The sequence below is a fragment of the Struthio camelus genome, chromosome Z, assembly GCF_040807025.1.
Source record: "Struthio camelus isolate bStrCam1 chromosome Z, bStrCam1.hap1, whole genome shotgun sequence".
Lineage (NCBI taxonomy): Eukaryota > Metazoa > Chordata > Aves > Struthioniformes > Struthionidae > Struthio > Struthio camelus.
The window spans coordinates 22,522,938-22,633,532 of NC_090982.1; the positions used below are offsets into that span (position 1 = coordinate 22,522,938).

At 38.5% G+C, this 110,595-nt stretch overlaps 1 protein-coding gene across 5 annotated transcripts; it reads right to left on the bottom strand.

Annotated features, from left to right (window-relative positions):
* Positions 1–10,793: 10,793 nt before the first annotated feature.
* On the bottom strand, positions 10,794–92,052 carry TTC39B (tetratricopeptide repeat domain 39B). Of its 5 annotated transcripts, none has more exons than XM_068927829.1 (19): positions 91,808–92,052; positions 65,507–65,541; positions 37,436–37,540; positions 34,592–34,723; positions 32,498–32,574; positions 31,384–31,451; positions 29,377–29,441; positions 29,115–29,220; positions 27,700–27,765; positions 26,238–26,346; positions 25,143–25,210; positions 24,991–25,050; positions 24,517–24,678; positions 23,366–23,457; positions 23,112–23,232; positions 22,528–22,639; positions 17,889–18,006; positions 15,596–15,712; positions 10,794–14,513 (listed from the first exon to the last, which is right to left on the bottom strand). In XM_068927829.1, exons 1-19 carry the CDS (start codon positions 91,865–91,867, stop codon positions 14,417–14,419), a joined length of 1,770 nt encoding a protein of 589 aa, XP_068783930.1. In that variant the 5' UTR covers positions 91,868–92,052; the 3' UTR covers positions 10,794–14,416. The 5 variants fall into 5 exon arrangements, with proteins under 5 accessions (XP_068783930.1, XP_068783932.1, XP_068783933.1 ...); XM_068927831.1 differs by lacking the exon at positions 91,808–92,052 and adding an exon at positions 87,798–87,867; XM_068927832.1 differs by lacking the exon at positions 91,808–92,052 and adding an exon at positions 80,019–80,040.
* Between the last annotated feature and the right edge of the window lie 18,543 nt (positions 92,053–110,595).

The window sequence follows — 110,595 nt, forward strand, 5'->3', positions numbered from 1 at the left end:
GTCCTGTGGGAGGTTTCAGGACAGGTGACAGCTCGTGCTCTGTAAAGTTATGGGATCAAAGCAGAAAACAAAATAAAACACCTCTTCTGCACTCAGGAGGGAGTCTCCCTCATCAAAGTAAGTGTCCTGGCTGGCAGTGTGCAAACACATGCTTTATCCAGCAACACAAATGTTGGTGAATAGGATGAGGGACTTTAGCTTCCTTAACAACCAACCATTGTTTATCAACAGACAATCTGTATTTAAAAGATGAAAAATAATCTGTACTCATTCTTCATGGCACGCAAAACGCCTTTGTTTCAATGGTAAACCTGGGCAAGAGAAAGAGAGGAAATACACACATCCTCCAGGACCAGCCCTCCCTCCAGCACTTTCTATGTACCAGCAATTAGTCTTCAGAGCACTGCCAGCTGTACAAACTTTTGCAACAAATTAACTGCAGTTTTCTGGTTGAGCATCGTTCTCTCACTGAATCTATAGCAAAAGGACAAACACTAGAAGCCAAAAAACAGGCCAGGCTTCCAGAAAGCTGTGCACACACCTATAACCCACCGTGAATGTTCTTCTATTTTAGGAGTTTACTCTTTGGACTGCTATGGGCATTTTTCACATTTTCTTGGGAAGGGGGAATGACACATTATTAGGGAAAACCAATGAACAGCCAAGCAAGGCAGCTCTGGAAATGCTGCTTATCAATAAGTGTGGGGCAGTAGGGGCATCTAAGCTGCAGCATGGCATGAAGTGGGTGTACCACCCACCTCTTTAACCCCAGCTCGCACCACCAAGCATTGCTGGGACAGGGGCACGCACCTTCCCGAGCACACCCAGCTGCAGAAGTGGAGGCTGCCAGCTGCCACCCAGGTCACTGGCCTGTGGTTTGGCTAACTGAGCTGGAGGTGAGAAAGCACTGGATGTGAAATGAAAGAGTGCTGGGAGTGACAGAAAACAATGCAAGAAACTAACAAAAAATGCAGGTAGTCACAGGAGGACCAGCCAGCAGGACTCCATGGCAGGATTCAAATCAGCTTCCTCGTATCCTCGCATACCCTCCAGTTCAGTTCTGGTGAATGACTGGAATACAAATAACAAGTCTACTTCCCATCCAGCTCAATTTCAGCCTCTGCCTGTCTTACTCAAAAAGTGCCACTTCACCAATGAGCCCTACCAAGAATACCCCGGCACAGTAAAAACAGCACTTACTATGTGTTTTTCTCAGCTTTTTTTTTTTTTTTTTTTTTTTAAGTTTAAAATTGTAATTTACTTTACACCATCTACCCTATTTATTTGCTCTGTTTGTTGGGTGTGTGGTGGGACATCCATAGATCTGCATGAAGTATGCTTGCAGCATGTTGAGAGGCCATTAAATTTATTGAAGTGCCTTAAGGCCTTGTTTGCCTTTCCACTGAGCATGTTTACTGATTTCACACAAATTGCATCCTGATTGCCACGACCTCCACCTGCAAAACAAGACGAGGGAAGGCAGGAAATTCCGTGTCTCTGCCAACCCTAGCCACATTGTGGGTCTGGGACCCTCAGGCTCTGCCTCCAGGTGTCCCCAGTCCTGGACAGGCAGGTGGAACACCACAACCACGTTGTTTTGGCCCACTGTGGCTGGCTCCACAACAGACAGAAGAGCCCCAGGCACTTTTCCGCCTCCAGCTGGGTGATGCTTCTGCTTAGCCACTGGCCTCCTCGCTGGTTTGGGCCAGGCATCACCCCTCACTCTGTGGCCAAGCAGTCCACGGTATTCTGGCTGCTGCTCTCTCCTCTTATATGCTCCACACTCAAGAGAGCTAGTGCAATGCCTGCTGCCATAGCACCTTGTCTCTGGCTCCAGCTCGGTGGGTCAAGCCTGGAAAGACAGGAAAACCCAGCCACGGAGAAACTACTTGGATAGTTTCTTCACCTCTCCAACCATCAGTGCAAGCAAGCCCAGGCCAGAGAACTTAACTCTGATGATCTAGTGGGGAGAGGGCTCCCCACTGCAGCACTTGTGTCAGGCACCCAGCAGACACCTCTTCGAAAGATTACGCCTGAGGCCTGTTAAGCTCGAGGGGTCCTGCAAATGCATTGCTGCCAAAGCAGTTCTGTGGCAGAGGAGCACATATGGTACTTTATTTTATTTTATTTTTTTAAATAGGGAGGTCTTGCAGTTTTGGGCATTTTCTCTGTTTCCTTGCCAGTCCCCCCATGTGCGCTCACAATGAAATGTTGCCGCTTTCAGCCATGCCCACCCACTTCAGCACGTAGTCACTCAGGAGTGTAAATGAACTGACAGAAGACATAGACAGGCAGCTGAAACTCAGACTATTCCACTTGACCTTGAACAGTATCTCTTGCTCTTGTCTTTAAAGATGAGCTTGAAAGCACAAAAAGCATTGCACAGAGTGCTGTTCCCCAGTGTTGCAAGTTGCCAGACTGTACATACACTGTCTGCTCCCTTTATTTACCTAAGAGGGCAGGGCAGAGACCAGCCAATTCAGGCCTGAGTGTTTACGTGGTCAGAAAAGAAAAAGGATAACTGGGTCTCCCAGAAGGTGGCCAAAGGACATGGGGGGCAGGAAATAGACTGTCCAGAAAGCAGACCCCCACGTGCCCTGTTCCAGGTGTGACCTCACAGGCTACCTTGGGCCTGCAGGTGCCATCAGTCCAAAAAAGAGAGAGAAGTCTACCAGGAAAACCCTAAAGCCTCTTGTCTGCTGAACCAAGTAGACAGGAGGCTACAGAATAAAATTAAGGCCTAGAAACAAAAAACTTGGCTCTATAACTATTATTTTCCCACCAAATATTTTTGTGCCTTATGCTTTGTCCTCAGATTGACCTGTGAAGTCCCCTATTTCCAAGTCTCAAAAGAAATCATTTCAAGTGACACATTTACACCATGGACAGCTGTCACTAAGTTATTTTTCAATTTGCAAGCAAAAAGGAAACAACAAACACCCTTCCCTACTGCTGGATATTTTATCCAGTTTTCTTTAGTACTAAGCCCATTTATGAGTCTATGTGAGCCAATTTCACCGGTTTTAAAAGAACTGAAATGCCTATAGCCAAGATCAGAATTTGGCCCTTAAGAGGTCTGGACACAATACTGAAGTGGTTAGCAACCAATTCTTTCATATCTGCTCTTAAGCAAAAATATTTTCTAAAAAAGAGAAAATATAAACATTAAAGAACAAGAGAGGTCCAAGGAAAAGGAAGAATAAGTTAGTGAGACTCTCTAGGATCGTGGGACCCTACCTGACAGTAAAGTACTGTCTTAAACAAAATAGAAATTGGGAATCTATTTTCCAAAAATAAAAGCCAAATCTGAGCTGACATAAAAAGCTGGACTGCAGGGCTCATTCAACAGAAGACTGGACCAGTGAGGTTATTAACCAAGTATGCTCTTTATAGCAACACAGGTATCAGCATAGGCCTACAAGCACCTTTAGAGTATCTAATGTGCTTCAAGAAGGGCAAACCCATCCCTAAGAAAGTCTGTTACATATTGAAGTTAAAGTCTAGTCAAAAATGAATTTCAATACCTTCTCTTAAATCCAAATCTTATAAACATCCACAAATATATCCGTATTACTATGACTACAAAAAACAAACAAACAAAAAAAGAATCAGGCGAAGGAACAGGATATTTTCCTGAATCAAAACACGTTTCTTAGTTCAAGTCCATTTCGTCTTAACTTTCTTCTAATTTTGCAGATTCAGCATATACTGCTACTGCTTTCAACTGTCTGATAAGACAAACCAGCAACCAGCCTTGCAAAAACCAAGTTTGTGTCTGCTTTGTATCATAAGGACAGCAAAAAGCAGCTTCATTATCATGCAGTGTCCAGCCTTTAGATTTCATAATCTTGTTCCATTCATCTAACACTCTAATGATATATCAGTTTAATAAGAAGTAGCTTTTAGTAACTACTAGCAACATTGACCTTTATAGCTTTAATTGACTGAATTATCAGAATGTCAACAACAAAAGATTCTCATGCTGCAACAAAACAATCCCTTTTCTTTCAAAGAAAATGAGTTCAGTGCCCTTCCCTGTGGCTTTCTTCAAAAGCTTGTCTTCTGATAAATGAGCCACCTACTGAGTGAACAGATTGAACAGCCTTTCATAAAGCCTGATGTATAAACAAACTTCAGCTCAGATAGTTAAGAGTTTCTTTTTGATTGTCAACTGATTTTACGCTATAAAATAAAGTGTTTGCTCCAGCATCCAGAATTTGGCGTTCCAGGATGGCTCTAGCTTAACATTTCTTAACTAAAATCTTCCATGAGGCCTGCTGAATTAGCTAGAGTCCACTGTGCGAACAGTTGCCAGTGCACACATTCTTTGTGTTAGTAGAAAATAGATAAAGCAGACAATACTTTTCCATACATCATCATTGTATTTCCCTCAGTCAGCAAAAGTCTATATAATGAACAGTTGGAACTGGGGGGGGACCCTCCCCATTCCCTCCCTTTGCCACACATATTCTGGTCAAGCATACATTTACCATGGCTAGTAAAAGCTGCATCCTGCCCTCCCCTCCATCACCTTATGCCCAAATGCAACAGCATTCATGCTCTTGATCACATGATTTGCCAAGAAATTATGCCAGTCTTTCTCCCTCTCCCTCTATGTATCCCAGCTGTTTGTTGTCTGAGCAGAGCAGCATGAGGTATTTGGGGAATATGAATGCTAAAGAATTCTGCTAGCTTTCTTCATTTAATAGTTGGGCATGTACTGTAACTATTTAAAATACGATTTTTTTTTTTTTTTAAACATAAATGCTTACTGGGATTTCTTCCCCTTCATGTTTCACTGATGGTTTAACAAACACAAAAGCTATTTTGAAAATCATGCAGGATACGTTAATTGCATTCCCATAAGCAGCTGTCAAAGTCAGCTGGCAAAATATAAATGCTTTTACATAAAGACGACCTCAAAGCTCATTCTCAGTGAGCAACCTGCTCTCTCAAAATTCTGTCAAGAGATGACAATGGATTAAAACTCCTGCTTCGTCCATAAAAATGGAGAGTTCTCGTTGTTTGGATTGTATTGGTGCAACATTCCACGCAAAATGCCAAAAAACTCCAAATAAATAGCACACACTTTTGGGAAGGAAACAACTTATTCGTTTTTGGGAACTAGTTAGTTTGGGAACAACTTATTAGTTACTGAATATAACTACTCTAGTCAAATTAGCCTTGATAGATGTATCCCATGTCAAAAACTTGCCACAGGAGACAAGACGCAAAGTTAAATGTCAAGGTCATCGGAACAGTACACATTTCAGATGCAATTCAACAACAAGAGCTTATAGTACCATTGATATAACATCAATGTAAAGAGCTGTTCAAAAACTGGAAAATATTTTTATTAGTGTTCTGAACACAAATAATACTCTAATATCAACCTAATTATAGCTTTTGCTATAAAACTGAGGGGCTCTATCCCTATTCAGATTATTGCTGCTATTAATTCACTAAGATACAAGGAGTTTTGTTTGGTTGCCTTATATCTGCACTCCTTCTGGGGGAGGAGACTCTGCTAGAGTGGAGGAGGGACTGCTGCTATATATCATATCATAGACAAAACTCTGCTTTAAAAACAGTGCTCTGGCAGATCCACTTATTCTAGGAAAAGCATACACTGACCCTGGCAACAGCAGGTGTCCATAACACACTTAGACTTGGCTGAGCAGAGTTTCAGGCAATTGGTAACAGCTACAGCAGCCAGCAACCCATTCACATGACAGTCTTTAACACTTAAAGTGAATCATCTTAAAAAAAAAAAAAGAGAGAGAGATGGGGGGACCCTACATGTGAACCTCTGATTTTACAGTGAAGATGACACAAGCAACAAGTTAAGACCTATTGTCTTCACATTAGTTAAATTATTCTGATTTAGCTATTAGGCACTTATCAGTCATTTACGCTCATTTGAGACAACTGCCCTAAACTCTCTCTCTGGAGATCCATTGCAGGAACCTATAATAGATGCCCACATTTTGGGTGGATAAATGGATCCCATTTCACATATGTATGTAGATAAATATCTAGTCCCAAGCCAGACTGAATATAATGAATTTTAAATAAACCAACCAATTCTTGCCATATAAAATCAGTAATTTAAAGACAAAAACAAGCTTTTTCATTTTCAATTGAAAACGAAAAAAGATTTTAGGTTTTCAAGAGCTGCCATTAAGAAATACCCATGTTTCTTCCCCATCATCAAGCATAGTTTTCAGACATCTTCTGCCCCAAGAAATAGCCCTTAGCAATAGCTCTACAAGGTTTTCACATAGGCACAAAATCTTGTTCAAACTGAACTCAGATTAGAATAGAATAGAAACTCTTCTTGACAAGTCCAAGCACCCCTTTTCCCCATAAACGTCAACAGGTGATGTTCTAAAGCAACAAGAAATCTGCAGCCTTCTCAATTTCACTAACTGCTGAAATCTAAGGGACTCAGAAGTAACTTTTTAAATAGCAAATATTGTTTGCTATTTGTACCTTGTTGCACTGACTTTAGGACCAGGAATCCTTTTCTCAGCAGCCCCTTCAGAAGCACAACTCCTCCCTAATTTGGTTTGGAGGGAAGTCTATCCTCATCAGCTGTTTTCTTAACTGGAAGAAACTATTTCCCCTCCTGCATGACCCCTGAATGACTTTTGACCCAGCAATGCTCATTACTCCGCTCTGCGACTTATACTGCTTGGCACCCTCCTAAACAACCCTTTGCTTGATCTTTTCACATTACTTTTGAGCTCCACAGCCTAATGTGGACATGCGACTTCTACAGTGCTATAGAAATCGGCAGTCTTCTCTGCTTCTGTCTCACTTTTATCTCTCCGCCACCACTTTGTCTTGCGTTTTGTCCAGTGGCCTCTCTCAATGACCATACCCTTTCCTATCTGAATGGGGGCAACTGCTACAGTTAGCAAAGACAGGTATCTTGGTTCTGTACTACTCCAGCAAAGCAGAGTGCTAAGATACTAATTACGGACAAACAAGCTGAGAGGATGCTTTGAAGGCTTCATCAGTTTCAGAGAGTCAGGTGCGTAGGTAAGAATGGGACTCCAATGCACTTGGCTTAGGCAAGTGATAACAAATTCAAGGAAGAAACAAATAAAAGCAGAGTGATAGCTCTCTCTTTCCTTTTTTAATCTTCTAAAGTATACAGAAAGAAATCAGCTGCTGCCAAACTTTTCACCATTCCAAATGAGTTTCAGACACCAAAAATACCAGGCATATAACAGTCCTTAAGGTCCACCTGAAGAAAGTTTCCAGGGTGCACTGCAAGGAATTCAGATAGCTAGTAGACCTAATCTTGCCGGTATATACAGGACTCCTGAAGTTATGCAAAACTTGCTTATATCAGGAAGCAGGAGTTTACTGTCAATTCTTGCCCTGTCAGCATCAGGTAGAATTTAAATTCAGTTTTGCAATGGACCCAGAACCTTTTAGTATCTCTATTGCAATAGACTGCCTCAAAACTACTCAGGTAGCATCTCAAATAAAGGTAAAAAAAAAATACAGTAGCTTTAATATAAGTGAACTGAAAAAAACACAAAATGAAGCATTAATTTGTCTGTTAATTTACCCAATGGCATTAAACCCTGTCCACTGGAAATAAATAGACGTGCAGGGAAATAATTTGATTTTAATTAGATTGTGAGACTCCAGAAAAGTCTAGATTTCATTGTAGTAACTTGTCTCTTACAACATGAAACTAAAATGTGAAGCCATCTTCTCTAGATGCCTCTTCCGATTCTCTTCGGAGTAAGGTGACTTCTCCAATGACTAAAATTGGTATTACTCACTTATAGTCTACATTTATATGTATACAGCATACAATTACATCATTTCCAGTTGCAAGTTCTATTTTGCAGGCTTGTTTTTTCCTTCTTCAATTTAAACTATTCAATCTTAATTTCAAGAACAAAGCTGCAGTATAGGCTGTAAGTTGCTTCATTATTCACTAGCTGTTAAAACACAGGAATTGTCATTAGACTCCAAATAGAGTATACTGTACACCAAGTAGCATCTTGTTTAACAGTTCACTTTCTATAGACTTTTATGCCCCACAATGAATTTCACACTCAGCCCTCCTCCTTTTCTTTCAGCTCTGAAGAAGCTACTACTTTAAGATCAATAATGCCTTTTCCTTATTCAATAAATATATGTATTATCATATTATTTGTATTACTAAATGAAAGTATGTTTACAGATAGGATAATAAACAAAGGGCCCCTGGCATGAAATAAAGCACTTTCACAGAGCACAGGCAATCAAAAAAAAAAAAAGTAAAAGCACTTGAGCACTTTCTAGTTGGTCTACGAGAAGAAATCAATCTTGAACTTAATTTGCAATGTACACAAGTGTAAACTCCTCTTTCAACTCTGCTTCTGTTGAAGTGGGTAGAATAATAAAAAGTAGGTGAAAAAACATCTAACCATCTAATTTTTTCCATTACTACTATCAATGACAGGAAGTTTGGACTGCTGCTTTATATACAAGTATTGTAAATTTATTGGAAGCCACCATATTAATGAAATTACATAGAGTTTGGAAAGATTTAAGGCAAATATCTTCTCAAAGCCAGCCTGATCACACATGTTTTAAATCATGTACAATTTTAAAACACAGCTGGATTCCTTTTTAGAAGACTAGAAGATTTAGAAGATCTGGACACTGTTTTGCCTGGACATATATGCATTCCCCCTTTTAGTAAAGGGCATTGGAAAGAAAACCACACTTAAACTCACACTACCTTCTTTTTTACATCAAGTTTAATTCTGAGGATCTCCTAATACTCTGAAACAAGCTAAGCCTCAACAACTTAAGCTATGTAAGCAGCATTAACCTAATTCTACACACTCCTCTACCCTGATTTCAGATACTAAGAGGTCTTATACGCATCTCAAAAACGAGAAGAAAAGTTTTATTAATATCTTACATCCATTTCATAAAAGAAAAATTAAGTTTTGAGACCCACATGTACATGCTCAAATATATACGAGAATATTGACATCTCAAGTGGCACTTAGGTATAATCTTAACATTTTTTCACAGTGGTGTATCATCAACACTGAGTATATGGCTTGAGATGAGCCAGGTACTGAACACGGCCCGCTCGGCTTGACTGCTTTATCATAATTTTTTGCATACAATGAGTTCCACAGACAACAGATGTGCCTCCTGCTGCTGATCCATTTCAAGAAGTTATTTTTTGAAATGAGTAAATAAATCTAGAAGGAATCTTGACTATGGTTACATCCTGACATGTACTTCCCTGCCTGTAGCCTAAAGTCACATGCCTACACCTATACAAAAAGGACAGTATTCCATTTTGCATTCATTAAACATTGAATTTACTACATTACCTCTGGTTTTTTTTTTTTTTTTTTTTTTTTTTTTTACTAGAGGCTAGTCATCTACAAACTAGCACAGCAAAGCTCAGAGTTTCAAAGCTTGAATTTCTTCATGGATCTGCTCTACAGGATTTACTCAAAAAAAGTATATGATGAAATAATCATATATAGGGAGTGCAAGCATTGAGCTGATCAGGTGACTCTAGCTTAGACTTATAACATCAACCTTTGCCAAATGCTTGCAGGAATTCTGATCTAGATCCTATTTTTGTGCTTAAACATGTTTCTTCACTGTGTCTTCTCGTCCTTTCAATACACTACAAACATTCTAATCTAGCTACAAGATTTATTCTGTATTATGGTATAGCTAACAATTGGGAGTAAATTAGTACCTTGCAACAACAAACATATAGAAACCTCTCAGTTCCTCTGCCTTACTACAAGTTAAGCTATCTCTGTTCTTATGATAATGGTAATCACTGTTGTTATCACTAAAACCCCATTAATTAAGTTGGTCTATCAGCTGAGAAGTATCTGTAAAATCACACACAGCTACGGAAGTGTTTAACCATACCCACATGAAACAAAAAGTAATTCTGAACATTTACTTTTTTGGATGTTAAAGACGAGTTCTGCACGCATGTAAAGGAGGATATTTTCTCCTTGTTTTTAAGGCTATTATTTTAGAAGGGTCCTAGGAGTATATGATGTCTAGTTCTCACTGAATTTAATGGCATAACTGATAACAGAATGAATTAACTATTAATCACTCACTAGAGTTCTGTTATCCCATTTAAAGGTATTATTTGCTCTCTAATGAGAAATTAAAACTAATTAAAGTAGTTTTTATTTTACAGTTGATACCTACATTTCAAAAGACCCTTTATTCCTCCCTGATCTTAGTAAATTGGAAGATAGGTAGTATAAAGGAGCTATATGTCTGAGACAGCATATTTAAACTTCAGCTAAGGCCCTTTCTATTGATAGTCTGTGTTGATACTTCTCAGATGGAGGTTCTTTATGTGCAGCTAGAATACAGTGTTGAATTCTGCAATCAGTAGCAAAAGCATAAGATGTGATTTATTCCTCTAAGGCAAGAATCTGTTCTAATGCATCATAAAGAACTTTTCCACATGCTTTTAATACCAGAAAATATTTTTTCATTCATCCAACATTATTCTAACCTTGTTTTTACTAAAATACCAATCACTAACCTGTGCAAACCTCAATAGTTTAAGAGCAAATAAACCGCACCACCATTGCAAATATAAACACTCTTTGTTGAACAATGCAGTATAAGAATATACAGAAACAAGAGGACATTACACATTAAGATTAGTAATAAAATAAAAGTCAGAAGTTGCGTTTGTTACAAGTAATACGAACTCATAACTATATAGGTTAGCTGGCAAAATGGTCAAGAAATATAACGAGACTCAATCATTGTACAATTATTTATTTTTCTGACTATAAGGTAACAAATATAGCTGCTGTCCATGTGTATTAGAACATATATAAAACAAGGTCTTTTATTAGCTTTCTTCTAATATGTATTTTCTTTATTACTAAAAAGTGGTAAACTAGCATTTAAAAATCATAGTATAACAACCTTTCACCAACAGACTAAGCAATCAAATGATATACATACACAGGAAATTTGCTGTAGTATTTTATATGTAGGCAATCCTTAACTGAAGGGAAGCTTTGTCTTATAACCAGGCTGCTTTGTTATCCCCATCTTAAAAAATATACATCTATTATCACAAAGACCACTTTTGCCAAAACAATGCTATGAAAGTTTAGCCTTGCTTGCTTAAACTAAGGGCTTAGCTTTGCTCTGGATAGGTTATATAACTTCTATAGATATCAATGGGGATTATGGTGTCAAAGGTAAATGCTCAACCTTGCTCAATTTCAAAGTTTCAATGCATTATTCAGAATTGCCATGAGATGTGAACAAATGAGGTGAAAATTTTGAAGAGCAGTAAGACTACAGCAGAATTATATTTAAGGCCCAGTACAGTACATAGCAGGTAAAAAAAGCCGTAGACTTTTCACCTGATTTCTTATCCATTAATCAGGCAGGTACCCTAACTTAAACATAATGTACTAAATACTACTGAATCAATGAGGCATTGTGTCAGAGGAGACCATAGCCACGCACTTCTGCTGTGGTGTCTGGTGGAGAAAGCATCACAATAGGTCTCCCGAAACCTACCTTCTGTGATGCTTCAGAATTCTCTCTCTCACACATTTCTATTCCCACTGTTAACCAGTTTAAAAAAAAAAAAAAAAGTCTAGAATAAACCTAAGAAAACCTGATTGCTCAAGAGTCTAAATAACAAGTTTGTAATAGCAGCAAGAAAGGAAAACTGTGTAAATAGTACTTACAATGGGTCTTAGGGGCATCATTAGAACACTAAATAACATATGGCAAATGTGTGTTGATATGCCTGTTTCCTATGTGAGTGCAAAAAGGCTGATCCCAAAACAAGACTAAGAAAAACATCACGTACACATTGTTTACTGTTGACTTTGGAAGGCTGAGCTGAAGAAAACAAAATTCTCCTTTACTTCCGCAGTTAATATCATTATCATTGAAGAAGTACAGTGCTACATTACATTTTGTACTAAACTTACAAAAAAGTCAGCTTCTAAGGAAGCACTCTCTTTACTTTCTATTAATTTTGATTTCTGCCCCGGATCACTCATAAAATACTAAGCATAAAACATTCTTCAAAACAATGACATATTGAAGACTACTTCATGCTCCATCCTGAGAGTCGGTAGTCCCAGTTCTACTTTTCTGCATAGCTAATTATTATTTACCAAACAAACCATAAAAATCCTTTCCCAGCATTGTTTTCACCACCTTTCAACAGAAAATGAAGAGGCCCCATCTGATTAATACAGTCCAATACAGATTAAACCACAAATAAGCCCGAACAGAACATGTCAATACCCAGATAGGCCCCTGAAAACATTGTCTGAAGATATATAGAAATTCCTTTTTTTGCTGCCTATAGTTAATAATTGCATATGTATAGTATGTAAGAAATAAGAGAGCTCAGGTGGTAGCATATACGCTAACCTTTGTTGATAATAAACCAAATATATCTTTTGTATTTTAGCCATAGTCAATGTAACTGTATTTTAATATAAGCATGCTACAATTTTTCAACCATTCTCTCTCTCAGGTATCAAAGCTGCAAAACTACACATGTGGAATTCTATCAAACAATTTAGTTACACACTTACAACAGACAAGGCCCAAATCCAAACTCACTGAAGTCAGACTCTGGATTAGGCTTCTATTTTGAAAGATCTATGCTGTTTATTTAGCTAATATTTTTAAACTATTGCTTCATCTGCAAGTATTCCCTTGTCAGTTTTACACAGATTTATATGCAACTAAAACATTACTAACTCAGGTATTATGTCATAGAAGAGAGCTGTGCTCTTAGTCATCTGGCAAGAATAACTTATAGAACTTACATTATATTAGACTTTTTAATAAGTAACTGAAAAGTTTCTCATTATCTGAAGACTAACTTACATTTTTCAGGTCTTTCTTGTGTTCCGTTTTCGCTTGGGGTGCGAGGGAAGGGATAGAGAATCACATGCAGGATCAGTTACCATGAATTTACAGGGAGGAAGTAAATATACTGACCTTCATAAAATATGAACATGGACACACCTTGCAATAATTAATGACAGCACTGGTATTGGAGGGTACATTTAACATAAAAAAAATCAAGTATATTCTTACCATTATGAATAGACAGCTAGCAAGACCTGGAACAGTAACAGTATGAACTGAGAAACTCAGTTTGACATGGCCCTCCCTATATTAAGGAGAAAGGAAAGTCACATGTACTTATCTAAATTTCACTACTTTTTTTTGGTAGAAAGTAGAAACTCTTGGTTAGAATATGCATAATTTCTTAACTTCATGTTAAAAAGCAGATTCACTTTTTGATGTACGAGTTATTCCCCATATATTAGGAAAAGAATTAACTGTTGGAATTCAAGAAAAGAAAAAAAAAACAACAAGAAGGGGGCAATGTTCAAAAGACTGTCCAAAGGAGGGGGGGGAAAAAAAAAAAAAAAAAGAGAATAATCTGTTCTCCATGTCCATGATAGGGATGACAAGAAGCAATCAGTTTCAGTTGTGGTGAGAAATATTTGGGGTAGACATCAGGAAAAGTTTCTCAATAATAATAAAGCTCTGGAAAAGACTGCCTATACAGGTTAGAAAATCTGTCTCCATGAAAGTTTTTTTTTTTTTAAAAAACAGGTTAAAAAGGTAGGCATTAGGAATGACATGACTGCTGATTCCGCCTTAGGGCAACAAAATGGGACTATATGATCTCTTAATGTCCTCAGTAGCCTTGCTTTTCTATGACTGAAAAATATCCCCTGTAACCACTTATTCTGAGTGAAATAGATCAGCAAAGGCATTATACCTGTAGCCCCTGCTTAATTTTTTCTCAAAGGTTAGTGTAAAAATATTGCACTTCAGACACGTTCATTTTGTTCCCAAAATGAAATTAAGTCACAAAGATAATGAGTTTTTTCCCCCGGAACACAAATTACAGCATATGGTATTTGCCAAATGTAGGCAAAGGTTATCTGCAGCCATTGCATTTTTGTTCCAGAGGTAAAAAGGTCCCAAGCATACTGCAGAAAATCAAATCTCCACAAAATGCTGAAATTATCACTAGTTCCATTGCATAACCAGTATCTGTTTTCATATAAAAAAATAAAGTGTTTGAATTAAACATTATTGCACCAGCAACTTTTTTTTTTTTTTAAATATCCCCTATTCAAGTCAAACATTAAATTATTTTTATCACGTAAAATATAAGGTCTTTTTTAAAGTATCAAGTAGATATGGTATTTGTGCCATAGAGAAAAAGAAAGTCTAAAGGAACGACAAACATCAAATCAGAGATGACAGAAAACAATCATTAAGTTGTTTCTTTCCATGATTGAAAAAAAGAAAAATCCAAAAAGGTTGCATCGACTACTGTGTACATGAAAAACATCTCTTCTCATTGAACTCAAGGCGTTGAAGCAGGAGTCGCTTTCAAGCTGTCAAGCGCGGCATGAATTCTGAAGTGTAATCTGGACTCCATAGAGTATTCTTTGTAGTTGTTTCTGCAAAAAATAAAGTTAATTTATCAGCTAGAAAGCTCAAAGTGAGACATTTTTGACCTGCCTTGTTTCCACCTTCTGCATTCATTGAAGTACCAAAATTAGTCACCTTCAGTTATTCCATAACGAACAAGGCTGATACCATCAGCAGACAGTTTAACTCACCCATATATCTAAAATTATCTCCACAGACTGAGTAGAGACCTATATTAATGCTAATAATGACACGTCTAGTAAAAGTCAATTCCATTCTTAGCAACTGTTTTCCTCATTTATTGTGATCTTTTCAAGAGCCCTCACAACTGCAAAAGCAAGAACAAGTGAAAAGACAAACTGTGAAAAGATAAACTAGAAAAGGTGACAGAAAAGAAAGGCTGTTAGGTGAAAATGTATGTTCAATTTCAAAATACGTAACTTAACCAGTGTAATAAAACATAGGAAAATCACACTGTGTAATCCAAAAAATATATACATAAAATTATAATTCACATTTATACATTGTATTGCACCACGGGTGTATACCTTTCTGTACACACAAGGGGCAAATTATATCCCCTACTGCCACGTACAAACCAAGTAAATATGTTGCACTACAGAAAATGCCGCTCTCTAGCCCCCTCCTACCACAGGGTTCAAAAGAAAAAAGAGAGGAAATCCGAACTGTACTATGCTTAACCTATTCATCCAACACCTTTTTTGCAGCTGATGCACATCAGTTCTCTGGGAAACAAGTAGTGTCAATCCTCCTTCTGGACTCTCCAAGTCCATTGGAGCATGTAGTAGAGCTCAGCCCCTTCCTATCATATCTAGGGCCCCAACAGCTCAAGAGGTTGAATGGAAAGGACATATTTTCCCTTCACACTATACTGTCCTGTCTGATATTGTCTATAATGTGACTGAAGAACAGAAATGAAATATCAAGGAAATTAAAATTCGACCTAGAAAAGCTGTCCAATATAGTTAAGAACACAGAGTCATAGTTTTTGTCAAGGTATTGCCAGAAAGAAAATTAGGCATTTACCCACTGCTAAAGTTACTCAGTTATTTTTACTCTACAGACATAAACAAACATAAAATCCACCTACTTTGCAGTTTCTATGTATCTTATTGCTTTTCCTCTCTCATCCTGATGTTTGTACAGAAGACCCAACTCATACAGTGTGAATGGCACCAAATAATTGTCATATTTTATCTGCTTCTCACTAGAAAACCAGAAGGATACAAAAGTAGTTAATTACAACCTTGTCTTGAACGAGCTCTTAACTTTTAAATGTAATCACCACCTGCAGTAATAGCCTATAGCCAGAGAATACACTCGGGAACTTCTTTACCACTTGCCCCTGAGCATATCAATCATACCTGTAAAGAGTGGGCATGAAATACTATCAATATGATCTTCTAGAACCATGAAATTATTCATTCCTATTTACTATTTCTAGATTATTCCTACTTACTCCTTCCAGAAGACAGGAGGGCCATTTGTTCTCTTCTGGCCTCCCCCATTGCCCCAGTTTCTTTCCAAAGAAAATCGAGAATGGCCTTGCAGTGATATTCACAAGCTCCCTCAGCACTTTTGGATGTATCCCATCAGGTGGACTTGTGTATATCCACTTCCCATAGACACATGTCCGGTATGTTTAAGTGTTCCGTAGCCTGATACTCCTCCACCAAGTGTAAGTCTTTGATGCTCTCGAGCTTACCACGAGTCTCAGGAATCAAGGATGCCTGAAGGCCGGTTGTACCAGAAAGACTGACACCAAGGCGGCATTGAGAACTGTGGTCTTTTCCACAACCTTTGTCACCAACTCCCTTGCCCCATTCAACAGTAGGCCCACATTTTCCCTAGTCTTCCTTTTGCTGCTTATGTATTTGTAGAAGCCTTTTTGTTGCCTTTCATACCCCTCATCAGACTCAACTCTAGACGGGCTTTGGCTTTCCTAACCTCATCCCTGCTTGCTTGGGACAGCATCTCTAAACTCCTCCCACATCACCTGTCCCTCGTTCCACCTCCTGTACCTTCCTTTTTATGTTTGAGTTCAGTCAAGAGCATTGTGTTCATCCATATAGGCCTCCTACCATCTTTGCCTAACTTTCTGCTCACTGGGATGAACCATATCTTGAGCTTGGAGGAGGTGATCCCTGAACTTCAACCAGCTCTTCTGGATCCTTCTTCTCTCCAAGGCCATATCCCATAAGCCCTGGTTAAATTTTAACACTCCGATTACTCATTGGTATAAAATAAAATATCAACTGATTTTGCAGAAGGAAAAAGTTCCTAACTAGCACTGGAAATGTGTCAACATTTTGCGAGCAACAAAGAGGCACCTCACTCCACCAAGACAAGCCTTGATGCAGCGAAAGCATGTTTTAAAGCAACAAGACTGCTCATGTGACAAACTGTCATAATATACTGCAGCAGTCCAAGAAAAGCAGAGACTCAATATCTGGAGACTCAATTTACCAAAAAGATTCTTTTAAAGTAGTACTGTTTGAAGGTTTTTGAGATGACTCCAGGCCTCCAGTATGTCCAATACTTTTGGAGGTTGTTTGTTTGTTTTTAAAGAAACAACATTCCGTTAATTCCTCTGTACCAATGAAAAGCCACTATGTTGTAACTTGCAAAGTATCTCACTAAACCCACTTGGGATCTTAGACACGGCAAAAAAAAGCCAGCTGGTAAGAAAATCCTAACAAGTATTACAATTAATATAAATTCTCCTAAAATAAGGGCATTTGCTTGATTAATTAGAATAAATGCATGAACTGTGTCAAAATTCCTCTTTCAGTCTAATTACCCTAAAAATTCTACTAAGTTCCCAGTTACAGTCATGACTATAATGCTATATAAAAATGTTATTACAGTAGGTATGAATCTGACATCTTAAGTGTTTAATAAATCAGTATCATAGGCAACTCAAATTTTCAACTGACACTAGTAACAATGTAAATAATTTCCTATCTACATAGCAAAGTGCTAACTGCTGTAACTCCAAACGTTGGAAAAAAAAGTCAATATATCTAGGTGAACTATCTAAACTTAATACTAGTCGTTCTTCAAATACAAAAACACTAATTCCAAATACATTTAGGTAAGTGTTACTTGTCAGTTTGGTATTTTTGGTCTAAAATATCATAATTATGTCAAGCTACGTAATTTAAAAATTTCCACAGAAAAAAGCTAGCAAAGCTTTACGGTCTCTCAACTACTTACAGAGATATTTTAATGGCAGCTCCTCAAAAGAATGTATTTTTTCTGCCAAAGTTTAACTCCTCAAAATTCTTATTTTGAGCATTTTAAGAGTGCTTCCACAGGAACATCAAAAGCATCACCAAGTTACAGAACACAAAGGTAAAAAAAGCTGTTTATATAGTTTTTACCTTTGAATTACTTGATTGAAACACAGTTCAGCTTGCATGAATCTTCCCAAGTGCTTCAGACAGAGACCTTTCAGTAACTGCAACATGCACACATCATCCATATAGTATTCATTGCGACCTAAAAGTAAAAGAAAAATACACCATAACAATTAAAGATATCTTCACGAAAAGGAGAATGAGAGATGTGCAGTAGGGAATATTGAGGCTCAGGAGTCTGCTTATCAAAATTTTACATCTTAAAACATATATAACCCTCAGGCACAATTTTAAATACATAAGGCGACATGTTCACAACACTGCTCTTTTTCTCTTTATAGACACGGGCCAACTATTAAGAAGAAATATAAATACTCTGTATAAATACTCAGTTCCATATCAGGAAGCCAGTACAAAGTAGGCATAACCTTGCATCATATACCTGTATCACCTAGAACAGTAGGCCAAGACTTCTAGTAAGTCAAGCCACCTTCACACTACATTCTCTTAAAAGCATCCACTGTTCCAAAGCACTGGCAGACCTTCAGTAGCATCAGTAGTGTTACAAGCACGAGAACAGACAAGGATTCTGTCAGGCAAAACTTTCAGAAAGCATTATATGGTAGTAAAAATGCAATAAACTGTTTGTTAGTATTCCCATCATCTCTATCAATTAAGAAGCTTCACTAGCAGTGGTATAGTTTGGAAAATTTAAGAAAGATTTGTGTCCAATAGAATTAAAAGTGTCAGCTGAAGAAGCTTTTGTTAAGTGGTCCAGAAGATAACCTTAACAAATGCAGTCCTTTCTTGCTGCCTTAGTTTATAACATTTGCTGGCTGCTGTAAAGGAAAAAAAACCACATATGGAAAGACAGATGGCGGCACATATATTAACAATTCAGGAAGCAAAACATCCTCCCTTCAGATCATCTTGTTTACAACTGGTTACCAGTCCTCTAAGGTCATGTTCATTTCTTAAAATAGTCTGCCAAAAAATTCTACATAAACAGTTGCAAAACATTCAAAATTAAAGCATCTTAAGATACATTGACGTGCTTTGCCACTATATTCAGGCTGATTTCTGTCTCCATTTAAACCTGCAGAAGTTTTGATAGATAGCTAGCCTCTAACTGTGCTTTTAATGTCAGACAGAACCACAATAATGGGTGAATATTTTGCATTCTTCTAGCACAGCTTTGCTAGGATAAGGTATTAGATTCATGTGACTGTCCCCTATAGAACTCATGCCCTGAAATTACTGGGGACAGGTACTGATGCCAGTCTTTACCATCTTCAACTATTATCTCCTGATATTTCCCACAGGAAAAAAAGCTATTAAGCCAATATTCTGTAACCAGGTCAGTAAGGGGACAGTACCATTTAATAAAGACAATCTTTTAATAAACGTTGAAGAGCATCTTCTCGCAGTCCTCTGTACCAAAGAAAACCTCATTATGAGATTATCACGAAAATATCGTAATAAAACTTGCATGATCACCACAGAAATGAGATTTTTCTTAAAGTTACATATTCCTTTTTATGTTTTGGAGGTAAGACAGCAACAATTGTGGAAAATAATATTTCCAGAAATCCTAAGGAAAAAGTAATTTCTGAGATCTTTCATCTGTTCCTTCTACCATCTCTATTTTCAGCACAATCAGAGCATACAACCAGTTACAATCATTGTCAGATTCCTCGCTGTGCCTGTTCACTTGAGGCCAATGTAATATCAACGTCTCTTTTAAGAAGTCGCAATCCTTAAATGACCTTTATGTATAATTAACATGTTTTTACAGCATCTAAGTTCTTTAAAGCTATCTAGTACTGACAGCTGCCTCTTAAAATAACATCATATCTTTGTCATGTTCTGCTAATAGCTTTAATCACCTTCTTTAGGTCTCAACTCTGCAGCAGTTCTGGTAATCACAATCTTTATATTGTCTGAGTCCATATCTTGAAAAAGGTACCTCAGGCTTAAAGATGCAAAGTCCACAACTACATTACATGTCCCTGCTCTAAAAAGTGTAAATAGCAAGCACATTTCAGGATTACACTTTACACTTTTGGCATAGGAGAAGTCTTGGGTTGTTTGCTTGGATAGCGTAAGCAAGCTCATTTTACCACAGAGAAATTTCTCTCACTGTCTGGTGGCAGCCTTATCCTTCCTGATTTACTCACTTAAGGTATATACATAAAAAGGATCCCCACGCATGTCTCCCTACCATTCCATTGTTTAAGAATCACTTGCTCTACTGATTCCAAACAGCACTATTCTAAAGCAACGAACAAGTTCTTTAAGTTTCTCCTCCAGTCTCTGCTTTGGACTAGGGAACTAGAGGTGTGGGTCCTAAAGCATCTTTAAGTTATGTTTTCTACCTTGCTGGGAGTTGATGTTTCTTGGAGATAAAATACCTTTTAACCTCTCTCCAGTCATCCGCTATACTTCCATTTCTACGCTCAAGAGACTTCAGTTGCTTTATTCTGTAGGGTTTGTTTTGCTACCTTGTGCATTCCAGTCTGGGAACTTGACAGGGATTTACTTCATCTTGTTCTAACCAATTAACACTTATAACACCAGCCTCTGCATAAGATAGCACTGGATTCCCAAGAACTTCTGCCAGAACCTCTCAAGTCCTCTGCACAGTCCTCTGCAACGTTACTTTATTCGCAGATGTCTCAAATATTGCTACATTTTGGGTTTAAAGTGGCAACAACAATGGAAACACACTTCAGATTTAAGAGGTGCAATATCAGTTTTGCATAAATTTGGAGAGAAGCCTGAAAGATTAACATGGGACCCAGTTCAGTCTTGACCTTCCAAATTACTCTCACTTGGCTTATTACTCTGCCCAGACTTTACCACTATGCTTACCCTGTATACGCTTGTATAACTTTTTATCCATCACCTCGGTTTATTTAAAAGTCATAAACAGATGTATTTTTAGTCATTATTACATTCAATTTAACATTATCTGATTTATAAAATAGCTTAAGTTTGTCTATGCTCTCCATTAAGTTCCACAGATAAGACCCATTTTTTGGCAACACAAAAAGCATACCAAACATCATGAAAAGCTTTCTCAAGAGAAAAAAAAATGCTCCAGAGGCACATATCGAGACAAATTACAGGATATAGATTTGGCTCAAAACATGGAGCAAACACCTCAAGGCAAAGACATGATTTTAAACATAAATTGTACATAGGCAGATGAAATTATAATACTTCTAAGATGTGAGACTTTAAAAAGAATCTGTGACTAAAACTTTGACAAGATGACTTTATACCCAAAATACAGTGTACATTTTCCATCCACTTAAGAATAGTTTATCTTCTAAATAAAGGTATGGATGGACACAACAAGGTAAGTGAAACTGATGATCCTAACCTAAATGCTTTAAAGCAGACTACTGTTCTACATCTGCCATATTACCTTCAAGAGTTGGGAGTAAAATCCCAAACCAGGAAATTATGCAAAGGTTTAAAAAAAAAAAAAAAAAAAAGAGGTACTATTACATTACTATTACATTAGTATTATACTGTTTAATACAGTTGATGTTACAAAAGGAAACTAATGCTCTGTTTGCCTACGTTGAAATACTCCTTGAAATTCTTCCAACGTTCAGATATCCAGTTAAGGAATACACGGACACTGAAGGCCAGAAAAATATCACATTATCCCTGAGGGGATGATCAAGTGATTAGGACTGCAGGATGCCTCAATCTGACCGCAAAATGAATACATTGGTGTATTCAGTATGTTCTATATGATTTTGTGATTAACTTTAAGATAATCACATGAACATCTCACCCCTGTTCCCTCTCTGCAGCACTGAGCTCAGAGTACTGTTCACAGTACTGCAGGGTAGTTTCTACAATTGGAACTTCAGTTTCAAACAGCATTGGCCTTACCGGAATTCAATACCTCAGGGAAAAGTCATATTTTGGCACAACTTTAAACTCCTTTTTTTTAAATTCAGTAGTAACAAATTAAAGACCCTGGAAAGTTGAAAGGGTTCTGATACACAATCAGTATCAACAATAGAGTTGTTATCAATGTACATAGGATAAATAAGTATTATATTTAATATTTCCAAAACTACGTACATACAACTACAGACAGACTAGATAATCAAATGCTTTAATAAGGGAGGAAACTAATTCTTTGACAATTTGTGATTAAAATCTAGGTGCAGTTGAGATTGTTTCTTTGTTGGATTACTAAAAAATAGTTTGTGTAAAAAGGCAGTATTTATTCATTTTAGAAGATGAACTTCTGAATAGACTTCTTTTTCAGTTCAAGTGATAGATAGCAGCACCCACCCAAGAAAACTTGATTTAAGGATCAGTGAGTAAAGCTATCCTTTCTATAGTACACCTGTTTCATTCTTCATTCTCTTTCTGCTAAGAACCCAAGCTCTATTAAGCTATGCATGGATTCTGTAAAAATTATCTGGAATATCTATGCTTCAAAGAATTCAAGGACATATTTAAGAACCACGAAATTTCATGTAGCTCCACAATTTCCATACTTAGAATTAACAGCACACTGGCTGAAGTGAGCCAGCATTTAAGCTCATAGAACATTATTAAGGTGGAGAAAAAGAAAAAAGTCCCATCAGCATTTCTAGCTAGCTAGTTAATTCTATCTTAATTGACCACTTACTAGTTTCATTTTGTAGAGCAGTTTCTTCTTTTTCAATTGTTACCAACAAATTTTCAGTGAGGTCTGCTCTTTTGCCCACAATTGCAAAGCCATTCCAGACATACATCATTTCCTGACAAAAACAAACAAGACAAACCCATGAAATTGCACAAATACTTACCTGAGGAGCAACAGTTGGAAGGCTGTTAAAGAGCACTGAGCACATAAAATATCACATACAAAAATGAGTTCTCCTTAATTTCCTGGTGAGTCTGGGGGACAAGGACTGAAATCCTCCCAAAGAGCATAAACATGTATGCTACAGACCAGTGCAAAACTAAAGATGCCTTTCAGTGCCATGTGGCAAGTGCAATTCATTCGCCGCACGTTTGAACTTCCACGAGTTTTGGGCTGCTAGTGGGCTAGTATGCCACAGACCTTAGAATGTGTCACAAAAAGCCCAAGGCCATCCTTTTCTCACAAAGGCCAATAATTGTTTTAAGAAGGCAGACAGATACAGCTTAAATAATATTATTCTTTTCCCATGTAATAAGCTATACTTATTTTTCATTCAAAAAGGACCACAAGAAAGCAAGTGTAAATACCAAGGCAGGCAATATCAGCTTCACTGGTTGAGAACTTGCATAGCGTCGAGCTTTCCTCACTGCGAACTTCTCAGTCGGGATAGATTTTCCTGCAATTCTCTGTTTTAGACCATCCACTTGTCTACAAGGAGGGGAAAGGAAAACAGAAGTTGCTTCATAGTATCTTTAATCTTATTTCCCAAGAAAGATAACTCAAGTCAAACACATTTACAATGGGGAAGAGGTACACATTTAGTTACTGTATAAAAGCTTACCTGAACAAAGACACAATGTCCTCACCAGTCCCTTTCACATCATCCTCTGGAAGCATACACAAAATTGCTGCTTTCTGGAATACATATATTGCCTATTTTGAAAAGAAAAAGCAACATATTACTATATCTAAATTGCTATGCTCAATTAGAACATTAACGAACCAAAGCTCTCACCCACTGTTGCAGAGAACTACTTCTAAAAATTCTCAGGCAGCAGGATCTACTGAAGTTTAGCCACGCATTTCCTTTGTCACATAAAATTATATCCATAGTATAAATTATTTTCAACATATTTATTAATATAATTAAGTTATTCAGAATGTTACAGGTTTTTTCATGCAAAATCAGAATAATTTATTATGCAAACTGCTACGACAAAGAAGTGAGGTTACATTACAGAGATAACTACTCAAAAGTCCATGAATGTTATTATCTGATTCGTTCTGCTTTTTCAGGTATGCCTCCAAACACAGCAAAAACATTGGAGTACTGACGCAACGATAGTGCCATAGCTAGGCTTTGCAGAGAAACAAAGAAATATCGATAATTCTATTCATGACATTCGCACTTCACACTGAATAATACTATTTTCTTCCTCTTTTGTTAAGAATGGGATGTATCCCCTCTCCACTAAGCATAGGACAGTTATCTATAAAGAACAGACAAAAACCACATGTCCAAAAGTTATTTGCATATTCTGCTTAGTTCATACTTAGAAATGCATTTTTACAAGAAAAAGGTAAGCTGTCCTGCTTTTCTCACGTGACTATGTACCCAGCAGCCTGTTTCATGTCACAAAACATCTGCTGACTGGCCCTGATACTGCCAGTTCATAACTAATTAACAGTTAGAGTTTCTTTAGCCAAATTTTATTAAGGAATATTAGAACTTGATTACAGATGTAAGTGAACAGTTTCCCTCTCCATTTCTTTTATTGGTCTCTGGTGGGCATCTCGTTGAATTCAGTAAGACTGAAACATAGGTATTAGTTGTTCTAGTACAACTTCCTTAATACAGTTAAACCTCTCATTTTGGTGCATGCTTACAGGTTTTAGAAGAAAGTCAAATCTACGTTTATGGACACTCGTATGCAAATGTAACTTTGCAGAGGCTACTAAGTATGTCATAATCACGTCCACCTCCTCATTTACCTTGGACCATCTGCTCTCTTTGCTGAGCAGGTCTGCATACCGATATGCCTGAAGCCAGTTCTGCTGGAATGTGTAGCACCACATCAGCTCCCAGTAGCAGAGATGGTGAATCTGTTTCCATTCTTGCTGGGCTGCTATGCATTCGCGGAACGTTATCTGCGCCTAGAATTTAGTTAAGTAAGAATAATGAAAAATGACACGATCACAGATCAACATCAAAGTCATGTCTAATTATAGAGCAAATTCCTTCCCAACAAAGCATGTACAGTACTGGAGAATTGCTAACTATCAAGATGATGCAATCTTCCCCCTCAGTCTCTCTTACAGAGTCAATGCCATCAAACCTGAACTGAGAGGCGATGATAATTATCAGTCCAACTAAAGCGAGTTACTTGGATGGATCGGCAAATACAGTTTTCTCCCCAAGCTGAACTCTGAAAAGATCAAAACAGTAAGAAGAATAAACCAAATTACCTTTTCAAAGTTTCCTTTCAGGATATCTATTCTAGCAGCATAAAATAAAATAATGGAGCCCTTGAAAGGAGAGGAGAAAAAACAAACACACAGTTACTACTTTAAACCTAGGGAAATAAATCAGCGATATAAAATATATAGAGAGTACACACGTTTGGAAACTTCTGGAGGTAGGGTTCAAGGAGACTATCTGCTTCATGAAGGTTAGCTTCCCCTGTACCTGGAAACCGCAACAAAATAACCTCAGTCTACTAGAAAAAAAGGTTTTAGTTTCTAAATCATATTAGCGGTTAAATTGATTAATGGATGATCACCTTTACGCAAAAGGCAAATTATTATTTAATCATATTAAGACTCTATAAACATAAATTCTTGACCTGGAAGAGCAATAGGTGCAAGTAGAAGTAGAGCAGAATATATGGATATTGTTTAAATTAAATTCCCAACCACATATTTAAAAAAAAAAAAATCCCTTTAATCTCCTTAGCAAGTTAGGAAAACTTTCTTCAGCTGCCCCCCTTCCTAATTTTGAGTTCCGTAATTATGAACAGGTGACACTAAAAATGATCTTCCTGATAAGGGCACAAGGACTGAAATCCTCCCAAACTACAGAACATAAACATATATGCCAGAGACTCATACAGAGCTAATGGTGACTTTTAGCCCCACTAATTAATTTTCTATGCGTTTGAAGTTCCACATGGGAAATCTGTCTCTGGTTTTGGACTGCTACTAGGTTAGTATGCCCCAACAAAATTATTCTAGTATGTTTCACAGGTACAGCTCATGGAACTTCTACTTCTATGCACCTCCTATCTTCTCTTGAATTTACAAGATTGCTTTTAAAACAGGCAAAAAAACTCGCACACGTTTCTTCCTCTAGAACATACACAGAAATAGAAAGCAAGCAAGCAAATTGTTTGTGAGTACATGAGTCTCTAGAGCTAGTTTTTGTTATATCTGACGCTAATTTAGGATAAGGACTTGTCTAAACCTAAACTAAGTTTTTTGGTATTTTGCTGTTGCTTGTTAAGATAGCCCTTCAAATGGAACAAGATGTCAGCATAATGACACCTACTTGAGTGTTTCTGCAGACATAGCTTCGGCAGTTAGAAGTACGAGTTTTAGACCATAATTAAGCATACAGCAATTTACTACAAAGCTAACAACCACAGCTTCTAAATTCAGTTCAAATTCACAAGACCTGCCATATTGCATAGCACGACTGAGCAGACTCTGGGTCTTACCAAGGATTAAGGAGACGTAAGTATGATAAACCAACAAGGTGAAAGTACATAAAATGGCCCTCAAACTGCTGCCGGATGCGCCTTCCCGTAGCTGATGGAGGCCCAACTCCTAAGAATTATCACAAATGCATGCAGAATTAGCTATCATTACACAGAGTCACTCTTAACAGAGCCTAGCTCCCCACCATCCAGTTATTCCTTCTTATACATATTTCCTAATTCATAACTTACTCAGTTCCACCACATTACACCAAAACAGTTCTGGCACAGCTGATAGCACTGAGCAGAAGTAGCTTAAGTTAATACTGGACAAAGTTGCACATGCATTTAAGTCCTTTGGTGAAGTAGGTCACACACAGATCACACAGCCACAGAGGTCTACAACCTTCTACCGCCTTCTGACTCATTATGAGACTCTTGGAACTACATCTTTAAACATACAGGAACCTCTCTCAACAGTTTCAATGCTGCTTCTAGGCAAGTCTTCCTTCACAAAAACTCATGCATAAATCCCTCGTTATCCTCAGTTCTCCTCTATCAAGTCAACCTTTATTTTCAGGTTCTGATCAAAACATTAGTTCTACTAAGACACCAACTTCTAGACACTATTTCTAGAAGCTCAATGGAATCTGTGTATACTGAAAAAAGGAATTAAATTCATGGAGACCTACTCAGCTCGTATATATGAAACCTCTTCCCATCCCTTCCAGTTTATGCCCATTACCTGATAGCTGACTGGGACTGTGGAGATGAGCTCACAATTTCCCTACTCAAAAGCAGTGAGTCTTCAGAAACTTACTAGATTTAAACAGTTTTGTTTCAGATCAAATATTAGCTTAGTAAGAGTTTAATTACACAGCAACTTGCTGAGTTACAGGAAACATACAAAAATGTGGTGATATTGCATAAAAGCAGCTCAGTTTTCCTTTCACCTTTTACTGCCTTTTTAATCGGGGCAAAAACTATTACGAAAGAGCTTCAGCATCAGCTAGATCTTTCACAGGAAAAAGTAAAAGGTCTCTCCTAATTCCCCAACTACGTGCTACATTTAGAAGTTCCCTATCCCAAAGTGATGGACCAGGACAGTGGAGGAAACATAGAAGTGTGATTCCCCCTTTGGCTGCTAGTATAAGGAATATGATTTATTGCTCTATAGGTTAAAATACACACACACACACACACACACACACACACACACAGATCTTCTCTCCCTAAGAGCCAGGAAGAGGAGAAGAAACTGCACCTTGCAAATAGTCTCCAAAAGCCCACGGCTGTTCAAGATTAGGTATCAACATACGTACTTTTATGCCTGCACAATCTAGCCCACTAGTTCTCTTTTCAACAACATTAAAAATACTAAAATGTAAATCATTATATTTTGGTACAAAATCTATGATGTTAAACGCATCCACTCTTTACCAGAGAGGACACTAATTTGAAAAACAAGTATCAGATTCAATACCCTATTGCCAGAAAATCCAATAAATTCTAGAAGTCGAAGGATCCTTCCTGGTAAAAGTGACAGCATCTGCAATACATTTCAAAGATATAAAAGTTATATAAAACCATACACACATTCAAAAAATTCTAAAACTGCTGTAAACTTCAGCCAAAAATTCTAGTTTATATATTAAATGCCGTTACACTTCAGTGAAAGAGTAAAAAATAGACTTTAAAAAAATTTGAAAGTAGACATGCATGATCTGCAATATGCAACCAATTTACAACTTCGGGAAAATTCGGACTCTTGATCATCCAGCACTGGAAACAGCAAGACAGAAAGTCCAACTGTGCTTCTTCAGATAATAATTTTTGTCTTCAGCTGATCAGAATCAAAGTTTGAAAATCGGGGGTTATGTGCGATGAGAAGAAAGTATTATTTATTTTGGAGTACAATCTGCAATTTTCGTCTTCCTTTAACTATTCCCAATTAGATGACTCAATGCTAAGAACTTTACTTGCTCCTACTTTACAAGGAATGGATTAGCAGACCAGCAAGCATACTGTACAGAGGTTTCAGCTGTGTTCATCATCCTTTAGCCCTTTATCACATGCACTTTCCATTCCCCTTGTAGCTGCAATCTCCACACTGTACACAATTGATAAGAGTTTATAAAGATCACAACCATCTTTCCAACAAACTCATTACAAGAAGGTCTGTTTGAACGTGAGGTTTTGAAGGCACCATTCACTTTACTGCATTTTACCCAAAACAGATTTTTCATTTAAGTTTCCTGCTGAAGAGGCGTCACAAAGAATAGGAGAGGTCAGAACACAGGAATCTACCAGCACTGAGTTTTAAGAATGACAGGTGCAGACAGACCTGAGTTGTTCTGACCGTACACGGAATTGGCCAGTTCCTGTCTTGAATGATACAGGAATGGTGGTAACGGTAAGAGTTAATTTCTGCTGGTATCTTAATAAGAAACGAAATAGCAATGATAGTACCTTGTAAAGAAAAATACTAGCGGATGCACTCAAACTCAGTAAACAACTACTTGTTCTGCATTTGCAATGATCTACACTAATTCACAGTGCCTATCTACAGCAAGCTACTACAGCAAAAGAAACTGTGCTACACACAAGTAAGTTGACGCAGGTCTTTTTCCTTTAAAGAAATAAATTAATTAGTAAATTAAAAATTAAATAGACTTCTAAATATATTTTAGGGAAAAAAACTAGTGTGCATGCATGCAAAAAGCAAGTACTGTCTTCATACTGACAAAGCCTACAAAACCTGCATCTCTGCTGTGCAACCATTTCATTTTTAGAAGAGGATTATAGTACTACATCTGCAAAGAAGCATTCTTATATTGAACTGTACGAGCGCTGAATTATCCCAATAGCCTTTCTGAAGTATGAAAAACAAAAGCATACCAAATTGAATGCTCCTATTCCAAGTTTTACTCCTCCTTCAAATTGGTGATAAGTTTCATTTTTGCTTTTGTTCCCCTGAGTCATCTGAAGCACCTGATGACATTCTCTTTTGATGTAGGAGGAAAAAAAAAAAAAAGGAAAACATAACTTAAAAATAATATGAAGTATAATCACTATGACTACGATGACTTTTTTTGTAGACGTTAATATAACTGCACCTGTTTGCACCATCATTTAATCTAAGTACTTTCTAATGACTTACTTGTATATTTGGTAACTTGTCCTAATTTTGAGACCACCTTTGATAAAGTTGATCATATTTTCATCCTGGGAGAAAAAACATTTAATTGTACAAATTCAACGTAAAAATCTTCTAGCTACATTTTAGGTGCTTTTACAACTAGAAAGTCATAGGAAATTTTAATTAAAGATATTTTTCAGTTTTTAACTTTAAAGATTATTCTACCACATGTATTAAGTTGTCAGAGAAACATTTCTCTGTTATGAGACAAGTTTTAAAACTTAAAAGGAGGTGGAAAAAGTAAAAGAAGTTACTTTCAGCAGTTTCTAATGCTTATAAATGATACAGGAAAGCTCTCCACCAGATGGTGCTGTAAGAACTTAAGAGTTTTGAAACGCCAATTCTGAAACATGCAAGTGATCCCAAAACCTGGCAGAAAGCAACCCAAAGTATCCCTTAAAGAGATGAATTCCCATTGCTCATCAACAGTTACCCCACATGCTTCCCAACATATATATGATTATTAACCTCTAGAAAACATAAGCCAAAATCCACCAGCCATCAAAAATGCGTTCCTGAAAAGCATGATTATTAATATATTATTCAACAGACAGAATAGATTTTTTCCCATTAGAATTAACAGACAGGGAATGTGTGCAGGCAGTTCAGAGAAGTATAACATTTAAATACTCAGGGACAGCACACATGACACAGAAGATGAAAAAGCAAGAACAAGAACATTGCAATCGTCAACTGAAGGAAAAGCTGGCTTGCATGAAAGAATCACCATTCTGAAAGGCCTCAACTGTTTTGCTGGTAAGACTGAACAACAAATGTAAATGCTTTAGTACAAGCATCACCATCTAAATGGTTAGATTTTCATTACTGTCATTATCATCCTCAGATGAATCAAGATCAACCAAGGATGAAAAACATGGGATTTGACGGCAATCAGCAGAGGAGGGTATTAAAATCAACAGCAGTGGACCTCCAAAATCATGAACAACGAGGTGCTGCTGTGAAAAAAGCATCCCCCTTCCCCAAGGGTATTCTATTTCATATAGTCCTAAAACCAAGTTAACTTGATATGTCTTTAAAAACTCTCTTATAATGCTTTAAACACAAAAGAAAAATAAAAAGTGGAGGTCGCTTCTCTTTGATTAAGAAAGGAGATAGTCAACTACAGGAAGGACTGGCTAACATTACTAATGTTTCCTGACACTTCTGCTAGAAGTATCACATTAAGTGGATTATAAAGCTTTGCCAAATTAACCTTTTGGGTGCTTCTGACCTTAGTATCTCTTTACCACACGTCTTCCTCATAATAGTTATTTCTAAAATAAATTCTTTAAACATTCATAAAGCACTCATATACAAACAACAGTATGAGGAGATTAACAGTTCCTCTTTTCAGATCAAATCTGAAAACACTGTAGCTCTAAGTCAGTGAACCACATACTAAAAAAAGTATAAAATAAGACAGCAGACTTTTCTGTGAACTGAATGATTTTTTTCAGAAAAATCTAATGCTCCGTTTACAATCATTCGTTATCACACTGCTGCTGACACCAAACGTGCACGGACAGTGACGTTAAAGAGAAACGGGCATCAGCTGCAGTTTTGCTGGCTGGAAAATATTCTACCCTTTTCATTGAGAAATAGATCTGTACTTTCAGATAAGACATTTCTCAGTACTTCAACATCTTTTTAAACAAGTGCTGTACAGTTTCAGGTGTGACGCAAGTAACTTAAATTGTCCATGTGAGATGGTGTAATACCTCTTAGATTTTTGGCCCCTGGGCATCAGTAAGATCTTTAGTTATTCAAATAAACACAAAAAAAGTGAAAACTTTTCTGCGTAAAATATATCATACTTTCAATCACTGCCATGAAACAACATTAATCACTACAGAGGAAGCTTGCTTTTTTAAATACCCTACCTACTGTTGGAATGAGTGTCTTGTAGAACTATTAACATCTTTCCTTTAAACTGTTACATAGAGATACAAAGCAAATAAGTTATTTTACCTGTACAAAGGTGAGAGCTGCTTTCTGTAGCAAGCATTCAGCATAACAGATTTCAGCATGCATTTCCTCTATATAAGAAAGAAAAGTTATTTACTGTCAGCAAAGTCTACCGGACAAGTCTCCTCTTGGAGCAGGTGAAACAAAGTACCGCCAAGAAAAAAAAGCAGGATTCTGCTGTTGCTGTTTCGATTACTGCTGAATGAAGCTGTAACATACACATCTCAAAGGAAGTAATAGAGAAATTAGTTAAAAATAGTCTCCTATTTCACCTTTCCTCAGACAAAACCCTTGATTTTGTCCAAGCCGACTTCTATCTACAGCAACAGCTTTGAAAAGATGCTATATGTTCTCTTGTACCCTCCATCAATACATTAAGTACATTAAAGCGTCAACCAACAGCAGCTGGTTTTTCCAGACACTCCTTCCTTTTCTTCAAAAGCTTTTACAGATGAATAGTAACACTCTAAATGTGGCTCACGTTTTTCTTAAGTTCAGTAAGACACTGTAAAAATCTTTTCCTAGGGTCATGCTAAACAATCTGGAGACCCTGGGCACACTTTCTGTTCTCACGCAGCACTCAGTACATCCGATTCAACACACGCAACTTGCAAAGTTACACTGTACACATGCTGCAAGATCAGCCACATTCATTTCTGTGCAGTACATACACAGTGAGTTTGAAGTGTCTGGTATTAAAGAGGGTTTCTTTGTGTCAGGCTAGAAAAAACACACACTTAATTCTGCCCGAATCAGGAAAAGGGGCGAAAAGGGCAAGAGGGGCCTCTCTTCAGTCCCAGAGTTTATCATCAAAGGCATTCTCTTCTTATTTCATGCATACCCAGGGACAGATAAAATTAGCATAAACCCCCATTTTGAGAAATTTTTCATTAAAAGCAGCAGAAAGATTATTTGTCGCACTAACACTGATTTCAGAAGAACTCACAGTATTTGGAGAGAAGGAGGAATATATAGAATTTCTTTTATTGCAAGATAACTACTAAAATTACAGAATTGAACATACTAATACGTGCTGGGTGGGTGTTTCTGATGATTTTTGTTTTCTGTGTGGTTTTTTTTCTTTTTTCTTTTTTAAATGGTATTATAATCCACTTACCTTCACTTAACTGATCCACCGGCTGTTTAGAAACTAGATTGGACAAGGATTCTACCACTGTGCTTCTTTTCCTGAATCTACATCAGTCATACACGGAAGAAAAGAAATCCACACAGGATAAGCAAAACTTCAAACAGAAACTTGAACTTAATTCAGTATATTGCAATTCTTTAGTATTTGCAACCACAATTTATAAACACGCTCAGACAAGTGATGATCTACCGAACTACAACTCTTAGAGTGAGCTAGTCATCACCCCAGGTGTAAATCTAGGCCCAGAAACCTATCCTATCTTAATTTGACTTCCAAACATGCATTTAACTTAATCTATGAACACAGTAACACACCAATCCCCCTTTCTACCTACCAAGTTCCTGTCTTAAGCATGCATGTAGGAACACCGTTGGGGAATGACTCAGTATAACGTAGTAAAATGTATTTTGTAGATGAAGTGCAACTTTTAAAACAAGACTTTTTGTAAAACAGTCACAGTGAAGGCATCTTGATGTCATTTACAGAGCTGCCACAGAAGTCTCTGACGTTGGACAGGTCACTAACTGGACTTTATAAATTGCTTTTTTCATTTCTTTTCATCAAGTCTCACTCAGAATTACAATGAAAGTAAAGTGGAGCTTATTTTCAACATAAATGAAAACCAGAAACACTTCAGCATGTATGGCATTTTATACCATATGTGGAATTTCAAACTCCTCAAAGCAGTCACACGTTCTTCTTTCAAAAGACCTCAATTATCCATCTTCCAAATTGTTATTTTACTTCAGTAAGGTACTTCAAAAATGAATTCATGGCTGTTTGCAAAGAACTCAGCTTTATCCACAAACCAAAGAAGCAATTCTACTTTCAGAAAGTAAATGCAATTTGAAAAGTTGGGAAGTCACACATTAAAAATATTGAGCATTTGTTTATCATCTGTTTCAGTATCCTGTATACTGTCAGGACAATGACAATGAGACAATAAGACTACAGGTTAACAAAATGCATACATAAAACAGGGACCAATCAAGGCAATGTTGTTCTGACATTTCTTCATTTCCAAGTATTTGATTGCCTTTATCTTAACGGTCTTTTTATGTGTTTTCGGATAGAGCAGAACAGAGCACTTATTCATAAAAGTTTGTATCCTGCAAAGATGGGGAGCTATTTTGAAGCTACTTTCAGTTCTTTTTCACAGAGGCAGGATACAAAGAGGCCCCTATTTTTCAGGTATAGCAAGCAGCACAGTTCAGATGAAGCTCTGAATTGATGGCGCACCTGAAAAAATAGGCACTTGTTTGCACATCCAAACTGAGCGCTCCTTGGTAGGCAAGTGCTAAATAGACTTGCCGAACATGATAAAACGCAAAAGAAAGAATAAAAACACATTTGAAGCGCTTTCATTAGTAACTACTTTTATTCACAGCTGTCTGCTCCCTTACAATAGTACTTTTCCCTTTATGCCTTTCAGAAGGATAGTCTCTGCTGAAGTTCTGTAAAGACAACACTGTAAATGTCCAGAAGCAGGGGGTTTTTTCCCTCCCATTCTTGAAGGGAATGGTAGCCCTTAAACTGCAAAGTAAACTAAATATTTAGATTTACAACAACAAAGAGTTTCATTTAGTTTTAAGAGTAACCTCAGCACAAACCTCACCCTATTAAACTATTTGGTCCATATCTGAAAATAACTTCAATAAACATACATTTCCATGATAATAGGAATAATTTAAAACATTGGGCTTTTAAACAGTTTATCCCCATAGAAAACAAGATGTCAATAAGATGTTGAAATAGCTCAGGCAGTTTCATCATGCAGTGACAGTAAGTGTCAGCTTATGGCCTACACGGCCAACTAGCTATTTAACTATCCTTAGAGGATATAAATATCCAAACCTGATGAGCCTTTTGGTTCTGCAATACTAATAGACATACTCTTAGCAGTAACAATTGCATAACGTAACGTACTTCACAGTTCCAAATTTAAATCACTACCACACCAACAACAGCCTGCTTTGAAACTGTACAGACAGCTAGGACATCTTACAAAAAAGAACACATAGTAGTATATGAACTTTATAAATGTAAATTGTTCAGGCTTACCTTTGGCAGGTTTGTAAAGCTTCCTTCATTGTAGAAATCCCCATTTGTATATCCTGCTGTTCGAAGGTCATAGCAGCTTGCATAACTAAAATAGTGCTGTACCCAAGGGCATGGTACATACTATCTTTAGACCTATTGCAAACATATAAGTATTGTGATTTTTAGCCAAAACTAAAATAATCAGGAGAGAATTAAGTGCTCTCAGGGATATCTGCATTTGCTTGTGAACAGATAGAAGAATAAAGCAGGGAAATAGCGCACTTCAACATAACCTAGAAAGTATCACCTTCCACTGGGTGCTACACACCCACCTCCACAGGCTACTGTTGCAGTGAATTCCAGAGAATATTCAAAAAAGCTTACGTCAACAGTTGCCCCTAATTATATTCCCACTTATATTGCATAAGCATATCTGCTTAATTTAGTTAACTGAGCGCTGACATAAACATTCCTTCTGCTGCTTTCACTTGAAACAAGAGGCAGGGAGACACTTATGTTACCTGTCAATCTAAAGATACAAAAAAAATCTATTGAAATTGGTGTCACAGAAAAACAGTATGCCTATGCTCGCTCAGTCATGCATGGAAGGCTCATTCTGCCAGCCTAGCTTTCACAGTGTAATTATAGAATCATAAAATGTTGTTTGGAAGGGTCCACTGGAGGCCATCTAGTTAAACCTACCAGTTGACGTAGCACTATTCTCAAATTTAGGTCAGGCCAGCTCTGTTTTTATTAACGACATTCCAAAAGCTTTCAAAAACGACGACTGAACATCCCTTCTGGTGCTGTGCTACTTGCAAATATACCTCTTCCTAATGACCAGCCTGAGCCTCCTAAGTCACAACTGGTGGGGATCTCCTCTTGTTTTACCATCTGCCACTGTGGAGAAAAGTTTGGCTCTGTGTTTGCAACTTCACTTCAATAGATCCGGACTGCTATTACATGAATCCCTTAGCCTCCTCTTTGTCAAAGCAAAACAAGTTCAGCCCTCTCAATCTTGCGGGTCATGTGCTTTAGTTTTCTAGTCATCTTGGTAGCCTGCTGATAGATCCTCTGCAGTTTCTTGACTTTGATTTAAAACTAAGAGCCCCAATTTAAAAAAAGTAGTTTTGAAGAGAAGAAACTAACCATGGCAGGGGAAGCAGACTCTCAGGCTAAGTGGTTAATTCTTAAAGATATCAACCTTCTTCCTAAAACTTCTAGAATCCTTCAGGATTTAGGTTTAACTTACACTGAAAAACTATTTTTCAATAAAAAGATTGAGCAGTTCTCTTTTTTAATGGAGCTTTATATTTCCTTCCTAGGACAAATCGTCCTTTGCAAATTAGCTGAATGTGCTGTAGACTCCAAGCCCATTAGCTGCCATGGACTGCAAATACCAATACTATAGAGTTCCAGAATATTATTTTTCTTCACAGCATACATCAACTAAAATATTTCACTGTACAAAAACTACTGCAACGTAAAACAGGGGCTTTGTCTTACAACATAAATGAAAGACCATCCAAGTTCATATGTATATGTATATATGTGTGCATATACACGCACACTGCTTGTATGCAGAACTCTATTTTGCAATACAACCCAAAAATGAAGTCTTAGTATACACCAGTGTCGCTGTGCCTTCCTAAGCACTGCTCAAATGGTTTTGTTTGCATTTGTGCACACTGCATGATGCTCAAGGAAGAGAGTTAGTATGCGGCTGTAGCTCATCTGAAAAGGTGTTATTCCCTCTATGCTTTCTCTATACTTATACAGTATATGCCACAAAAAGCACACATTTGATAGTTATCCAAGATTCTATTAGTTAGTTCTCCAAGATTCTATTTAACAAGCGTTCTTTCACTTTCCCATACTAACTGCCTAACATTACCTACTAATCATTTTACTGCATGTTATTATCACCAACCTGTAGAAAAAGAACTTCATGCAGGTGTACAAACAGAAGTTACAGAACTCCATCACTGAAATACCCTTCAACATAACATGAATCATTTTTGATGGGGCAGACAGGGAAGTAACTATGAATGGGTTTCAGACCCCAGGCTAAAAGAAGTCACCCAGATTGCCCACAGAAAGCTCAGCTGTGCTTCTTCAAATAATCTTTGAGCATTGATTGTTACTTACACCTGTACTGAATGGGGGAGAGGAGAAAGGGCCCTAAAGATGATTTACAATAGTTACTACCAACTCCATTAGGATAAAATTAGCTTATAGTGGAATAAGCTTCAGCATTGCTCCTAAGTAACCTTTACCCTGTACATTTTGTTGCAATGAAATAGTAATAGCAACTGCCTGGAAACACTGGGAAAGCCTGAAAGAGCAGGCAGACAAATCATTGCTATTGTTTATTTCCAGGTCTACCAATTTTGTTTTCCTCGATTACTGTGATAGTATGAAAGGGCATTAGCAGAAGCACACGCTTCAGAATTACACATATTTGCTCAGATGTTGTTATGGTTTCATGCTTCTTGGAGTAAAGGCAACAGAGGAGCAGGAAGAATTAGTCAGCTGCCGTCACTCAAATGTTATACAGAAAGCATAAAAAAAGTACTGTAAAATTTTCTTCTATTTTTGCTTGCCTGGTCTCTACCCATTTTCTGATAAAAGATACATTGAATGAGGTCTTGTTCCCCTTGCTTTTCCTCTTTGCGCTAGAAATGACAGCTTGAATGATATGATTACAATTGAAACAGAGTAATAATTAAGTGTTTTATTAATAGTTTTTGTGGTAGTTTTGATTAGAAAGATGTGCACTGTTTAAGTCTGATAATGCAGAGATATGTTTCGGGAAGGGATACACACATATCTTTTTACAGAAACTCCAACAAATGAAAATCTCACCATGGACGAAGTAGTTCCAGGGCTTCAGAAAACTTATTATTTAGAAATAAATTCAGTGCCATTGAACATTCTTCCAGAGCACACTTAAGATCCATCTTAGATGCCCTAAAAAAAAAAAAAAAATCTGGTTTAGCCGAACTGCAAATACATAAAAATAAAAATTTCCATCATTTCCATCTCCAGATATCTATAATTTTGTCCTTACATATTACTGAGGCTCTTCCAGAGTAATTTTTACCATTGTTTTTGAAGTCTACCTTTACAGAAAGGAATCAGATTTTTTAACACTCTTTATTCATGTTATATGGGTATGACCTCTTGCTTTTAACGATGTTTATGACTTAGTCTTCCTCTGTTTACCAGAACATTTATCAAATCGTCCTAGAATTAATGGTCAATACGCAATGGAATAATTTTCCTATTGCTTATATAACATAAATGCACAAAATGTTTATCATCGAGAACTGAGAGGTTGGAGATAATGTCCATGCAAATGCAGTAACAGACCCTGTACTCAAATTTAAATCTGTATAGAAGATGATAAAATAATATTTTTTTGTTCAAGTAAAGCATTAGTCAGAGACACTCTGCAAACAGCTATGTTCAAAAATGGTGCTGTGAGAAGCTACCAACCCTGCAGCTGTGCCAAAATAAGTTATTGCATTGTTCTTCCAAGTCTGCTTCAAACAAAATCGCTTGCATTTGCTCAAGTGTGAGCCATCTCATAATACTGTTACCTCAATCAGTTTTGTCTGAGATAGATTACAAGGCACTCATAAATCGCTTCATGGGCAGAAATAGTGAAAAACTGAGCACTCATGGTTGTGGTTAATAGCTAGACCATCACAGGTGGAACTGGAAGAAACAATCTGCCTACAGGTGAAAAACAGGTTTAGGCTCTATAATGAGCTTTACCCAAGTAAGGTTAAGCAACAGTAAGCAGCAGATCATGTCAATGAGAAGAGTACTTAAGTGCTGACCAGAAAAGAAGAATCTTGAAGGAGGAATTTAAGAGATAAGGGAAAATACAGAGAAGTGCAGCTGTTCTAAATCTGCAGGTAAAACTCATGGATGAAGAGTAAAACAAAGGTATATGATTGGATAAGTTTTTATATAGAATAGTCAGCTTTCCTACCCTTCCACATCACATCTTTAAAAACATTGTCTCTGCTTTCTGTATTCCTTCTGGGGCAGAAAACGGGAATAAGGGTAGATGACTCTTCCAGCTCTATGTTCTGTTATTCCATAATGGCAGTACCTGAAAAATTCAATCTCTTGTGTAAAATAAGTGATCTCATCTCTAACTTAGCTGATTTTGAAACTGATAGATTTTTATCTTTGAGCCTCAAAAAAGGAGATGGAAATTTTGCAGTCTGTTATAAAGCCATGTATAAAGCTCTGTTATGAAACTGCCCATTAGCTTACTTCTTTTTTCATTCCTTAGTCTTCACAATACTTGAGTTTTTACGTATAAGTGTGTGTGCTATATATACACATATACATAGATACACATGTGCGCACGCACACATGCGCACATAGCCTAAAGAAAAAATTTTCTTATGCGTTCAGCCATAGGACATGTTTGGGGAAAAAATAAAATTAATGCTTTGGGAAATTATTTAGAGATTTTTTTTTTCTTCTTTGCTACTTAAAGACGTTCAGCTGCTTGTGATAATGAGGTAAGCCCAAGGATATGAAATAACAAAAAAAACCTGGTCAACTGATCAGATACGCAAACAATGACATGCAACAGCAATTTTACATAGCGTTTGCCTATATGGGAAGAATATACCGTATTCAAGTATGTTAACAGTTTTATGGCTTATTTTACTTTGATAAATCTTTCCATTACCAAAATATTTCAATACAGACAAAACAAAAAATGACAGCAGTGGTTCACCGAGCTGATATCACTTTAGTCTTTTGCCTATGACCACATGACATCATGACCTCTCAAAGGTCTTTCTTTTCTCTCTCTCTCTTTTTTTTTTTTTTTTTTAAGGTTATGTTCAGATCTCCAATTTGCCTTTAAGTGGCTTCCTAACACAATTATTTCAAGACCTTAAGGGCCAATATAAAACTCTGGGAAGAAAGTCTCCAACTTCTTCATCACACATCAGATGCACAATAAACTGGTTGTTAGGGCTACCTAATATAGTGCCAGATTACCTTCTCAAAAACATTTTTTCTCCTCTGTTTCACTCATCTAGAAACTTCTTTCAACTGATAATTTGCAATATTTATTAGATAGCTCATTAATTCTGGTATTCGTGGTATATTGTTGATAACATTTCAAAACTTCCCAACATATTTGCTTAATGAAACAAGCTGTGATGCAATTAAACCATAAAAGTTTTGGTAAGAATGCAAACATAATCCTTATTTCACAAATGCCATTCTATAACTCTTATTCTGCTGCTTGTATCAGATGAAAAAATTCAGACTACAATATCCCCTAATGAGCCAGTCTTTTCTCTGGCTCTGTATCTTGTTTCATTTTATTAAGCTTCCTGCAGAGACAAGTCTACTCCTTCCCCCTTTGCTCCTGAAGAAAATAAAACCCTTTCCATCAGTTTTCTCTGTGCCACAGTCTTAAATCAGAAAATCTGGCCTATGCAGTTAGTTATATAGACCTACTGCTCTTACATTCATCATTATGAAAACTTCATTTATTCTTTATGTTAATTTAAGAGAAAAATATCCATAGCCTTATGGAGTTTTTTTTGGAGATTAAAAAAAAAAAAGCTTACACAGAGTAATGCCAGGTAATTATATGAGCCACTACAACCATCACTTGTGTGCTTCAAAATCTTTGTTTACTTCCTCTTCACGCCACTGAAGGTAGGGATGTTTTCCCCTACAGCACTGAATAGGAATTAAGGTAAATCCAGAATCTTACAGGATTTGTACAGCAGAATAGGTAACCAATGCTTCCATCCTAAACTGCAAGGCTGGTAAGCTAATTGTGACTTCCCTTTTTAATTTGGTTTCTGGCTTTAAGAGTGTTCTCATCTCCAGTTTTCAAAACCTTTTCCTGCAACCAAGACAGTTAGAAAAATACTTTATAAATACGAGCTGGTTTTCCCATGTTATTAAAATAAGGTATACAACTATGGCAGTAACTCCTAAAGTCCACTAGATTCACAGTAACATCTTAAGAAACCTTGAGAAATTGAATACTTCAGAGGAGATAATGAATTTAGCTTCTGTGTTACATATTTGATTGCAAGACCCTAATTAGAACCATGGTAAATCAACCTTTACCTTCATACTGAACTACTGAACCCTTTCCTGTTACTCTCCTTCCCTCTAGGCCCTTGCCTGTTACTCTCCTTTCCTCTAGGAACAGAGAAAGGAAAGGAAATAAAAAGAGAAACGCCTTTACCATCTATCCACACCTTTCCCATAAACAGAAAGCAATATGCTTGCAAAAGAATGACCCCATACACTTCAAGAGTCCAATTTTGCAAACTGTGCTAACACAAACAGAACGCACTGAAGTCGGTCGTATGACTCCGTAATAGCAAGCCATAAAGATAAGGTTGCACTCCAGCTTAAACAATATGGGAATAGATATCCCCACAGTACTGCAGACATACTCCAGAGCACTCTAGTACCACATTCAAGTCACCTTTGAAAACAGTTCGATGACTATGTAAGTACTGAAACAGGAGTCAGATTTCCAAAGTATTCTGCAAATATTGCCCCTTGTTTATTTGGTACCTCAGAAAGCTCTTCTGAAAAAAAATCAGGTTCCCGTTTTAAGGACCAACAGCTACTAGAAGTCTAACCTTTTAAATATGTAAAATGCATTTCAATATATCACTATGGCTTTGTGCACATATAAAAGTTACATTTCTCCATTCTTTGAGCTGGACTTTGAACATAAGACTAAAAATATAGTTTACATGAATTTCACTCTATGGTAGAATCTTCATGCGTCAGTTTTGCAATGCATTTTGTGTACCTCTACTTTGTTCACAATCATCAGGATGAGAAAATAAGTGCATTAGAAATATTCAGCAAGCGCACTCCAGTAAAACACAGCATTATCAGTGCATCATTCACTGCAGAGGGTTCAGGAACTACACTGTCGATCATTTCCTAAGAAATTCATGGTTTCTTCCACATAGAAGCACATTTTATGCTAATCAGAACTTAGCTTTCTCCATTACAGTTATCTCCTACTTTAAGGTAACACAGAAAAAAATTGGAATCTGGCAGTTTTACCATCAGACTGCTGCCAAAAATAATTTTAACACAATTTAGATCCCTTTATTTTCTCCTGTACTGGAATTCAACTTGTTTATATATTCAATTTCAAATTCTAAGTAATTTTAGGCAGCAAAAAACTACTTCCCCACTGTGGCAGGTTTCAAAGTGTAAAAATAACAGCTCTATTTCAACTGGCATCATCAGCTACTCAAACATTCGCTTCCTGAAGATTCTTTGGCTGTGCACATGTTCCACAGCATTACGGCAGGTAATACTCTCCATGCAACATACTGCCTTGACTTTCAGGTATCTAAAAAAAGGAGTGTCCTGTCAGCAGACAGGAGGTATCCTGGGGATCCAGTCGAATAGAACAAGAGACTTGCAGCGACATGGCTTCCTTCCTTCATATGTGCTTAAGGTTTGCCCACCCATGGGTCATGCACACCCAGATTTGATTCCAACATGTAGTCCCAGGTGAATTCCTGGGGAACTAGGACTCCAATGCGGCCCATGTTTGCACTGTTGCATAGGCACAGGTACCGAAACACTTATTAGCATGCAGCATGCACAGGTACCGCAGAGTGGATCTAGTACTTTTGTTTTCTTGATCTCTGGCCTGCAACACTAATGAAATACTGTCCTGATGCCAGTACCAATTTATGTTCTCTCATTTAAATACCCTGAAGCTAGACATCTGTCTGCATTTTTTTTTTTTTTAATATTTCAGGGAAGTTACTATACAGCAACTTTATTTAGGTCTACGTACAAAGTACACATATCCCAGTAACAAATTAATATCCTTCAGGTAAGGTATCCCTCCTCCTGCTGCAGGCAGATTTAAAAAAAGTGAACTTTTTGTTATTACTTGTGTGCCGCTCTTCATATCCTAAAGTGCCTTGGAAAATAGAGAATATTGGAGTAAAATTCACCAGATTGAGTAGGATTAGTCAGTGCAATCTGTTATCTAGACTTTTTTTTTTTTTTAAAGTAGTACTATTAAAGAATTACAGTTTTTCAGTCCTTATCGAAAAAACCACTTTCCAGTGTGCATATAAATATACTGGGTTTGTTTTAATCAAGAATTTGGAAACTACTTCAACTAAACTGCCCCCTAAAGCTTTTTTTTTTTGCCTCCTGTCCAAGTCCTAAATCATTTCGGCATACAAGCCTGTGTGAATTATCTTCACAGCTTAGTAATTGAAGCTGCTCAATGAGAGAAGTATACTGAGTAAATTCATATATTACTTTTTCAATTTTCCCCTGTCACACACTCTATGCAACAACTCCTGAATCTCATCTCTCAATGCCAAATTGTAATTAAAAAAAAAAAAGTAGTAACAATGTGATTACAAAATGAGCTACCATTTTCATTATAAATTCAATCACATCATTTGCAATTTTTGGTTACTTCTTTTCATGAGGTTTGCTTCACCTCTTAGATTTTGGACTCTCTCCTCTGATGGATTGTCTCCATTTGGCTTTTCTTGATGATGGGAAGAGGGGAGTAGTAGTAGTCATTTCGTGTATCATCTATACTCATTTATTTTTATCAGAAAGTAGCCATTTGCTGTAGGTCATGTAGGGTGAGAGAACTTCATTCTTCATGTTTCAGTGTACAAGGTTTTATGTCACCGTGGTGTTACTTGCACTGAAATTAATTGGGGACTTCACACGTCTAAGATCTAGCCTCAACCTTTGAAAAATAAGAGCATTAGATAGAATCTCCTAAATGTAAATCTCTGCCATCTAACCCTACCACACATTTTCTCCCATTCCTTTCTGAAAGAGGAAACCGCAAACCAAGAACACCCTTTAGGAGGGGGAATAGAATACCTGTACCTCCCCACATCACAAATTCACAACTTCTATGTCTTTGGTTTAGAAATACAATTCTGGAGGAGGACTCCCAAAACATTTTATATTTTGCAAATATTAGCTTTGAAATCCAGAAACCAAAATAATCTGGTTGAATATTTAGTTTAGCCATCCATCAAGATCTCAGATTGTAACAACTGTTTATACTCCCAATGGTCCTTCCAAAGTCTGGATCAATAGAACCAGAGAATCTAGACAGGAAACACCCAGCTTATCAGTTGGCAAAATAGAGGATTTAGCATTTCACATTAAATATATACAAGTGGTTAAAGGTTTCCAATAACAACAATCATCAGAAATAAGTATGCTTATGATCCTATACTTCTTACTCATTAAGTTATAATTAAAATGTTTATCAAGAAAATATTAAATAGGAACAAAATTGTATTTTAGTGCATTCAGACTCCGAATACTCAAATGAATTTGGCCAAATTAAAATATTATATGCAACTAGTAGAGAATTTCATATATGTTTATAAATACCTTCAATTATTGGTTTAAACGGTATGACCTCCACAGAACAGTGGTAAATAATACAAAAGGTTCATTTATAATGATTAAGTTTTGTGAAATAATCAATTTGATTAACTAATTCCAACATCTTTCAAAAGATTCGTTTTTACATATCTGAATGTAGAGGCTCAGTTTTGTTTCCTGTATATGAATAAGGACCTGCGTTAGTCCTTCAATAACATACAATCACTTGCTCTGTATGTTCCAGTGTTTTTATTTTTCCACTTTCCCAGAAGCAAGTTTTACTCACTTAGTACATGCCTTGTTAATTTATCCATTCCACTTGCTCTACCTTTCCAGTTAACATAAATGGCTTCTTGCATTCTAGGAATTAAAAAACAGAAAACAAACAAATAGAAAACACACCCATAAGGGATTCATTTCTTACTCAATTTGTACTGATTACTTAAAAAAAAAAAAAAAAAGTAATCAAGGCTGAGATTCACCAGATGGCAACAATGAGTGTTTATATGCACTCTCATATTCACACACTAAAACTACTTTGTGATTAGCACTGAGGCAGTGTCTATCCCAGATATCTTATGGTACAAATCCTAGTGGTCGCACTAAATGAATAATGTCTTCAAAATTGCAGGGGACTGCAGGACTGCATGACTTTCTGGACCTCTTCCTTCATAGCATCTTAGCTAACTGCTCAGAGTTCTCTGCCCACCTCACCAATGATGACCTGCTACTTATAACGCAGAGAACTAGGAATGCTTATCTGACTATTTTAAATACCCAAAAAGAAGAAAAATGATAGGAGAAGAAAGAGCTTCACGAAGCAGAGATGTATAATCACAGTTCCTCCTCTATAAAAAAAGGAGGAGGGAAAGAGGAACATGCACAATAGCAGGTATTTTAACAACTGATCACCTTTTCATTCACCTATTTGTAAAATATTGGGGTCCATTCAAGAAAGAGTAAGAAGCTTACATTTAACTTCAGGTGAAAAGTAACAACAAATAAACAGATTAAAGTAACACCCCATCACTGGACCATTTTTCTGAACACAAGCATCCAGATGTAAGGGCATGTCCTAGTTCCACTCCTTGACTGGACCTCATCCTAGTAAGGACAAATAAATTTTCTCTACTCATATGCTATGTATCTGTACATTCCCACCCAGCAATTACCAAAGTATCCTTCGGAAGAGACATCCGCTCTTCATTGTGTATAGTATTTCCACAGTCGTAATGGCTTCTTTGCTGTTATCAGACCAGAACGTGTGCCATCAGCATATCAAATGCCATCATACTGTCAACTCCAACACCAACATGCATGAAAGAATTTAGTGAACAGAGTTCTCTGAAGTAATAAGGCCCTGACACCCCAAAAAACTATGTTTTCCTATTAAGACAGGTGAGCAGCAGATCTATCTAGCATGTTGTGTTATGCTTTTTACTATATTCCACACTAGTACTAATAAATCTGCCTTTCTATATAATCAAAGCCTGCAGACTATCTAAACAGTGTTTTTTACATTAATACGTTTATTGTTCCATATCTCAGGCAAGCTATGAATATATTCTGTCACTTTGGATCACTGTATAATTTGGGAACCCAGCTGTCTCAGATTATTCCACACAGTGAAGGGTCTAATTTCTGCTTAGCTGCCCTACATAGATACTTCCCACTATTCTTCTGCGTCCTGCTGCAAACAAACGTAATAGGAGGGAATCACTAACTCAGATTCATAACTTGATACCAGAACCGTTAGAGCACATTAAATCAGAAGTACCTCAGCTATCTTCGCTGGCAGACAAAGAATATTTCTACACAGAGGTGCAGAGACTCTGGAAAAGCAAAGATTTCCCTCCTTCCAGGACATCACAAACCAATTTCTACAGCAAGTTAGTAGACAGTGAAAAAAGTCCAATATATCGACAAGAAATAGCAACCAAACTTGGCTGTGCACTGTTTGGATGCAGCTACACAAGCATGATTACTCTGCAGTAGAGCAGTACGAATACTGCTCCACAGGGCAGATGCATAGAGGCTGATGACCATGCCCAGGACATGAGATTCAAGTACCCACTGCTGAAGAACTACCCTGAAATTTCTCCTCAAACCAAGAGGTAACTTCCTATTTACAATACTTGCTACGGTTCTGAGTCAAAGTCAAAGCTCAAAGTCCTTTTCTCCTTTCATTTTTCCAAGCAATCAGTTTATTACCTCAATAAAATCAAAGAAAAAAAAAAAAAAAAGGAAAAAGCCAACATGCCAATACAGTGTGAAATAGTGTTCTTTCTTTCCATTTTTTTTCCATATCAGATACCCATATAAAAAGACATACATGCACATAACACCCCTTAGCTGGATTTGAAATGTAACCAAGTTCATTTTTTTCAGATACCTGTTTTCTAAAAGATATTTTGTTGCAATAACATGGACTGACTTGAGGTTTAGTGGGTTTTTTTTTTGTATTTTTTTGGTTTTTTTTTTTTTGACTCACATGCCTCTGTTGACTCAGTCTATTCTGGTAAGGTAATTTTCTCCCTACCTCCACATAAGCTTCTGTCAATTCTAGGGAAACATAACACATTTTATCATCACAGATAAGTACATATTTTAATTTATCCTGAATTAAATTATCACTACATTAATAGAATTACTCTACATTTTACACCCAGGTGAATGCAGTTCACTAGTGAATGAAAAAGAAAAATGCCCCACATTGGGTGTAATAATAGATACGTAACGTCTTATTACAAAGATAATAAAATATCACTAAGTACTTCACTGATAACTTGAGAAAAAAAATGTACGATGGGAAAAGGTAGCCTTCCTCTCACTACTACTTCTACTTTTTTTTTTTTTTTATAGAAAAGAACAAATGTGTTTATCGAATTCCAGCAATAGCTTATATATTTTGGGTTTTGTGCTGAGCTATCCATGAAAGTGTTGCAATAAAGCCAGGACAGGCAGTAAGAAAATTATGGAAGCTATTAGCAGCTTCAAATAAGTTGTTGTAATCAACAAGCTGCAATAGAAAGGCAGAAAAAGAATACTGACTTTAAAACCCATTGGAATTCATTGGAATATTCACTCATTGGAATATTCACTATTAGAATTACAATCTTTCACTATCTAATCTATCACTAATCACTATTAGAATTACAATTACAAGTATGTACACAAAGCAATAGAATTAGTGATTCAAAGTGTCGAAATAGTTTACAACTTAATAAGCCTCTTTCCTTTTCTTCAACAGGTTAATTGAATGGAATTAAACAGGTAACACAAGGTTATTTACTAAAACTAATGACAAAAAAAATTACTGCATTAGTATTTTAGGAGAAAGTCTTTTGAACATTTAATGAGTTAGGCTAGAACAACTATCTGTCCACATCATGGTAAGACGATTTCTGGCAACGCAGCTGAAGTTAAACATAACTTGATATATGCTACTGTATTTATATCTGTGGGAGATTTAGTCTGCTATACAATCACCTCTGCTGCAATGACCTACAAACATTTCTCAGGAAAGTGGATTCGGGGACTGGAAATTGCATAAAGTCTACATTTAATCTAACTATATTTTCCAAATTTTAAAATCACATATTTAAGACCAGGTTCTACATCACTTTTTTTTCCTTTCAAAAGAAAAAAAAAATCAACATTAATTGTTTTTGCACGTGTTAGCAGTACTTCACATGGGTAGAAAGTGCAGAATTTTGCAGTTAAACTTCTGCAACCATTTACTGGCTCTTACAACACACCACAATAACCAACCTCAGCTGATAAATAGCATTTAATTGCCAGCTATCAGGTTCTGCACAGCTGCTGTTCTTGCTAAAGAAAGCCTCGCTGGGCTACAGTTACTGGAAATATTTCAACTTATTATCAGAGGACTGCAACACTTTTCTTGAGGAAATATAACCCTGAAAAATGTAAAACTAGGAATAAAAACCTAATTTTAAAATTCCCACTTTAAGGTTGAAGTGTGCAGAAGGGACCCATTTTGATGGCATGGAGCAAGAAAACAAGAAGCATTGTATCAAAGAGAATACTTTCCCAGGAAATAGCTACTTTAGCAAAAGAGTGGTCCCTAACTCAAGCAGAAGAGCGGCCCTTAAAACAAGTCCTAACTTGGCTTCTCCAAGGAAGAATCTTTCAGGCATTTGTTTCTCCTAATCAAAAATGAAAAAAACACTCTGGGCATCAACCACAATATCACCAGGCAGACAGCAAGAACTGTATCTGTAGCGCTCTTCTTGAGTGGCTTCTGTACAGGTATCTGCTAGATTATTTACTGACAAGTAAAAAAATGACTAAAATAGCATTAAAATGGACCCTTTTCAGGTGGTGCATGTCCTTTGCAGGTACATACAGAGCCAAAAATTCTTAATATTCAGTCAAAATCTGATACTGACTGATGCTATTTCCAAAGTAGACTTTTCCACCTGCACTAGCAAATATTCTCAATCTAAAATACAGAATGTTTTATTGTTCATCTTCTACCATGTCAGAAGTAATAACTGTCTTGTCCTGTTTTAAGTATCTAGCTTCTTTTCAGAACATGGCTTCATAATGGCAAATAGCAGCTGAGTCTCACTAGCATCTATTGATCAGTTCTGTTTTCTTGGCTAGGAGGTTCACAGTGTTTTTAAATGCCACTTTAGCTTTAACATACTGATCCTTTGCAACGTCAGTGCTGATTCTGACACTTTTCAGCTGATGGGATCCCTTTCCCCTTCCTCCTTCGCTGTCTAACAGTCAGGCACACAATACCCCCATGACTGTGGTGCAGCTCTCTGTGCTGATGTGCAATGCCATCCATACTTCACACAAGGTTAAGCGCAGATCCTTAGCAGAGCCCTGGTGAACCTGCTGTCTCCCTCAAAGGCCTTCTCCTGCCCAAGTGCAAAGGCTATACTCAAAATGCAGGTCATAGTTTACACTTCATAAAGATATCATCATCTTTTCACTTCATATTCATGTCTTGCAAGGCTTTACAGGCCAAAATGCATTTGGTATGCTTTCTGCTGGTCTTAATAATTAGCAAAGATCTCAAACCCAGATTAGAATATCTGTTTGATGAGGTAAATAGCACACAAGCAATAAAAAAGTGTTTTTATTTCGTAGTCTTCTGCCTCAAACACTTATATATATACCTTTAAACAAAATTCACACTCCCCAGCAGTCTTCTCAGTGAACTTGCAAAATAGTCGTTTCATATTACCTCCATTTTCTGCTTAGTGATGCCACAAAACCTAGTTCGGATAACTTTCTAAGGGACAATGGCATTTGCTATCACTTATATGATCCCTTGCGCAGACACAGACACTGAGTTGCAACAGAAGTCTCAGCAGATAAACAATGAGACATGTTGCAGGAGTACTACCTACCTACCACAGAGCAGCACATGGCACTACTTCTCATTTTAAATATTACAAATACCCAGTAATGGTATTGCAACATACGAAATGACTGTCATAAAATAAACTTATTGCCAAATCCTACAAAAGAATTTGGTCATCAACCTTGTTTTCTTTAGCTGAGACGTTCTGTTAGGTCTACACTCACCTGTTCTGGACAGTTCAACGAAATGTGACCGAAGGCTTACCCACTCCTTGGTAGTACAACTCAAAAATTTACAGACTGTGAGCATTTAGAAAATATTCATAAAAGAAAGTGCAGTAGCTTCCTAATTATATTGATTTTCTTCCTATTACAAGGCAGTACTCCTAAACACTCACAAATGCAGGCAATTTTTTTTTTTTTTTAAACAAACAGTGACATACCATTTTGAGGAACAATTTTGGTATCAAGTTTGAATCTAAGGAAGTCTCATGAAAACAGGCCATCTATCATTCTCTTTGAGGACTATTCACCTCAGGAAGAAGCTGCACTCTCCTCCCCAAACTTGACTAGCATTGGCAAGTTTCTTTAAGGAATCTCGCTGGCTAAGTAAGCCAGTAAGTAATCAGAGTCTGAAAAAGCAAGGTTCATCAGGCAAGCTTCCACAATGCTAGAATTTGCTTTTTTTATTTATATGCATGCTAGCAGTCAATATCTATACTCCTTCCATTTGGAGAACAATTCAAAAAATGTGAAATCCAACTGAATAAGATTAACATTGCACATAGACATTTCCTGCAGCTAACTGAAATTAAAGCATGTTAAATCATTTACATTAAAGAGATTTGAATATTTTATATTGCCAATCACTTCCCAATTATGAATAAAAACAACTCTTAACGCAAAAGTTAATTTAAAAACCAGCAGGAAAAGATGCAAGATAATGTGCACAACAGTTCATTGTCAGATAAACAGAAGACTTTCGGAAAAACTTTCAAAATTTCATTTGAAATCCTGACTGAAACTCGAAATGGCAATGACACTTATTATCCAGCAGAAAAAAACTTAAGGCTAGAAGTTAGTAAATGATCTCCAGGTTACATAATTGCTTCCTATCCTAGACTCTAGTCACCATTGATAAAGAATGTTTACAAACTGCAGCTGTCTGATTAATACAGTAAGAATACATGCTTTTTTGTAACCTGTAAAATAAAGCCACTAGCCATAGTTTATTTTCACAGCAAATTCTACATTTATTCTGCACAAATCCCTAAATGCATTTTAAAATATATAAAGCCTGCAGTATACAGATTCAGTAGAATTGTTATCAGCTTATGGGAAGTGTTATAAAAACTTCATGCTGATATAAGCCAGCCTTGCAAACAAGCAGAAATAACTCTGAAATAATACCATATTATAGCCCACTGAACAATGGCCGTGTCTACAGAACAAATCAAAAACAAACAAGAAAACCCACAAAACTGTGGCAATTTAGTTAATATATTATTAGTTTACATAAGTTGGTATTTTGGAAAATCATACTTATTTGTGTTAGATAATCCGGAAAAATAATTACTTTCTCCTCACTCCGGAGTTTCCTGTACAGTGTATTTAAAACCCATTCAACAGCAGGCAGAAGAAAAACACTGTGCTTGCATCCAAGCCTTTCTTAAGTACTAACTTCTACTTGATTCTTGGAGGCAGCAGCTAGCAGTACCCCCATCGACACAGCAGAAGAGGTGGAACAGCAGAGGATGGAAATATCATGCTACAGGAGAATTTAGCTCAATTAGATTGCACCTTCCCCTCAAAGCTCCTTGATTACGAGATACTGGAATTTAGTCTGGGTATTCGTAAATTTATAATCATGAAGTCCTGGGCTGCTGCTGTAACACCAACGCAACTGCCTATGTTATCCTTTGCCTAGCCAGGCAATGTCACAATAAGGGTATTTCCTCTATCTTTAAAATCTTTTTCTTCTTATTATCAAATTCTTTCCTCTCCCTTGTCCAACAGCTGCAGCAGAAATGTAAACGTGGAGAGCAAAGAAGAAACAGTAGCTAGCTGAAAATGTATGTATAATAAATCAAGATAAAGCATCAAAGGATGCATTTTCAGAAGGAACAGAGGTACAGAAAAGGAGCTGGAGCTATCAGAAAAAGGAAATGGGGACAGTGAGAAGGGCAAAGGTAACAGAGAGAAAAGAGGCAGCTGCCCTTGTCAAAAAAATCAGAAGTGATTTGAATACAGCACAGGAAAATGAGCTGGGAAGGGCTTTAGAGCCCTTTATCTCCACCGCAGCATTATCAAAAAATTCAAATTGACAATTTCTCATAAAATATTAGAATTTCACCAAGACAGCATTTTAATTAATGATTATGCCTGAGAAATGGGTTTTGATTTATTCTTATCTTTAATCCCCTAGTTTTGACTATTCAAACCTTTACTTTTGTTTTAAAATTCAGCATCACTCCTGCTTACTGCTTCCCACAGGCATTTCATCTGTAGTTGTCCCAGCCCTCTCCACTGCAATGAAGGGTAGGTGAAACTGCCCTTGTGCCTTCTTCCTGCACTGCCTTCTTCCTCCATACGTCTCCAAATGTGCTTCTGTAACCCTTCTGCTCTCTCTCTAGTATCTGTTCAGTGATGCCCAAAGAGGACAGGGCAATTTCCTCTAAATTACTGACTGTAACCTCTTTAGCCACTAAATAACATGGATCTTTAGGTTTAAACCATCTTTAAAAAATGCTGCAACAGCCTACAGCTTTTTAATATTATCTCCCGAGAAAGCAAGGCTTTCAAATCAACCAGCTGGTTTCCTTCACTGTCCCTCTCCTGAAAGGTTTTAAATTGTTGTCAGTTGCAACAAAATTTAGTAAAATTTACAATTTTTGTGAAAGCAGGAAGAGAGATCCAGATGAATACTCTTACCAAAAAATCTGTACATTCACTCAGCTGTATTATTCAGACACTAATCAATTTGTACAATGAAACCCATCAGCCATGTCAAAAAATTACAAAAAGCTTTGAACAAAGCTCATGGCTTACCAGAAACATATGCTCTGACAAGGAGACAAATGGAATTCAGATAAAGTTTTACTTTTTACAGACTAGAAGTTTGGGGGGGGGGGAGGGTTTTGCATTTTGCCTGAGGTTTATTTGCCCTCTCCCCCCCCCCCTTTTTTTTTTTTTTTTAAAAAAAGGCAATTTCTAATTTTAGCTTTTCAAAACTTTAAAGAGAGGTGTTTAACTACAGGGAACAACTACTTTATTTTAGAAATTATTACTGCTCACATCAATAGAAATATTTTTAATACTATGTTAAGAAAGAAGTGTGCTTAAAAACCTCAAACACACCAAGAACTTCAAAGTAAACAAATTTCATACTGAAAGTCTTATCTGACATTAAATTTAAAATGTCAGACTCACACATGAGACTACCAATATCAAGAGACCAACACTACTTTACATTCTTTGAGCAAGCCTAGTGTTGATTTAAAATTTAGAGGTAGGAATAGGATTGTCTTTGTCCTATATAAACAGCAGCCTAGTTCCTACCATCCTAGTGTAGGAAAATCTGGGAAGTAAATAAAAGTGAACAAATATTTTTGCTTCCAAATATTTACAGGCAGTTCAATACAGATAAAGCTATTTTATACCATAGTACCACCGCAGACTACTTATCTTCAGTAATTGACAGTAGAATTCTTACATAAACTTATGGAGAAAGAGAGAGAGAGAGAGATTCTGCAACTTTCCTGATTGTGTTTTATATGAGAACTGTGGAACACGTTTACCTTGGTATTTATTATGAAGGCAATATCTGCATACCATAAAAATTGACTGCTGTATCCCCCTATATTACTACTCTATAGATAAAGCAACTGAATAGGCACAACAGGAAGACAGAGGCAAAGATGTCATGAGCTTGAGTCTTGAATACTAGAAGAAATAAAGTGGCAAGAGTACACTCATTTTGCTGGCTTACTGGAATCCACTACTCCCAACACTACATTCCACCCCTCTGAAAGATACAGAAAACAGTTTGTTTGTTTGTTTTAAAGGGAAAGAAACAGAAGCATTGCTAAGCGAGTAATTTAAAATGATCACTAATCAGATTCAGTGAGCCAACAGTCATTTTACTTTGTCAGGTGTTTATACAGCTTAAAAGGGCGAAAAAACCATCAGCAGCTTGATCTGATGCCAAGTTCTTTCGTAAGTTCAGTAACAAACTGTACTGCACATGCACAGTAACCAAGCCACAAATTTTCCATAATGAATCAGATACACTGTGAGAACAAACAAGACACATGGCAGCTACCTGGGTTACTATTTACCTATGTGAACATGCACATATAATTTATCTACAGTGTACAGTCACAAAAATGATTGTGACAATCTTATTCTAGCTTATCAATCTACGACAGCATTCAATACAGGCTTGCTAAATAAATAGTCCTAAACACTGCTATTTAGAAGTGACCACAGTTGGACAAAGAGGAGAAAGCAACAAAGCACAACCAGCGTTTGTCTGCAAGTAGGTGAAAAATCTGTTTTACGCTGTTGGACACTAATGAAAACGCTTGCAGTATGTAGGTTCTGATGATGCATCACATAGCAACGTAAAAGACTAAGTAGTAAACTCAGCGATTCCACAATATTTTAGATGAATGTTTTAACATGAGCTCTTGGCAGTTTAACACAGAATTTAGTATGTATGCATAACCCTCAGAGTAACACTTTATATCAAATAATCCAGCTGGGGTCAATACAGACACTACTTAGTAGCAAAAATGAACAGTCACATATATGCAGGAGTGACATAGTATACTAAGTTGTGGCTAAACATGTACACATAAATTCACAAAAAAAAGCTAAATATTCCCCATAAAGAGTAGGTCTAAATAACGTATGCTGACAAGAAAAGTTGAAAAAAATCCTCCTGAAATAAGCTACTATGAATAAATAATAATGACATCTCGTTGGCAGTTTTATACAAAAATGCACAAAAATTCCACTTACCTCACTAGGGAAAAATAAGAAATAAATCATTCAGCAAGTAGGACACCAGATCAAGCCAGATGTTTACGGGACTAACACTGCGTCACACAAATGCTGGCTCAGATCCAAACAGACAATTAGGACAGAGTAGTCCTACTAATAAGACGTTCTTCCTAATAAGACATTCTTGCAAACTTCAAAGCAATTCATAGGAATTTATTATACAGTAAATTCACAGTTAACATTGCAGACCTTAAATTACTAAAAAAAAAATCTCTAAAACATGCAGTATTATGCTTAGCATTTAGTACTTGAAAAAACCCACAAAACTACATCCCATAAAGGAAATTATTTATATTTAAACAATTATATAACTAAAAATAGTTAAATCACCACAGCTACCAAGACAGGAAGATGACCAAGGTATAATGACCAAGTCTGATACTGTCCTTAAACTACCACATTTTCAAGAGCAGCATCCCAATATACACACCTTGCAGCGTTCTACAACATACAGCATCCTGGCTGATTAAGCACTGACATCAGCAGGAAAGCTGCTGCTTGCTGAAAGCATTGTTCACCACTGCAAAGTGCAGAGGAAGAATAATTATTTCATAAACCCAACCTGAATATATTATTTTACCTCCTCTTGAAGGAACTCCATCTAAACTACAAAACATTTTTTAAATGTACAGCATACCTGCCAAAGTAAATTTTCCCAGATAACCTCCCATAAATTTAATATGACTACCACAATCATGATTTCAGAAACTAGAAGGTAGAGATAATATACTCACAGGGTTAATTCAGTTAACTTCAGGTGAGTAAATACAGTCCGTACGTAAAAATAAGTGCTGCTTCTTTCACTCTGTTCTTTTCCACCACACATAAAGACAGGAAAAAAGCATAAAGAGAGAACTGATTCTCTCTCTTATTTCTCAATGAGAGAAACCATGAGGTTTCATTCATTAGTTATGAGGCAAAAAGAATAAAAAGATAAAAGTTTACAAGCCAGCAGCTGGCAACACAGGAGCTCTCCATAGCTGCATTTAAAAGAAATGTCAATTAGAGTGGCAGCAGCTACAGTCAATGCTGGTAGCCGATGCCTCTGCAGGAAGAGGATGCTGGGAGATTTTTCCCAATCTGTGTTGCAGCCTAATTCTAATCCATCATTGCCTAACTGCAAGGAGAAAATGGAGACAGGAGAAATGTAAGATGATTTGTATTTAAAGACAAAAAGGGAGTTACCTCAGTATTTCCTAAACAATATCATCCTTCTTTAAAGTCAGCAGACAGAAAAAGAGAAGTATACTAATGCAACTGCAGTAAAAAAAGACTAAATTTACAAACGTGGAACGTGGGTAACAAACAGCAGTTTGACAAAAATTGACAGGCTTTATGAGCAATTTTCATTACTTTACCATTCTAAAATAAATGAATGTAATAAACATTTTTCTCTTAACCCTTTTTCCCCAAAAATCCAAATTTTTAAACAAAGTCCCATGCCCAAAATAAGTCAGTAGCACAGACAGGCAGCTGATATGTATCAACTGTATTCATGACCATTAGCAGCAGTAAGAGGAAATAGGAGTTAGAAGCAAAACAGCTGGAATAGGAATAGTTTCATCTCCTTGGACTAATATCTCCAGAAGAGCCAATGCCCTATGGGAACTGAGCAGCACAAAATTAAATTGTATCCTCCACCCCTGACTTCTGAAAGCGTTCTTTAAAGTTGTACCAGCTGGGCTAAGAGTATCTATTTCTAACATTCACTGTCCTTAACTGAGCTTTATTCACAAAAATGCCTCAGGGAAAACAGCAGCACACCTATCATGCCACAATCAAGAATCAGTTTCAACTACTGTGAGAGAAAATATCATTTTTGGATATGGTTAAACTTCAGGGAACAGTCTACTTCTTAAATATTGCTTATCATATACATATGTGGGGAGGAAGGAGCCGGAAGAGCCCTTCAGATATCCTCATTTTTATTGTTTTGCTTTTTAAGTGAAGATGTGAAACTATTACTTTTGTGACAAGCAGCTACTTACTTAATGAGCAGCAGCAGAACAGTATCTTCCAGTTGTAGGTAGTAAAATTCAACCTCAAAGCACACAAGGTGCATACTTTCCTCTGTATACCTAGCTATAAGGACACAGACAAGCCTTCAGAATATTCTCAGCATCCACTTAGCTGTCTCACTGGGCTTGCTGCAGTGAAGCCTTTAAAACACAAGGCAGGAAACAATAGCTTTGCAGTATTAGCTATTCATTTTAGTTGCATGCTAAGTAATAAAAGCAGTAATAGTTTAAACCAATCTATCTAAACAATTTACTGTTCAAAATACGAGCAGGAACATTATCTACCAGGAAAGAATTGCACAGTATTTCCTAAAGCAGCAGAGGGAACAAAGGGTTAAGATCAGGTAAGCCATATCAGACAACACATAGTATTTCAGTAATATATGCAAAGTACTAGTATTTTGTCAAGCAGGTATCACAAATGATAATAACAGGAGTCTTAGCTGAGTCAGGACTGGGCAGTAAACAGAGTCAATCATGCCCAACGTTCATGATGAAAAAACAGAAATTGTATTATAATTTTAATACATACCACTGACAGCAGCTTCCAAGCAAATACAGGCTAATTCTTTAGTTTTTCTGATGTACCGCTTCCAACAGAGTTCTGAGCAACTCCATAACAAACTCAGATGGATGCAGCAGGACACTGCTGGTCTAACTGATCTACAGTAAAAAAAACGTACTAACGTAATTTTTCACATGGCAGTTCAGGATCTCCAAACTACAACTGCTGCCAGCTCAGTTTTTGCTCCTCTACAGTGCAATATCACTCCTCTCTTTTGCCCAGTCATATGAAGCAACAGTAGAGCTGTAGGAGTTGTTTCATTTCTCATAACACAAACTGCATTAAAACAATCATATGTTGGGGATGGTTAAACACTTAGACATCTGACACTTCCATGCAAATCTAATTTCTTAAAATAAGCTAGATTTCAGAAAGCTTGAAGCATAACGGAGTGAAAGAACTTAAGAGTTGCAAGGAAAATAATTTTTTTGCATGACAATGGGATCCTGAAGGTGGTAGCTTAAACTGTTTGTTCATTGGATTGCATCCAAAACAGACAGATGAGAGGGACAGGTGTCTTCACTGAGGCACCTTGTTGACAACAGCAGCTTTAAGATCAGAAAGTTTCCACTTTCTCTCTGAAATTAACACCGTCTAACAGTGTTAAAGACCAAGGAGTTCAGAGGTATCTAAGATCTCCAACACATGACCTGGAAGCAACATTTATGTCTACTACCACTACATCCTTCAACTTTATTTGGGGCAGGGAAAATCGAGTTGCCAAAATTTCTCTCATCTTGTCTGCACATGAAATATAAACTAGGTTTATATCAATTTTAAGCATTCACTTAAAAGCCTACTCATTTTATGTTAAACATATACCGTGTTCTGTTTTTAACTCAGTATAAGTTGCATATAGACAATATTTGAGGTCTCAGAAAACGTACCTCAGTAAAAGCTGAGAAAGAGTCAGCAGATAGTTTCCATAAACTGCAAAACTTTAACTGATATAGTGAACTTTCTTTCTGCTGATATCAATAAAAGAAACATTCAAAGACTTCCTCTGAACTGCCTTAATAAAAACAAAAGCAATACATGCAGAGCCCCAAGCCATTTTCCACTCATATCGTTTCCTAAAATGTTATGAGACAATTTTCAATCGTCTGAGAAAAGGAAAAAAAAAAAAAAACATTATTAAAGACCAGAGAGGTCTGTTTGACAGTTTAAAATAAAAAATGTGGCAGATTTGATTTTTCAACCTTCCTTTCCCAAAAAGGATTCTACTTTCCACTATTTAAGTTACTTAACCTACAAGTTGTAATTTTTTTCATCTTCTTAATGACTTCAAGCTCACCTTTTCATTTTCTTATCTAAAGATTACATTATCCATCTACAAAAACCTAACTGAAGAGCCTGCAAGATCACAGGTTGACCACATAATTGCAGAAAATCCAAAACATACACATTCACATCCTTCAACCCAGGAAAAAGTATCAGCACTGACATGAATGTAAACAAGAAAAAACTACAGCCTAAGTCTATTACTGCGGAGTTAGCTGTGCTAGAAGTTTGAATATCTTCAGAGACTTTGAAAGAATATAGATAATGCTATTCCTATTCTTATTTGCAGTCAGACAGCTCAAGAAGTCTTTAAAGCATACAATAAATATTGACTTCTTTGAAATATTTAAAGAAAAAATAACGATACACGTGATCAACAGATCACCCAAGATATTAACATAATAAACTCTGGAAGTTAACAGCAAAAAAGCTCCTTTCTTTCGGCAAACATTGGATCACAGGATCGAATAGCAGATGGTATTTTTCTATGCTCCAGCATCTACGACTTGCATGACAGTAGCATAAGGAGGAGGACTCAAAGTTAAGTTGGCCAGTCCACTTTGCAGGGTTGGGTTTTTTTTTTCCTTTGTTTTCAAAAAGCCATGGATATATATGGAACTGCACATTGCAAATTCATCAGAAGATAACAATATAAAAATTTGCAGAAAAAGAGGCCTGCAGACCTCTACTCAAATATAACAAACAAATCTTATTTGATCACAGAGTCTTACTTACAATAAATATGGAAGTCAGCAACAATATAATCATTGCCCACTCAAAAACTCCCACTAAATACCAAAACTAAAACAATATATAATCAAAGAATTATTTTGGGAGTAGAGGAGGATTACTGAGATTAGGCTGATATCTCACTACTGGTGCTCCAAATCTTGAGATTGACAATATAAAGTAATTATTCTGTCATTTTTATGTGGCTATGAAAGTGTATTTATTGGATACAAAAATCATCTTTAGAGGACTATTTTTCCCTTGATCTAGAAGATCAAACATAAGAAAACTAACCTTTTATCACTTAAATTGTCACGGCTGTTTCTCATCATTTTAAAGGTGAGTGTGAGAATTTAAATTCAAGCATATGGAGATATACATTGTTCTTAGAAGTTTTCGGCTCTCTGAATTCAAATTGGAATTTAGGGCTATTTCCTCAGCTGTTCAGTTTCATTCATGGACAATACACACACACGTGCAGGTATAACTGAAATCTTAACTACACTTCTGAGATTACAAGGATAACCTTCTCTAACTTCTTTAAACACTTCTGGCCCTTAATCTATCACCCCAGTAATACCACATAGAGCTGCTTTGGTAGGATAAAGGATTAACAATATCCAGCCTTCAGTAGGAAAAGGAAATGCAAAATAGGAATGATAATATAGCAGTGAGATCTGCCCCTTTCTGCTGAAATCAATACATTTAGAAGTTTCTAAAAATTCCACCATTTATCAAATCATTTGTCTGCTTTGTATAGAATTCTAACTTCCACCTTTTCACTATTTCATTTTAAAAAAACATATGTAAATGAAATCACATTATCTTTCTAGTTCTCCCATGAACGGCACAACTCAGGGCTTGGCATCACAAACTTCTATAAAAACAGTACAACATGAACACCGCCTCTGTGTATGAACTGTTTGCAGAGTTAGATCCTTACCATGCAGGCTATACTGTATTTCTGCCCAAAGACAATCCATAGTGATCTTCTGTAAATACACAGGACAGTAACCATGACATAGTTTGCTCAAAACGTTACTATCATTCATTTGCATGTTTTCATCTTTGAACCATGTGATAAAGGTGAGGTAACTGAAAGATCTGCTTGCTTGTAAGTCAAGGGAAAACCTTGCACATCAACCAATGCTGTGCAAAGGCAGATGCATGATAATTTAATGGTAACATGTTCCTATGTCACATAGGGATGAAAAGTTAAGGAATATATAAAGTTGAATGAGAGGATATATGAATATAATTAACGTTCCATACACATTCCTAACAAATGAAGAGCTTCAGAGGAGAAAATATGAAAAACAAAACCGGAGTGACAGTGCACAGCAGGCTTAGGCATAACACAGCAATTGTTAAAGACTACCAAAAGGTCAAACCTCATTAATTGTAATTCTTGTAAGACTAAAAAAAAAAAAGTTTCCAGTATTACACTCTGGCAACATCAAAAACATCGATGAATGTATTCCATAAAATTCATACACTGCTGAAGCTTTTTAGCAAGAATTACATAAAAATCATGAACTTGTTCTATCTTTATGTGTTTTGAACCTGCAGATTACTGACGGGTGATGACGTTAAGTTACTTTCTAAAACTGCCAAAAAACATGAAGCAAGCAGACGCTCTGGTGGAGAAAAGAGGAAAATACTGTTAAAAAGTAGTTTATCGCTACACATTTAATTACTGGCAGAGCATTTAGCTTCCAAAAGAAGAGAAGTGCCTATGTTTGTCTCAAGTTAATTGGTTGTTTTTACAACATTATATGCCAGTTTACAATAGTTCTGAATTAACACAACCACGTAATGGGAGATTTAGTTTCACACATGTTCCCACATGCCTTCTTTTTCAGACTGAATATGCTATATCCAGAATTATGGCCAAGCCAGTACTTAGAAAACTTAGTAAACTATATCTGGCAGAGAAGTTGTAGGTGAAATGCTACTGCTCTTATTAAACAAAATGGCTTTAAAGTCAAAGGGAGACTATTACACTAAATTAGTCTGCCAATGATTCTAAAGAAGTGTATTTACTGTTTGACATCTCATCGATGGTCCTTCCACATTTCTATGCATGCAAGTATTTGGGCACATTACAAAACTTTTCCAGAGGTGATGAGCATTGCCTTTCATCCCTATAGTAGCTTACACTTCTAAAAGATCACAAAAGAGTCTAGATAAAGATCTAATCCATTTAGACAATCGGAGCAAAGACTGATTTCCTCCTGGACTTGTCCTCAGATACGACAGCCAGCACTAGAGACTTAGGGAAGGATTTTACCCTCTTAAGGTAACTCATTGCCCTTTTAATATCTAAGCCATACAACCTGGCATGTACGGTGAAGCAATAATATTTAGGTGAGAAAGCTAGATAAAGAGAAATTAGATTAGCAAAATCATTTGCTACTAAGTTGGCAAAGTAATATTCAGAGTAATGTTATTTTACAGATGTCTGTAAAAAATTGTAGAGATAGAAAAGAGATGAAATACCATGAAGACTCAGATCCTACTCGTTCTTTTAGAATTCTCTAAATAAACAACTTGATCCAGCATAATTTTAATGAGCTCTTAACTCATGTAAGTAAACTTAAAAAGACTTTATAGGCCCTCAGAATTCACTATAAAAAAAGGTTAATTTTAGTTTAGTTTACTGTGCTTAATTGCGTACAATAAACCACTCAAGCAAAAAACAGATATATCATCACAGAGTTGGGGATACGTAAAAAACACCAACAACATGCACAGCCCCCTAGATACAGCTCCCCAAACGTTGGGCCTCTATTAACTCATAGTTTCAATGGAGTAACATTTGCAATTTATACCACATTATATTATTAATGGAAAAAAAGCTACCAGTAACTCTCAACAGAGAAAGGTGAAGAATAACCAATATGCTACTAGATTTGGTAAAGATTTCCCTTAGGAAACCTATTAACAGTGTCATTTGAAAACTAAAGCCAGAGACAGTTTCAAGGAAAACAACATTAAAGACTTTCTCAGAAAGTCCCCAGTTGACGAGTCCCAAGGTGATGAAAGTTTTTTCCAGTGCCTTAAGCACTTTTTGTTAAATAGATCAACAGATCTCTCCTTGAGGAAGGAGAGAATCTAATTAAGTGAAGACGCCTGTCCAGGTATAAAAGAACATATGTATTTTTATATACTCTCCAGAACTGCAAAGTAGCTAATTGTTAAAACAGAGCAAGTCATCAGTTGAAGTTTTCCAGCTCAGACTGTCCTCCTATTTTTATTGCTTGAACACTTAAACTGAACAGCTTCTATATGAATCTCATTTCCAAAGGAAACACATGCATTTAAGATCAGTCATGTGTCCCCAAGCCCTTAATGTTTTAATCGATCTGCCAGTTTCAATCAACCAAATCTGACAGAGAAGCAATGGATCTAAGAGATATTTAAAATCACTATGCAGATAGCTGAGAAAGACCTGAATGGGTAACTATGGAGGGAAAGACTGCAGTGTAATAGCCGTCTGCTTGCTTGGCCTGCTGATAATCAAACCAGCCACTGATCATCCAGGAATATGACAGATGCAGGTACAGTGTGGGGAGTAGAAAGTAAGCAGGTCATGAGGGCAAGTGCAGTAAAAGCTGGAATTACTCTGGTGTGGGATGGTGCAGGTTCATAGTAATCTCCATGAAATGAAGATCATTTACTTCAGTGCTCGTGACTTATTTCTCTCATCAGCTTACACTGAACTGCACCTCAAATACTCAAAACTTACCATAGCCATTAATATAATCAACAAAATATTTAATTATAAACAGAAAAATGATACGGTAAGTCACTAATGATTTTCAGAATCTTGAAAAGAACGAGTAAGCCACTTCCTTTTTCTGCTGTTATCCAGGATAATTCAGAACTTACAGACCTTCTATACTGTTGACTAATCAACGCCTACAACAACCTTCTTTCCTGGAAATATTTGATGAAAGCTCCAGCACGGCAGTACTGTGTGAAAGCAACAAAGACCTTTCAATATCACATATTTCTACAATCCTACAGTACATCAACTCTCCAAATCCCGTTTTCCATTAATATGGCAAGAGTGAAATAACATTTTTTAAGAAATGGTAATAGTGTGGAAGAACAGCACTTTTCAGGCACACATCCTTAACACCTTTTGTAAGTAGACTGCCATCAGAAAATCCAAATGGGACAAGATAGGGATCAAGAAACGATAAGAGGCATATCTAAGTTTTTCTTCCAATGTGAAAAAAGTTAAAATAAAAAACCTACAGGATTTCATAGAAATTTTAAACTCAAATACCACAAAAGTTAGAATAATGGTAGGGACTTTTGAAACATGCACAGAAAATTGGAAATATTTTTCCCCCTGCATACTACTAACAGCTATATTTATACTATAAGAAAGCCTAAAGATATACTTAAAACATAAAAGCATTCAGAGTTTAAAATCATGGCTTGTCTGATGCCCAGAACCTCACATACTTGTCCTTTCACCTATACACGTGCCCTGTTGGGTTTGAGACGCCTACTACTTCTTTCACGTGGATCAACCAGTATTAAAGTATTCACTCTTCTGCAGTAAGTACTACTTGGACAGATTACTAATTTGGGAAGGTAACGCCAGGCAGACCTGAGCAGTAAACACGGAGTCATTATAAACCTGAACTTTTATCCAGACGTTTATTAAGACAGAGGTTAATTAATGAATTAATTCAACGTTAGAGCTATTGTCTTATATTCTGTTTCTTTGGTTGGCTGGGTAAACTTGAAGCCAGGCTCCAAGAAGAGCATTTATTGCATAACGCACATCTCAAAACAGGTCAGTATGTTAGGTTTGTGAAATAATCTGAAATAATCAGATTCTTTATGTTTGCATTCAATTTTAGAAAAGTGAGTTAGAGCTCAGTGAAACCTTGTTACGCTACGTTTTCTCCTACGCTTAGGAGGAGTAGCTATCAGTTGAATATAGTACACTAAGCTGTCTTCCATTTCAAGTCATTTCCATTCATCTGTCATTTAAGACAATTCTCAAACTCATTGTAGATAAGACAAGGCTCATTCTGTGATTTCTCAAACACTACCCCATGAGAACTGCAGGTCATCATACCTTACTGAAATAGACTAAACTAAAGACAGCGAAATCTGAACAAACGGAAAGTCAGTTTTAGATTACATATATACCAGAACCAGTCAACAACGTAACAGGAATGACACAGTATTTTTGGCCAGGAAAGGAGGAGAATAACAACGGTGAGAACTACTGCTTAACTAGAAACCTTAAACAAGTGACAACAGATTACAGACAGAAACAATAACAGCAACAAAAAAAACTAACATCATTCTAACTTCTGTACCACTAGGAAGTGTCTCTGCCTGAGAGTTAGCAGCAAATAAGAAAAGACTCAAGCAGAGCATAAACCAAAGCTCTGCATGCCTGTAGTAAATATCCATGTTCACCTCAGGTATTAATAAAAACACAAAACCTTTATGTGGAAGAAAGGAGTGTTAGATAATAATTATTGCTTTATGAGAATATTTAACAGAACCACTTTCTTCCTCCTCCCCTGCCCCCAGGAAAAAAAAAAAAAAAAAAAAGCAAGGGAAACAGCCAGAGAGAGAAGCCATCTGATCGTACTTCTGTGAGTCAAAGGAAGGAAAAATAACTACTAACATCAAAAAGTTTTTAACACTTAATAGGCGAGATCCTTCCTTTCTTCTTACTCCCCAGAAGGTATACGCTTAACCTTACGACTGTTTTTATACCTACTGTAGAACTTACTACTCTAGGCATTACACAAATAGAATGGTCTGCTAAATCTGCAAACTACAATTTGCCAAGGCTATGGAAATTTCAACAAGTAACTTCAGTCCAAGGCCACAGTCTCTGGGTCTAGAGAAGTTTTAGCAAACTCAGGATATCACTAGAAATCTCCCTTCCGGTGTGTTTCATCACACAAAAACGCAACGAAATCCTACAGAAAAACTAAACTCACTTGTGAACGGTATCAGCTGTTTCTATCGTATATTTAAACAAGGTGCTACTGGTATGAAAATTCACACCAGAGAAGCGTGCAACTATTCTCCATCTTATTCCATAAGGGAAAAAAATATCTGCACAGGAATGCACTACGAAGTAACAACTCTGAAAATCCGATTTTGATGATCTTGTATAACATGTTACCGAAAAGTTTTTCACTAATGCTTTGCTTAGCTATTACTTTTCATCATACAGAAATTGACCTAAAGCTGTCAGTATGTAACTAATAAACAGCCTGTAAAGCTGCTATTTTTAAATTCTTTAACTTTTGTATTTGTTGACAAATATTTCCTCATATATGCATCAACCTAATTACACTTTCACTTCCCAACTTTTGGGACCTTAACTGTTTTAGCAAAAGTGGATGTGAACAGCGCATATACAATTATGCTTCCCTTTAAAAGTGTGCATGCAGTAATTTATTGCCGTATGAATAATTTTATTAAAATATCCACCTTTTAGAAAAATTTACTTACACAGGGATGTTTTCAAAGGCATCTTCAAAATTTTCCTGCAAAAGAAAAAGGATATTTCAATAAAAATAAATATTTGTGTATTTTAGGACTGGCAGAAAGCTACATTATCAGATAGCATTTATTCTGCAGTGATAATCATAAAAATCATAGTCTACTGGCTTTCTCTTGTGCTTTCAGCTTCCAGTCTAGCAATTCTGTACCCTAGCAAATCCATTCTCTACAGACCTACAGAAAAGAGCTTAAATTAAACCAAAGACGGCTTCCTCTTTGGACTCCCATCTTCCATCCTGCAAACCATGAACACAGCATATGCCTCAGTAATCTCTGCAACATATCTGACATATTTAGGATGCACTAGTTGACTAGTGTATTGACAAACAGAAATCAAGGTATCTGAAGTATTTTGAGCATATAGCTGAAACACCGGCTGTCCAGAGTACATGCATCAAGTCCAAAATGCATCAGAGACACCAGGCATACACAGTCAGTTCATGCATGAGTAGTGGCTATACGAACAGCTTGGTCCAGGCATTAGGAGGCTGGATACCGCTGCTACTGCTTTCTACCTAAATCAAAGCTTCTTTTCCACCTAGGTTCAGATTTCAAATTAACACAGGGAAAGATATGCAGGAACATGAAAAACAGTCATTATGGTTCAGATCAATGGTCACCTACTTCTCTATCTGGTTTCCATAAGTGGTCTTAAAAGGTGCGTAGCAAAAACCAAGAACAGGGCAAATATGACTGCTACTTCTCTGCCTCCTTCCCTCCACCCCACACTTTCCATCCAACGGCAACTCAGTGAGTTTCAGAATTTGAAAATCATTAGATGGACAGACCACATCAATGGACCTCTATTCCAAGTACTTGTCCGGTCTCCCCTTAAACCCATGTGACTTTTTTTTTTTTTTAAACTCATAACGTCATTAACTGTAGTAAGGAATCCCACAAGTCTACCACCCATTTTCTGAAGAACAATCATCTCTACTTGCTTTGAATCCGGCTCCTGCTATCTTTATTTAATAGACTTTATCTTTTGAACTAAAAGAGACAGTGAAGAATCTATTCCTACCCACTCTTTTCTTCACACAAGGGTTTACAAAATCGTATGTCATTATCCAAATCATCTCCTTTCCAAGTCAAAACATATTACCCTACTCAGTTGCTTCTTATATAGAAACTGTTGTATATTTATGGTTGTTCTTCCTGCCATCAGGAGAACTGGAAGCGTGATAGACTAAGCCTTTTTAATATTTAAACACATCTCAGGAATAGCACTGCTTGATAGGCAAAGTAGTAAGATAATAAAGAACTTGCATAGCATTCTCTGTGTATGCAACCACCAATAACATAGGCACTACCATGTCTGCAGCAAACAACTTTCCAGAAAAATCTGCTTGCAAACCAAGAACACCATTGACAGAAAAGAAACAATTTAAGTTCATTGCTAAAATGTCAATTAACAGCTTATTTTAAGGCTATCCACTCAATTACAAGGCAAACTTGAAATATTATTCATCTCACTGGCAGTGAGGTGGAAGATTCGTGCTTTACTGGCATTTACCATAAGCACAAAACTAAAGCTAATATATTCAGTAATATTCCAGAAAATAGAGCTGTGTTTCATTTCCTCCTCATCTCAACCATACCAGAAAACGTAGCTGATAATTCAACATTCTGATGAAGCATTAGGTACTGTTTCACTGCTTTATGACACATTCAGCAACATACTATGTGACCAAGATCTGCTCTGGAGGAAAAGTTACTCACATTTTTACTGAAGGCAAGTAGTTTTTCATTCAGAGAAAAACTGTTGCAAAACAAAGTTAATTTCATCATGCTCTACTGGCAGAATACGCTACTACATCAAGTCTCAACTACTGCAATTGCATTTTCTTTACTGTCTGCAACGGCCACTGCCAAGGAATAATATACATATATTTAGAAGTGTTATTGATACACTGACCAAATGCTTTTGGTCAAGCTAAATTTACTGGTTGACAATGCTAGAGCAGACAGAACAGGTCCTACCATGCAGAGTACAGTAAACAACTCTGAAGAAGCCAAGAAATTATGTTTATTCTGAGGAGTGTTGAACTGAGTTTCCAGAAGCTGAACAGAAGCCAAAAGGAACAAATATCCTGGAAGAAGGACCTAGGGACCTTGTCGCCCATGTCTCACTACAGATCCTCCCAAAAAGTCACCAGTTTTCTAATAAAGTCGTTCCTTGAAGATTGTTTGCTTCCTTGAGTCAATTCTAGAGATAGGAGGAGAAATTTGGCAAAATAAGTAACTGTTTGAGCACTTTTCCACTTTTCATGTAACAACAAACTTAATAAGCACAATAAGTTTTAACTGTCAGGTACTTTCAGAGAAGACTAACAGTCCAAAGTCTACAATATGGGGAAATATCTGTGAAAGGAACCTCTCGCCTGCTCCTAACATGCAAAGTTCTCTTCGCTTAGGTTAAGACCTATATCTGGCTCCTACTGACTTTTGCTCCTTGCTGTTCCTGCTGGTGAAATGCATGTTAAACATTTAGAAGATGAATTACATACAGCATTGACATTTTTCCCCCATTCCAACGCATAAGCAATAATCAGGGCCTCTCAAAAAGCAATTCCTCAAGGTCTCTAAAAACAGTATTTTTCAAGATGACTTTCCCTATGATATTAGAGAAATAAAAGTATACCTTTTCGTGAAGTTTTCTGTGCCTATTTCCTGCATGCATGCAAATGTATTAGAAGATATTCCATTTGACATCTCATTGTTTTCTTTTCCCTAACTGTCCCAGACTACTTTGTATTTGGCTCTACAGAATCACACAGATTCCTCCCATAACGAAGAAAGTGAAAACACTAAAGCAATGCATGACCATTTCCTGCTCCATTCCTTGCCTATTTCAGCAAAAAATGAAACATCAGCCTAAAGTGTAAGGGAAAAGGAGATTTTAGCTGAACGATGCAGAACAGCTCCTCCCAGATCAAGTTCTGGGATTCATCAGGTTCCTACCAAAATATAAAAAAAGATTCTGAAGTACTTGGAACAAATTCACTTTCCCTCAGGTAGTCTCAGTTATCATTTACTTGTAAATTAAGCCTGTTCAACAAGAGGAAAAAATTAAAAGTCAAGTGGTATATAAAATCAAATGCAATTTCGGGGTCTTAAAGCCGTAAGCAGACAATATCACAATCTTTTTTCGAGATAGCTTTCCGTTACCTAAAAGACGCAAAATTACAGACAGATAATCTCTTCATATAAGTTCCAAACACTAACAGAATCATCCAAATACTTAAAACAGCAGATAGTAATAGGAGTCAGTAACTGTATGTTCACTTATTTTTATGCATATACATATATCTATAGATATCTATCTGTGTTTTATGTATATATATGAGTGGGTATGTACACACGTTGATATATATATACACACACAATATCTAGATAGATGCACACACATCTCTGTATAACATATGCCAACCCAAAGAGTCAAGCGGGTTATAGCGTCTACTGTAGTACAGAAGCAGTGCAGAGCTATGGACAGACATGTTCTTGCACACTTAAAGTCTAAGAAAATCCCCATCCTCTGTTGCTCATCACAACATTGCATCCTCCAGCAGATATAGCTAAAATGTCATAACAAATTTTCAGAGCAGCTCATTTATCTCAGCCTACAGCAAGAGAGATAACCTCATTCAAACTAAATCGTTTTACTTTGCACTGACAATAGATTGCATACAAGTTCCTTTGAGCCTCACGGTCTTACACAGCTATACAAACCATATCTGCAATCTCCACAATTTAACAGTGTTAGCAGAAGGACAATCACCTTTATTTACAAGACCAGAGGGACTTGTCAGAGACCGAGGTTAATGCAAGTCCTTCATTTATTTCCCTCGCCTGGCTTAGGTCCATCCTGCAGCAAGTCCAAAAGGTCCCGCTCCAGTATGTCCCAACTGTTATAGCCGCAAACATTCAGCATAAACCTTCAGGAACTATAGGCCTGTAGTTTAACCAACAAATACAGCACAACACAGCTTTTTTCAGATATTCTTCTTGGAAAAAGAAATGTATTGCTTAATATTTAAAGCCTGACAATGTACCTCAGCACATACTGTTAGCTAATCCTGCAATCTACAGATTTTCACTGAACCTTCTTCAGAGAATAGCTCCAATCTAAGAACTTAAAATACAGAAGTGTAAATAAAGCTGCCACTAGACGACATGACAAAAACTGGTTCAGACTTTTCCACAAGTGTGACAAACATGGGCACAAGATTTCACAAAAAAGAGCTGTCTCAAAGATATTTTTCTTGAATTATATCATCTTCATTTTTAAGTTAATAGTTGTACTATTTCACATCTTTTTGATGCATCTTTTCCAAGATGAAAGGAGGCTTGAAAAGAATTAGATTTACACAACTTTGAGATACTGGCGCTCTGCAAATCCAAGCAAGCAAAAGTTAAGTCAGAGGCGGCCATAAACGGGCACTGCGTATTAATACAGAAAAACAGAGTAGAGTTCCACTACTCTTTAGTAATGAGAGTAGAAACCATTTACAGAAAACTAACACTCACCTGCAAAATTTCATGAAAAATCAAAACCTGAGAGATGTTTAAATTCCTACAGGAGATGTATCAGTTAGTTTATAGTTGGTCTAACGCAGTTGCAGTGTTTCCACTGCTTGTCTTCACTGTTACAAAAATCCTAGCATGAAAAATAAACTCTCCTCTTTCTTCTAAATTCCACATAAGTCATTTACCTTTAAGCTGCCTTAAACTATAACCTATGACTCTGTAAGCTATCGTCTTAAACTCGCTAATTTTATCAAGTTAAGAATGTTTAACGCTTTCTCTTTTCAAAGGGTAGTAAGCAAGAACTGTCAACCAAAACTATTCCTTCAAAATCCAGATGTATGACAAGGATATCAGTACTGAAAAAGGTATTAACCATCTAGATTCTCTCTTCCAATGACATCCTACATTTAGGAAACTGAATACAACAGCATCTATGAACACTGACTAGCACTAGTCAGCCCTAGACATTGGCGGGGGGGGGAGCCTTATCTCAAATAACATAAATAAGATTGCACATTGATTTAACAGAAAAATGAGACTACAAAAGATAACAATGAGAAAACGCTAGCCAGAATCAAATGGTGTTACAGCACAGCTACATGCCTATTCACAGCTTTATTTTGTAGATACTAAATAGAAGACTGTTTCCAGGGAAGATCGAAAGCAGAGAAAGCACACATCTGGAAAGCACACATCTTCAGATATTGTAATTGTCTGTTCAGATTTTTGCACTTTACAATGTAGCAAGCATATATGCTTCCAGATGCTTTTAGTCCTGAAACTTTTGTCCAGATTTCTGTTCAAGTAGGGGAATATTTTATTTTTGTCCTCTTCTGTAATTGATGCCTACGTCATCATTTCCTCAAAATCAAATATGGGTGAAAGGGATTCACAGTAAATCTAGTACCTGTTAAAAACCATGATAAGCTGCATATTTAGTGCCCTTATCTGTCTGTAGGAAGTACAGCTGCCAATTTACAAATCACTCACTGGATTTCACATGAAGAGATGCTTCACTGAGAAGTGTGAGTATTTCCCAAACCAACAGGAAAGGATTACATGCCTTACACTGAATTCCCATAAAAATTATCATTCTGGGTTGGATTTATCTGACTAGCTCAGACTTTGTGCTAGTCACGTGTAGCTGACTAGCTCAGAAGCAGCTTTCCAAAGTCAGGAGAGACTCATCTTATTCCCTCTGGCTAAAACTGTCCAGACGGAGCTGAAGGGGCACTAGCCATGTCCATAGCAGTGGTAAGCAATGGCTTGGTGAAACATAAGACTAGACTTCTTTCCTTACTAATAAATGAGTGCAAAAGAGCAAGTGTGACTATAGGAGGATAATGGGTGAGGTGTGAAGAGACTGATCTGAAATATTCACAAGATGGACAAAAAGAAAAGCCTTCCAAATGATCTTCCTTTTTACAGCAGCACTCTTAAGACACAGAGGATGGTCAGTTTCTGGAAGCTGGCAGTCACTGCACATTCCATTAGCTAATGAAAGAGAATATAAAAAAATGGTTCTTGAACAAAATTCAAGTAAATTTTTTTTCTATTATATAGCTTTGTAAACATTCATTTTCCTTTAATCTTAACCAGGACTACATTAATAATAATTTTGAGGAAACTAGTAGCTGAAAATTTTAGACTGCAGGTTCACAGGAGTTACAATTTTAAAGCCACTGGACATTTAAAACTTACTGGACATTACAGCAGTACTCAAACTCCTAGGACTATTGTTCAAGCATACAAAAAGACAACATATTGTACCTCCCTTTGATTTGGCTGGACTGAAAGATGCTGACAGAGGCCTAAGAATTCTCAGTAAATAGCAATGAATTTAGAAAAATTCTGAAATTTGCCACTCCATGGGAGCATGACTAAACTCCAAAGCAACAAAACAACTGAGACATTTTTATTTTAGTGGGATTTCATCTTGACATTTCGCTAATTTTTTTTTTTTTGTTAACGTTGAAGACAAGATTCATTTCAGAGACATCTCTTCTCCTGCCAACTCTTTGCTTTCCACTTTTCATTTTCTGTTCTTTGGTGTGCTCTTCCAAGACAACAGCATAGTCAATACTTAACTAAAAACAAGTATTTCACAACCCACAGTCAGTCCTCCGTTCACTTATTCTGCATTTGCATTTCAAAGACATTGAGATTTGCTTAGTCTTTCAAACAGACTTTGCAGTTACTTTAGCCAAGTGTTGCTAGTGTAGCCTAGCCTGCCATCATGGCAAGCAGCAAGTAACTGCAAGACCCAAGTAATTATAAACAGGGTCTCAGGCAGGCAAAACTATGAAAATGAGATTCGATTAATAAAGAATTAGAGGACAGGTAAGCAAGTCAACATGGGTTGTTTTTTTTTTTTTGGTTTTTGTTTTTGTTTTTTTCAAAACAAAAGAAACACCAGATGAGTTGAGAATGTTAAACATCTCTTGGTTAGATAAACCATGAGGACAGCCTTAGAACTTAGGACTGATAAGCACTTCCTTCATATGCTGCACTGATTTTAAGAGTTATCCAAGAGAATATACTTTAAATTAAGAAATGGCTGACTAAACAAGAGGAGTAGAAACATCTACATTTAATTATGATCTTCCACTGACAACGAATAAAATGTCTCCAAGGCACTGTTCTGTTCAATACTTTTTTTTTTTTTTTTTTTTTTAAAATCAACACCCCAGAAGCAAATATAATGCTGATGAAATCTTCACCTGAAAAGAACTAATAGAATACAAATTAGGATGACAAAAAAAATAAAAGGCAAAAAACCCCCTCACTTAAAGTGATTAGTATCAATGAGTAATCCAGTCTCAAATGAGGAGCGACACCTTTAAAAAATGTTTTTTTTTTTTTTTTTAATGTAGACAGATAGATAGATAGATATCTGAAGATCAGAGAACACATACAAAGAGGATGAGAATGCATTATGGAAAGTAACAGTTCTGAGAAAGATCAAAAGCTTTTTTTTGTCAAGCAGCTCAATATGAATTCCTGTTGTTAACGTGACCCTTGGATGAACTTGCAAATTGTAGAAAGGGAAATTTTAGCATCCACACCTGCAACACCAAGGGGACTAGAACTGCAAAACTTCCAAGTTCCTTTATTGTCTACACTTCTTGTAGTTTGATAAATATGTAAAAATACAGAAAAGATCCCAAGAAAATAGCTCAAGAGCTAGAATGTGTTGCTTCTTGTAAGAGCTACTTAATAATTTAATCTTTTTGATTCACCAAATGCACAACAGCAGACTTACACCATCTCTGACTCTATAAATTTATTTTGTAAATTTATTTACAAAAACAAGAACAGTACTAAACAAACCCTCTTTGGTTTCAGCTTCTAATGATTCATTTTCATCAAACCTTTTTTTCTGCTGAGTCACATTCACATTTTTCCACAGAGCGCTAACCATTGGAACATACCAGTAAGAATAATGACGGATAGCAGCACCTTTTGTTTCTTCGGTTTCAGATTCAGAAAAGCATGTAAATTTATGCTTCAGCTAAGCACAAGTAACTGGGTTCAACACCAGGCAACTTTTATGGAATTCATGACTTTCGTTATGCAAGGAGCACAATCCGTCCTTCTGACATTACTCTATGTGGAATTTGTTTCTGAGTTGATTTGTTTAAGAATTTGTGACTAGAGCCATAGATGCCTTTCCACTATGGAATTTATTGTCAGAACTCCATCTCACAGAATCAAAAAGATAATGCATCTCTAGACTCCTTTTTAGTTCTTTTTTGAATAGTGCTCTTTCTTAGCATAAGTATGATTATTCTCCCTATAACATACCTACTTAGAGTTTATACTGATTTGATCATGTTGCTTTAAATCTTCCTGCCCCCCCCCACCCCCCAAATTTGTGGAAGAGGGTCAAATATGAAAAATGACTACTTCACAAACAGGAATGATGTAGATGACTATCAGGGCAGCTTAGTGCTTTAAAGCTGTGAAAGTTCAGCTTACAATATTGTGTGGTTAAAAATAAATACACTAAACTAAGCAATTTTTTTAAAATGAATTTACAGTAATAGAAGTAGGGTAACAAGTCTATACACATTCGTGAACTTCAGACAGAACCTGTTACAAACTAAAAAAAGAAAAGCAGTTCTGAGAACTTGACCTATGAAACATAATCTGTTATGGACATCTTTCCTGCGTACTAACAATCGGATGATTGTGTCACCTAAGGACAGAATTCAACTGTTACTTAAATGGGCAGTGACATAAAAAAACCACAGCTACTTTGGACTGCATGTTTTTCCAACTGTTACGAGACAAAGTAATTCCCTCCATAACAGCAGAAAATATGAAACTAAAATGTCAGTTTTCTTGAATAAATCCGTAACAGTATCAATCTAAAAAAAAAAAAAAAAAGCTATTAACCAAACTACACTTGGATTTCTTTCTATTTCAAAAATAGACGTGCTTTCATTTCCTGACACTTATTCAGAATTGAGAACGCTCTGCACTATGAGGAGTTTTAAAACTGCAACATATTTTTAGGTACTACTTCATTAGACTTCAGGTAGTGGTTTCTCAAAATGAAACAGAAATAAGAAAACAGCAGATATTATCCTCTCTTTACTTCGTACTTTTAAAAGTGCAATTTGAGAACAAGCAGACAAGAACACTAACCTGAGAACTGAACTACACCTCAATGCTGAGAGAGAGAGAGAGAGAGAGAAAACGCACATGCGCACTAGAGAGCATGTGAGTGTGAGAGAGAGAGAGAGAGAGAGAGAGAGAGAGCGAGCGCGTGCGAGCAGGCAGAGCAATGTTGCCTTGGCAGAAAAATAACTGGCAGGGAGGGGAAGGACGTTCCCTACCTCCCCTCTCTCTCACATACACCTTTTATTTGCCATTCTGACATAGGGTACCCATATTAACAGTTCTCAGCATAGGAACAGAAACATGTGAGACAGATCTGGTTCAAAGTGAAAGGAAACAATACAGCTGCTACAAAAGAGGAAAGTAATTTCCTCTTGCCAGAAACAGAGATAGCCTTGAGGCAGCAAGAACTCAACTGAAATGCACAAATGCTGGTTTTTTTTTTTTTAACTCAATACGTAAAAATTAAAAAATGAAACTCATTGCAAGCAGTTTTATAGGGCTTAGAGGCCTCACTACTCATCCCAGGTGATCATGTTTCTTTTGGGTGAATAGCTCTTATTTAAAAGAAAAAAAAAGGCACGTATGTTTTTTGCGCTCATGCATTATTTCTAACTTACTGAACTTGAAATCCACCTCTGTTTTAAAAATTAAAATTAGTCTCAAGAATATTTTGCATAGAACACTAGTGCTTTTCTAGACAGTTGAGGGGACTGCCCACAAAAACCAAGACTTCTCCACTACAAATAGAATAGCAGCAACCTTTCCATGCAGCTGCTCACCCTCAAATTACCAGGAGATATATGAAAATTAAGGTTTAAAAGATCCACCCTAGACGTTCACAGAGCAGACGCTTATAGTAACAGTACCTGCTTAATTAAAAGTAAGCAATATGTCTAACATTTTCAAACTGGACAACTCCTAATTTGCATTTAAGTACATGTAAGCTGGACCAGTGTGGAACTACATACCAGCAGTTTATTAAAAAACAAACAAACAAACAAACAAACCCAAAAAAACCTACACAACTAGGGCAGAACCTAGAATGACCAGTAACTGAAGAAGCAACAACATCAAGGGCTTTCTGAAACTATTTCTCAAGTTTGGACATAAGAGATTCACACTTCAGTACACTACCGTCAGTCTGCTTTGATATGAACACAAAGGTCTAAGTTTGTGCTGTTTTAAACAATCCATCTCCTTTATGATGGAAAAGGTAAAAATAACAGATTCAGTTACACATTCAGCAAGGATCACAAAGTGCTTAATTTGAATTAACATGCAAGGGGCTGCTGTCAACAATTATTCACTTTCACATTTATGTGCAACATTTCACACAAAAAAGCAAGAGTGTATATTCAATGAAAGTTGGATGAATGCCAGGTGGCACCTGCTCGGTGCTTGACCTGGATTTGTTGGTTTGGCCTGCAATTGCTTTTGCATGAAGAGCACTTCTAAGAAGCAGAGGAATAGAGTAGCAGCACAGGGTTTTTTGTTTGTTTATTTTTAAAGTAGTTAGCCATCCTTTCTCTCACACACACATCCCACCACATCCCATTCCCATAGGAATGTCATTTAAGCATAATTTTGTTTGTGAATGGCACCAAAGACTCACTTACTCAATTTGGAGTTACTAGTCCAACAGAAATGCATTGAAATATGCTCCTACTCGAAAATCTCTGCAGAGATTACGTTATGTCACTATTAATAGTTTTTGTTGGACAGAACTGAATGGCAAGCAACTCCAAAGTGAAAGACAAAAACAAACAGATGCACATCAGCTAGATACGTCCACTTTGTCATACCCTAGAAAAAGTGACTGAAGAAGAACGTGAAGGAGACTAAGAAGACTGAAAGGCAGACACAGTATAAAGCCATTTTGCTTCCCAAGACAGACACTACAGAGGAGGAGGCAACTGTAAGCTTCTCCTTTCTAAGAAAGATTACTCAGTCAGCCTAGACTATTCAATCAGCTTAATACTTCTCAAATCAGATGTGTCTCTGAGTCTTGCAAGAACTTTGCACCAAGCTAGTCAAGATATTTACAGAAAGTTCAGTTCCACTATTCAAGCCCATTCTAGAAGTCACATAAAACCTTATCAGCCAAAAGGAACGTCTGCATGCCATTTGTTGTGTCTATGTAGTTCATAAGATCCTCTCTACATGTTTCCAGACCTAGTTCTTCTGATACCTAACAGGCAAGTACTAGGTGTACTTAAGTTTTCCAATACACTTCTAGCACGGATGAGATACTGCTGTTTAAAGACAGCTCTAGTAAAACTTTCCTACTTCCAGGCATTTGGACTGGCAATAAAACATTTAGCAAACATCTCCAATCAGTTTCCAAGCAGACAACCACAGTCATTTTTTCTTCCTGCACTAGAAGAGGTAAAGACATGGCTAGAAGTTTCACAGAGACACGAGCAAAGCAGAAAACCCTAACTGAAAGTGTTAGCTACAGCATCAGAAACAAATCAAGCACTTACTTTCTAACTTACCTGTATCCAGTGAACTAAAGCATCAGCAATTTAGAAGTAGCAGGTCTGTCTATGACTACAGTCAAGATTTCCAGTCTCACCAATACTCGCAAAGTTAAAATTTCACAGCTAGTAAAATTCACCCATTCTTCTCCTCATCAAGCTTAACAGTCCATAAGTGTCTAACTCATACAGAGACTTCAGCTCATAAAGGAACAAAAGGTGGTTTGCTGCTAACAGAAATGGAGAAGTACCATTCAAGAGATGTAATCCTCGTGCATAAGCAAGTAAGACAGATGCCCTCTTGGAGATGCCCTCTGGCAGAAATAGCCAGGTTCCATCTAGGCGGCCCTAGGCACCACGCTACAGCAGGACAACCAGAATGATCTAAGAGCATGGTGCAATTTGAAGCAACAACAGTCAACATAGCAGGATATTTATTCCACTCTTTGATTTTCAGTTTCTTGACTGAAAATGATTCTTCATCAGCTGAAAAAACAGAGAATGAAAAGGAAGAGAAAATAAACTTTCGCATAAACTGTTTTGATGGGTGGGGAAAATGGACAATTATCTCTACCCATTTCCTACTTCCACATTAGATATACTGCTGTCATGACCTGTAAACTCTTGTAACAAAAGCAGTTATTTAATGTTGAGTAAAAATACACTTTCCATTACTGTCTCATGTTTTAATGCTACAACACCTGTTTTTGCCCTGCTGTACTTGATTACTAGTTACCTATTAAGTTGAAGTATTCGCTACTAAATCAACCTTTCAAAAATCTGAAGTGCTTAGACATCAAGAATAGGTTTAGTCAGAATAAAAGAAAGTAAGTGTCCCCCCCCAAAAAAAATCAAACATGAACTTTTAGTGGAGGTGGGGATTACCTGCAACACTGAACTGTAACTCCCAGCTGGTCAACATCAGAGACAGCAAAAAACACAGCCAGCTAGCACTCAAGAGCAGGTATTTGTGCAAATATGCTGCTAGAAGAAAAGAGGCACTGAAGAACTTTGAGAAAGAGGTAAAAACATTGAGTGCAAGTATCTAATGCTGAAGTAGACCATAAATCAAGACCATTTCAGAGTTCTTTAAGCGACTAGTCAAAATCTGTGTGGTTAGAAAGAGAAATAAGAATAGTTCTCCCCTTCCAAGCAAGTAGAACATACACACTTCTTGATACATACAACCAACATTAAGTGTGCAGAATTGGGAAGACTCTCTAAAAAGCTTTCAAAAAATTCTTATTTGATTTGGTGAAAGCCATGAACCAATTAGACATGTACCCTGAAGAGGAGCCTCTCTTTACAAATTATTCGGCCTTCGTCACAAAAAACTAATCATTCATTTTCTCCTAATTCCAACGTACAGGAGCTGAAAGAAATGGCATCAGTTTCACTAGGTAAAACACCATCAACTATCCTTTGATGATGTGATGTTTGATGCTATGACTATAAACTTTGGAACTCTTCTAATAGAATTTTTCTAGGACAACTGATGTCTTATCTGTCACAAAATTTCACAGGCTATACAAGGAGATTTCTGAAGACCTAGTTTAAATACATCCTTAGTTGTCCACAGATTCCCTCATCTCATGCACAAAGCAGTTGGTTTTATTGTTTTTAAAAAAATTACTCTAACCAATAAAAGAGCAGCTTTTTAAGTTACAGCTATATTACAATCCATTGACAAAAAGACTATGTGATCAGCATAAGGAAGTGATGTTGCTAGAGGATTTTAGCAGCATAAGGGTGTGGTGTTGCCAGAGGATCTTAGAGGCAGGTTCTATCACTGCTCCTTGGTATTTAATACAACCAGAAGAAGTTTCAGGGATAGGACTTGACTTATTTATTTTTATGCAACCACAGTTTTATCTTCATATCATGACAAACCAACAGTACTTCTGAAAAATATGTAAGGCATCTGAACTACAACAACTACCCGTACTACTACCTGTACTATATAGGGAAATAGTCATCTCTGAAGATATAACCAAAAGGAATATCAGTCCATCAGTTTGTCATTAGATGAAGTTTGAAAAGCATATCAATTATTAACAACAGCATATATTCTCATTATAAGAGTTAACATCTGGTTCTGCTAATCCTAGGCATAAAATAGATTTCTCACTATTTGTTTTTCATTTGTTTGTAACTATGCCAAAAAGGCATTTGTAGTAGAGATTTAAATGCACTTACTAAATTTCAAGCCTTTCTAAGGTAAAGATATCTTGCCAGTGTACAACAGTTTCCAAGCTTTGATAAGGTTTCTATTTCCATAATTATTAACATTAAGCCTTGGTAGATTACAGTATGAAGTGGCAAAATTTCAATTCCAGTCTCTTCCTCCTCCCCAATAACATTCCTGACTATTCGTTAAGTAAGGGACTATGCTGAAGACAAAAATAAATAAATAAATAGAAACTACATATAGAATATACACAGCTATACCAATTTTAAAAGTGAAAAAAATCCTCTCACTTATCCAGATAGATAGAATAGGAAAGCACAGTATAAGTCAAATCGCAATTACAAATTCACTGTCAGTCTTGACTCAGGATAGGAAGGGAGTAGATACAGTGGAGCCTAGTAAAGGAAAAGGCTAAAATATAAATAGCTAAGAGAGCAAGAGCATATCGCCTTGTGCTAAGCTTCATTAAGGAATTTCAAATAAAGATGCAGCTTCCATAGACTTCTAAAGCTAACAAGAAAAATTCTAATTATGGAACAGGCTTCACCGTGCATCTACTACAGGCTTATCCAGATACAAGCATCACTTCTTATCAATTACATTTCCCCTGAGATACATTTTGACAGTGCTCCAGAACACTCACCAATTACAAGGTAATCAACGATCCTAAGTAAGTTTCATTACAGAGAGGCCACCTTGAAAGTGCTGATATGAATACTCTTCAGAGATGACCCCAAGCAGGAGAACAAACACTTTTGTCTTATACTAACGATGATTCAGTGTTAGTTTTTCCCATGACTAACAGCACACAAAAAAAGTATGAAAGTGACATTAAGATAAATGTCGCAGGTATTAACCTCTTCCTGTTCCTCATGTTTACATCTCTAGACTATGTAGCAGTCTACTCATTTGTATATAATGCAATAGTACTCGCTGCATACTTAGCGCCACCAACAACTAGGAATTTCTATTTTAAAGTGGTGAGCGATTTAAGTGTTTTCTCTCAACTGTTTCGTTTCCTTCAAGAAAAGGTCTTGTTGCATAGCAATAATTCCCACAGCCCTGTTTATGACAACGTTGTTCTCATTATAGAACTTTAAAGTCTCTGTAGACCTCTTCTGATTCATCAGCAGTACTGCACACAGTAACAAAACAGAGCTTATAATCCAACATCAACTACAATTAGAGATTTCTGTAAAACAGGACTGAAGTAGTGACTTTTGTCCTGAGCACAACTTATTGTGTTACAAGACTCGCCCACACCTTCCATTTCCCCTAGAAACACACAGAAGATCTATTTTTTCATTAGAGTAGAAACGGATCCTCCTAAACACACAGCAACTTAACATCCTTATGGGTATGAGGTTCGCTGATTTATGTATGTGTTCTGAAGAGCTCATCTTTCCACCAGAGCTTGAGACAGACAATAGCCTAACACAAAAGTACAGTTTCCCATTCAGAACTAGTGCCATATTAAATTACACTAGGCAAAGTAATCATACCTTGACTTAATTAGGCAGTTAGCTAGAGTTCTTTCTAGGCTACTTGAAAAGGCAAGTGCAAACCGAATGCATTCTCCTATTAAATTATGAGAATAACCCTTCCCCAGAAATATCCCAAGTAACATGCACCTTAAAATTTCATTAAACTAACAAAATAAAGAGTTAGCCTATTAGCATCTACCACAGGTTTTGCTAGTGTGCCAAGGGGCTTTGACTTCCCTTTTTCAGTGAAGGTTCCTTCCACTTTAGCTCTTTATCCAGTCTATCCCCAACCATACTACATTTCCTCATGCATTAGAGAAAAGCTGCTGGATCCTGAAAAGACACTGAATAAACTACATAGAATATGTAAACTACACAGATACACTGAATCTAGGCATGCATTTCCCCATATATGCCATAGGACTTCCTTTGCACTGAAACTTGTTAGAAAGGTGGAGATGTGCAGTTCTTCCCACTCGCACACACTCATAAAACTTACTCACATAGGTAACAATTTATAGCCTTCAGAAGTCTTATCTAGAGTGCAGTAACATGGACTGAAAGAATATACAAGTTCAGTTATTACCGGATTTGTCATTTCTTCTGTTCAACGGGACACTAACTCTTTACCACGAGCATGAGACTACAATTGGTCAGGGCCTCTAGATAACCACTTATGTACAACTCCCTCCTTCTGGGAAGGTAATAATTCTCACTCAGTGTTACTATCTTGAATTTTACTCTAGGCTAAGTGCATACTTGTGGGCAATTAAACTATTGGCTCCTTTACATCAAGTTCACACTGCAAGCAAGTGTCTGGTGAACTAGCTACAGTGACTGACTGAGGGCTTTTCCTATTGTGCAGCACCACACTTGCACTGTCTGGTCTAAAGCACTGAACGCCTGCTTACCTCTCTGTCCCTTCAGCACTTGGCCATATAAAAGCAAAAGAATCAAAACCCTTAAACAAGGTGTAGGGTACTTCTTTTAACTGTGGAAGAAAAGGTATCTCAAGTTTGCAGAAAACCACTTACAACACATCTGATCTAAGTCCACGGCAGCTATCTGTATCTGTTTTCACTAAGGTCCACCATTGTTATAGCTAAGACAAGAGTTTTCACTAGTTTGGGGAGGGGAGGGGGTTGCAAAGTTTTCTGAAATCTCATATGTGAGTGTTTGTTTATTTCTTCAGATCAAGCACAAATTACCAGATGGGGATAATTCAAACCGAGCAAAACAGAACTCACTCCAAATTCTGCAACTATTAAAACCTAAGCACTCCCCTTCAGTAATTTCAGGGCTCACTCACATAATCTAAAGACACCAGCTGATGCAGTGAGGTATGAGCTGTATGGATATTTATCACAAAACTCAAACTAAGTTTACCTTCATCATATAATATATCTGTGCCATTGCCATTACAGCAGAGAATAAAGCTATGTATAACTTTGTGTTTGATTTCAATTAAGATCAGGAGGAATATCCTTCAGAGACAACTGACAATGCAAGCCACGTGCCATGACACGCTACCAGAAGAAGCAGCCTCAGCTTCCCTTTCTTCCACTTCACCTTTCCTGTAATGGTAGAGCATTTTTGCAAATGCAAAGCAAGTCACATCAGTCAAGTGATCTCAAGTTTAAAAAACAAAAATAAAAACTAGCAATAACAACCCTGGAAAAGTTAGCTTTAAACCAAATGAGCCGCCTTCTCTGTTCCACTGGAGTGACATGCACATACAGAAAAAATTGGTAAGAATTAAAGGAAACTGCACAGCTCTCTTTAGCCAACAGGACTGTGTTTTGCACAGATATCAGCTAAAATTGACCCTAAACTACATCCTACAGTTGCTATTCTTAAATCATTCAGAGAAAATACTTAGAGAATTTCCTCCCTAATCCCCAACCTCTCGTCCTTGTTCCTGTGCTCTTTTTAACCACCTCTTTAGTTATGCCAGGGAAGCTGCCTTCAGCGATAACGCTTGTAAGCTAAATCATATAGTTGATTCTATATAAAAACCCCAAACCAAAGCACCATATAGATACAGAGTTATACAGTCTCTCCAACAACTATCGCCTACATAGAATTCTCTTAGTCATGTGAGCATTCTCTTCTCTTGGCACATCACTACTTGAAGCTACAAAAAGATGCAAGAAGCCAATTATAGAATCTGGGGAAATACTGAAAGAAAAGGCTATGAAAAGGCTCTTCTAATAGAAAACAGGAAGAACATACTTGCTTCCTGCCTACACATAAGCACAAACTCACAATAAGAGCTAAAGCAGAGATAGAAAGTAGTTAGAAATTAAAACAACTCTTCTACTTTGAAATTCTAAAACGTAGAGAAAGAAAAGCACAGGGCATTACTTAGAAAAAAATCCTCACAGTTGGACTCGGATCTGTGACACTGAGACAACTGTTCACTTTTGTTTCCAATTCATTAAAAAGTATAAAGCTGGGACAACCTGCAATTCCTTTGCCCTTTCATCTCAAACTTATTACTGAATCAGTTAAAAAGGAAGATAAAAATTCTACCATTCAAATAAGTAAAGAGGACTTCAAAGCAGCCCATCATGCTCTTTTGCCTTGGACCTTGGCACTCCTGTCTTCAGTGTTCACTTACCGAGAAATATGTTCCCACTGAAACTTAACTATACAGCTTGTAATGTTCTTCGAACTCAGCATGTTTTCAATTCACAATAAAAATAGTCAATATTTAGCAGAAATAGGTGCAAAAGTGTCAAACTAACCACTCCATCTTCTAAAGAGGACTAACGATGAGCAACCCCATATTTTCCACTGATAGAGGGAGCTATAGCCATATATAGCTCTTTAATCCAAATTACATTAAAAGACACAGACACTGAGCTGCTGCTGAATCTCTCTTTCCCAAGGTTTTAAAGAGACTTTGCTTAAGCTCAGTAGAATGTGGCTTAACAGAGCCAGCTACTTCAGTGGTGTCATCTATCAGTACACAGGCAGGTATGTTTAACTGGATTTTCCAAAGTTGCACATGTTTTTCATGCTAAGATTCTCCATCTGGACAAGGTACAGATTTAGATTTCATTTAATACTATGCTTAAATTAATGAATCTTGCTGTGACCAGGTTTGTTTTTCTTCTGGTCTAAGTCACACGCTTACACTTAGCATAAACTGCTTTGTCTCCGAAGTTTAGTTCCTAAACCTCCCTTAAAGGAGGATATGATAATTAATATAGCATAAGGATATAATTAACTATATGCAAAGAGCTCAGGGGGAAAAAATGAAAACAAAAACACAAAAAATTTCTTTCCCCTCAATGTAGTTCATGGGATTACTTTTCCAAATTCTTTTCTTGCCTGGAAGGCCCTAGTTAAACCATATGTTCATTACAGCTCCCCCCAACTTTTTTTTTTTTAATTAAATTTATTCAAAAAAAAATTAAGAAACAAGCTTGATGACACATTCATACACATACACACACAAATATATGTATGTGTGTATATATACATACACACACACACCCCTTACAAAGTCATCATTTGTAATTTTTGTCATGGCACAAAGTATCATCTCCCCAAATTAAAATGGGAAAGTTTTGATGAGCGTGTGGAATACCCAAAAGTTTGTTCACAGCGTTTCTTCAGTACCTTCTAGCCAGGTGATTTACAAGAATCCTAAACATCTGTGTAAAAGTTTGCCATATCTAATAATGGTGAGGTGCCATATCCTCACCAAAACTTATTCTCTACAGTATTTTCAGAGGCAAATGTATGTTTTCTTATCAGATATCAGAGTAACTGTTTAAGAGCAAATTAGTATTCAAATTTCTTTTGAAAGATTCATATATTAAATGAAAAGGTCACTTGTACTGGCCCTGGAAGCTTACTAAGCTTACAAAAAATAAAAGCGCCATACACAGCAAGTTTAGCTTGTTGATCAATGAATCCCTATCCAGCAGGCCAGCTAAGGAGACACTCCAGATAAAAACAGCTTCTTTCTAACCTATTATTTATTGGGGAAAACTAAAGCCACTATTCTACCTTCATAATTGCATTTCCCTCAGCTTAGAGCTGATAGGAGTATTTCTTCTTTCTCCTGGCCACCTGTGACCAGTTATAGCCAGGTATTACTACTCACTAAACATTACACTCTTTTGAGAGGTGTCAGTACTGCCAACAGGCGCTACACATAGAAACCACCATCTTAAGCTTAAAAAACAAGGTTTCCTCCAAACCTTCTCTCTATTTTGAGGCTATCGTACATCCTCCAAAAAGAGGATTTCTAGAGAACAACAATGTGCATGATGCTGGCTGCTGGGGATGAGAAGGAATCAAAGCACTGCAACACACACAAACATTGGCTTAGCCAAGAGTAAATGCAGGTATGCAGCGTTTATTTACTACTATACTGCACAGCGATGCATAAGAGAAGTAGATTTAAAAAAATGATACACTTACCACATCATAACAGAAGATAAACGCAACTAAGGTTAGAGGTATTAGAGTACACTTACTTACTTTAGGATAATATGATAGGCAAATCTTCATGTGCATAACAACAACAAAAAAATGCTTAAGTACCTTATATTTGGAAGTCAATCCATAGGTTTGTAATATTTACTTATTACTGACTTAGGTGAACATTTTTGGACCTGAGAGAGCTTTGAGAGAAGCAGGAAGAAAAGTTCTCAGCATGCATACACAAATTCTCACCTGCTTCTGGCCATCTCAGACATCTGACCACCTACTGCACAAGATTCTAAGATGATTCTCGTTATGACTAGAACCTTAAGTACAACAGCAGCATCTATGCATCTCTGAGACCTGACTCAGAGATGAAGTCGGAAGCTGTAGGATTTTGCTCTCTTTTCAAAAGAGCAGTGCTCCACCACTTTTGCTCCCTCAAGTTTACGACCGTGTCTAACAATTCAGAAGATACACTGTGTGTAAAAATCATTGCCTAACAGATGTTGTCTGTTATGCTTTGCTTCTGCCAGCTCGAACCCAGCTACTGGGATTTTATCTCAATTTTCTGTCCTGGTGCTACAGGGAAAGGAAAGCAATATGATATATTTGATCTTGCCCTTGCTATTGTGAAGCCCTTTTGCTAGGTAAGCTATAGGAGTCTTACAAGACAGGCAGGATAAGATAACATCTGCTTATCACTTTCTCTTGTGGCAAGTCTCCCTGGTCCATACTGCTAGGTAACACGCGCCAAAATGGCAAGGTCTGACAAGAAGCAAGAAAACTCCTCCTTCCTTTTAATTTCTTCTGCAAGTAGGATATTTCCACCATGTACCTCTTTAAAGTCCCAAAAGAACATTTATCCAAGTGATATTGCTGATCTCTAGCAATTCCTGTAAGTCTACCAAGTCTAGAGGTTTACCCAACCATACCCGCACCACAATAACAGAAGAACATACATTTGTACAACTAACAGTGCCTCCACGAAGTTTTAATCCTCACAAAGATTCACTGGAGCTAGAGTAAGCAATCTCTCCCTTTTTAAGTTTATGAATGAAGTAGAACTATCCTTCCATATACTGGATGGCAGGTTTTAGCTACAACTACCAAGCCTGCTCTATCTCTAAGGACAGCAGCTCCTACTCTTCAGATAAAGGCTCTATTAAAAGATCTTTGCATTCTACAAGAAAATAGCAGCAGTTCAGGGATGAGAGGATAACTTAAGGAAAAAAATGACTCTTTTTGCTTAACTTCTTTCCCCTGTCTACAGATGTAAGACATACTTTAAAAAAAAAAAAAATCAGAAAACAGAACGCAAATTGTGATAGACTGAAATGAACTCTCCTCATAGATACTTTGCTGTCCCAGAAGTTTATCTGCTACCTTTGCCTCCTTAAGAGGCACCTGGTGCTCCACAAATCACAGTAGTCTTTCAGATTTTCATTAGTGTTCTCACTGAAAAATACAACTTCAGCTTTCAAAATAAGCACAGTATTCAATCATTTCGTGTCCAGTCACGTCTGCTTTCTCAAGTTTAATACTACCAGTCCAGAAGAAAGAAGTTTTTACACGAAAGTTATTTACTCCATCAGATGTGGCCTGGTCATGTTTCCTCCACCTTGCCAACTTTACCACTTTTAGTAGTTCCACACGCCAGTCAACCATAAGGCTTTACTGCAGTTTGCACTGACTGGTAACTCAACAGCCACAACAACCCCATCTTTTTCTATATCCCCTGTATCTCTTTTTCCTCTCTCTAACAAGGACAAAGTAATGTTAAATAAATAAATTCAATGGGAACATGTTAGGCATGGTTTCTTCTACTCTCCAGGAACTAATAAAAACTTAAGTTTTATGTTCTGCATCTACTTTGCTTTCAAATTTGGCCAGTTAACCAAGGGGATCCAAAGGGGAAGGAAGGAAGCTTCAGGAAGCCAACTAAGAAATTGAAGTATGTGAAAAAGAGAAATTAACCATCTTGGAACAGTAATATAAACTTAAGAGTAACCTTCCTATAAACTTAGAGTGTCCCTACCTTGAAGAGGTGGCCTTTAGGAAAAAAGTACCACCAACAGACACAGCTGCTTACGCTACAAATTTCTGTCAAAGTCATGACACATTTTATTAAAATAAAGAATGCTGTTCTTCAGAAGTAAATAGTCTAATTTTAAATTATTAAAGAAGGAAATTATTATATATGCTTAGTTTTCCCTTCACTCTTTTCTCATCTACACTGCTGGAAGAGCCTGCCTCTCATTTTAGAAGCAGATACGCTGTGAAACTTGGAGAGGCCAGAACAAGAACAGGAAAAACCAATGAGACAGATGTGCCAAAACACAAACGCTTAGAGTAGGCTGACAAAATAAGTTCAAACTGTAGGTACTTCAGCTGAGCAGGATCTAGTTCTTAAAGGGACACAAACATCCAAATCAGATAAGGATGTTTTCTGAATATTATCATCCTTCATGCAAGGAAGTGCATTCAGTATCCCTTACCAGCTCCATATTCCCAAATTCTTCACTTTCTAAGGTGAAAGAGGTGCAGAGTGGCTTGTTCCAGGTTCTCAAGGTCTCTAGGGGCAGTGCAGCTACAACAGTTTTTCCCCCTTGGCATTCTTTTTCAGGTCAGAGTTATCAGATAGAACTAGTGAGAAGTAAAGAGAGTAAACATTAGTGAGAGAATGGCTGCAGGATTCTTTAATTTAGATTAAGTATATTATTATGTTAAGCCACTGATGAAAGCAAGCACCCTAGTAGAATCTTTGATTATCTGTGCAGTAAGCTGTTGCTGCAATGAACAAAGAAGTAACTTGAGTACCTGAACAGTGTACCTAGCAGCATTGAACAGTTTTTGACTTAAATATCACTACTGAAGACTTCCACTCCTTTTTGATGTTTGTTCTAAAGATAAACTGTCCAGGGTCTTAAAGCCAGCCTATGCAGTATCCATGTCTTGTCAGATGAGCTTACAAAACAACAGCTGGTAACACCAGATGTTCTTTATGTCAATTTTCCTTAATAGGTTAGTTTAAAGCTGAAGGCACAAATTAGCTGAACTGACCAAGTTGTCCTTAACATAGGCCCAGGAGTTAACAACCACTGGGAGGGCACCAAATCACTTTCAGCTCTGGATGTAATCCCTAGGCTAGCTGACTGTGACCAAACAAGACATTTTTATAGCAACTAGATACTTCTTGATGATGATCCTTTTCGTCTGGCCACAACCCTCACCCGCATAAGGCCAAGGGTGTTTTTTTATTTAATGGATAGGGAATCCCCAAGTAACCAATTAAGCTGGCTTTAAGACTTTGAAAAACCAGGGCAGCACAGAGTGAACTTAATGGGAAGCAGATCTGGCCCACTACTTTAAGTAATCTGTAAACAGGGGGGGGGGGGGGGGAAAAAGGGGGAGAGGGGGGAGTAGGGGACAGCTTAAAGTTTTCCTTGAAGACTTTGTAGTGGCTGTTCTTCAGTGAATGCTATTTTACCCTTAAACTTCTCTGTCCTAGATTTGCCACCTGTTCCAAAAAATCCTAATATCCAGTTACGGAAGAGCTACTACTTTTAGTAGGCAAAAATCAATGTTATATTTATTTCAGAAAGAGAACTCCAGTATTTTAAGTGCTTATGGCACATCTTCTGAGTTCAAAACTAGACACAACACTGGTGTACGCTTTCACTCCGTGATCACGTAACATCCAGGGAACTGTTTCCTAATAGAGGAAGATCACACAAACTTGAACACCAAGGAAGAAATTTAGGAGAATCCTGAGTTGAATAATCCTTTGTTTTCCCAGAAAAGCATACCTACACAACACTATCTCATCAATACAGCTTCTTAGGCTTAGGTTGTTTCCTCCTCCACCCTCCCTGCCAAAAAAACCCACCACCCAGATTACTAAAATTGTATCATCTGAGAGGGGAAGGGCAGAGATTTATTTACACCTTACACCACCTCCTGTTTATGCCCACTGGCAAGCCATAGCGATAGGACAACAGGGCATAAGTCTGCAAAAAATTATATAAAGATGGTATCAGGCGTTTCCTTGAACTACAAGGGGCAACAGAAAACCATACATTTGCTCATCGTGGGCTACAGTAAGGAGGCTACCTGCATTTCAGACTTCAGCTTTGAGTAGGCTTCTTGCTAGCCAAGCTCCTATTAAGCAGGAAGCAACTTCAAGGTTTAACTGAACATACTCCACTTCAGAGATGCACAAAAGTATTTGCAAGTTCCAACTAACCAAAACACTATGTTAAAAAGTTATATTCATATAGTACTAAGCATGTACACTTAAGTCTGGCAATAAATAGTTCTCCCATCTGCCATGTTCCAGGTAAACAACAGTATTATTTAGAAGCATACAGCTCTTACGGACAAAGCTAAGAGCTCCTCGGCTTAAGTTGCCCATAGTCACACCACTGCAACTTCGACACTTTTAAAAAGGCTGAGACACGGGCTAGGTGTCTTTAAGTGCCTTAAATGCTGAAATCACCTGTAGCTTATTAGGAAATATATTGTGGTGAACCTGTAGGCACAGAAAGCCAATGGTCTAGACAACTTGTTACAGAAGCAGTGACTAAACTATCCCAAGATCAACCTGATACTCCTGATGACCCCAGCCTCCTCCCTCCCTTTCTTAACTCGTAGACCTTACCAAAAGAAATTCAAGTGTTCACTCCTTTACCAACTATGGTCCACTCAAAACTGTTTCAGACTCCAGGAAGTCAAGTAGAAATCTCTGCAAAGAATATGAACTCTTTGGAGCTCATCTGGAGAAAATGAGGCCATCTTTGTACACTATAGCTCAAATTAAGTGTTTTCCACGTGCATTTATGTCTTCCTTTCCGTTTGTTTATATGACAGCTTCTTTTCCTCTACGAGATTAAGTACTGAGACTTAATAGCAAACTGGGTGAAGAATATTCTTCCCTATTGTCTAGGCAGGGCAGCTGGGCTACAGCTAAGTTGCTAACTCCCTACCTTGGGAGCACCAAGAGCTGATAAATAACTTGTTGACACTGATACTGCTCCTTATATTGCCAACAAATTTTAAGCCTCTCAGAGACCACTGCCTGTGCTTGGCACTCCAAGATTTTGCAGTGATTCACTCAAGTATATAATGATGTTTTAGAGCTCTCACATCCTCTTCACAACATGCCTGTATACTATAGTCTTAGGAAGTAGGAAGTTTGACTGCATGCTTCGTAATACAGACTAATACCTGTAGTATTTGACTAACACATTCTTAAGTCTTTCATAAGATCTCCATCTGTCAACTCAGAGCAAGAATAACAAACTGCCTTTTGTGCTCTGTCCCAAGAACCGCTTCTGCAACTGTCAAACACAAAACATGAGTGTTCAGCAGAAGCCCACCACATAGTAAGTACTGCACTCACATTTGTCAGTGGCTGTGGCATATGCAACACTACCTTACCTCACAGATGGCTCACTGACTTGTTTTCAAAATGCACCCCAAAGTTAAAAAAACAAAAAAGCACAGAAACAAAAACACATGCATCCCTCTACTGCTATTACGCAATCACAAGACTTATAAGTTCTCTTCAGCAAAGCTTCGCCCAAGCCACGATTTAAGAATCTTTCTGAGCGAGTTGCCAACTGCAACCAATGCTAAAACAATATTAGAGCATCAGTCAGAAGTCAAATCAGTATTAATGCATGCACATTCCCAGCTGCGAGCCACTTGCTTTTAAACGTCCTCTCCACTTAAGGCTGCCTCAGTTCTGCAGGAACCTCTCTAAAGCTTGTCCAGGAGATCCCTCCACTACCACTAACTTTCTGAGACGTACTATCAACACTTCTGCAGTAGTTTTTTCCGGACTGATAGGGAAAAAGAGAAAGAAAGTTCAGATGGCAATTTTAAGGTACTCAGTTTCCCCATTAAATGGGGATTTCCATCTGGATGGTTAAGGATCTTTAACCAAGATAACAGGAAAGTGATCATCTGCAGACTATAATAAGTCTTAAACCAGCTATTACTCTATCTTGTAATACTTCCCAACTACAAAAACTACATAATTTTTCCGGTGCAGACCCCATGCGCTCCGGGCCTACTAGAAAGCAATTTTCTCCTTTGAAACAACTTATCGCCAGGGCAGGAACATCTTCCACAGGGGCAGTCGCTGGCGGGTAAGAGAAGCGCGATGCGGCGCGGAAGGCGCCGGGCTGCGCTCCCGCCGCGGGCGGCAACCTGCCTTGCCAGGGAGACCCGCCAGGAAGGGCGAAAAATTACAAAAAAAAAAAAAAAAAATTAAGAGAGAGCGCGAAGGGAGGAAAGCGCAGCCGGGGGGGGGGGAGGGGGGGGGGCCGCGCCAACGGCCCAACGGCCGCGGCCCCGCCCGGCCCTGGAGCAAGTGGCTCGCCGCCCGGCCGAGCGCGGCGGAGCGGGACGAGGCGACCGGCCGCCGGCTCCCCCGCCCGGCCCCGCGGCGCAGGTAGGGGCGACCCGGCCCGGCCCGGCCCCGCGCCCGCCGCCCGCCGGCTACCTCCTCCTCGCCGCCGCCGCCGCTGCTGCTCCCCTCCGTGCCGTTTCCTACGCTCGCCATGTTCCCGCTCCGCTCGCCGCCGGGTCGGACCGGGCCGGGATGACTGAGTCCACCACCGCTGCCCTACCCCGCCCCGCCCCGCCCCGCCCCAACGGCCCGTCTGTCCGTCCGTCTGTCCGTCCGTCCTCCCGCCTCGCGCAGCGCGCAGCACTTCTCCTCGCCGCCGGCCCACCCGGGGCCGCCGCACGACTCCCGAGGCCGCGCCCCCTCATTTGCATGGCAGGCCCCGCCCCCTCCCGCCGCCGCCGCCGCCGCAGCCGGTCGCGCCCGCGCTTCCTCGCGGCGCCCGGGCTGCCGCCGCGCTGCCCGCCCCTCCCCCCGCGCCGTCACGGCCCCGCGCGGGGCGCGGCCGCCCTCGACGCCCGGAAAGTGGGGGTGGGGGGGGAGGAGGGTGGGTTGCGCGGGCTGGCGTTGCGGGGGTGAGTTTTATAAGAGAAGGCGAGTGTCCCGAAAGGCGGCCTTGCTCCTGCGGCCGTGGCCTGGGCTGGGGGCCAGCGCGGGCTGCCCTCAGGCCCGGCCGCCCGCCCCTCAGCAGCCCCTCGGCGCTCCGTGGCGCCGGGAGCGCGGCCCGGGCTCGCCAGCCCCGAGCTGGACCGCGAGGGCCGCGCCGCGGCGCCGACAGACCCAGAAATACCAGCCCCGGCTAAACATCAACGATTGCCCTGGGCGTAACGTGACAGGTGTCAAAGCCGGGCGGCGGGCGGCGCGAGGGTCCCGCGCGGCCCGGCGGATGGCCGCCCGGCCTGGTGCGCCGCGGTTCGGTCCCGCGTGCCGCAGGTCGGGGCTGCCGGCTGCACCCCACCGCCTGGTTGCTTGCAGGAAACGTTGCCTCATTTCCAGGCAGTGACGCGTTGCCACAAAGTCATACCAGGACCCGTTTCTTCTAGGAGGGCGTACTTTTTTCTCACTGTGTATCTGGCCAAAACGGGCAGCTCACAGCTCTGCTCGGCAGTAGCCGCTCAGAGCTCGGCAGACCGGCGCTGCAGGGTAATTCGGCTGAGTTCTCGCGGTTGGTTAATGGAGCTAACCAAATGGCACTAGTTCCTGTGGTCCAAATGCCTTTGTCCCTACTGGGACACCGATTATCCCAATTGAACTTAGCACCCATGAACCAGTACTGCTGGATCAGTGTTTGTCGCTGTGCTGAAGACCTACCCTGCAACTTGCTGTGGGGCCCTGCAAGATGCAGGTTTTTTTGAAGTGGCCTAAGCGTTGTTGCTATTGAGCCACCCGGTACATCTTTTCATGACTGCAGAGGAAGGAAAGTCGGAGTTGTGCTTCGTTATTTGCTTTGGACCTTTTCCGAGTGCACTCCTGTAGTCAGCACTAGGATCAGCTGTGGAAGTGGCACCTTTTTCCTCAGGCAGACCTCCAGATGAGTCCATTGTCGGTCCACTCCAAGCAGCCACTGCCTGAAGCCCTGTAGAAACTTACATCTGCGATCCTCCACCGCTCCATGACCCTGAACTACAGAAGAGGTGTTTCATCACCATGCTGTCTTGCATTTGAGAAATAAGCTTGCAAAACAGTCAGCTAAGAGAAGTAGTGCTACCATTCCTATCTCTGCCTTATCCTGAAGGATTGAGGTAGTTCAGCAGAGTATCGTAGTGCTCTTCTCTGAAAATCTACCACTAGCACTTTACACTTTTCCATATTCTGCCTGCTGAGGTCAAGTTCTACGAATCATCAGCAGACAGCATGATGCCCACCTCCACTGCCTACAAGTTACTTTTCTGTCACAGCCCGTGTTAAGAAATACATAGTTTTGATGTATTACCTTTGATTAGAACTAGCGACAGATGACATAGGCCTGGATTTTCCAGATTTTTTTCTTTTTTTTTTAGGGGAGAGAAAGGGAACTGAACACATTCAGCTAACCAGGAGGAAGATACAGTCTAAGAGCTTTCTGCAAGATTTAGGGTTACAGCCTAGAGATAAGCAACGTCTTTTAGTCCAAGAAGAGACAGAAGCACAGGCTTTCAGTGTAGGCTAGCAACTTAGATGTTCCTAGAGGCTACGAATTTGTTCCGGACTATACTGCCATCGCTCCCCTGCTATTTTTATCCAGCCTGAATAAGTAAAGGGGGGAAGGGAACATAACTTGAATGTGCTTATCTATACTGCAAGACTGCAATTTTCTCAGGAAAGGTGTAGCAGACTTGCTGTTCTTCCACACTCATGTTACAGTAGAGTCAGTTTCTTCACTGGCAATCTGTTGGGAAGTATTTAAGATTTGTTAATGTACTTCTCTGGGACAGATCTGAAATCGACAGGCCCATGCATGCCGTCTATTTGACTAAGGGAATAGTCTCAGTCATGTGTGCTAATACTGCCCACACAGCTCCAGTTAAAATTCGTGTTAATTACACTATAATTTGTGTACTGTTCACTAGAATTATACACATTCTTATCCTCTGGTGAAGACAGGCATGACTTCCTTTCCATTCTTGAGCTCCAAAGGCAATCCCTCTGAGATGTGCTTTTGCTTAAAGTAGCACTCTACCTCCATTTCAAAAATGGTTTTTAAGCCAGTATTATTCTACGACAGATGTGTTCTACTGTGTGCCATGGTATATGGGTTAGATAGGTGTAATACGTAAGGTGTCCAAATTCCGGAAACATGGTCCTTGCAGATGGGAACCACCTATAGCATTTTGTAGGACCCACTCACCCAAGCAGTTATGCCACTTCTAGCTACACAAAGGAAAAACTCAGCTCGACCCCTTACCTTCTTGCAGAAACAGCTAAGGGACTGTAGCACCATTGCTTCTAGAGTTAGGCTGGGGAAATCACACCAACGTGTTGGTACTCACTAGTAGTTACTGTGTGGGAGACATAACTGCAGTTGAGTCAGAGGTTGGGATCACATGCTTAGCAGTTCAAGGCCAAGGTTTAGGTCAATACAATTTAGTTATGATTAGCTCTTGATTGGTTTCAGTTATATTATTGCATTCTCTTTCCTCCCCACCCAGTCATTCAGTTCAGTTACGCTCTTGTAGAAAAATTAAGGCTGTATATATGAGTGATCATTCTCTGGTCAGAAGAAAGATACACACTAAAATAATCAGAGTAGAGATACCTCAACTGTATAATTCCTGATCCACGCAGCTGAGACAGGAAAAGTACTACAGAAGTCTGAATATAGGCCCTTTGAATGACAGAGCCGTGACCAAATTTTGCTTGGACTTTGAGGGGCTGTCATAGGGATTACTTCCACTTAAGTCAGTGTAGTTATATCAGGTCTGAAAGACTAAGGGCATCTCAAAGCTCTCCAACTGACTTTAATCGCTTAGGATTCTTCCACTTCTCCCATGAAATTTAAGCATCAGAGAAATGCCTTGCAAATTTCTCTTCTTCTGAGAGTTTTCCATTTGTGAAAAAACACTTCTAAAGCAATATGGACAAGAATTAACAGGTCTTAATCCTCTAAGAGAAGCCTGCTGCAATTCTTGGCCAGCTCCTGTTTCCATTCATTTGAACGTAGATATCTTTAAAGTAAGATTTAGGAAGATTATGAGCTGATTGCTAATCTTTCGGAGGGCACTCCAGTGGATCTGTTAAAAGGATTTTGCTCAGATCTGACAGCAGAGCCCTTGAGAGACCCTTCCCCTCTGGTTGGCATAGCTGTATAGAATTCGCACCTAATACAAGCCTGCTTATATATTCCCCTATCTTCAGAACCAGCACCTGCATCTCACTATATTAACACTACCTGGACATTTGAGAGCTCTGCTACTGTTTCCTTTTTCAGTTCAGTTATTCACTGGGTATTTGCTTCATTATAAGAATTCAAAGGATAACGAGGAAGAAAGATTTTTTTAAGCTTCCTCCATCAAATACAAAGATCTGACAATGCTGAAAAGCCCCATTCTCCCCCTCCTGATCAAATGATGAGTATAGAAGAATAAAAACAACTTCAGTATAAACACTTGATATTGATCTAGTTCTCTAGAGGACTATGCTTGACAATAAGACTGTTATGAAACAAGCCAAGGACGTTGCCGTAGTACTCCTGCAGCAATTTTCCAGTTGGATTAGACTGTCTCAGACTCCCCCAAGTAGAAGGACTGTAGCTACCAATCATTAAATACTTCTTAGCAGTTTCCCAGTATGGCAAGTAAGCAGAAACCAAGCCCCACCTAGTTCAGGAAGTATTTAATAACCTACCTATTAAAGTTATGAGTACTCTGAACAGCACAAGCAGCACATGAATCTACCCACAAAGAACTCCTGTGCAAGACTTGCTGACAAGAATAAGAATCACCAAGTTTGCTAACATTGAGAAAGTTTGGTCTCTTTATCTTGACTGATGCACTGAGTTAGAAGCCAGCTAAGCAAATAAATATTTCCGGTAACTTAGGAGAGATACTATTTGATAAACATCTACAGCAAAAGCAAAATGGGACAGCCAAGACAGAAAAATGGGTAAGTGTATTTCCTTATGAACTATATCAGCCATACTATAACCACTAGGCAAGTCTTTTTTTTTTTTTTTTTTATTAGCCAGCTCTAGATACGCAAACTAAGATGAAGCAACATCTCTTCCTGACAGGGACTAGTATCAAAATACTGTGACTTCCCACAAGCTGAGCTAGTGTGCGGCTAATTCAGAGATTACTACAGCAACACCAGTAACCCCTTCAGAGTTAAAACACATGAGAGTGCATTGGTGGGTGCATTTAGTTGTAGGACTGGAAGGCTAAGATTATCAGATTATTTTCTTGGCCTTCCACCAACTGCCTGCCAGTAGTCAGCCCTGAAACAACAGGTTTCAGATTTTACTTTAGTCTGCAGAAGGAATATTAACTTTCAGTCCCAGCACCTGTTTTCCCACACCCATGAGGAGAGTTTAGCAAGGTGTACAGTAGGTGCACCAAAATACGTTCTCTGGCCTTAGGCCCCAAAAGAATGGCATAAGGAACTGAATCAAAATACACTTTTGCATATAAAAGATAAGCTGCATCTCCAAGACAGCTCTTGGCACTGAGGCATTACTATGTCGTAGAGGATAGAGATGTAGACCCCAAATAAAGCTTGAAGTGTAGGCCTGTTATGCATAAGAGTAATTGTTTTCTACCCTCAATACACTACTTCATCTCAATCCCTTTTATTAAACCTGTCAAGAACCATCTCCAGAAGCTAAGAATCTTGGTATTATTTCTTGACAAATCTACTGATGCAGTATTTCACTGAAATACATAGATTTTCCTCTTCTGTTAGGAGCTTTTAAATAACAGCCACAGTTCCTTGTTTCAGACTGCCACATTATTTTTTTCTATTTAAAAATGGAGGTTGAAGTAGATTCACCATTTCTTTCAGGTGAGATAGCTTCATTCCCCCTCATTCACTGTACCTGTATATGGTAAATATTATAATGGCTAAAAGAAAAAAAGACCTGCTAAGTTCACACGCCCAAGATTAGAAGAGGGTTGATCATAGAATCACAGAATGGCTGAGGTTGGAAGGGGCCTCTGGAGATCATCTAGTCCAACCCCCCTGCTCAGGCAGGGTCCTCTAGAGCTTATTTCCCAGGATCACGTCCAGGCAGGTTCTGAATATCTCCAGCGAAGGAGACTCCACAACTTCTCTGGGCAACCTCTCCCAGCGCTCTGTCTCCCTCACAGCAAAGAAGTTTTTCCTCAGGTTCAGACAGAAACTGCCTGTGGTTCAGTTTCTGCCCGTTGCCTCCTGTCCTGTCGCTGGGCACCACGGAGAAGAGACTGGCCCCATCCTCTTGACACTCCCCCTTCAGATACTTGTACACGTTGATGAGATCCCCTCTCAGTCTTCTCTTCTCCAGGCTGAACAGGCCCAGCTCTCGCAGCCTTTCTTCAGAGGAGAGATGCTCCAGTCCCCTCAGCATCTTTGTAGCCCTCCGCTGGACTCTCCCCAGTAGCGCCATGCCCCTCTTGTCCTGGGGAGCCCAGCACGGGACACAGGACTCCAGGTGAGGCCTCCCCAGGGATGAGGAGAGGGAGAGGATGGTGGAGGAGGGGGTCCCTCCACCTGTTGGCAACACTCCTCCTAATGCACCCCAGGATCCCCTTGGCCTTCTTGGCCACAAGGGCACGTTGCTGGCTCATGCTCAACTTGTTCTCCACCACGACTCCCAGGTCCTTCTCTGCAGAGCTGCTTTCCAGCAGGTCAGCCCCCAACCTGCACTGGTGCAGGGGGTTATTCCTCCCCAGGGGCAGGAGCCTGCACTTGCCTTTGTTGCATTTCATGAGGTACCTCTCCGCTCATCTCTCCAGCTTGTCGAGATCCCTCTGAATGGCAGCACGGCCCCCTGGTGTGTCAGCCACTCCCCCCAGTTTTGTATCATCAGCAAACTGATGCTGAGGGTGCACTCTGTGCCTTCCTCCAGGGCACTGATGAATAAGTTGAACAAGACTGGGCCCAGGACTGACCCTTGGGGGACACCGCTAGCTACATACAGGCCTCCAGCTGCACCACTGACCACAACCCTCTGAGCTCGGCCATCCAGCCAGTTCTCAATCCACCTCACTCTCCACTCAGCCAACCCCCGCTTCCTGAGTTTACCTAGGAGGATGTGCTGGGAGACAAGGTCCAAAGCCTTGCTGAAGTCCAGGGAGACAGCATCCGCTGCTCTGCCCTCATTGACCCAGCCAGTCATTCCATCACAGAAGGCTATCACATTGGTCAAGCATGATTTCACCCCTTGGTGAATCCGTGCTGGCTACTCCTGGTCACCTTCTTGTCCTCCACGTGCTTAGTGGATGACCTCCAGCATGAGCTGTTCCATCACCTTTCCCGGGATGGAGGTGAGGCTGACAGGCCTGGAGTTCTCCGTGTCCTCCTTCTTGCCCTTTTGGAAGACTGGGGTGACATTGGCTTTCTTCCAGTCCTCAGGCACCTCTCCTGTTCTCCTTGACCTTTCAAAGATGATGGGGAGTGGCCTAGCAATAACATCCGCCAGCTTCCGCAGCACTCGGGGTGCATCCCATCAGGGCCCATGGATTTGTGGGTGTCAAGTTTGCCCAAATGATCTCTAACCTGATCCGCCTTGACCAAGGGAGAGTCTTCCTTTCTCCAGACTCTCTCTCTTGCCTCCAGGGTCAGGAATTCCTGAGGGCTGGCCTTAGCAGTAAAGACCGAAGCAAAGAAGGCGTTCAGAAACTCTGCCTTGTCTGTATCCTTCGTCACCAGGGCGCCCGCCCCATTCAGCAGCGGGCCCACGCGTTCCCTAGTCTTCCTTTTGCTCTTGATGTATTTGAAGAAGGCCTTCTTGTTGTCCTTGACATCCCTTGCCAGGTTTAATTCCAAACGGGCCTTAGCCTTCCTTGTCGCATCCCTGCATACTCTTGACAGTGTTCCTATATTCCTCCCAAGTGGCCCGTCCCCTTTCCCACATTCTGTAGGCTTCTTCTGTCAGGAGTTCCTTGCTCATCCATGCCGGTCTCTTGCCCACTTTGCTGGACTTGTTACTCAGAGGGACGCACCGATCTCGAGCCTGGAGGAAGTGATGCTTGAATATTAACCAGCTCTCCTGGACCCCTCTTCCTTCTAGGGCCGTAACCCGTGGGATTCCTCCAAGTAGGTCCCTGAGGAGGCCAAAGTTTGCTCCCCTGAAGTGCAGGGTTGCGATCCTACTTATTGCCCTGCTTCCTCCTCGCAGGAGCCTGAACTCCACCATCTCATGGTCACTGCAGCCAAGGCTGCCCGCAGCCTTCACATCTCCAGCCAGGCCTTCTTTGTTGGTTAGTACAAGGTCCAGCAGCACGCCTCTCCTTGTTGGCGTCTCCACCACCTGTGTCAAAAAGTTCTCCTCAGTGCTCTGCAGGAACCTCCTCGACTGTCTGTGCCTAGCTGAGCTGTCTTCCCAACAGATGTCAAGGTGGCTGAAGTCACCCATGAGAACCAGGGGCTGTGATCGTGAGGCTACTTCCAGCTGTCTGTAGAAGGCCTCATCGACGTCCTCTTCCTCATCAGGTGGCCTGTAGTAAACCCCCACAACAGTCTTAGCCTGCCCTGTAACCCTTACCCACAAGCTCTCAGCTTGCTTTTCATCCACCCCTAGGCAGAGCTCCATACATTCTAGTTGCTCCCTCATGTAAAGAGCAACTGCAGCACCGTGCCTTCCTGGCCCGTCTTTCCTAAAAAAAACACGTAGCCATCCATGCCGGCGTTCCAGTGATGCGAGCTATGCCACTATGTTTCTGTCACTGCAATGAGATCATGGCCCTGCGACCGCACACAGATCTCTGATTCTTCTTGTTTATTCCCCATGCTGTGTGTGTTGGTGTACAGGCATTTCAGAGAGGTCATCGAGCGTGCAGGTTTCCCAGGAGGGGTGCAAGAGGATCCTCCATAGTCATGTCCCGTGTGCACTTCCCTGGCTGCATGCACCCGCTGGAGGCATCCTGACTTAAGTGGCGTTTTGGTTACTACCCTGTCTCTATACCTTTTCCCTTCTCCCATCTTTCCTAGTTTAAAGCCCTCCTTACCAGGCTGGCCAACCTGTTGGCAAAGACACGCATGCCCCACTTAGTGAGGTGGATCCTATCTCTCCCCATCAGTTGTCAATCTTCAAACAGAGTCCCATGGTCATAGAAATCAAAACCCTGTTGCCAACACCAGAGGCACAGCCAGTTGTTAACTTGGAAAAACCCGTCTACTCCTTCTCCCATCCTTCTCCTCCACAGGCAGGACTGAGGAGAAAATGACCTGTGCTCCCAGACCCTTGACCACCATCCCTAGAGCTCTGAAATCCTGTCCGATGGTATCCAGTTTGCCCTCAGTATCATTAATGCCTGCATGGAAGAGCAGCAGAGGGTAATAGTCCCACACATGGACAAGTCTTGGCAGTCTTTCCATGACGTCTCATATTCGAGCCCCTGGCAGGTAACAAACCTCTCTAGACAAGAGGTCAGGTCAGCGGAGAGGTGCCTCTGTCCCCAGGAGCAGGGAGTCACCCACAACAATCACTCACCACTTCTTCCGAGTGTTCCCACACAGCACAGCGTCTGTTGGGCCAGTTGCTTCCCTTTAGGCCATGCCCAGCTCCTCCTCCGCCTGGAAGAAACTAAACCTGTTCCTCAGATGCAAGTCTTCAGAAGGAGCAAGAGCCTTTCTCCTCCTATGAGAAGTGACCAGTTTCCAGCCTTCTTCTACAGTGTTATGATGCACCAATTCACACAGTACAGAGCCCTCCTGCAACTCCACTGCAGTGGGGGGTGGGAACTCCTGGAGCTGCGTCCTCTCCAAGAATAGCCTCTCCATCTCTTGCTCATCTTCTGGGATGCTATGCAGCCTACTGCCTTCCTCTCATAACTCCTTCACCTGACCACGCACCTCATGAACAACAGCACACCTTCTGCAGGAGAGCTGACTGTCAGCCTGGGTGTCATGGAGAGGCCCCAGGCACTCCCGGCAGCCTGACACTTGTAGAGCTGCATCTGCTGTCAGAGGGTCTGTCTGGGTCAAAGCTTCGGACGCAGCTGATGCAGCACCTCCAACAGCTACTTGGGAATGTGCTCCGTGGCGTGTCATGACCATACCTGAGGAAGTACACATTACTAAGATTGGAAATAAAGGTGCCTTCTCGCCTTCTGGTGCCCTTCTGCACAATCTGCTGCGCAAACTGCTGCATCTGTTCACTGCTTCTGTTAGCTGCGCTCAGACAGTTACTGGATATTGCAGCATAAACAGAATCTTGAACAATATCAAAAAGAAAAGTTCCTCTGCTTAGAGAAGTCCTGCCTCTTTCCTAAAGCCAGGGAAAGGCCAATAATGCACTTTGGACAAAGTTTACCTCTGTTACAAAGGTTTACCTTTGTTATCATGTGACATATTTATGCATACGTGAACCAGGTTGTATAAGCTGTCCTCAGTGAAAGCATAGTGCAATCAATGCACTTAGTTTTCAGTCAGCCTCTAGCACTCTTACCAAAGTAGATATGCAGACATTCCTTGTGTGCTCGTTTCTAGCAATGTTGCTACAGGTGCCACCTGTATCTTACAGGCTATATTTGGATTATTTAATGTAACCCCTTATCACCTCTTTAAGAGATAACCCAAAAAGGCGTCACTCAGAATGAATAGTTAATTTTTTTCAGTCCTAGACACACAGCCACAGCTGCTCACACATTCACACTACATCTTTCCTGATCAGCATGGAGTCAAGGTATTTTTAGGTTGACGCAATTTAAAGTGGACATTTTCACAACCAGTGTACAAGTTTTGACAATAGTATTACACTCAGGTAAATCACAGAATACTTCAGGTTTGAAGAGACCTGAGGAGGTCACCTGATCCATCCCTGCCAGGTTCAACATTACACGGAATTGCTTGTGCTACAGTATACAGGTACCTTATCAGAGAACAGCTAACAGACCGCAGAAATACATACCTCCAAGCAAAACAGAGGGCTTTTGAGTCAGACTCAAGGAGATGATATATCCATGCTAGATGCAGAGTTAAGAACAATAAAACCAAGAGTAAAAACAACAAAACCCCTAGGCCTTTTTATCTCTTAGGAGATTTAAAAGTCACTGCATTTTCCATTACTGTAGACAACAAAGCCAGAGATCTACCTGACATTCCATTACCTTTGGCATCCCATCACCTAAACTCCACCTCATGATATCTTTACTGATCTGCATTCTCTCTCCGCGGTATGCATTCACCATCCATCCTTCCATCCTTCCTTCCATCCTTCCTTCTTTCCTTTGTTCCTCTCCCCCTCCTTTCTCCCCCTTCCTACACATCCTATTCCAACAAAACAAGCTAAAGCACCTTTTTTTTCTGTTTGTATCTTTCTCTGCTTATTCACCCTGACTGGAATATTTTCTAGCAGGTGTTCAAGGGGACTCAACTATAACTTCAGTCCACAGGCCAGATCATTAACACTTTCTTGTTCTACTGCAGATGGTATATTTACATATGTTGGTATGCTATTTCTCCTCTCTTTGCAGTTTTATTCCCTTCTTCCCCTTCCTTTACAGCAAACACAGATAAGCAGTTTCTGTTATTTCACCAAGTTATTCTGTGTACTTCTCCTGTTCTTCATCTCCATGCTTCTTCCATTTTATCTTTAAATTTGACTTTGCTTGTTTTCTTTGGAAGTATCTCTATGTTTCTTTTTCCAGCCTTTTGTCTAAGTTCATTTTTCAGAGAATTATAGAATAATTGAGGTTGGAAAGGACCTCTGGAAGCTTTTAATCTTGCCTCCACACTAAGTCATCGTACTTATTTAAAAATTAAAGTCATTATTCATAAGTCATCACTCCCCCTTCTATTAGCATGACTCTTGGTAATTGCATGGTATATTGTGAATGACTGATCATTTCTTACAGAATGTTTTGTTAAACTAACTTTAAAGATTTTGGTGAACTGGTGCTTTTGTTTTTAATAGGGCTAATTTTTAATTAGCTCATTTTTCCCTTTGAAAGCTTTGAGTCCCATTAATATCTATACTATGTTTTTTCATGTGATGCTTTTACAAGCTTCAAGAAAGGGAGCAGTTTACTTGTAAATTTTCTAGTAATTTGAGCCAATTGAACCTTTGACATATTGATATATTTATTTAGCTGAATATTTGTTGTGTGCTTTTTCTTCACATATTGTACTACTTGTTTCAGAAAAAGCAAAGGAAAAATGGCTAACTTCACCTGATGGAAATTTTCTTTGCCTTACTAACAAAACTTTTTAAAGTTATGTTTGACAGAAAATATCTGTTGGGTCCTGTGCCTATTCATTTTGTTTTGTTATTCTTTCATCTCTCTCAGAACAACATGTTCTGGGTTGAACCATCTGAACAGATGGTTGTTATATGTGCAAGTCCTCAGGGAATGAAAATGCCTGAATGCAACCTCCCTTCCCCTCACAGAAAAATCAAACCTGAAATGGCACACATATATAACAACGTTCTTGTTCCCACACAGAAACAAGAATTGTATCTCTAATCGTGGACTCTATGGCTTAATGATAGGACAGCAATTTGTAATTGGTAAGTTGTACCCAAAGGCCTACTAGTCATACTGTAATAATATTTTATTTTATTTTATTTGTATTTTAACTACTCTAAATTCTTCTACGCACTGAAAGTACTATTCTATTAAACAAATTAAAGATCTATAAAACAGGCATGTATGCTTCTTTCATGGGGTCATGTAGGCTACCATATTGAGAAGCTCCTGCCTGTAATGGTAGGTCGAATTCCATCTGGTCAGTAAGAAGGCTGTGCTGCTGATGGAGAAGGGACTGTGTTTATGCTTTGCAGCGTCTGACAGAAGTCCACTTATATATTCAGCTGAGAAGAGGCTGAGTCGTGGTGTATCATCTGGGATACGAAGCTGATTCAGGACATCCTTTGCTCATGTGCCAGATGACCTGAAACCATTTTAATAAGACTCTGGAAGCTTGAATATGTCTCGTCTTGCTCCAAAATTCCATTTCAGCCAATGGAGAGAATCAAACTTGTCAAGAATAATATGAGATGTTGTATTGCTCCTAACAATGTTTATTAGAGTGAACAATATTCATTAATAACTTAGGTATAAATACTAATAGGTTTCAAAAAGTCTATATTTCTAGAGTTTACCTTGAATTTAAATATATTGATGGTTCATTTAATTCATTCAAGCTACCTCTTATTTAAGAAGTCTGATAAACACAAGACTTAGATAACTAGTTTCTTTGAAATGCTTTTATTTACTTATTTACTTAACTTTTATTTCCTTAACTTATTAATAGTGAAAAGTTTAATAAACAGATTTAGAGCATGGGCAGGTACAGATAAAAGCAAGCTTGCCTTGCCTACACTCTAAGGTGGCTGTGTTTGATATAGCTCTTAGTCAAAGGCCGATTAGGCATGTTAGCATGATGCTGTGCCCAAACTAATACGCTTCTAAGCATAACTGCTTCTGTACCAGATTGGTCTGCAGCAACTCTCAATGTTCCTCCATTAGACTCAAAGGTATATATTCTGTACCAAAAACTTCCCATACCACTTGGTGGCAGCTCACTTGACCAAGGAGCTGGCAAGGCAACTGGAGGTAGTGGGGAACAAATATAACTACTTCAAAAAGGTATCTCAGGGTGACCGGACTGGTGGAGGACTGTGCAGAAAAAGCATCTTGTGTATTTACAGTCCTCTAACAGCTAATTTTGGGTTTCCTAGTAAAATGAACTAACATGTCCTGCAGACCGCTCTCCTGTAAATATGCTCCTTGTGGAAATATTTGTTTCTACCTTACACTGACTGTAGTCCTCAAGCAGAGCTTGATGGGGAAAATGCTGTATTAAGGGTGTACATTTCCCTTGATTTGGTCATAAAACCAGCAAAAATTCCCCTAGACAGATGGAATTCAGGTGCATGACTGTCAGCAATACGAAGAAATTCTCTGAAGTAACCGTGGCTTGATTAATTTCACTGAACACTGTGTGACTCAAGTCCAGTAGAAATCAAAACATCAAACTAAGGGTAGGTATCTGCTGAGTAATAATTTCCTGTACTGCTCACATAGCATCAATAGGAAATTTCTGTTCATGCACATGTGAAAAAAACAAACATGTTGATGTAGTCAGGGTTTGCTAGACTCTGTTCAAGCTGTGAAGAGAATGTCTTCTGAATGCTCTGGGTCTTGTAAACAGAAAGATACAGGCAGAAGCTGTTATTCGAGAGATAGAAGAGCTGGAACACACAGGTATTCTTAAAAAAAAAAAAAATCTGATGACTACATCCGTGGACAAGTCATACCAGTACAAGGGATCCTCACTGAAACCACTGAGGGACAAAGTGATCTGGGATTCCGATCAGTTATACAGAAAATTGACTCCCTGTAAGAAAATTAAGGCTGACATGTTCAAGACATAGCTCAGAATTTTCATAATATTTGCAACTTTCATAGAAACACACAAAACTATTTTAATTGAACAAGGAAGTTTTCTAAGAGAACAGTTTATATTCTAAGATGTCCTGGTTTTAATTTTTAATTTTTAAGTATCAGGAAGTCTTCAGGACACACACAGTTCAGGTTCATGTGCAAAAAGAGATTGAGTCTTTTCAGCTCCAGCACATGGAGTGCCAACTCCATTCTCAGCATACTGACAGATGAAAAAGCTACCATGACATATCAATGCACAGTGAGTTATCTACTCTATAGAACCATCCATCTCTCCATAGTCTCTCTTGTGACAACTGCAAGGTAACTTTCCAGTGAAAGGCAGTAGAATAAGCTACTTCTCATTCACCATTGCATAATTGATTACCTAACGTGTTCTACACCGCATAATTGATTACCTAACGTGTTCTACACCTTTATAGATTTCATTATCATAATTTGCTCACATTGCTGTGTCTGAGGTGGAAAATGCCTTTCTACCTCCTCAAAATTTATGGCATAGTTTGCTTTATTTAATCAATCATTTCATGTAATTTCCAAGCATTTCTCATGTTTCGTTAGGTTTATACAGCTTTATTCTCAACAAACTTACAGGACAAGAAATACTCCATACTTAAACAAAGAGGGGTTACCGATGTGTGAGTTTAAGGAAGTCACGCAGGAAGCATGTGGCAAAGCAGCCAAAAGAATACAAGCAATAGCCAGATACTTGATCTTCTGTATTAATAATTGTTATCTGGAAGTCCTGAAGGCCATCAGAAAAAAAGGAAAAGAAAGGCTTACAAGATGCAGCACAGTGCTCCCCATGCTAGTGTACATTTCTAACCACATGTTGCAGAACTGCTTTTCATTCAGGCTCCTTGGCACCACATGCCTTGGCTTCCGTGTCAGCAACAATTCACATTCTCAGTCTCCTGGCAATAGAGAATGGTTGTGCAATAACCAGGAGTGCCAGTACAATCCCAAGGCTGCTACAGAAGTTGCATCCAAGATTCTATTCTATGATGCAAGAATTAGCAAGGATTTCTTCATCTTTACAACAACCATGGAACTTCTCTTCGTGTTCAGTCAGTTTACCTGTTAGACACATGCAACATGTATTTGCTGAACACAGATAGACAAATGAAGATTTTATTGTCCTGGAGATCATAAAGTGGTAAAAGTGGCTGCACTTTACACGTTCCACTAATGTGTTCCTGTTTGTTATCTGATATGTGAGCGTGCTCTGCAATATCATCTTTTAAAAAATCCTAAATTCTAATTTAATCTTAAATCCATTAAATCTTAAATCCAATGATGTTTGTGGATGTTTCTGTTCTTTTTACATAATCACATTCAGAGATATATATGTAGTTTAGCAGAAGTGTTACTGGATCGCCCAACAAATTTCATGGATATTACTTGCTCCAACTCTTCTCATCCCCATGGTCACTAAGACAGTTTTTCGACAGCCTAAGGTCATCTAAAACAGAGAAATTTAGAGTTCCCAAATGCTAGACTAAGGTACCCCAAACGCCCTCATGCACTAGGGAATTTCATTGTTTTGTTTTTTTATGCATTTACATTTTGCCTGATTATTGATAATCTGGACATGCAACGGCTGCTAGAGGATCTGGAAGAGTTTCAGTCAGCTAATAAATGCTTCCCATATTACTGAGCACAACAGTCTTTTCAACGACTAATAATGTAAAGGCAGCTTCAAAGCATTGGCTCAGGGAATTGTTAAACTGTTTAGACCTAAAACGTAATCTATATAGACATTTACACCTGGGGGGAACATCTTGATATGGCAATAGAGGAGAGTAAAACAGGAAAAAAAGCTTTGTGTTTTGGTACAGTTTACAGAGTAATGCATGTGGGTGAGCTCTTACTGTAAACACAGATGGCTGTGAGCCACAATAGGTCGTGTTGAGAAGCCAGGCTTTTATTTGTGAGTTTTCTATTTCCCAGTGAAGCAAGAATTATTCAACAGAAAACTATTTATCTGTAGTCATTAGAATAAAACCTTTTGTACTGGACAGTTTTGAATTAAAGTACACTATACGGGTATCAAGTTGAAGCTTAAGAATGTTGTGCCTGATCATGCTTTCTTTACTGAGTGCAAATAAGGGCTGCAGGTGTAGGTTTCAGAATCTTGTGATAAAGATGGAATAGGAAATTCAGGGACATGGTAATTCTGACTATAAGATTTTACGCCTGCCTGAGCTAGTACACAAGGTCACCAATCATGGAAAGTAAGACAGAGGACTACAGTGCAGCCATATGCAAAGCCACAATTGGATAGGAAGGATAAGCCAGTAGTTAGGAAACTTGTGTGGAGCTTGAGTAACTGTAGTTCCACTGCCTGTCCTGGTACATACTGACTGGATGACCTTTTGCCAGTAAGCCAGTCTTTCCATGCCTCAGTCCCAGAATATGGGATAACAAGACTGGCCTGCTTCAGCAGGACACCATTAGGACTGGTATTCTAATAGGTATTTGCATAGCCCAGCGCAACTATATAATTACCTATAACATATACTCTACCCACCTATAAGAAGTCTGCGTACAGACAGCCCAACCCAAAAAGGTCAATGGGCTTATCTCCAGATTACTCCTGGCTTATAACTACATCTTCCTATTACTGGGAGCTGTGGGGTGATCAGAGCCATAGTGACTCACTCTCTTGTCCTATCCTGGGTCAGTCAAGCCACGTTAGCGGTATTAGTAGCTAGTAGCAGCCAGGAGGAGTCTAAAAAGATTCAGTCATCTCCCAAGGAGCAGCATTACAACTGAAACCTGGGTCCCCATACCATAAACCCCTCAAGGCAAGGCTAAGATGGTGCCAATCCCTTTTCTGTGTAAGAGTCACCGCCCCCAGGCACTGGACAAGCCAAAGTAAGGGAGCACCACCTAAGGATTCCCATATCACAAAGCTGTTTTGTTCCATAATGGGAAATGTGGGAGAGTACAGGAAGACAGTTGACAAGATAGTGCTGGTTTGGCTGTTCCTTCCCCCTGTACTGCTGAACTGGTCAATGCCTTAGAGGAGGATGAGGACAGCATCATTATATAAGAAATCCCACGTGACAGAGAACAAGGCTCAGCCAACTGCTGTGCATAGGGCAAGTTGCCTCTGGGAACGCAGAGACAGCAGACAGCCTGGGAGCTGCAGAAGACACAATACTAAGAGATCAGTATTTTGAGTAACAAATGGGAATCGTTCACCGAGGGCATAAAACATCTGCAACCATGCTCCTGTTCATTTCTCTTCAGCTTTATCAGAATATCCACTTATAAACAGCAATCCTCAAAGAATTCAGATCAGCTGAAACAGTCTATTTACCATAATGCAGATTTCTTACTGCAGTATTAATAGATACTGTTTGCCTTGTATTAGCCGTAGAGAATCTCATAAATTTAAGCTGTTAGTTTGTAAAATACCATTTGTAAGAATTTGAAAGAACTTTTGAACACAGCATTTAAAAGTTCTAATTTTTCTCTCATACCTACAAAATCTACCTGCACAACCAGTGAAAGGACTAGGACAGAGGATGCTCTCTCCGCATTCTTTGTTAGGCTCTTGAGGACTTAGTGATCTAACAATGCCCCTCACCATGCTTCCTGCTCTCTCCCTTTGTTGACACAAAAGGTCATCTGGGCATGCAGTGAGCAAGATCAGCTCTTTGTCCCTCCAACAACAGCAACGCCCTAAAGAAGAAAAAATCAGACTTCAAACGGTTCCTGCCCACCTCCATTTTAGATTCCAAGGGGACACTTATTTCTTTCAGTATTGGAAAAACGGTTGCTAAGACTTAGATTAATGTGTAGTAAATAGTCTTCAATAAACCTCTAAAATGAAGACTCTGGAGATCTTTTCTTTTTCAGAAAAGGTTTGAGACAGATATTTACTTGCACATGCAGTACTGTTCTGTAGTTAGCTGTGAGTTTGGTCCATCTGTGTTGTTAGTTAATGAATGGTCTATGTGCTTGAAAGCTTGTCATCTTTTTCCAGCTATACCATCTGCTCTCATAAAAGATCTGATCTCTCCCAACAGATCTTGCTTTCACCCAGCCTAATTTCCAGGGTGCAAATGAATTATATATAGCAACTTCCCCTTTCCTTTGACCTATTCCAATGCTCTTCAATCCGCAAAAAAAAAATTGCCTTTCATCTGACATCCTTTTACTAATAGGCTTTAGGAAATACTTCCTCCCTGCTTCCTAGAGCTCAATTTGTTTTCAAGTTGAAGTATTGTATGTCTACAAAATAAGTGTAAAAGTGTACGAAGCTTAGTATGGATTTCAGCAACTAAGTAGTGGCTTTTTCCTTACTGAGAGTTATTGCTAGCAGTTTAAAATTAAAGATCTAGCCTGAACACCCACCTATGTGAAAAACTGCCAGCCTCTCCGTGTTTTGGGATGTCTAAATCTAGATTGCATTAGCAATCAGTGAATAATCACTAGCAATTATCATCACTGGCACTCAACATATTTTTAGAGGAACAGCTTCCAACTTCTGGCCCTCGTGTTCCTCCCTGAATTATGCCTACACAGTACGAAATGTGTGTTATTCTTGTCACTCATCACTATCACCTGGGTGTCATTTAGAAGATGAGATGTACATGTAATAGAGTGGGAAGCCTAGGTTGAAGGAGGTTTGCATGTATTTTCTTCTGAAGACATCAGGGTACGCTTGCATCCTATTCTGGAGATGCAAGTTGCAAATTAACTTGACTGTCAGCATGAAAAGTATGTTTGCCTCATAAGGATGACATTTTTACTAATGAAGTGCAACGCAGTTGTCATGCCATACCATGATGATACAGAGTGAGGTAATCTCTCCGTTGGCTTGGGCTGTGGAGACATTTGAATATGATGACT

Bases quoted from the DNA above. Each gene is read 5' to 3' on its own strand.
- TTC39B (XM_068927829.1), bottom strand. From the start codon at position 91,867: ATGGCGAGCGTAGGAAACGGCACGGAGGGGAGCAGCAGCGGCGGCGGC. The intron at 34,724-37,435 runs GTGAGATTTTCA...TGTTTGCAATAG, and splicing joins CTGGAACTACTTCGTCCATG to GTCTAAAGATAGTATGTACC. The intron at 25,211-26,237 runs GTAAGACCCAGA...TGCGGTTTCCAG, and splicing joins TTACGTCTCCTTAATCCTTG to GTACAGGGGAAGCTAACCTT.